Raw genomic sequence first — 144,179 nt, forward strand, 5'->3', positions numbered from 1 at the left:
AGAAATACAAAATATATAAATTCATATTTCCTTGTGATCCCTGAAAATCCATCTATGATTTATGTTCTTTGAAAGAAAAACTCACTTTGGTAGCCATTTAATATATCTTTAAAAGTTATTGTGGATGATTCAACATAGTCCTGGAATTCCTAGCCAGATCCTATACCTTAAAGACCAAAAAACTCTACTCAGAAGCTTCTAGACATCATCAATAGCTATAGCAAGGTAGCAGGATATAAAATCAACATAGAAAAATCATTAGCATTTCTATACACTAACAATGAGCAAACTGAGAAAGAATGTATGAAAACAATTCCATTTACAATAGCCTCAAAAAAAATCAAATACCTAGGTGTAAACCTAACAAAAGATGTGAACGACCTCTACAAGGAAAACTATACACTTCTGAAGAAAGAGACTGAGGAAGACTATAGAAAGTGGAGAGATCTCCCATGCTCATGGATTGGTAGAATCAACATAGTAAAAATGTCTATACTCCCAAAAGTAACCTACATATTTAATGCAACTCCCATCAAAATTCCAATGACATTCATTAAAGAGACTGAAAAATCTACCGTTAAATTTATATGGAAATATAAGAGGCCACGAATAGCCAACGCAATACTCAGTCAAAAGAACAATGCTGGAGGTATCACAATATCCGATTTCAAACTATATTACAAAGCAATAACAATAAAAACAGCATGGTACTGGCACAAAAACAGACATGAAGACCAGTGGAACAGAATAGAGGAACCGGATATGAAGCCACACAACTATGACCAACTTATCTTTGACAAAAACTGCTGGGAAAACTGGTTAACAGTCTGCAAAAAACTGAAACTAGATCCATGTATATCACCCTATACCAATATTAACTCAAAATGGATCAAGGATCTTAATATCAGACCACAAACTCTTAAGTTGATACAGGAAAGAGTAGGAAATACTCTGGAGTTAGTAGGTATAGGTAAGAACTTTCTCAATGAAACCCCAGCAGCACAGCAACTAAGTGATAGCATAGATAAATGGGACCTCATAAAACTAAAAAGCTTCTGTTCATCAAAAGAAATGGTCTCTAAACTGAAGAGAACACCCACAGAGTGGGAGAAAATATTTGCCAACTATACATCAGACAAAGGACTGATAACCAGAATATATAGGGAACTTAAAAAACTAAATTCTCCCAAAACTAATGAACCAATAAAGAAATGGGCAAGTGAACTAAACAGAACTTTCTCAAAAGAAGAAATTCAAATGGCCAGAAAACACATGAAAAAATGCTCACCATCTCTAGCAATAAAGGAAATGCAAATTAAAACCATGCTAAGATTCCACCTCACCCCTGTTAGAATAGCCATCATCAGCAACACCACCAAACAGGTGTTGGCGAGGATGCGGGGAAAAAGGAACCCTCTTACACTGTTGGTGGGAATGTAGACTAGTACAACCACTCTGGAAAAAAATTTGGAGGCTACTTAAAAAGCTAGACATGGATCTACCATATGATCCAGCAATACCACTCTTGGGGATATACCCAAAAGACTGTGACACAGGTTACTCCAGAGGCACCTGCAGACCCATGTTTATTGCGGCACTATTCACAATAGCCAAGTTATGGAAACAGCCAAGATGCCCCAGCACTGACGAATGGATTAAGAAAATGTGGTATCTATACACAATGGAATTTTATGCAGCCATGAAGAAGAACGAAATGTTATCATTCGCTGGTAAATGGATGGAATTGGAGAACATCATTCTGAGTGAGGTTAGCCTGGCCCAAAAGACAAAAAATTGTATGTTCTCCCTCATATGTGGACATTAGATCAAGGGCAAACACAACAAGGGGATTGGACTATGAGCACATGATAAAAGCGAGAGCACACAAGGGAGGGGTGAGGATAGCTAAGACACCTAAAAAACTAGCTAGCATTTGTTGCCCTCAACGCAGAGAAACTAAAGCAGATACCTTAAAAGCAACTGAGGCCAATAGGAAAAGGGGACCAGGAACTAGAGAAAAGGTTAGATCAAGAAGAGTTAACCTAGAAGGTAACACACATGCACAGGAAATTAATATGAGTCAACTCTGTATAGCTATCCTTATCTCAACCAGCAAAACCCCTTGTTCCTTCCTGTTATTGCTTATACTCTCTCTTCAACAAAATTACAGATAAGGGGAAAATAGTTTCTGCCGGGTATCAAGGGGGTGGAGGGGAGAGGGAGGGGATGGGGGCAGGGGGGAGAAATGACCCAAACATTGTATGCACATATGAATAAAGAAAAAAAGAAAAAAAAAAGCTATTGTGGATGATTTTAAATATACAAAAAGTAGAAAGAATAGGCAGTAAGTCTCCATGTGCCCATCACCCCACCCTGACTGTTAGCCCAGGAATAATTGCCTCCCAATCCATACCTCCATCCACTCCCCCGCCCGTGTAAGCTCACAAGTATCCATGCATCGCTAAGCGTTTCATAGTGATATTCATGATATTGGTATGATGGGTATAATGCTACTCAAACTATTTATCCTTAAGTATTTCCTTTGTACCTCTGAAAATAAGACTTAGGGAGGTCACAGGACTGTTATTTTGCAGGGTTTTCAAAGCCACTTCATGTGAAAAATATCTAGAATTCAAATTTCCCATTTCACTGTCTCTCTCTCTTCCTTTGCTTTTATTTTATTTTATTTTTAAGACTTGCTATGTAACCAAGACTGGCTGTGAACTCTTCGCCTCCAGAGTGCTGGGATTATAAGTGTGCACAACACCTGGCTCCCATTGTTTCTTTTATGTCTAAAGGTGTTCTATAGTTTTTAAAATAGTTTTTTAACTGAAGTAACCCCCATACCCATCCCTCAGAATCCATCATATGGACTTCTGTGTGGCACAGATCATTTCACAGGACCCATATGTGAAATGGGTATGTATCTATGCTTCCACCATACTGGAATCTTAGAGAGTGTTTCCTTCTTGACATTAACCTCAACATTTAGCATGATGCTTGGCCACATGGTACATGTGAAATAAAGATTTCGTGGAAACTTTAAAAAAATAGTTTTTTAAAAGCTGGATTTCAAATAGACCATATCTTTTTGTCTGGTTCATAGGCCTGTTGTTTTGTTTTTTTCTATACTTTCTTCCCATCTCTTTTATTTCCCTTATATTTTTTTTTTGTTGTTGTGAAGAAACTAGGTTCTGTTCTTCTGTAGACCTGTAAGTTTCTCACATTCTACATCTTGTGACTTCATCCTGTGGTAAGTTGATCCTCTTCCCTTGCCTTTTTTTTTTTAAGTAAATTGATTGCTAAAGACTTGACCAAATTCTGGTTGTATTCTTTGATGAGCCTACTCTTCAGTATTGTGTCCTACCACGAGGACACACAATCCTTGTTCTTTTTGTAACGTTTGCAGGCATTGGTACTCAATTCACTTGTTATTCGGAGTAAATGGTGATAGTCTATCATCCCTGTCTTCTTCATTTATTAGCTGGAATACTTACATAAAGAGAAATATCCTCTCATCACTAGTACAGTTTATTTAGGGGAAGCAAGGTAAGTGTTTGATTTTCTCTTTGTCAGCTTTCAATATATCATAACTTGTTTTCTTTCAACAATTTTTTGGCTATCATTATAAACCAGTGTATTTAGCCATGCTTGGTGTGTTTCAATCCATTGCCCTTACCATTCTAATTGATGTTTCAGATTGTTCCTTCTTTGCTGCTAGGAATCTTTCATAGCTGGCTCCTAAGTCCTTTAGATAGGATCTTACTAATCTTTAATTGTTTCCTTTCTTTCTGGTTTGACAAGATGCTCTAGCTTCATTTTTATATACTCCCTGCCCAAACCTGGAGTGAGAAATTTCTTCAAGGAACTGTAGGTCCTTTGAATGAGGAATGATAGATGGAGTTAGCATTCTGGGTACTAGATATGCTCACAGCTGCTGGACTCACCATTGTGTCTTGGTCTTTGCAGTGAGAGCTAGGACTGTACATCAAAGATAAACTCCACAAAAAGTTCATAGTAGCACTTCCAATTTCAGTTCAGGGCTGCAGGGCTTTACTTCACCTCATCTGCTGCCTTTGCATCTCTCCTCTCCCTCACTGGAAATAGTGGTTCCTGAGGCATTTTACAATTGATTGAAAAAAAGTTGCCTTTAATAGTTGATCATTTTTACTGATTAATAAATTTATTGGCAATAATGTTTTAATTATTCTTATAGTTCTAATTAAATTCAAAGAAAATTATGTTAAAGAAAAATTTAAATTGCAATATTTTATTTAGTTCAAAACATTATTAAGATATTGCATTTCTTTTCTAGGAATGTTGGTGATATGGAATGTTAGTAACTTTAACATTTTCCAATCTGAAGCCCCCAAATGACTTGACTTTTGGATAGATGAATAGATATATTTTCTCACAAATTTCACATTTTGTCCATATAAAACATGCAATAAACCACAGCAGTGATTATTTAGTCTTGCATTTAAAAAAAGTCTTAGAAGACAGTCTGATAATGGCTTGTGATGGTGTCATCATTAGAAAGATAGTTCCTCTTCAATAAAATAAATCCTATTTTCAATCCTACCTAGCAGGTTAGTGGGGAGGAAGGAAGGGAGGAAGGAAGGAAGGAAAGAGGAACAAAATGAACAATTCAAAGTCAAATGTCATATCAAGGGAAAAATCAAACTGGTCATTGATGGAAAACTAAGCCAAAAGTCATTCTGTTCACAACTCTTTTAATCAAAATAGACTGTAAGGAAAAGAATGATGCTCCAAGTAGCTCACATACTAGAGGAAGTGTTCTGATTTCTATCATCCTTCCACAGAGAGATGTTAGACAGAGCAGAATATGGCCCTGTGCTAGACATTCCTGAAGCAGGGTGGAGCAATTCAGTTCTATTGTTTTGACCATAACTATAACTTTCTTACAATCCTATTATCTATTGAATGCTTGTTCAGGCAAACCTGTTAGCTTTTGTAATATTCCACCTCATATCTAGTAATAAGGAAGACCCATTTGTTGCAATCTGGCAAAAGAAAATAGTGCTAAATTTTGTTCCTTGGTAGATGTGAGGAGAAACTACTTTGTGTCCTTCCAACAAACCAGGGCACAAATGTGGCATCCAGTGGGCAAACACAAAAGAGAATGAAATGAGGCATATCTGAAAAGTGGCTGCTGTACGTATGAGCTAATCACACCTCAAAGCATAACATTGTTTTTTTAAAATAACAGAAGCAATAAAATCCTATTATGGATTAATCTTGTGCCAAATTTTGTTTTTAATCAAATCTATTTTGAGCCAAAGAAAATACAAAAATGCAAATGAAGGGCTGGATCCTCCAGCTCTTGTGAACATTGAGGGCTGATACACTTCAAAGATTTTTTTTTAACTCATAAATTAAAATCATCATACAACATAGCAAAACATACTTAATTTTATACTCCACATAAAATTCTAGCCTAATAAGACCTTGAAGGGGAAGGGTGTTAAAAAGCCTAAAATTAGATGTTTAGTAAATAAATACGGAGCTAACTTAATGTCTGCTATATGTACTGTAGTTTTAGACTATAAGCAGGAATTCAGTTGTTTCATGTGGCAAAGAAAAGGAAACACCAACAGCAAAACTGTGTTTGAGAGGAGCCGTGCTGTCAGCGTGCAGACTCACACTCTGGATATATACACACCACTTAAACACAAAGGACGAGCGAGTTTGTGGAAGGTTGTTTGTGCAGTATTCCCCTGTGTGTGTTCTCCAGCTGGGATGAGATATTCATTAGTAGACTTAAACAAACTCTTTCCAACATTTTTATCTCAAAGGGTGAAAATGCTATTCAAATAGGCTGCTAATGAAGCCATCCACTATGTTGTTTGATGTTGCAGTTGAAGAAGGATCTGAACTGAATGGCCTAGGGCAGGGCCTACGCTCAGCTGGCAACTGTTTTAACCTTTGTGGGGCAATTGTGTACCTGTAACACAGCCTCTTCCTATAAAACACCAGCCCACAAGCTGTCAGTGCAAAATATGAGCATATCTATGAACACAGGCTATGCAGTGTCAGGTGTCACATAGTCTGCCTTTTACTGCATGAGGTCACAGTCTGGACAGGTCTATGATAGCATGTCATGTCTTTTTTAGAATTCAAAGCCCAAGAGAGAATGTGTTTTAGCTTCTGTCCTGAAGCCAAAAAAAACCAGAAAGCCCTGGGAAATAAATACATACTGTTGATGAAATATGGGGGGAAAAGTCATTTGTGCACACACTTTTCATAAGAGCATCTCATACCATTTAGAAGCAAATATGTAATGGGAAAGATTTTTATTTTATATTATTTCAAGATATGCATGTACATGTACACCTACACAAACTACAAATAAGAGTAAAATATATAAAATGGGAACGTTTGCATTAAGGTTGTAAAGGTTCAAATCAGTTATAAGATGCGCTTGTCATTCATGCAAGTGCTATTTGTGTTTGGTCGGGAGAGTGCACGGTTTTGTAGTTGTCCTGTTATGGAATGTGTGCCAAAGCCCAGACGTGCTCTGTAGAAAGTCACCAAATATGGTATTCACCACTCAGATGACACACAGGCACTTCAAAATCAACACCTCAAAAATTAAATTCAATGTTTAACCCCAATGAAATTGCCCTTCTTTGTGTAGTGTTGGTTTAAATATGTGACACTACTTGTGATAGGCAGAATTCTTTTTTTTTTATAATTTTTACATTTATTCACATGTGTATACATTGTTTGCACCATCTACAACATGCACCCCCACCCCCAACTTCCGGGCGGAACCTGTTTCACCCTTTTGTTCTCTGATTTTGTTGAAGAGAAAACATAAGAGGTAATAAAAAAGACATGGTGTTTTTGCTAGTTTGAGATAACAATAGCTATATGGAGCGAGTCCTAGCATTGCTTCCATGCACTTGTGTATACAACCTGCATTGGGTCATCTCTGCCAGACCTCTTCACTACTTCCTGGTCCCCTTCCCATAATGGCCTCTGCCAGTTTAAGATTACTATAATCACTCCTATACAGTGAGCACATCAACCACGTTCAAGTTTTTGGTTTCCTTCCCTTTCCTATTCCTCCCATACACCTTCTCCCCTTAGTGTGTGACCCATGTCCAATAATATTACTGTGTTTGTTTTAGGTCTATAATCCACACATGAGGGAGAACATGCAATTTTTGTCCTTCTGAGCCTGACTAACTTCACTTAAGATGATGTTCCCCAGTTCCACCCATTTACTTGTGAATGACAAAATTTCATTCTTTTTTGTGGCTGAATAAAATTCCATTGTGTATAAATACCACATTGTCTTAATCTACTTGTCAGTAGTGGGGCATCTTGGCTGTTTCCATGTTGTGGAAATCTGAAGCCGAGATATGGGACACTGAGGCGGTTTAGCAGGAAGCAATATTTTATTGTGCCAACACAGACCAAGCAGACTCCTGTCCAAAGGCTGAGCCCCAAGAACAAAGAGGTCTCACCTTATATACCCTTGCATGCAGGTTACAGAAGCAAAAAGCAAAGCTCAATCCGCATATGGCTGCATGTGACTTCATTGGCTATTTCATTTCCGCAGTGCTGTGTGACCTTCTTCATGTTTCAGTTCTTTAAGTTTTATCTCTCTGCTTTGCCATCCTTTCCCTCTGCCTCATTATAAGAACACAGCCTGTCTGTTTCTCCTCTGGCCCTCTTCCCTGCTGCATCCACAGCTTGGCTATTGTGAATAGTGCTGCAATAAACATGGGTGTGCAGGTGCCTTAGTAATAACCTGAGTTGCATTCCATTGAATATATCCCTAGGAGTGGGATTGCTGGATCATATGGCAGATCTATATTTAGTTTTTTAAGAAGCCTCCATACTGTTTTCCACATTTGTTGTGCTACCTTACATTCCCACCAGCAGTATCTGAGGGTTCCCTTTCCCACACATCCTCAGCAACATTTGTTGTTGGTGGTGTTCTTGATGACAGCTATCCTAACAGAATGAAGTGGAATCTTAGCGTGGTTTTGATTTGCATTTCCTTTATGGCCAGGGATGGTGAGCATTTTTTCATGTGTTTTTTTGGCCATTTGGACTTCTTCCTTTGAAAAAGTTCTGTTTAGTTCAGTTGCCCACTTCTTTATTGGTTCATTGATTTTGGGGGAGTTTAGTTTTTTTGAGATCCCTGTATATTCTGGTTATTAGTCCCTTGTCTGATAGATAGCTAGCAAAGATTTTCTCCCGCTCTCTGGGTGGTCTCTTCAATTTAGAGACCATTTCTTTTGTTGTGCAGAAGATTTTTAATTTCATGTAGTCCCATTTGTACATCCTTTCTCTTAGTTGCTGGGCCACTTGAGTTCTACTGAGGAAGTCATTGCCTATACTTATTGCTTCCATAGTATTCCCTGCTCTTTTCTGTACTAACTACAGGTTTTGGGTCTGATATTAAGGTTTTTAATCCACTTTGAGATGATACTAGTACAGGATGATAGGCATGGATCTAGTTTCAGTTTTCTGCAGGCAGATAACCACTTTTCCCAGCAACATTTGTTGAAGAGGCTGTTTAGTCTCCATCATATGTTTTTGGCGCCTTTGCAAAAATAAGGTGGACATAGCATTGTGGGTTCATATCTGGGTCCTCTATTCTGTTCCACTGGTCTTCATATCTGTTTTTCTGCCAGTACCATGCTGTTTTTATTGCTATGGCTCTGTAGTATAGTTTGAAGTCAGGTATTGTGATACCTCCAGCATTGCTCTTTTTGCTCAGTATTGCCTTGGCTATTTGCAGTCTCTTGCGTTTCCAAAAGAACTTTAGGGTAGATTTTTCAATCTGTGATGAATGTTATTGGAATTTTGATGGGAATTGCATGGAACATGTAGATTGCTTTTGGTGGTTTAGCCATTTTTACTATGTTTGTTCTGCCCACAAATGAGAATGGGAGATCTTTCCATCTTCTGTACTCTTCGTCGATCTCTTTCTTCAGTGGTTTGTAGTTGTCCTTGTAGAGGTCATTTACATCCTTTGTTAAGTTTATTCCTAGGTATTTGATTTTTTTGACTATTTCTTTACCTATTTGTATTCCTTTTATTTCTTCTTGGCAGTAGGCAGAATTCTGAGAAGTCCCGACATATACCAAATTCCAGATTGTGGGAACCAGATGGCATGGTGCTCATAATTATGTTATACTATGTGGCAAAGATTTTACAGATGTAATTAAAGTCTCCACCAGACATGGTGGGATGCACCTGTAATCCCAGCACTGGGGATGGTGAGGGAGGAGCACTGTGAGTTTTGAGTCCAGTCTGGGCTACCTAGTAAAACCTTGTTTCAAAAAACCAAAACCAAAACAACAGTAACAACAAAAAAGCAAATCCCCAGTTGGCTGACTTGAGTGACTCTAAAGGGAGATGAATGTGAGTGGGACTGATCCAATCAGCTGAGCCTTTTAAAGAAAATCCAGAAGTCCGAGAGATTCCCCTGCTGGCCCTGGAGAAGCAGAGTACTGTGTTGAGAGAGGACCTTTGAGAGGGTCACATGGCAAGGGTCTAGGAACAGCTCCTGGGAGCTAAGAGCAGCCTGTGGTTGACAGCCAGTAAGAGGGTGGGACCACATTCATATGACTTCAAGGAATTGAATGTTGCCAGCAAGCACTTACAAGTGGACATCAGCTCCAGACAGGAACCCGGCCCTGCCAATACCTTCATTGTAAGCCAATGAACAGAGGACATAGCTAAGCTGTGCCTGGATTCTCAATCCATGGACACTGACATAACAACTGTATGTTGCCACCATTGTTTGTAGTGATTTATGAAACAACGACAGAAAACTAATACATATCTACCCAGTTTCTCAAAACAAGACAGAAATCTTGGGAGTTGTCCTCACCCATTCTTTGTCTATGATTGCCCCTGGTCAGTTTTACTTCCAAAATACATGGCTACTCCTCCTCCCACTGCTTCATCAGATCTGTATGATTTTCACCTGGGTTTCTGTCATGGGTTCTCTGACTGTAGACTCAACCTTGACAATCACTATTTGAATCTGAGGCCAGTCTTGTCAGCATATACAACTGCTCCTGTTACCCTCTTCCTGATGTACTTACGATAAAATTGCACTTGTTAGTGTGATATTCAAAGTGCTTTGTGATCTAGCCATGGCCCACCTTACCACGGTAAGAGCACACCTTGCTCTGGCTTTACTAGACAACTGTTCTCCACACATGCTCATTCAAACCTGTGGACTACAGATAGGCCATTTGCTTTGCATCAAATACTCTTCCTTTCATGGGCCACCTGGTGGCCACCACTCATTTTTTAAGATTCTAGCATCTTCAACTAAGCCCCCATAAGTCCCTCATCCACTTGAAAGCTAAAGTTGCCTTCCCCTACAGTTTTCCATCATGCTTTGCGCAGAACTCCTTTGATACTTATTCAACCCAGCATCACTAGCTGACTCTGTGTCTCTCCTTTGTTTATAAGATCTTTCTAAGGATCAGTCATGGAGGTACATACCTATAATCCCAGCACTCAGGAGACTGAGGCAGGAGGATAGCTTGAGGCCAACTTAGGCTACATAATGAGTCCCTGTCTCAAAAAACCAAGCACCTGTGACGTAGTTCAGTGGTAGAGAGCTTGCCTGGCATATACAAGGTCCTTGGTTCGATCCTCAGCACTGCGGGGTGGGGGAAAGAGCTTCCTGAGGACAGAGTTGGAGGCTCCTTTGAATCTCCACCTTTAACACTGACACAAAGAAGGGACTCACTGCCATAAGCAAATATTATTTATGGAACTTCTACATGACCTTGGCATTGTGCAACATACTATGTGAAGTTTAAAAGACACAGAGCTAAGATCAAACTCCTATATCTATCACTGGCAGGAGTCCTTTTCTGTGCTCCAACATTGACTTTATTTTTATTTTTTTATTTTTCATTTTTCTTTTATTATTCATATGTGCATACAAGGCTTGGTTCATTTCTCCCCCCTGCCCCCACCCCCTCCTTTACCACCCACTCCACCCCCTCCCGCTCCCCCCACTCAATACCCAGCAGAAACTATTTTGCCCTTATTTCTAATTTTGTTGTAGAGAGAGTATAAGCAATAATAGGAAGGAACAAGGGGTTTTGCTGGTTGAGATAAGGATAGCTATACAGGGCATTGACTCACATTGATTTCCTGTGCATGGGTGTTACCTTCTAGGTTAATTCTTTTTGATCTCACCTTTTCTCTAGTGCCTGTTCCCCTTTTCCTATTGGCCTCAGTTGCTTTAAGGTATCTGCTTTAGTTTCTCTGCGTTGAGGGCAACAAATGCTAGCTAGTTTTTTAGGTGTCTTAGCTATCCTCACCCCTCCCTTGTGTGCTCTCGCTTTTATCATGTGCTCAAAGTCCAATCCCCTTGTTGTGTTTGCCCTTGATCTAATGTCCACATATGAGGGAGAACATACGATTTTTGGTCTTTTGGGCCAGGCTAACCTCACTCAGAATGATGTTCTCCAATTCCATCCATTTACCAGCGAATAATAACATTTCGTTCTTCTTCATGGCTGCATAGAATTCCATTGTGTATAGATACCACATTTTCTTAATCCATTCGTCAGTGCTGGGGCATCTTGGCTGTTTCCATAACTTGGCTATTGTGAATAGTGCCGCAATAAACATGGATGTGCAGGTGCCTCTGGAGTAACAGTCTTTTGGGTATATCCCCAAGAGTGGTATTGCTGGATCAAATGGTAGATCGATGTCCAGCTTTTTAAGTAGCCTCCAAAATTTTTTCCAGAGTGGTTGTACTAGTCTACATTCCCACCAACAGTGTAAGAGGGTTCCTTTTTCCCCGCATCCTCGCCAACACCTGTTGTTGGTGGTGTTGCTGATGATGGCTATTCTAACAGGGGTGAGGTGGAATCTTAGTGTGGTTTTAATTTGCATTTCCTTTATTGCTAGAGATGGTGAGCATTTTTTCATGTGTTTTTTGGCCATTTGAATTTCTTCTTTTGAGAAAGTTCTGTTTAGTTCACTTGCCCATTTCTTTATTGGTTCATTAGTTTTGGGAGAATTTAGTTTTTTAAGTTCCCTGTATATTCTGGTTATCAGTCCTTTGTCTGATGTATAATTGGCAAATATTTTCTCCCACTCTGTGGGTGTTCTTTTCAGTTTAGAGACCATTTCTTTTGATGAACAGAAGCTTTTTAGTTTTATGAGGTCCCATTTATCTATGCTATCTCTTAGTTGCTGTGCTGCTGGGGTTTCATTGAGAAAGTTCTTACCTATACCTACTAACTCCAGAGTATTTCCTACTCTTTCTTGTATCAACTTAAGAGTTTGGGGTCTGATATTAAGATCCTTGATCCATTTTGAGTTAATCTTGGTATAGGGTGATATACATGGATCTAGTTTCAGTTTTTTGCAGACTGCTAACCAGTTTTCCCAGCAGTTTTTGTTGAAGAGGCTGCTATTTCTCCATCGTATATTTTTAGCTCCTTTGTCAAAGATAAGTTGCTCATAGTTGTGTGGCTTCATATCCAGTTCCTCTATTCTGTTCCACTGGTCTTCATGTCTGTTTTTGTGCCAGTACCATGCTGTTTTTATTGTTATTGCTTTGTAATATAGTTTGAAGTCAGGTATTGTGATACCTCCTGCATTGTTCTTTTGACTGAGTATTGCCTTGGCTATTCGTGGCCTCTTGTGTTTCCATATAAATTTAACAGTAGATTTTTCAATCTCTTTAATGAATGTCATTGGAATTTTGATGGGAATTGCATTAAACATGTAGATTACTTTGGGGAGTATCGACATTTTTACTACAACATTGACTTTATAAAGCTACTGTGACTGACCTTCAGCAGGTGAATGTACATTCCACCACTAAATGCTTTCTAAGAGACTAACAAACCACTCTTCCTATAGTCTTGAATTGTTGCATATAAAGCTATTTCCTTCCTATGCTTCCCCTTTAATCTACAGTTCCATTTTTAAGAAGCCCCCTTGGCCTTTTCTTTAAACCTTATGACTATCTGATCTTTCATATTTCCTTATAGGACCTACTTCACATTGTGTTAGCTAATTTTCTTCTACCCCTCAATATATACTTAGTTATCTCAAAACACTAAAACCCCATTGAAGTTAACATTCTAGTAGGGATCAAGCTGTGGGGGCTGGCTAGACTAAGTAAAACAAAATGGATTTCTTGTTCTTTCTTGAGTAAAATCAACTTTATTCTGCAGCCCAATATGAATTTTACTTCTACACCTTGTTAGCTATACCCTTTTGTTATATGAAACGACTTTGTTCACTACCTTCATAGTTGTGATTACAATAGCATCATTAAAAATATTTTTAGATAAAATTTACACAGGGTGAAATGCATGGCTCTCATATGTACAGTTGGGTGATTTTTTTTTTTTTTTGGCAGTACTGGGGCTTGAACTAGGGCCTCACGCTTGCTAAGCAGGAGCTCTACCACTTGAGCCATTCCACCAGCTTTGGTGAATTTTGATAACTGTGTAACCCACACCTAATCAAGATAATAATTCTAGCACCTCAGAAAGTTCCCTTGTGTTTTCTTCTAGTCAGTTCTCACTGTTCATATTTCTATTACTCTAGATTAGTTTTGCCTGTTCTACACTTCGTATGAATGTAAATATATGCATTCACATGAAAATATAACTTCTTTTGTTTTTGTTATTCATTGATTTTGTTGTATGTATCGTTGGCTCATTCCTTTTTATTGCTGAATAATATATCTTATATGAATATACTTCAGTGTCCTTATTCATTCTCTGACTTACGGCTATGTGGGTTGTTCCCAAGTTTTGATTATTATGAATAAAGCAGCTATGAATATTTATTCAAGTCAAGTGTTTGTGTGGATATATGTTTTTGTCTTGTAGGTAAAGTCCTCAGAATAGAATTGCTAGGAACTAGGATTAATGAATGTATGTTTATCTCTGTAAGAAACTGCCATTGTTTGCCAAAGTGTGTCATTTTTTTATATCATCATGTCACACTCCAGCAATGTATGAGTTTGAATTGCTACATATTCTCACCATTTGGAGACTCAGTATTATTAATTTCAGCCATGCAGGTGTTTAGAGATATTTGGTTTTGCTTTGTATTTCCTTGATAATAAAGGTTGAGCATCTTTCTATATGCTTATTGGTCATTCATGGGTTTTTTTAAGTGTTAGTTCAACATTTTTGCCCCCTTTTGTAAATTAGGTTATGCTTTTTATTTATTTATAGAACTTATTTATCTATTCTGGCTAAAATCCTTTTATGATATTTGCATTGTGAATGTTTCTCTCAGTCTGTGGCTTGCCATTCATTTTCTTCATAGTATCTTTTGAATAGAGAAAGTTTTTATTTTTTCAACCTTCTCTGATGATTAATGTTTATCATGTCTTAAATTTTTTGCTTACCCAAAGGGCACAAAATTTTCTTTGAGAAGCTTTGTAGTTTTAGCTTTTATGTCTTAGGCACAGTATTCCTTTCAAAGTAATTTTTAGATATGTACAAGGTAAGAGTCAATGTTCATCGTTCTTTCCATACATTCATCATCATCCCAGAACCATTTGCTGCAACAACCTTCCACCATGTAACTGTCTTGGGACTTTTGTTGTAAAGCAATTGATTGTATAATGGGAGGTAAATGGACTGTATGTTCTGTTCTATTGATATGTTTGCCTACCTACACTAAAACCATGTAATCTTGGTTACAGTAGCTTTATAATATCTTAAAAGCAAGTCATATGAGTTCAATTTTATTCTTTTATTAATATTTTTCTGTCTACATCTTTAAAATTGTACACTATTAAATGCTAGTAAACATGACCTTTGAAAAAAGTCAATTTTATTGAACAAACAATGGTTCTTTTGGCCTGGACAACAACAAAAAAAGTAACCAACTCAATTCTTCTTTCTCCTGACAGTTTTGCCAAGTCTGTTTAAATAGATTAGCAGTCTTGTACCCTATGTTGACATTTATACATAAAATCATTCAGTGCTGAATGTGAAGAAAACTTTTGACTTGGATTTTAGAATTTCACTCATTTTTTTTTTGAGAAACACTAGTGAGAGAGCTACAATGCTAATACACTTTAATAATTCTTACTAATGACACATCTATTTTTGAGACCAAGTCCAACATTTGGTGTTATTTGGGGCTTTACTTGATATGGCAGAACAAACATCCTCAAATATATCTTTCAAGTGTCCCTTGGATTGACAGGAAGATATGCCTCTACTACTTCTCAAGTTGATCTCCCACCATAATCCCTTTATTCTTGGATGAACTTAGTCTTGTAACTAATAACCACATCAAACCTTTTCTCACCGATTTCAATTGTCACATTAACAGTTTCTTTTGTATGATGCAGAGTAATCTGGAGGTTCAAGTCCTGCATATGTTGGATAAAACAACTCTCTGTATTCTCAGTTGAAGAGAATGTCTGTGTTTCATTGATTCTAAGATACCTATACTTTTCAAATTTTAAAATCTTTGAAACTGGGTACATCTAATGGCCAATATATTTGGAAAGAATTATGTCATGATTTGAGAGTAGAACTTTTCCTCAAATTAATGGCGAGTCTTTAAAGCAATGGCATCTTAGATTCAATAAAATATTGTAAAATCTTGCTCACCTAAAACAGGACTTTTGTCAGGCTCAGATGATATAAGTTGTGTCCCCCCCAACACAAATTCTGTCAGTTATCACAAGGAAAACAGAGCAAATGTTGTTTTAAATTCTTAGTCTCTTTACATTAAAAGTCCCATAGGAATGTAAGTCTTATGATTAAATTGATTTCCTTTGCAAAGACAAAACCATTCTGTCTGCTGTGATTTTCTCATTGGCAAAAGAAATCAAATGCTGAAATATTAGGTTCAAGACTGTCTTTCAGTGTTAGAGAGAAGTTAATGTTAAAAGGAAAAAGATAGTGAGCTTAAAATTCAGTTATTACTCAAGTTGATATATGTATATAAAATAAGCCTTTAAAATATTTATTAGAATTTTACATTTTTTGAAGGGGGGGCAGTACTGTGGTTTGAACTCAGGGCCTTGCACTTGACAGGCAACTGTTGTATTAATGGAACCACATCTCCAGCCTTTTTTGCTGTAGGTTTTTTTTGAGAAGGGTCTTGAATTTATGCTGGGGCCAGCCTAGACTGCCATTCTATTTATGCTTCCCACATAGCTGGGATGACAGGTATGACCCACTGCATACTGCTTTTATTGATTGAGATGGGGTCTTGTGAACTTTTTGCCCAGGTTATCCTCAAACAGCCATCCTTTCAATCTCCATCTTCTGAGTAGGATTACAGGTGTGAGCCACCAGGTCTAGCTATACAATTTAAAAAAATTGTACAAATCAATCTTTGTATAAAAGTATCTTTTTGCAACTATTTTTTCCTCATTATAAGGAGTAACATGATTCTTGTAGAGAATCTGGAAATGCAAAAAAGAAAAAATATTCCACCATCCTTATTATCATGAAGATCTGAATGTACTTTTCAGTTTTTTATATAGTGATATAAATGTGGCAGTATTAAATTGAAATTAGAACATTGGCATATATAAAATTTATATCAATTTTTTTCACTTTATGCTTATTTTACCATGACTATTTTCATATCAGTAAATATTCTTTAAAAATATCTTTGCAGAATGGATTGGAACAATTTGGAAAAAGAAAATGTTGGATCTCTTCCTTACTCTTTACACAGTGATTCTTGACTCTGGCTATATTTCATAAATCACCCACAGAAATTCTAAAAGAATGCAATAGTCAGAGCTCACCCTCAGAGCTTCTCAATGAATTAGTCTGGAAAGGAATCTAGGAAAAATCTTTTTCTCCTATGAGTATAATGCATAGACCTGGAGGAGAACTATTATTTCACATCAAAATAAACTCCAAGTAGACTTACGAATTGATTGTAAAAATACAATTAAAACTATAGAACTAGTGAATAAAATATTAGTATCAATGTAACCTTGGGGTACTGAAGAACACCAAAGGCAGAAACTCCAAAGTTTTCATATATTTGACTACATGAAAACACTACATTTCTGAATATCTATAGATATATAGACAAATTTACAAAACAGAAAAGCAAATCACAAAGTAGGACAAGTATTTTTAATATGCATTATAGGAAAGTTCTTAGACATTATAAAGGAAAAGAAGAGCTAATAGAAAAGGCCAATACAGGCAAATCACCCAGGGAAAAAAGTCCCTATATACGTGGAAATAAAAAGCACTTCCCTTTTTAAGTATAAAATAGGCTGATCCTCACTTGAGAACACAGTCTTCCTTTTCTGACTCCTCCCCTTCCCCCGACACTCAGGGCACATGCTGCAGTGCTTACATTCATGTCCTGACGCTTTACCTTATTAAAAAAAAAAAGTTCAAAGCAAATACATTAAAACTATAACATGAATACATAAAGAGGAAAGTCACACTGACACATAAAGATCGCATAAAATCGGATGTGAAGGAATTTAGCGCCACTTCATTACTGCCGGAGTCCAGCTCTGTGCAGGTTCAACTTGCAATAAAAGAAGTCTTTTCAATCTGCTCTAGCGACTTAGCCCGATTAGAATGCATACTCATTATTTTCTGATTACTCCTCTACATAAAACATACCATTTCATACCTTGGCTTCCAAACCCCCAGTATTCATATTTTATCTCTAAAGATTGCAATAAATCACTTCAAACACAATAACCCATTTAAGAATGGATTTTATAGGCAAAAAGGCACACCTTTAGTGAAGTGATTGCAGTCATCAGATGCTCCAGTCCTCCAGCATAATTACACAGCATGTGCACAAAAATGACGCAGAGTATAGAAGAGACCCTTAACCGTGGGTGAGTCAACTCAACTCAGTGTGTGCTTCCTGGTTGCAGGACATAACCATAGGAACGCTTTGAAATGTTTTGTTTTAGGAATTTGGCTCCTTTCTAGTTTTCACCAGAGCCAACACTTTCAAGATAATGCAGTTGAGACATGTAGCAGCTGTTTCAACTCAGCATAAGCTTGAGCTGACAGTGGAATACCATTGAGAACCAGAAACACCAAGACAGCTTATGATAAAAAGTAGAAGTATGAAAATTAAGAAGACAAAGGGCTTTACTGACTTAAAACAACCCCGAGGGAAAACATCTGTTTGGGGGCAAACAGGGATTCTTTTAACTCAGGGAAGAGGTCTCACTAGATAAGAGTGAGGAGTGGCCAGATCTGAGAGATGGGTTCCTAGAAACTGAAATGTTGCTATCTGGAAGGGAATTTATATTCTAAAAAGGTGAGAGATCTGTGACCTTGAAATCTAGATTAAGAGCCATAATCTGCAATTTTTGCTGTGTTTAAAACTTGACCTGTGCACACTGGGAATGTTTTCCATCTTGAATTCTCAGGCTAACTTTATGAGCCACTCTACATTGCTTTGGGGAACCATCAAAGGTAGAATTTACAGAGATGTCAAAAGATTGTAATCTTGGAAATAATGTATTTTAATAATCACTGAATGTCACATATTTCTTCAAATTCTGATGTCTGCACAAAATGAAATAAAGACTATCATAATTTACTAATTTGATGAGGAACATAAGTCTTAGCAATTTGTATCTAGGAAGAAACCACTTTCCACTTTTACAAAAAGATCCATGCCTATCCTCCCTGCAACCTTTCATAAATACCTACTTCTGGGTAAGTTCTTAAAGCTAATCTTCTGAAAATCTGTAAGGCTCAAGGGCTAGGCAAGAGATGTAAAAGTTTGTTTTGTGTGGGAGTAAGTTGGAATGCGGTCGTGTGTGAATTAGATAGAATCTTGAACATATTCCAATCACACCTACTTTCTGTTCTAACCACGTATTTAAAACAAACATTTCATCTCAGGGGCATTTAAATATTATCTCCAAGAATGGATAGGTTAAGAATAACCTCAGGTTCACTGAAAATTTTACATATACCCTTGAGGTTTATAAATAATGAGCAATGTACAAAGGTACAAATGCCATCCACAATCTCTGCAACAACCTCCCTGAGTTGGTAACATTAGAACCCATCTCTCAGGTCTGGTCACTCCTCACTCTATCTTGTAAGAGTCCTGTCTCTGTACTAAAAGAATCACTGCTTGCTCTAAACCACACTGCAGATTGGAAAGTCATTGAAAACTGGTAGAGACATCATGTCTGTCTTGCAACAAAGCCCATGCACTTTAAAGTACATCATAGTATCTTCTAATTATGAAAGAGTTCAGTGCCTTTTATGCCTAACCAGCCACACACTGGCTGCTTAGCAATAGGTTAGTAGCACCTAATAGCAATAGATCTGAAATGTAAGTGATATGTAAAGCAAAAAATTCAAGAGAATACATCTGACTTTAAATATACATTTTAGAATGAACACATGAGTCTTTCAAAAGATCTTAAGGAATGAGTGAATCAATAGTCTCATTCTCCAACTGCAAAGTTTATACCCTATGAAGTTGTGTTATTTCAAAAATTTCCCCAGTTTGGGATGGTAAACCCTTCAAAATGCACTGAATGATATTCAATATCAAAAAAATCTATTAATACCACCTACCATATTAGTAGAACAAAAGAGAATAATCATATCATCATATTCTTGGATGTTGAAAGGCATTAGACAGCATCCAACATCCATTTAAAACAACTGCTTTATTTAAAAATAACAACACAGTAAAAGTGACTTTTTTGGCATACAGTTCTTCAAATTTACACACAAGTATAAATAAATAGCTGTAACCACTACCACCACCAGGATGCAGAAGGGTTCTATCACCCCCAAAGCTTCCTGGTGTTACCCTTTGTAGTCACATTTATTCCCACCTGTGTCTCCTAGCAACCACTCACCTTCTCTCCATCACTATAGCTTTTTCTATGAGAATCTTATCCATATGGAGTCACACAGTATACCATTTTTTAAGATTGGCTTCTTTCATTCAGCGTAACGCTTTGAGACTCACTTAAGTTGTGCAAATCAATTGTTTCTTTTAAAATTACTAATAATATTCCTTTGTCTGGTTATATTATACTTTGTCAACTCAGGACATCTGGGTAGTTTCTAGTTTTTGGTAACCATGAATAGAGCTTTTATAAACACAATTAGTTTTCCCTGGTGCCCAGGACTGGGATTGTGGGGGTCATGTGGTAATTTGTTTAACCTTATTAAGTACATACAAAATTGTTTTCCAAAATGGCTGCACTATTTTGCATTCCCATCAGTGATATAGGAGTTCCAAGTGCTCTGCATCCTTGCTAGGACTTGATAATTTCAGTATTTTTATTTGAGCCATTAAATAGATGTGTACTGGTATGTCATCATAGTTTTACTTTGCATTTCCTAAACAGCTAATTATATAGGGCACTAATTTGCCATCTGTATATTCTCTTTGATGATGCACCCATTCAAGACTTTGGCCCATTTTTTAATTGGGCTGTTTTCTCACTGTAGTTTATATAATCTCTACAGTGAGTCTTTTTTGGGATATGTGATTTATAAATGTTTCCTCTCAAACTGGGGCTTGTCTATCCATTTTATTGATTGTCTTTTGTAGAGCAAAAGTTTTTAATTTCATTGAAGTCAAACATCAATTTGTTCTTTTGTGGATTCTGTTTGATGTCTAAGAACTCTCTACCTAGCTTCAAGTCATGAAAATGAAACCTTTTTGTTCTAAAAGTAAAGTTTTGTATTTTACTTATAGGTATATGATTCATTTTGAGTTTATTCTGAAGTGTGAGATATAGGGTGAGGTTTATTTTGTATGTGGCTTTCCAATTGTTACATGATTTGTTGAAAAGATATTCTCCACCAAATTACCTTTGCACATTTCTCCCATTCTGCTTTCGTTTTTCTAAAATATATTGTGTATGGTTTGTGTTATTTTTTTTAATTCACCAATGAAACATCTGGGTTGGGAAATATCTATTTCAGAAGTCTTTTAAACAAGAATTCAATTTCTGTTACAGTTACAGGACTACTTGGGATATTTATTTCTTCTTGAGTGCCTTTTGGTGGTTTGGGATGTTAGGAAAGGCAATCAGCCATGAGCCGTATGGATCCCTGCAGACTCTTGATGGTCACACCAGGAATGCAAGCTTCTACTTTTTATGTGGGTCATTTCTCAAGGTTTTGTATATAGTGAGTAGGATGAGGTAATTTCCCTCACTCGATGGTCAGTTATAAGGGAAGTGAATTGCCCAAGCTCAGCATTATTAGGGTGTAATACAAATCCACTGCAGTGTAACATCCAACTTGCCTACACAGAACTTGGAATGTATGTTGTAACCAGTGTAAATTAATGTGAAATTCATGATGCTTGCTGTAACAGAATAATGTCTTAGTCTGCTTTCTGTTATAAAAGAGTACTACAAGAATACTACAGATTGGGTAAGTTATAAAGAAAAGAAGTGGTGTATTTAGCTCAAGGTTCTAGAGGCTGGAAAGGCCAAGGTCGTAGTAGAGGTGTCTGGCAAGGGTCTTTGTGCTATTTAATAGTGGAATGTGCTATATAATGGTAGAATGTACAAGGGCAATGAATTCATGAAAAGGACATGAGGGTGGACCACTTTTACAATTAACTGCTCTCACGGTAACAGACAATGGCATTAACCCATTTGGGAGGGGTCTGCCCTCGTGACCCACTCGTCTTTCATTAGGCCCCACTCTTAACACCACTGCATTGGGGATCAGGCCTCTAACACATGAATTTGGGGGACACATCCAAACTGTAACAACCTTTGAGTTTATAAGCATGGTAAAATCTCAGGCGCTTCACAGTTCTTGGCATTCAGTTTTCAAGGAACTGGTTATTTCACCTTGTCATTTTGTTAGAAGAGGGGTGTCTTTCTTTTGTAGTATTCTGCAGCTCTGTATCTCCTTTAATCAGTAATTTGTCTTCCCTTTTTCTTATGTCAATCTTGCTAAAGGTTTTAAATTTGATCTTTTCATAGAACCTGCTTTTGGTTTCATTGATCTTATTTCTATGGTGATCCAGTTCATTAATATCTACTCTTTATTATTTCCTATCCCCCTTCTTGCTTTGGGGTTTTCACTTTTTCTTAAGTTGGAAGGTTAAATTGATTCAAGATCTTTTTTTTCAATGTAAGCATTTAATGCTAAGCAATACCTTAGCTACTCCCCTATACAAATTTTGACATGCTGTGTTTTTATTTTTGGTGAACTCAAAATTTATTAAGTCATGAATATTTTTTTTTGAGACAGGATCTTGGTCTGTTGTCCAGGCTGGCCTTGTACACCTCAGCTCAGACAATCCTCCTGCCTCAGTCTTCTGAGTAGCTTGGATTACAGGAATGTACCACCATGCCCAGCTTAAACCTTTTATGTGTTTGATTTTCAAGTGTTTGTAGATTTTCCAGTTTTCTGATACTGCTTATGATCAGAGAAAATGATTTTAATTCTTTTAGATTTGTTATGGGTTTTATTTTCTTTTTTGTTTTTAGAGACAGGATTTCACTATGAAGCCCAGGTTGACTTTGAACTCACAATTCTCCTGTCTCCCATGTGCTGAGGTGCATACCACCACACCTTGCTTTGTTATAGTTTATGACCCAGGATTTGGTCTGTCTTGGTGAATGGTCCATCTATGCCTGAAAAAAAAATGTGTGTTTTGGACTGGAGGCATGGCTCAAGAAGTAGAGTATTTGTTTGCCTAGCAAGCATGAGGCTCTGAGTTCAATCCCCACTACCATCCAGCAAAAACCCAGAAATAACATGTTTTGCTGTGCTGAGTGATCTATAGTCAGTAAGATCCAGTTGACTGATAGTGCCATCAGTTGTTCTATATTCTACCTGACTTTTCTTGTATTTCTGTTGATTACTGAAATTTACTTTCTTTCTTTCTAGTTGTCAGTTTTTACTGCATGTATTTTGAAGATCTAGTTGATGTGTACATTTAGCATAATATCTTCTTGGTAAATTGATCCTTTATGTTTTTATTAGTTGATAATTTTTTTCTGCCTACTTTGATATTAATATAGCCATTCTTGTTTTCAGTTGTTTGCAAGATGCTATGTTCTAAATGCTGGTGTCGTCCCCAACTGACTGCCAAATTCATGTTAGACTGTGATACCCAATGTTAAGGTGTTGGGAGGTGAGGCCTTTGGCAGGTGATTAAGATATAAGCACTAACCCCTCATGAATTAATTAGTGCCTTTTACAAAGAGATCTGAAGGACCTGCCAGCCATAGATAGTGCAGTAAGAAGGCACCATCTTTGAAGCAGAGCAAACTCTCACCAGATAGTGAACATGCTAGTGCCTTGATCTTGGACTTACAAGCCCCAAGCACTGTAAGTAATAAACTGCTGTTTATAAAATACTAAGGTATTTTGGTATAGAAGACTGAACACATTAATACACAAGGGTATATTTTTCCCATTATTTTATTTTTAACTTACATATTTCATTATGTCTGAAATGAGTTTCTTGTAGATACAATATCATATAGTTGGCTCATTTAAAAAAAAATCTATTTTAACAATCTGCCTTTTAATCGGTGTATTTACAACATTTATATTTAATGTAATTATTGTTTTAGATTTACCATTTTTTAAAACTTTTTTTGTTGTTTTTAATTCATTTCTACTCTTCTCTCTTCTTTTGGACTATTTGATCACTTTTTATTATTCCATTTAAGGTTTTCCTGTCATATTTTTTGACAATATCTGCTTGTACAGGTTTTTGATTTCTTTAGTTGCTTCCCTAATGATTAAAATAAATATACTTAACTTTTCCACATCTACTTGGAACCACTACATGTGGAATGTAAGAATCTTCCAACATATGTTTATCAAAAATATCTAGCACTGTTATGGTGCATCCAATGATAAGGAGCACAAGTTAGAGGTTAAAAATGGAGAGAAAAAAATCATTATTTGCAGATAGCAGGAATGTTTACTTAGAAAATACAGAAGACCCAACTAGAAATGTGTTACAATTATTAGGTTACTGAGGGCAAATGAGAATTTAGAAATCAATAGTGTTTTTTGTGTGAAACAATAGTCATATGCATAATACACTGAAAGAAAACATTAAAAGAAGCAGGAGCACCAAGAAATGTATAAGATCTATACAAAGAAGTCTTTTAAGTATGACCAACAAACACATAATTACATGACAGAAATAGAAGAGTATTTCATACCAGTTTCTTGGGTCACTTTGGGAATATTCACTGTTTCAGACAGTTAATGATATGCTTGGCTGAGGAACCAGTGGGATGAAGCTACCATCTGTGGGTTTAACACCCAATGTGCTAAGGAAGCCCAATTTCCTTAAATTAATTCATTTCTCTAAAAATACTTATCAACTTTTTTCTTCTAAAAATAAAAAATTTCTAATGTTCATTTGAAAAAATTAGCAAAGAATAATTAGAAAAACTACAAAAAAAGAACACTAAGAAGAAATTATCCTATTTAGAGTGAAGCATATTTTAAAACTACAATAATCGAAATAGTTTGGTACTACATTGTGAATCAACAGTTCAGTGTACAGTCTTGATGGTCCAGAAATTGATTAGTCACAAATAAGTCAAGAATAATACAGACTACATAATATAAAATGTATTAAATATGCAACCACTTGAAAAAATTAAGTTGAATCCCTGATTCATATTTTATAGGAAAATAAATTTGAGGTGGATCAAAATTTTAAATATATTTTTAAAAATATCATAAGAGAACCTCAAAGAGGTAAGATTTTTCTACTTGTGAGACAGGCAGGGCACCAGAGCCAGAAAAAAAAGAAAAAAAAAAACTGACAACTTCATCTGTATTTAAAAAAAAAAACCTGTAAGGAAAAAAATGTATCATTAACAAAAAGTGGAAAACAAATTTTAAATTCTTATCATAATGGCAATTTCTCTTATAATGAGCGTTAACAAATCAATAAGACAACAAACCCAATAGAAAATCTGCAAAAGATATTAATAGACAGATCCTAGAACTAGAAGGAAAATGTCTTTCAAACATAATAGAAATGCCAACTATAATGAGATAAGCTATTATCAGACTGCCACGCAATATGCATATTGCATAAAGATATTTGCAATGACTCTTAACACTAATTACCAAAAGTTAAGCCAAACATCAGTTTAATCCTCCCCATGACTGTACTTACTGCAGATGCCAGCAGCAAGTTTGGGTATGCTTATGGAAATCCTCGAATCTGACCAACAGGCTACATGTTCAAGAGTTTCTGCAGCCCCCCCCACCCCAGATTCAGTAATTCAATAGAACAACTCATAAGACTCAGGAAAGCACTATATATACAATTACAGCAAAAGGATAAAAATCAAAACAGCTGTAAGACATGCATAGAGTGAGGTCTGAGTGGATCCCAGTTTCTTTGTCCTCAGAGGCACATCACCTTCCTAGAACATTGATGTGTGACAACACACAGAGCACTGCCAACCAGGGAAGATCACCTAAGCTTCACTGTCCATAGTTTCTATTGGGGGTTTCATTACATAGGTGTGATTAATCAAATCACTGGCCACAGGTTCAATTCAATCACTAGCTTCTCTCCCTTCCAAAGAGGTTGGACTGATATGTGACTCAAGGCTTCAACCTTTTAATCTTTCTGATGTGACCAGCTCCTATTCTGAGTCATTCATCTTGTTAGTAAAACTACTAGGACACACCATGAGTCACTGTTTCAATCACTTAGAAAATTCTAAGAATTTAGACCTAGGAATTGGGTTGGGGAGCATCAAGGGAGGAGGGGAGGAAGACTAGGCAAATTCTTACTCTTATAGTCTTAATTTCAGCCTATCTATAACAGCAAAAGACTGGAAACCAACAATGTCTAAGAATAAAGAACTGAATACAAATTAAACTACAACCATATAATAAAATTCTATTTAACTGATGAAAAGAATGGAGCAACTCTATAAGCAGGGCTACAGAATAAACTGCTAAATGCACAAAACAATCTGCATGGTATGCCACAATTTGTTTCAAATACATACATGTTTACAACATGCATGGAACCACTTTTAGAAAGATAAGAAGCCAGGTGCAGTAGCTCATTTCTGTAATCCTAGCCATTGGGAAGTGGAGAGAGGGAGGATTGTGGTTTGAGACCAACTTAGGCAAAAAGTTCATGAGATCCCACTTCAACCAATAAAAGTTGGGAAGAGGGGTTGTGCACCTGTCATCCTACCTACACAGGAAGCATAAACAGGATCAAGGTCCTGGGTAGCCTGGACAAAAACAGCAAGACCCTTTTGAAAAATACCTAAATCAAAAAGGGTTGGGGGCATGCAACACCCTGAGTTCAAACCCCAATACCATTAAAAAAAAAAAAAAGGCAAGAAATTTACAGGTAACAGAGGAAGGGAAATAAGTAGCTGGGAGAACTTTTTTTTTTTTTACCACCCCCCCCAACCCTTTTCAGTATTTTGGCTTTTGCACAACGTGCATGCTGTGTAGCAAGAAAAAAACGTTACAAGGAATTTGCACACTTGTCTGAGGCTATCAAACAATTTATAATTAATCTCCCATTGACTACAGAGCCTGTTATGAATTACACTGAATAAATAGATACACTGGGATGGACAGGACTCTTTTCACCCATACTAAATGACTCCAGGCTGCTGCGATGTGAATGCTGTCAATTTTAGTACCCTGTTTTCTCCCAGCTACTATCAATACTTTGTGGCTGACTCAAAAACTTCTCTTTAAATTGGTACTTCTAATTGTGGTGGGCTAACAAACCAGACACAAAGGTCTACAAAGGGAAACTGCTTCTGTGAGGGTGAAATGACACATCTCATGACTGGTGAATTCCACAGATGAGACTTTGTAACAACTATCTTGACTACTTGAGATTTTAGACACTTCCAAGTTCCATACAATTTAACAGAAGTAAAGCATTATGGAAGTCACTATCCACAGATCTACTATTTAATGATTGTTACACTGTTAATTACATATCTAGAATTTTCAGAATTGTTTTCATTCATTGACTCAAAAATATTTTTGAGCATTCAGTATGCACCAGGGGATATTCTACATGCCTGGCAATGAATGATACAATGGGCAAACTCCCTTAGAATTTGATATTCTAGTTGAAGAATGTAAATTGGAAAGAGACAACAAAGAAAACAAAGTAGTTAAAAACAACAACAAAAAAGCAGGATATGGTAGTGAATAATGAGGGTGAGGAAGCAGCATTAAGTAAGTAGCATGGTTTATCAGTCAGGGTCTCATGAGAACCAAGGAACCACCAGGACATAACACTTCATTAATATTTAAAACAAGGTACATAACTATAGGGATTACAGGCTGTTTCTTTTGTGTCTGGCAGTTGGGAAGGGAAGATGACAAAAATGGGGGCAGCTAGGAGCACGACAGGAAGAGAAGAACCCATGAGATCTAGATGGAACTCGTGAGGATAGACTGGAATCCCATGCCAGTCTTACTTCTTCCAATAACCCAACCTGAACATGATGAGTGTTGTCCTCAGAAACTGGCCTCTGTCACAGAGTAAAATACACCCCTGGCCCAGGAGTCAGAGAAACCAAAGAAGACAATTCAGAAGTGGCATTCCTGCAAGGGCTGGCTATAGTCCCACATACCAAGAAAATGAGCCAACAGGTAAGCAACAGTGTCAGTGAGCTGCAGAAGTGTCTTGTGCCTCCCTTGGACCTTCCAATTATAAAAGGAATCTGGACTTTGCTCCTATTTTACTTTTGTCTTCTAAATCTCCTATGCAACATTTCTTAAGGCCCATGCCATGCTAGAATTACACAGTGAAGGGAATTTTGGAGAACTATCCCCAGCTTGTCTGAATTGGTACCATGTAAATCTACCAGATGGTCTGAGGTCTCTGAAAGATGCCTGAGCTGAGAACCAGGATGAGAAGGACTCTGCCATATCACCATGCCAAGATTTGGAAGAGAATATGTATCTCAGGCAGAGAAAATGTCTTGGTGCCAAGGCTTTGAGGCAGTGATATGAACCGGATATTCTTTGACGAAGAAGGTCATGAGGCTGGGTATGGTGGGCGGAAGACTGGTACAAAACAGGATCGCACAGAGGCAGGGGCCAGCTCTTATGGTTCCCTGCAGAGCATAGTAGTGCACGAGGACTTCTTTTCACTCAGTAGAATGGGAAGCAAATGGAGAGTTGTAGTAGTCGGATCTGATTTTTAGTTTATTTCAAACTTATAAAAAGAGTTGTAGGATTAACAAAAAGGATTCCTGTAGGCCCATTATCTAACTTCCTTTTAAAGAGACTGCTTTGGCTGGGTTGTAGAAAACAGCTACAGGGGAGTACTGCTTCTTCCTATATATACCTCCAGACCTTCCAGTACACCTGGAGCATAATGCTTGTGGAACTGTGCAGACTGCCCAGGTGTGGGAGTAGCAATACTGCTTAGAGGGCTTCAAGCTACTGTGCTTCCACACTAGGTTTTCAGGCCTCACAGGAAAAGCAATCTCATCATTTTAGTCTTAATTCATAAACTCACATTGGAAGAAAAAACTGTTATGACCTTCTTAGATCTGGTCCTCTAAGATCTGATGCCATAGAAGTAACAGAAGAGGATGCTTCACAAATAATTTCAGCATTTTTAGAGACTGTATAGTCTCCTAAAGGAAACGTGCCAAAATACCTATGTTCTGGGTTGACATACAGTTAACCTCAGACTCGCATATCTTCTATTTTCATCAAACGTGGCTTACTTTACTTGAGATCATGAAAAATTTCCCTAAAGCAAGCTCTTCTGCCTGGATTAACTCTCCCTGTTAGCAACACAGTCTGGCTGAAAGCCAGGTTCAAACACTGAAGTGTACTGAGTTCTTTTAGATATTCAAGCTCATTTTAGGATTTCAGCACAATTGCAGGTTTGATGTTCAAATCAACAGCCAAAATTAACATTCTCACTAAAAACATATGCACTTAATACATGCTCATTAAATCATAAAGGTAGAAAAACTAAAAGGTCAGTGACCTTTATGCTCTTCTAGTTGGTTAAATGGAGCTTGGTTATTGCAGTAGGACCTAGGAATAATGGAGGTAAAATGCCTAATTCATAGCAAGCATATGATGTCAATAAAAACAAACATCTTCATATTTTTAAGGGGAGTAAAGAAATGCATCTTAAAAAGGGAGAGTGTTCTGCAAACCATTTATCTTCTTTAAGAAAAAAATGTAAAACAGGCTAAAAAGCACTGTATGATAGAGGAAGTAGAAGTTTTATCTTTAATTAGCTTGTACTATACACTTATCTTTCTGTAATCTACGAATATGTTCTCCATGCAAATATTCAGAAAGAAAAAAAGAGAGGAGATATTATGTTATAATCTAGGAATATAAATTTTGTCCCCGATTACTAAATGAGGGCAATTTTATGTATTTATTAACAACCATTTTTCTTCATTTAACAATGGCTCTTGGGTAGCAAAATAAATTAGCAGCAATTTCATACATTAAAAACATAAAGTAAAAACACCTGTTAGTTTCATAAATGCATGCACAGCAATAAATTTCATACATGTTCATTGTATTACTACATTCTTTGTGTAAAGTAACACAAAGACTATTCCCTTGCCATTACTGCAGTTCACAAAATTTATGACAAGGTTTCACTTTTTTTTTTTTAGCTTAATTAACTACAAGTCAGTTGAACACAACAGACATTAACTGGTATTATTAATGAGTCATGGTAAAAGAAAAAGGTTATGACCACTTAGCAGAGCTTATAAAACTAAAACATACCTCAAACTTTCTAGTCTTAACCTGTAAGTCTCATTTATTGATTGATATACAAAGAACTATTAAGAGACGATTTAACCAGAAAGCTTAACTTTGTTACCTTGCCATTTTGCTAGTCACAAACATAGATATGTTGCCTTTAAAAACAAAGCAGAATACTATTAATTTCCAATGAGACTATGCACAAGGGAAAAACAAAGACAAAACCACAGATATTTTTAAGTTGTACTACATTACTTTGACTATTTAATTTAAAAGTTTAATTACCAGGTCATTGCACCATTTTTTGCTTAAAAAGTAATAAGCAGACAAAAATATCTTTTAAATAAGCCAGAGGTAAAAATAAAAAGGACTCAACAACTTGACAAAGAGAGTAATTCCAATGAGAAACGATTAAATGGAATACTCAGTCATTATTTTATACAGCAAGTATTTAAAACCATATAGCAATTATTTAATCAGGCACTTGATAGGGTATTTTTTTAACTAGCAGTCAATCTGGGGACTATACATACACACACACCCACACGCACACAAATATGGCTTTATTACAAAGGATTCAAGATGGCAACTACTTAGAATCCAGCGCCAATACGGATTATAACAAATCCAGTGAGTATTTTGTTTTTCAATTATTCATAGAAAATTTAATCCTGATTAAGTATCCTTGGGCAGGAATTCATGGGTAGTTGATGACTGAAACCAACATTTATGTGAAATGCTTCTGTTAATTTAATCTATGTATATGGCTTAATTATGATTGGGGATTCTCTCTAAGAGAAATGAATTATACCAGGATTAAAATTTTAGTACTGTATCACATAGCACTTTTTCCTTCTGTCTTTTTAAATACATAAACCTGCTACCCTCACCTAAGTGCTCAGGTTTTAAAATCCTTTGGACTTACCACCCATGTAATGTATCTAAATTATATTTTTCATAAATTGTCAAAAATCCTTTGCTAGTCAAGCTGAAATATGAACTAGAGCTAGATGAAAGAAAAAAATGGGGGAAAACATTATTTATGAATAAACAAAAGCTTATTCATTTAACTGTGAACATATTTTATGTTTCCTGAAGTAATTTCAATTTCTTTAAATGCTAATCTGAAATGCACTTTCTTTAAAGCATAAAAAATCAGTGTATAATACTGATTTCATAGCTGGACTAGTTTAGATAAGTATAAACAAAAAATCATTTAACTGATTACTATTTAAAGGACTATCAAACCTGAGTTAGCTATCAATGCTATTGATATGAGGCATTGAAAATGATGACTATCTTACCAAATTATCCTAAGTCTTTTTCACATTTATTTCTATACGGAAATTGCTTCAATCACCTTATAACAGCACTCTCTCTTGAAAGTTTATTAAGCATGTTTCAAAACAGCTCACTTATTACCTTTTTTTTGGGTTTTGGTACTGCTTAAATGCAGTTATTTAAATAACATACTCTGTTTTTTACTGCTCAATATTTCACACCAAATGTATGAAAAGATCCTTATTGCACTCTTTTATCCAATTAATTTTTCTTTCAACAAAAATCAAGTATCAGAAATGAGGACGACTTTTGTGTCCAGATGATATGGTAAGTGGTAGTGTTACTGAGGAAAGTGAAGAAACTTCCCAGTATAGACTGTGGGATAGGAAGAGTCTATAGAGAATAACCATGGAAACAGACTGGCAAAGGATAACACCTATGGTAATGACCTGCAAAGAAAAGAAAGGGAATACTTTCACTATATGCAGAGACAGAGAAATCTTATTCAATTTATCATGAACCTATATTCTATACAAAATACTCTATCCTTCATCTTCATCATGGGTACATTTTATCAAAGTTTTTCAGTAGTAAAACATACGACTTACGTTCAGAACTTAATTGTTCAAAAGTAAAATATCTTTAACAGTTAGTTTATAGATGCCAATGTAAGACACAAAAGAATAACTTGCACAACATTCTCTCCTAGGGGTGTGCATACTAGACTGGAGTTTTAGTACGTCATGAGAAAAAAATCAGGTCCCTGGCTAACTTAGCAGTAGGAATAAAGCATGCTCCTATCCAAATGTTAAAGAGTACTCTACAAGTCCTTTTAAAAATTTTCAAGGTGCTTCTCTATTTCTATAGACTACCCTCCTATTTACTTGCCCTTCGTAAATAAAGGCTCAATCAACATTTATGCATTCAAGCACATACTGCATTGTTTGTAAAGGGCTCCTGGCAGATCTCCACTTTGAAATGATAGCCATTCCCCTAAGAAAGCAGGTATCAAGGCAGGTATCAGCACAATCAAAGTTCAGCATATTCCAGTCTGTAGTCTATAAAAGCAACTAGATTGACTTGACTTTTATAAATACTGATTTTTCTTTCTTTCTTCTTTTTTTTTAAAGCAGGACTGGGGTTTGAAATCAGGGCCTTATGCTTGCTGGGCAGAAGCTCTTACTGCTTGTGTCACTCTGCCGTCCCATAAATATTGATTTTTACCGTTATATAGCAAACAACTTTAATTATTTTTTAAGAAAGATGTATTATAAATCCTATACTTTAATTCATAATTTTAAAAGTTCCTTTATATTTTTTATAACTTCTAATTTACATCTTACCAGTTTAATATTGTGTTTCAAAGTTTTAAAGAACTCAAACTTCTGAATGGATAAGTAGGACCCTTCTACCTTAACATTTTCATAATAAAGACTATATTTCCATTAAAAATTATTTAGATAATGTATATTACTTACTTTATCTCTTTGGTAGTCACTAAAAATGATAGAAATGCATGCAAGACCTGGATGGCATAAAAACCACAAGATACAGCCCTGAAAGAAATGAGTAAGTCAAATAAATACAGCTGTGTCTTTATCTTCAGAATTTACCAAATTAAAAAAACAAACATTACTAGCATATTTAGGTTGTGACTGGCCTCAAGTAAAGTTCAGAGTAGAGCTTGAAATAAACTGTAAAAATAAACTTGCTGTAACATTACTTTGTTACTAACCAAGTAAGTATTTCTTAGGGTATTTGTATTTATAAATCTGTTACATACACATATTTTGATATTCTACAACTGCATTCATAACAAATTAGCAATTTAGGAAAGCATGGTACAAAAGTATATTATTTCTGTGAAAAGAAATAAAATGAAAATTCACATTTGCATGTAGATATACTATTAAATTCTATAAAAATACACAAAAAATTAATAATAGCTACCTATTTGAAGGGTAATACACAGGGGAACTGGGCAAGTAAGTATGGGAAACTATTTGTATTATCCTTTTCATATGCCTTTTTCTATTTTTCTGTGAACTGTAGTAACATACTCTCTTTTCCAAAATTAAATTTGAAACAAGTTAATAAATAGTAGGTGTTGTGATGCTTTGTGTACACTGAAAATTTAGGGTAAAAAAAGAGTATGACACTACTTGTATAAAAAACGGAGGGAAATATATGTAGGAATACATATTTATAATTCTCCACTAGGATAAATTAGGAATAATAGTAGTGATTATATGAGGAAGTGATAATCACTAAATAGGAGAGAAAAAGCACTTTTTGCTACTCTTTAAATATTTTTGGATGCTTGACTCTACTCAAACTTTTATGTTATAAAAGTCTGTTATAACATATAACAAACTTATATGTTATAAAATATATAAAAATGTTTTTAAATCAAGGAAAAACACTTGGTACTGTTTTAAACATAAAAGAGGGAAATCTAGTATCTAAACATTACCAAACAATAAGCACTCCTATCCCTGTGAAAAATTCAAAAATCAAATGGCACTTTCTAGTCCACTTGGTGCTCAGAGCCTCAATTTGGCTCCTAGAACAGCAGCAGCTTTGCGAAGTTGCAGCTCTGCATAACTGTGAGAGTAACAGTTCAGAGTCAATTAACAACTGTTGAGAAATTGCAAACTGTATTCTCATTTGTTAAAAAATATTATCATAGAAAAAAATGTAAAGTCACCACTGGCTAAAGAAATGATGATGGAAGGAAAACTGACCTACTAAAAACTACATGAAGGTGTGAAGATTAAATGAGTAAAGTAAATGAAGTGCTCAGAGCAGTGCCTGTCACACAATGAAAGTTCAACACGAGTTAGCACGTGGTCATTTACTGACTTCCCACACAAACCCAGAAGGATGCTGACAGAAGAAGCCACTTTCTATCCCAACTCATACTTTGGCAAATGTGATGTAGAACTCTCTTTTGAGTGTGCTCCTCTCCACAATGATGATCTGATAGAGTCCACAGCCCAATGACACTGCTAGGCATATTCTTAAGATGATCAGCAGGATCCCTGCTAAGTTGTGGTGTGAATGGGAGCTGTGATGGCTGGTATCTTCAAACTGTTCCCAAAGTAGCAGAATACTCTGCAAATAAATTAATAAATAAAATTATATATATATATATATATTTGGAAACATGATACCTATTTACAATAAAGTACTCTTTTCAACTGTTTTGTAAATATCCCCTTAAATTTTATATAAACATTCCTAAGAGGTGCTATTTATCAGGCTATAAAGGTTGTTAATTAATAAAATTCAGGTAGTCTTTTCCTTGCTCTGATAACCCTAAACTAGAGGAAAAAGGGTTTTGTATCAAGTGAGACATAGTAAACAAGTAAACAAACAAAAACCTGCTACTGCTATCATGATTCAAATATGGTATCTCAAAGAACAAAAATACACTGAAAAGGTTTAGGTAATAAATGTAAACTTTCTTCTAAATCCTTCTCCTTCTTACTTCAATACCACCATTAGGAATCAAGCTTCTGCATTCCATCTTACTATCTCAAGGTAACTTTCAAATATCTAAGAATTTTTGTAATCCAGATAGTAGCAAGTCAGAATTGGTGATTTCAGACTTCATGAACCTCCCTAGGTAAACAAAAGCATGTTTTTAATATTTGCTGTGAGCTCCCAGGGCACTGCTATACATCCCTATTTGCTCTCATTTTCTCTCCCATGCTTACTGTAACTTAAGCTCAGCAAGTTCTCATTATGCTGCTCTGTTTATTGTTATCCATATTCCCTCTGTCCTTACCAAACATCAATTGCTTAAATTACTGGTTTTCATCAAACATGCCTTTGGGCTTCCTTTATTTGTCAACTCAGCTCTTAGAAGTGAGTCTTCATTAACTTCCAAAGATTTCAGGTAAAAACTCATTACTAAATCCAATTTTAGGCTTTATGGTGTTTACCAGCAACCTCTTCCCTTCTTCATTCTCACATCTTCTACCCTACTTTTACTCCTGTTAGCATTCTTAATAGATGAATCCCCTTGTCATCCTGCATGTGAAATTTCCTTCTTGGGATTGAAATTTGCTCTTTAAATTATTAAAAGTGTCATTCCTCCCCTCCACTGAATTACACCTATCTGGTTCCCTACATTTCTAAATTTAACTTTTACAATAGAAGTACAATTATAGGCTGGGTGCCGGTGGCTCATGCCTATAATCATAGATACTCAGGAGGCAGAGATCAGGAGGATTGAGGCCGGAAGCCAGTCTCAACAACTGGTTCACAAGACCCTATCTTGAAAAAATCCAACACAAGAAAAAGGTTAGTAGAGTGGCTCAAGTGGTAGAATGCCTGTCTAGCAAGTGTGAGGCCCTGAGTTCAAACCCCAGTACTGCCGAGGGGAAAAAAAGAGAAGTACTATTATAGAACTACCACTCACATTTTTTCACATTTTTATTATTTGCATATACATGTGGTAAGTGTGATCTGCATTATATATAAATATACATATACACACATGTATTTATGTAGTCTTTGATTGCCTACCTCATCAGCATTGTCTGGCTGTTGAATGGGGCTATGACTATAAGGCACTCTTCTTAAAAGCTCATTAAGTTCTAGAGCAGTGTCAATCTTAATTCTCAGTTTGCATTTGTCTATGCTAATAAATTAAAATTATAATGAAATGATGATGAAAATTGAGAAATGAGAATTTAAGCTGATATTAACACTACTCTCTGTAAGTCCTAGATCAAAAACATTAAGTTGGTTAGAAGCTTGCCTTTATTTTAATCAGTTCTAGGTCAATTCTTTCTCATTAGCCCCTTTCCTGGCTCTATGTACTTTAAATGTCACCCTTAAGACGCAGTCTTATTCTCTAATCAGCCGTGTAAATTCAGTATTCCTCCTTTGCTCAGTACCTACTGTACTAAATACTTGGGGGGAGGGGAAATGAGTGAACCACCTTTCATTAATGAATTTTTTAATTTGTCTAATTCATCAAAGCTTACATAATAATGTCCTTTATAGAGCCAAAGTACATCTTTCACTATCATCTATAGCTAGTGCTGGTCACAAACTCAGGGTAAATTGTTGTTTGTGCCTTTTTTGTTCCTAATTTTACAAATCCAGCTGTCTCAGAACAATGCCAATGCTACCACTGCTGAGGAAGAGGAGCAAAAAGGCCTTGAGGCCTTTCTAAAGGACCAGATCTATTTTTGAACTTGTTTTCAGAGACAAGATTTCATTTTTCTTTATTCCACATTTTGTCTGTTAACTAATCCCAGATATTACTTGAATACTTTTATGCATAAAAGTAGCCAACTCTACAGATCCTTGAGGAAGGATGAAACCTCAAATTTACTGATACATTCATTCAATGTTAAGTACTTACCATGTGATACAAAATATGAAAGAAAGCTATTATTAAGTGGGCAATACTGTACTTAAAAAAGCCAGTAGAAGTTCAAGTCAGGTAAGTTACAATTAAATTTTTCAAACTGTATATGTTAGCATCCAGAAGACTAGTAGGTTATTGGATCTATCATTTTTTAAATCCACACTTCATAATGACACAAATTCCTCAGGGACCCTGAAGTCCAATTTGGGAATGAGCTATGTTCAAGTTTGCATTTCCAAATACTGTTAAGCAGAAAGACTATCAATGCTCACCTGTGTAATGACAATGAATACTGCAATGCCAGTGGATGCAGGGGTGGAATCCCACTGGAGAGGTCTGCTCTGAGACTTCTTCATTCTGACTATTGTCCAACCCATGCATAGACTCAGAAGCAGGTATAACATCTGAATTTGGGAAGTAATATCAAAAACTAAAGGGAAATGAAAATCAACATCAACTAAGTTTTCATAATGCACATAATCTGATACATTTCATATTGGGATGAGAATACCATTTTTTTTTTGCCACAAAGATACATTTTCAAAGAAAAGACATTCATGTATTATAAAGAATTGAAAATTTGCCATAAAATTTCTAACTCTTTACAGAAAGTTAAAACAGTGGCGATACTCTTGTTTTAAATTATATATAATGCCCATATTGTATCTGTATTAATCAGACCACAAAAGTACCCATATTTCCCTTTTTTCTTAGCTCTTATAACTATATATATTCCTGATTAAAAGAAACCAAATTTAAACATAATTTCTGCAATGCTTGGTAAATAGTATCTTTTCTGGGTTGTTAAATTTTTGATGGCTGAACTATAACATGAAGAATATTTTCTAAAACTATTAATGAGAAACAATACGATGTTAAAGTGCATAGCCACTGCAACATCCAATGATGGCTTCAGAGACCAGTCGACAATGAAAATGTCCATGAATTAGCCCGATGTGCCACCAGGTGGCCACCACTTACACTGCAGGGGAAGCCTGCTGCTTTAAAAAGAATGCAACAAAGCTACCTGTATCTAGTTCTGTACCAGAAGCTAACAAAAATCTATAAATGCTTCAAGTTCCATGCATATTTCATAAGCTGGCAGCTACTGATTTTCAAAAAAGCTATCACCTTTTTATCATAGTGTACTTTGGAATAAACTTGTGATCACAATTTGACAAACTGCCACCCAGAACTTTGATGTTTACTACTTTTACTTCTTTCATATAATGATATTCTTACAGAGACAGAGAAAAGTAGCTATAACATATAATGCTTATGTTTTAAAGTTGCAAGCCAAAAATCTATTAATGATACATCTTTTCAGATATATTTGACAGATGTTCCCCTGCTCTGACATCTAAATTAAAACTGACTACTCTACATTTATGCTTATATATCTGTGGTACTGAATGTCAATAATAAATTGTCACTACACTTGAGAAATATAAAATGTCACAGTCTGTCAGACCAAGCACACTTTTCTATCATCACAGATTTTTTTTTTCATTTTTCTTTTATTATTCATATGTGCATACAAGGCTTGGTTCATTTCTCCCCCCTGCCCCCACCCCCTCCCTTACCACCCACTCCACCCCCTCCTGCTCCCCCCACTCAATACCCAGCAGAAACTATTTTGCCCTTATCTCTAATTTTGTTGTAGAGAGAGTATAAGCAATAATAGGAAGGAACAAGGGGTTTTGCTGGTTGAGATAAGGATAGCTATACAGGGCATTGACTCACATTGATTTCCTGTCATCACAGATTTTTAAGTGACTGTGATTACAATTAATTTTATTAACATTTCACAATACATATTCAGTTACTAGATAAAGAAGTTGGATGAAGGAATATTCCTACCTAAGTTGCTAAGTAGCAAAAATGAATACCTGGGAAAACCCCTTTACTTTTTTAATTCATTTCTTTATGTACTAAGTAATATACAGATCCATATAATACTATTACTGAGTAGGTAAGAACACTGTTCATTTGTTGCCAAAAAATAACTGTAGATAAAATTCAGAAACTTTTGAATTTTAATCATTAATTAACCAAGTCTTTTGTTGTGGGAACTATTGAAAATTAGCAATTTACTGCGGTTAAAAAACACACACACACATACAAAAATGTTTGCACTTGGCATGGTAGTGCAGAGGCAGGAGGAAAAGTGAGTTCAAGGTCAGCCTGAGCTACAAAGTGAAACCATCTCTAAAGCCCAAAGGCTGGGGATAGAGTACAGTGGTAGAGCACTTGCTTAGCATAAGCAAGACCCTGGGGTTTGATCCCCAGCACCACAAAGCTTGTGTTGTTGTTTTTTTTACTTTCAGTGAAAATCTAGACAGGCCAAAACACTGTTCCATAGACAGCAGACACTCACAAATATTCAACAGTCCTTATTTTAGTAATGGCTTTGCCACTACCTAGCTCTGTGTGCTTTGTCTCTTTGGATGCCAATTTCCTCATCTAAGATGCATATGCTAAATTATTTCTAAGGTTCTATCCAGCCTTTAACCTTCTATGATTCTATTAAACATACCAAAGATATCCAAAAAAGAAAAGAGAGGAAGAATCAGGGCTCTAGACAACATTCAGAATATAAGCTCCTCTTGTTCATGTCCAAGAGGTGAACTGTACATGTTCTCTTCACAAATAAAATGTCCTAAATTTCAGAATCTTAAAACAAGTCACAAGTTCTGGATGAGTTAGTCCTATGATGATTGATGGCAATTACCGTGAAACAACCTATTACAGTATGATGAGACTAAAAGAGAAATATGGAAATAGAAGAGCAAATCCTAGAGTGATTTCATATTCAAAATATGCTTTTTAGAGCAAATTTTAATAGCTTTCCAGGATTAAGAATAACTTATGACTTGATGTCCCTCTGAAGTTCTCTTTAAGATATCATGATTACAAGACCTTTTAAATGTTTTTTTCCTATTTTCCTTAATTGAAAAATTACTTAAGAGCTTCTCATATCAATAAAAGAACAAAGATATGAGGTCAGCTCAATTATAGGTATACATATGGCCTTGGGTAGAAACATAGAAAAAGAGCCATTAAAACAGAAAATGGAATTACAATAGGAAAAAACTTTCAGCTTTGGAACTGGACAACTTGGTTCTGAGTCTTGCTTACACTGCTCAACAGATGACTGACATTTGGAAAAGTGCTGCATGTTACTGAGCCCAGATTCTTTACCTGCAAAATAGTGACAAATATACCTACTTTTTATAGAGGATACAATTATACATATAGGTAAGACAGAAAGACACTTAAAACATCATGAAGAACTATGCCTACTATCTATTAAGAAGACACTAAATAAGACATCTGAGGACTAAATCTGTAACACTGTTTCCAGTTCAGCTGATTTCTAACCAATCTCATACAGAAAAATTGTAATATGACAAAAAATAATTTACTTATTTATTTTGTTTTACAGTACTGGGGATCAAACCAAGGGCCTCATGAATGCTAGGCAAGCATTCTGTCACTGAGCTACACCCCCAGCCCCAAAATAAACAAGCCAAAAAGAAAAAGCAAGCAGATGACAAGTTTATCTTTAAAAAACAATGCTCAGAAAGGTACTCACATTCTGCCAAACTTCCCATAAAAGGTACTCCTATCCCATCTTTGGAGTACCTGGGGAATTGCAAAGAAGAGCATTAGTGTAAATTACACATATGGAAAAAATGTGTTCATAATCAAAGCAAGCATAATTTTGGCGGACTAATTAGGATTAATTAGATGTAACGATGAACACAGTTTTAGTGGTTTTGAGTTACCTGGAGAAATGAATGTAATTAGCTAAAGCTGAACCAGCTTGTAACAGCAATGCAGTTGTCAGAACTTTTAAAATCATGTGCATGGGTCCTCCTTTCTTAATAGCCTGCCACAATGACTGAGCATAAATGCAAGCAATCACAAAGTACACTAGTACTAGGAGGAAAAAGAACTCATGTAACCCTGTGAAGAGAAGAAAGGGAGTTGGCTTCAGTAAAACAAAACCAGAATAGTGTTGGCCTGCTTTCAAATCTTCTTAATATTTCTAGTAATGTTATTTATTTATTTATCTATTTATTTTATTTTTGAGACAGTCTTGCTATGTGTAGCCCAGCCTGAAATCCTTCTGCTGCTGTCTCCCAAGTTAGTGCTAGGATTACAGACATGCACTAGCATGCCTAGCTAGAACTTATTTTTTTAATTGGAATCATTGCATTCACTTTTTTAAGAAAAAAGGATGGAAACTATTTTAAAAAATTGTTTCTAATTTGGGACAAAATTTTAACCATAAGAAGGCAGATTAAATAAAACTAGTTCAAGTCAACCTGTTAAAAAAACAAAAAACAAAAAAAAATACTAGTCAAAGAAGGCCAAAAACTCACCATAAAATCAATTTTGTTTGAAAACAATGACTTTAGCATTCAGTTAGATATAGTCTTTACTCTCCAAGTGGACTTCTTTTATAAGTAGTTTAGAAATAGATTTATTCAGTCAATAGTAGTTTACTATACCTTAACAATGCTTCTCCAAGGTGGTTCCTGAGTCAGCAGCATCACCAGACAAGTTGTGATAAATGAAAACTCTTAAGCCCACCTGAGATCTACTGAGTCAGAAACTCTGAAGGTGGAGTCCAGCGATCTGTTTTAGTAAGCCCAAGGGTAATTCTTATATAACTAACACATGACAATCACAGCCCTGGAATGTTTCACTCTACCTTGAATTTCCATTTGAGGAAAATCATAAAATACCTGTCATGTCCAGAGACCCCTTTCAGGTAAACTTTCTGCAGCTCTTGCAAAAAAGAAATTCTGTGGAGATCAGGTAACTCCCCTCTACAGATGACTAAAATTATGGCACCAAACAAATGGTCACCAACCCAAGTGGTCAACGACTCAACTTGGTTCTCAAAGGTAAGTTAGGTAAATTGTATTCTCTCTGGAATTCAAACATATGGAAAGAAAGTAGCCCACAGAAGTTGAAGTTGAAAGGAGTTGATGTTGGGACAGACAAGGAGTCAAACTACGCCATGATGAAATAAAAGTTTTGAGTGAGCAGAAATTATGAGCAAAGGGGGCTGGTTGGTAAAGAACAAAGTTAAGAATGTGTAGATTTTATACTGAAAATGGTGCCAGTCATTAGTTTCCTACCATCTAGCTCTTCTGATAAGATTTCATATAATCTCATAACAAACACCATTTTTTTCCATGTTACATAGAATCTTTTGACTGGGTTTTATTTTTGAGAAATTTAAAATTTTCAAATAAGTCAGAAGGCTTATTATAAGCCTTTGAGTTTTATGGCTTAGAGTTTAAAGTCTTGTATTTATTTACCTCCTTGGATGCCAAGATTCATGGATATTCAAGTCTCTTAAATAAAAAGGCATAATATTTTTATATAGCATATCCTCCTATACATACTAAATCATCTCTAGATTACTTACAAAACCTAAAACAATATAAATGCTATTCCCAGTATTATCTAGAGAATACTGACAAGAAAAATAAATGTCTGCATGTTTTCAAAACAGATGCACTATTTTGAAAAGTTCTTTGAGTTTGTGATTGGGTGCATCTGTTGATATGGAATCCATGGATATGGGGGGCCAATTTGTGCTAGGTTACATATTACAGCTTTTACATGCTAACACCAAAGTGTAATGACAATGACTGTGAATAGAACTGTCTCTATGCACTCTGTGGATAAATAGTCTAAATTGTAATCACTCCCATTCCAAATGTGAGTACTGAGACTGCTTAAATTCCCCATTTGGGGTAAACCTTAATTAATAAGCAGAAAAAGGAACACTGATACTATGTAGAAAGCAATTTTAGAAATGCAATCAGAAGACATATATAACAGGAAAAATACTCAATAAATATTTCAACCTAAATCTTTTTGTTTGGACATAGGAAAAAAAAGCAGCAAGAAGTTTTATAGCCACTGGGTGTCTCTCCTGCTCCATCTATACATACTCATGCAGTTAAAAAAGTATGGACAGACCTCAGGAAGAGATGATCAAATAATAGAAGGGCCATACCTTTTTAAAACTTTTTAAACTCCTTACATAAAAAGAGATTGCAGCTTTAGAAATGGGACCATAATCTTTGGGTTATTATAGTACTGGAATAAGATAAAGAATACAAATGCCAATCACAATAACAGCTGGGGGTCAGTAAAATTCCTTATGCTATCTATGTTTTGGATCTTAGTTTTTATCTTTCCTTCTTTGTATTGAAGAACTAAACAAAGCATTGTATTTAAAGTTGTGCTTATTTATAATTCTTTATAGACTATCCATTACAGGATAAAGTATCAGACCCCATTATGTTACAAAATCTACCACGAAAAGAAAATCCTCAGACTAACTGCTGAGAAATCAAAATAATTTAGGAGGAAGGAACTTTTAAAAATCAGACATATCATCAGCAAAAAAATGTTTTCAGATTATTCAATGTTAAATATATCTCTCAGAAAGTTAACAATATAACCAACAAAGAAAATTATTTAATTGAAATGAACTGAACTAAGACATTTGTTCTATGTTTTGTTTACTAAATTTTAGATAGGTGATTCTTACTTTTAGTCTGTTCATGAGACACTTTTAAGGATAAAATGCTGGTTGTGGAGATAATTCCCTAGAAACAAATTCCATACTCAGGGCTATACAATAATTTCTCTTAAGGTTCTACTTTTAAACTAATATATCACTAAAACAATGTGAAATACAGAATTTGGTTCTGCACGTTACAACCAAGTTTAGAGCTCTGAACCAATTCCTGGCTTTCACTCCAGTAAAAATCTGGGTCAAGGAGATGGACAGCTGGATTTTCTGAAAAACAAACAAAAAAACCCCTCCGTAGATGAATATGCAGTAACAGGTTGAGAAGCACCAATTTAAACTTCAATACAGAATTACTCACAAAGACTTTCAAGCATTGTGATCTTTAGAAAACAAGGTTGGGCTACCAGAACCTATGGGACACAGCAAAGGCAGTCCTGAGAGGAAAGTTTATAGCCATGAGTGCATATATTAAAAAGACTGAAAGATCCCAAATCAATGACCTAATGATACATCTCAAACTCCTAGAAAAACAAGAACAAGCAAATCCCAAAACAAATAGGAGGGAAATAATAAAAATAAGTGCTGAGAGAGATTCCAAGATGGTGGCTAGAGGGAGGAAGCAGAAAGTGACCCTCCTATAGTGAAATCTTGGAGAGACGCTGGAGACACACTTTGCAGGCATAATCACCGAGAAAAGGCATAACTTTGACTCCTCCACATCTCCAGCCAGCGCAGAGAATCTCCACTTCATGTTAAACGGAGAAACGAGGAGGGCCCCAGGGCCGCCAGTGGCCAGCGCCCATACGGCTTGGGAAGACGCGGACCAGGTGAGCTTCGCGGTACTGTGGTAGCCCCACAGACAAGCCTGGGCCAGAGCAGCATAGCCCCCTGGACAGACTGACCTCCACCCGGGAAAAAAAGAGAAACTGAGTACTAAGCAATAAGAACAGTTAAGACACGCGGGAAAGAGGGTGGGGCGCCCTGAGCGCTGAAGATTGGGGGAAGGGAATCCTTCCCGGGACTGGAAATAAACGAGCCGGGCGGGCCGGAGAGGCTCTGGCGGAGCGGGGCGCGCCCAGCAACCAGGAGCCGGGAAGCTTGTGAGAGGAGGGAAGACCCACTTCCCACGTGAACTGTAAATAAACACGCAGGCCTGACAACGCGGGGCAGTGTCACCTTTCCCAGTGCTTGGAAAGGGGAAAGCCTGTGGCAGAGGCTCCCGCACAGGAGAACTCTGAGCAAACAAAGCCTGTGGGACCAGGTGAGTGCTAAGCTCACCCCAGAGATCTGCATAAATAACGCCACCAGCTACAGGCTGAGAGCAGCAGGCAGGCAAGCCACAGTTGCAGATACCACTCTCAGAACTGCCTCCAGATGCTTTTTTTTCTTTTTCTCCCTACCTGTGATGAGAGAACAACCGAATTACACCTGCAAGCCGAAAAACTTACTGAAACTGTATTGCATTTGAACTGGGGACACTTGGTGGGGCTTTTTTTTTTTTTTTCTTCTGTGTGTGTGTGAGTGTAGTTTTGTTCTACTTTATGCATCCCCTTTGATGAGACAACTACAGAACAACATCTGAGGCACCAACTCCAGGACTGGAGATTGAGACGGACACCCAAATTATTAAGACTGAAACTGCATTGCATATAAACTTGGAAGTTTTTTGGTTTTTTTTTTTTTTTTAATTTTCTATTTTCCATTTTATTTTAATTCATTTTTATATATAGATATTACTTTCATTTACTTATTTTTTATTTTTTTATCTTTGATTTTCAATCCTCTCTGTCTCTCTAATGTCTGTTCAGCTTACTGTCGATTAGTACACTAACACTCCCTGTTTACACCTTTGAAACTCTCTTGTCTGATACCTTGTTCTGCTTTCTCCCTCTTGTCTGTCTATTTGTTTTCCCCTTTTCTTTAACTTCTTGCTTTCCATCTCAGCTCACTCTTCCATTCTAAATATTACCATTGTTATTATTACAAGCTTGAAAATACTTAATTACACACAGTACAGGGACAGTAACAACACCAAGGACAATGACGGGAAGACAGAAAAAACAGGGAAACCAGTTTCCCCACAGCAAAAAATTAGTACAGGAACCAGAGGGGAAAGAAGAGAACAGAAACTCAGATCCAGACTCCAACAAAATGAAGATAAACTATGCCAAAGGACCCAATGAAGCCCACAAGAATAATTTAAAAGAAGACATACTACAAGTACTCAATGAGAATTTTATAGAGATGATACTGGATAGGGTCAACCAAAATGTACAGGAGACACTCAAGAAATTCCAAGACAATAAAAATAGAGAATTTGAAAAAGCAAAAGAAGAAATAAAGGAAACCATAGAAGCACTGTATAAACACCGAAGTGAAAGAGAGAACAAAATGAATAAATGGATAAATGAACTCAGGACAAAAATAGACAACAATAAAGAAGAAAACAGCCAGGATATGGAAAACCTCAGAAAAAAGAACGAAACAGAACTGCAAAACAAAATGGAAGGCCAATCCAGCAGAATAGAACAAACAGAAGACAGAATCTCAGAACTTGAAGATGAAATGGTAATTAAAGGAAAAACCGAAGAACTATTAATTAAACAACTCAAGACCTGTGAAAAGAAAATGCAAGAACTCACTGACTCCATCAAAAGACCAAACTTGAGAATCATGGGCATCAAAGAAGGAGAAGAGGTGCAAGCGAAGGGAATGAGTAATATATTCAACAAAATAATAACGGAAAATTTCCCAAATCTAGAGAAAGATATTCCCATACAAATGCAAGAGGCCTCCAGGACACCAAACAGACCAGATCAAAATAGAACTACTCCACGACATATCATGATTAAAACAACAAGTTCAGAAACTAAGGAAAGAATATTGAAGGCTGTAAGAGAGAAAAAACAAGTAACATACAAAGGTAAACCCATCAAAATCACAGCAGACTTCTCAACAGAAACACTAAAAGCAAGAAGAGCGTGGGGTGAGATCTTCCGGGCACTGAATGAAAATAACTTCAACCCCAGGATACTCTACCCAGCAAAGCTATCATTCAAAATAGATGGAGCAATAAAAGTCTTCCATGATAAGCAGAAACTAAAACAATATGTGACCACAAAGCCACCATTACAAAAGATTCTGCAAGGGATCCTGCACACAGAAAGTGACACCCAACTTAACCATGAAAAGGCAGGCAGCACCAAACCACAGGATAAGAAAAAGCAAGACAGTAGAGAGTAACATCAAGTTAGGTACACACAATCAAACCTTCAAATAACTAAGACAACTAAATGGCAGGAATCACCACATACCTATCAGTACTAACGCTTAATGTTAATGGACTTAATTCACCCATCAAAAGACACCGTTTGACAAAATGGATTAAAAAAGAAGATCCAACAATTTGTTGCTTACAGGAGACCCATCTCACTGACAGAAATAAGCATATGCTTAGGATGAAAGGCTGGAAGAAGATTTACCAAGCCAATGGCCCCCGAAAACAAGCAGGAGTAGCAATACTTATCTCTGACAAAGTAGACTTCAAACCTACATTGATCAAACAAGATAAAGAAGGACATTCCATACTAACAAAAGGGGAAATAGACCAAAAGGAAATAATAATCATCAATCTGTACGCACCCAATGTCAACGCACCCAATTTCATCAAACATACCCTGAAAGACCTAAAAGCATATATAAATGCCAGCACAGTGGTTGTGGGAGACTTTAACACTCCATTATCATCAATAGATAGGTCATCCAAACAAAAACTCAATAAAGAAATCCAAGATCTAAAATACGCAATAGATCAAGTGGACCTAGTAGATGTCTACAGAACATTTCATCCAACCTCTACACAATATACATTCTTCTCAGCAGCCCATGGAACCTTCTCCAAAATAGATCATATCCTAGGGCACAAAGCAAGCCTCAGCAAATATAAGAGAATAGAAATAATACCATGCATACTATCTGACCACAATGCAGTAAAAGTAGAACTCAACAACAAAAGTAAAGACAAAAAACATGCAAACAGCTGGAAATTAAATAACTCATTACTTAATGAAGAGTGGATCATCGATGCAATAAAAGAGGAAATTAAAAAGTTCCTGGAAGTCAATGAAAATGAAAACACAACCTACCGGAACCTATGGGACACAGCTAAGGCAGTCTTGAGAGGAAAGTTTATAGCCATGAGTGCATATATTAAAAAGATTGAAAGATCCCAAATCAATGACCTAATGATACATCTCAAACTCCTAGAAAAACAAGAACAAGCAAATCCCAAAACAAATAGAAGGAGAGAAATAATAAAAATAAGAGCTGAAATCAACGAAATAGAAACCAAAAAAACCATACAAAGAATTAATGAAACAAAAAGTTGGTTCTTTGAAAAAATAAACAAGATCGATAGACCCCTGGCAAACCTGACTAAAATGAGGAGAGAAAAAACCCAAATTAGTAGAATTAGGAATGCAAAAGGGGAGATAACAACAAACACCATGGAAGTCCAGGAAATCATCAGAGACTACTTTGAGAACCTATATTCAAATAAATTTGAAAATCTTAAAGAAATGGACAGATTTCTAGATACATATGATCATCCAAAACTGAACCAAGAGGATATTAATCACCTGAATAGATCTATAACACAAAATGAAATTGAAGCAGCAATCAAGAGTCTCCCCAAAAAGAAAAGTCCAGGACCTGATGGATTCTCTGCTGAATTCTATCAGACCTTTAAAGAAGAACTGATACCAACCCTCCTTAAACTGTTCCATGAAATAGAAAGGGAAGGAAAACTGCCAAACACATTTTATGAAGCCAGTATTACACTTATCCCAAAACCAGGCAAAGACACCTCCAAAAAGGAGAACTATAGGCCAATCTCCTTAATGAACATTGATGCAAAAATCCTCAACAAAATAATGGCAAACCGAATTCAACAACACATCAAAAAGATCATTCACCACGACCAAGTAGGCTTCATCCCAGGAATGCAGAGGTGGTTCAACATATGAAAATCAATAAACATAATAAACCACATTAACAGTAGCAAAGACAAAAACCACTTGATTATCTCAATAGATGCAGAAAAAGCCTTTGATAAGATCCAACACCATTTAATGATAAAAGCTCCTAGAAAACTAGGAATAGAAGGAAAGTACCTCAACATTATAAAAGCTATATATGACAAACCTACAGCCAGCATTATACTTAATGGAGAAAAACTGAAACCATTCCCTCTAAAATTAGGAACTAAACAAGGATGCCCACTATCTCCACTCCTATTCAACACAGTCCTGGAATTCCTAGTCAGAGCAATTAGGCAAGAAGGAATAAAAGGAATACAAATAGGTAAAGAAACTGTCAAAATATCCCTGTTTGCAGACGACATGATCCTATACCTTAAAGACCCAAACAACTCTACTCAGAAGCTCCTAGACACCATCAATAGCTACAGCAAAGTAGCAGGATATAAAATCAACATAGAAAAATCATTAGCATTTCTATACACTAACAATGAGCAAATGGAAAAAGAATGTATGAAAACAATTCCATTTACAATAGCCTCAAAAAAAATCAAATACCTAGGTGTAAAGCTAACAAAAGATGTGAAAGACCTCTACAAGGAAAACTATACACTTCTGAAGAAAGAGATTGAGGAAGACAATAGAACGTGGAGAGATCTCCCATGCTCATGGATTGGTAGAATCAACATAGTAAAAATTTCTATGCTCCCAAAAGTAACCTACATATTTAATGCAACTCCCATCAAAATTCCAATGACATTCATTAGAGATTGAAAAATCTACCATTAAATTTATATGGAAATACAAGAGGTCACGAATAGCCAAGGCAATACTCAGTCAAAAGAACAATGCTGGAGGTATCACAATATCCAATTTCAAACTATATTACAAAGCAATAACAATAAAAACAGCATGGTACTGGCACAAAAACAGACATGAAGACCAGTGGAACAGAATAAAGGACCCAGATATGAAGCCATACAACTATGACCAACTTGTCTTTGACAAAGGCGCTAAAAATATAAAATGGAGAAAAGACAGCCTCTTCAACAAAAACTGCTGGGAAAACTGGTTAGCAGTCTGCAAAAAACTGAAACTAGATCCATGTATATCACCCTATACCAGTTAACTCAAAATGGATTAACGATCTTAATATCAGACCCCAAACTCTAAAGTTGATACAGGAAAGAGTAGGAAATACTTTGGAATTAGTAGGTATAGGTAAGAACTTTCTCAATTGAACCCCAGCAGCATAGCAACTAAGAGGTAGCATAGATAAATGGGACCTCATAAAACTAAAAAGCTTCTGCTCAACAAAAGAAATGGTCTCTAAACTGAAGAGAACACCCACAGAGTGGGAGAAAATATTTGCCAACTACATATCAGACAAAGGACTGACAACCAGAATATATAGGGAACTTAAAAAACTAAATTCTCCCAAAAGTAATGAACCAATAAAGAAATGGGCACGTGAACTAAACAGAACTTTCTCAAAAGAAGAAATTCAAATGGCCAAAAAACACATGAAAAAATGCTTACCATCTCTAGCAATAAAGGAAATGCAAATTAAAACCACACTAAGATTCCACCTCACCCCTGTTAGAATAGCCATCATTAGCAACACCACCAACAACAGGTGTTGGTGAGGATATGGGGAAAAAGAAACCCTCTTACACTGCTGGTGGGAATGTAGACTAGTACAACCAGTCTGGAAAAAAATCTGGAGGCTACTTAAAAAGCTAAACATTGATCTACCATATGATCCAACAATACCACTCTTGGGGATATACCCAAAAGACCGTGACACAGGTTACTCCAGAGGCACCTGCACACCCATGTTTATTGCAGCACTATTCACAATAGCCAAGTTATGGAAACAGCTAAGATGCCCCACTACTGAGGAATGGATTAAGAAAATGTGGTATTTATACACAATGGAATTTTATGCAGCCATGAAGAAGAACAAAATGTTATCATTTGCTGGTAAATGGATGGAATTGGAGAACATCATTCAGAGTGAGGTTAGCCTGGCCCAAAAGACCAAAAGTCATATGTTCTCCCTCATATGCAGACATTAGATCAAGGGCAAACACAACAAGGGGATTGGACTTTGAGCACATGATAAAGCAAGAGAGCACAAGGGATGTATGAGGATAGGTAAGAAACCTAAAAAACCAGATAGCATTTGTTGCCCTCAACACAAAGAAACTAAAGCAGATACTTTAAAGCAACTGAGGCCAATAGGAGAAGGGGACTAGGAACTAGAGAAAAGGTTAGATCAAGAAGAATTAACCTAGAAGGTAACACACATGCACAGTAAATCAATGTGAGTCAATGCCCTGTATTGCTATCCTTACCTCAACTAGCAAAAATCCTTGGTCCTTCCTATTATTGCTTATACTCTCTCTTCAACAAAATTAGAGATAAGGGCAAAATACTTTCTGCTGGGTATTGAGGGGGTGGGGGGGGCTAAGGAAGGGGATGAGGGGAGGGAGGAGAAATGACCCAAACATTGTATGCACATATGAATGAATAAATAAATAATTAAATAAATAAATAAAAAGAAAACAAGGTTGGGTACTTTAATAATCAATCCTTGCAGGTTAGGTCTGCACACAATCTTATGCTTAATCAAATACTGTGAGGTTTTGCCTCGTGTTGAACTACCATCAGTTACTTGACCTAATAATTTCCCCCATTTTAGAATAAGAAAGACAGCTTTTAGATATCAGAGTAGCATCAAATAAAACTCAGTGACAAAAATCAGAAAAAGTAAGTCAGAATCAGGACTAAGAACTAAGACTGAACCAGAATGGTTAGTGTGAACCCTAAGGAAAAGCTAGCCATAACTGTTATTGGAATATTGCAGAAAACACTAGAAAATACAGGCAAGGTTCTGGACAAAGCACGTTGAGTATGACTGGCAGTCAGTGGCCAAGCGCAGCACACAGTGCAAATGAGGTAACTTAATGGTGTAGGGCCAAAGTTCAGTTGCCAATTTGGAGATGAGGAGAGATCAGAAATGGCAGCCTGGATACGGAAGCAAGAAAACACTTACCAGGATCCAAGGAGTCTCATGGATGCACAAGACAAATAAAACAACTTCTTGAGCCAAAGTTTTGTTGCCTATAGGCACAAGAGAAAGGGCTAGATCTGAACTCCACTAGAGGCAGCAGGGCTTGCATGTACATTATTTGCTGGTAAGCCCTGACCAGTCCAAAGAAATGCATCATGAAATTATAAAGTCTTATAGACAAAATGGATCTTGCTATCACAGGACCTGGGTTTCCACAATACCATTCCAGAATATGGAAAATAATGTCAACATCTTTTATGAAGATAAAAAAAATGGCAGGATTAAATTAACTTCCAATAATGATCTAAGTAGATCATTAGTGACATTTAACATTGAGGTCATCTACATTGAAAAACAACTTGAGTGCTCTTCACAGAAAGAACTTTCAAAACTACTTTAAAACATTTAGGACCCCAATGTCATCTCTAAACTTTTTTTTTAAAGGGTATTTAAAAAAAAAGTTCATTCTTTCATCCTTAAGGTATTTGTGACCTACTATCTATTACACATGCTTTGACTTGCTTTTCTAGCTGTGGGAAACTCACACTTTGAGGTAAATAATTGGCTTAGTCTAATGTGACCTAACTCTTGTCCCAACTTCTACCCATTCCTTTTATGATCACTGACATCCAGTGGAACTTCCTCTAAGCAAACTGACTTTTTCAAATTGGCAATGAAGACGTAAACACCAACCCCTTCTCTTTGACAGATGGCCTATAAAGCTTCTTACTCTAACATGTTAACTGACAAATCTGGTACACTTTATAACATATTTTATCACGATCGCAGGAACTCATTCATTTCTGTTGGGACTAGGAATTTCACTTCCATGGGACAGAATGTAGTTATCTGAATTTTTTTTTAATTATTTTTTTTATAGCCACATAAAGTTTTAATAAGAAGTCTTATGGGAGTAAATCTGATTCCAGAAAACATTAGACTTGATCATTCCTAAATACGCACCAACAGACAATCTCTAAATCTGTTCACACAACCTCATGAACGGACAGCCCTACAAAGTGGTTCAGTTTCTAATCTCACTTAATCAGTGCATTACCAAGTTAGATTGTTCAACTTATTAACATTTTCTGTTTATAAAAATAATGTTGAATATCATAAAAACAAAAACATCTAGACTGTATAGAGGAAACTAAAAACCATTCAACTCTACCATCCCACATATGCAAAAACCTATTAATATTTTTATTTTTGCTTTACTCTTTGCACTTTTTAATATACTTGAAGTCATATAAACTTTAATGCTCTGCTTTTAAGATTTATTTAAGCCTTTTCCTACTGTTGCTTTTAAGTTTTAGTATTCTAAAACACAACATGAAGATATTTAGATATTTACGCCTAAATCTTTTATTGTAGTTAGCCTATATTTAACTTTTTTTTTTTTTTTTGGCAGTACTGGGGATGGAACCCACGGCCTTGAAAAGGCAAGGCAAGCGCTCCACAACTGAGTTACATTCGAAACTCCAGGATGTATTTAAATACATATTCTTACCAGATTCTCTAGCACTAAAATGATCAAATGGATTCCCTTCAGCATCTGGGTTTAGTAACACCACTTCAAATGGGATATCTTCCTCCTGAGAACTCTCCTTCTCCTCTCTGCAGGTATACTTGTCTGCATAAAACACATGCCACATTTGTGGAGACGGAATCTGGGACACGGTCAGATTGTGTTCAGTCTGGTTCACTGTCACTTTAAAGAGAAAGAAAACAGCACCTTTCAAAGCAAAACTCACAAATGTGTTCATTGTTTTAGTCATATCACTAATTTGGGGTTAGAATCCTTTTTTTTTTTACTTTTTCTCCTCAGAAATTCCAGCCCTGGAACAAGGCATGTAAATTGTAAAAACAGATCAAATTACTGGATTTTAACCAAAGAAATCACTACAAAAATAACATGAAAAAGTACATGCGACACAAAATTAATCATTTAACCATTTTCAAGAAAACACTCTGTGGCACTTTGCACATTCACAATGCTGTGCAGGAAATCACAGAATTTTTCAGTTACTTATTTCAGTTACATTTAAAATGAAACATTCAACTTAGAAAATTATCATATCTAAAAATTATGCTTGACAATTAGTTTCAAAAGATTTTCCAAAATATTCTTCTGATTGGTCATTCTTGTATATTTTTATTGAAAAGTAGAAATATAGACGTTACAGGAATATAAAAATAGTTCCAGAACAGGGCCATACAAGGTAGTATGTCACAGTAGAGGTAAAAACTTGTGAATGTCAGCACATACAGGTCTGCATTTGAATCCTGGCTTCAGTACTTACCTGCTACGTGACCTTGTGCAGGTTACACAAGAAATGATGCCCGCTTTCTTCACGTTAAAAAAGATGAACATACAGCAAAGAGCTGATGCAAAGACACCCAGTATGAGAGGCACCCAGTATTGTCTTTGTCATAAAGTACTTGCTAAATAAAAGTTAATTCTCCTTCTCCTTTCTTTAAAATAAAGTGGTTATACTAATAAGTGGTTCTCAACACAAGGTGATCCTGCAACACTGCAGGGCATTTGAAAATGTGTGGGACAGTTTTGTTGTCACATAGCTATGAAGATACTTGGAAAGGGGCTTGTAGATGTCACCGTGATGCCATATAAAGAGAACTAAGTATTCCTCCCTAAAACGCCCATGATAACCTGTCTTGCAAGACAAAAATAATGTCCCCTATCCCTTCCAGATGTACCTACAATCCTTACCTCAAAGCACTAAGGCTATTGTAAGGCTACAGGAAAGCAGTGTCCCAAACTCAGGGATAACGAAGACTGACAGTCAGAACAGCCAATCCAGGCCTTGAGACTCGGTAAATAAATTATAGCCTCTCTGTAAACATTTCTTCAATGGTAAAATAAAGACACCTCCTCTGTCTAGCTTAAAGTTCTTCAGAGGAGCATAAGTACATGAAAATCCTAAGTGTGTTCTATACAAAATATTATTTTCCTTCTCTTTTTCTTGTGGAAGCACTAGGGTTTGAACTCAGAAACTCATAGCTTTCTAGGCAGGAGTTCTACAACTTGAGTCATAACCTCCCCCCCCCCCCACACCCCTTTTTTGCTTTATTTTTCAAATAGGGTTCATTCTTTTCACCTGGGCTGGCTTCAGACAATGATCCTCCTGCCTAGGCCTCCCTCACAGTTGGGATTACAGACATGCACCACACTGCCTGGCTTGTTTATTGAGATGGGGTCTCACTAGCCTTTCACTTGGACTGGCCTCACTGTAATCCTTTGGATTTCTGCTTCCCAAGTAGCTGGAATTACAGGGATGCATTAACATGCCCAGCCCCAAAGCAGAATATTTTTAAAACATAAGATTGTGCCGGGTGCCAGTGGCTCATACCTGTAATCCTAGCCATTTGGAAGGCTGAGATAGGGAGGATCGAGGTTTGAGGCCAGCCTGGGAAAATAGTTTGTGAGACCTATCTTCAAAATAATCACAGCAAAATGGACAGGAGGTGTGGCTCATCCAGTACAGTGCCCTGCTTTGCAAGCACAAAGCTCTGAGTTCAAACCCTTGCTCCACCAAGAAACAAAAAATCCCTGTGAAGAGTGTGACAAGCCCAGTTCTAGATAACTACCAACATGTCAACAGAAACATCTCGAGGCGATGGGAAATCTGAGCATGGGACAGACTGTGGAGGACATTATGGAGTTATTCACTTCCTGAGGTATGATAATGGTACCGCCGTGTGCACAAGCGTGTCCTTGCTCTCTGACAAGACACATTAGGTACAGAAGCTTATTATCATATGGCTCAATTAAGACAAAGACAGCACACACAGATATAAGCAAATGTAACAACATGTTAATGATCGCTGAATCCGAGCAGAGGCTATACAGATGCTGGTTGTTTTTCACTTTCAGTTTTTCTGCACACTGGAAAGGTTTCCTAACAGGAGTTGAGGAAATGTTCTGTATAAGTTCTATCTAGGAATGAGATCCAGATGGATCTAGTGAGCATTCAGATTTTGAGGACCTGGAACTTACGACTGGGAATTTTATTCATTATTTGTTAAACTAAACAATATCACAGCATTGCTTTTTTGGCTACAATAAGATAGCTAACTTTTTTTTTAATTATATGGCTTCTGAAAAAATGTAACTAAGACTCCAGTTTCTATTTTTTTTTTTTTGCATTACTGGGGCTTGAACTCAGGGCCTACACCTTGAGCCACTCTACCAGCCCTATTTTTGTGAAGGGTTTTTCGAGATAGAATCTCAGGGAACTAACTTTGAACCACAATCCTCCTGATTTCTGCCTCCTGAGTAGCTAGGATTACAGGCGTGAGCCACCGACACCCAGCTCTGTTAAACACTTTTCAAGAAAATACTACCAATAAAGGGCTCAAAGAAAAGGCTGTTTAAATGTGAAAATCTTAATTATATAATCCAGAGTTCATCATATAAAGGACCTGCTGTTCTGATTTATGACTTATACTTTTTCTCTCACATAAGACAACAGAAAAATTCACCATTATATCTTCACCAATATACCGTTTTGATATTTCATTTTAAATTATGTGGATTTACATCAAACACACAAAAATGTGCTTCATAAAATGGTATGTCCCTTGGCTTCTGTCTTGCTGTCTTTTTGGCAAGCTAGGAAGCAAGCCTCTTGACAAAACTGTGTTACTGTTTTTGAAACAAAACAGTACAGCACACAGCATATGTATTCTATACTGATGTAATTAGTACCTCAAATATTAGCAAAATGTGAATTGCAAAGTGGTGTTGAATGGCTAACTGCCCGATCATATCACAAAAAGAGATGAATTATTAACCAAAACACAGAATAAAATACTAATATCTTCAAGTGATTTTTAAAATATACCAAATATATAAAAGGAGTCATATGCATACATGTAAAAAGACAATATTAAATGTTTTATATGCAACACAATGATTAGTTCCTGTAATCTAACTAAACGAATTACTTTGAATCTCACTGTTAGATTCTTTTAAGGAACATGTATATGCATCATTTTCAGTATTTTTAAATGTCTTGTTTGCTTACTTTTTTTTTTTAATTGACAAAAGTTTTTACCATTAAAAAAAAAAATCTGCCAGGCATGGTAGTACACTCAGGAGAGTGAGGCTAGAAGATAGGGAGCTCAAGACTGCCTGGATTACACAGTGAGACCTTGTCCCCAACACACACACACTCCACAAACCAAAAAACCCCGGGCTGGGGCTGTGGGTCTAACTTAATGGGAGATTGCTTGCCTAGTACAAACAATCCCTAGTACCACCAAAGGGAAAAACCAAAATCAAAACCAAATCTGATGTGTTATAACATCAAAGAACAAGGAGGACTGAAAATAATCTCTCAAATATTAATTTGGAAGAATCAAGCAACATTCAAGTGCTTGGTGAAAGAATGAATGAGTGAACACACCAAAAGTGCCCACTGCTCCTGTTGGTTGGTTTTTGATAAAACAGTTTAAATGTAAAGTGGCAGTTGTGGTAAGTACTGTGCAGGAAAGCAAGAGACTATAAACACTGAGGTGTTAACTTAGTGTTGGAGGGAGCAGAAGAGCAGAAACTGAAGAGGAAAAGCCCATGCAAAGGCCCAGAGTAGCAATGAGATACAATGAGCACCACAAATAAAAGTGAGGTGGAAGATGAAACTGTAGTGTAAAGTAGCAGGCAGCCCAGGAAGGCTTTGCTGATCTTGTTCCAAACCTGCTTTCTTTGTGGTATTGGGGCTTGAACTCAAGGACTTGGGCTTGTTAGGCAGGCAATCTACTACTTGAGCCACTCCGCCAGCCCATGGTTTTTTTAGCCACTGTTTTGTTTTCTTTGGCGGTACTGGGATTTGAACTTCGAGCCTGTTTTTGTCCTAAGGGCACTAGAAACTACTCAAGTATTTCAATAATGTGGTGAGAAAGTGAATTGTATTTAGAAGGATCCCTCTGGTTACAGAAGGGGACCAGTGTAACAGTAGAGTGGCCAGGCAGAAGGCAATTGGTCAAGCATGAGAGTATTGCAGCTTGGCAGCTTGGAATAAACATGGTAGGGTAGAGAAAACAAAGTAGATGAATTCAAGCAATATTTAGAAGTACAACCTAAGGATCTACTGGTAGACTTGAAAGCAGGGAGAGAGGTCAAATAGGGGAGTTCAAAAAAGATTCCTTGGTTTCTCATCTGCTTACTGCATGGATAATGGTGCTAGTTCCTGAAACAGGAACCACTGGAAGAAGAGTAGGTTTGGATGGAGAAGACGGGGAGGTCAGTTTGGATGTTTTAATAACGGGAACCAAATGATGTGAACTTTTATGCATATGTCAAACACTGAGATGAGCAAATTGGTCAGAAAACTGATAGTGAGCATTTGTTAATTTCTCAGGTAAGTTCTGAAATTCAGAGTTGAGGTAGATAACTTTACATAACTGTCTCTTTGATAACTGAATCTAATCATTCAGATCTCTTCAGCACACTGTGTCATCTCACTATCTAGATAAGAAATACCCATAATGGACAGCAAGGATTAGAGACTTCCACTTTTATCCTTGCTCTGCCTAGTTGCCTTAGAGGGAATCAGACAGCTGCTTAGACTGGATGTTTAGAAATGGGAGTGTTTGGTTGGGTGTGGGGGAGCATACCTATAATCCCAGCTACTCAGGAGAAGCAGGCAAGGAGGATCTTAAGAGGCCAGGTGAGGCAAGGTTAGTAAGACACTATCTCAAAAAACAAAAGGGACAGAGGCATGGCTCCAATCTGAGTGCTTGCCTGGCAAGCTTGAGGTCCTGAAATCAATCCTCAATAGCATAAAAGCTAAAGGGGGGGGGGAAATGAGGGTGTTTTACTTGACTAAGTTAAAAGAACCTATCATAGTCCCACATATGGATGAGTCTTTGAATAACAGGGAAAAGAGGGAAAGGGATAAAATGGGCAGAATGGCACAAGCACTTTATTTCTAAATTAGAAAAGCTCTGCATTCACTCTGATTGGCTAATACCCTAATTCATGCTGATTTTTTTTAAAAAAGATGAGAACAAGGATTTAAGCCACTAGCTTAGGACAAAGAAAATAGAGCTTCTCCTGAAGCAATCCCTGAGGTTTCTAAATGATTTCAGGCAGTGACATATTTTGTCACCCTACATCTAAGTCTCATCCTTCAATGCCATTTTGTAAAACACCATCATTTGGTGTTTGGGCTATGTTGTGTGATTAACTGAAATAATACATGCTTAGCTCAGTGCTGGAAGATAATATACATTCACGAAATGTTATCATTCAGTCCATGCTGTAACCAGATAATGTGTATCTATCATATTAGCATGACCTATGCAAACTGTAGAGTTTAAATGAAGGAAAGAACTCCTTTATAAACTATCTGGATAGTTTTTTTTTTTTTAATTGAATGATAGAGGGGGAAAAGGCATTCTATCTTTTGAACAAGGAAAGATTAGCTTACCTAAAATTCAGCTTAGAACATACTAGCCCAAGTGTCAGCACAGTGTAATGTATACTGTCATGAAACATTTTAGTCTATCTATGTGTGTACTCTATTATTCTTCAGCACTGTGGGAGAAAAATCTTATCTAATGGTCAAAGAAAAAAAGAATATACTTACTTGTCAACTGAGCTCTGGATAATTTTTCACTACAACTATAACGAGGACTACTCTCCTGCAGCTTTAGCCATTCCTGGGCTTGGAACAGGTAAAGTTTAGCTTCTTTTTCAACAGCTACTGCTAAGTTGTTGATTCTGACACACAGGAGAGCATGGTCACCTTGACATGAAAACAAATATTATCAGCTAGTTAGGTCCTATATAAAACTGAGAAAGTAGGACAACTCAACACCTCTATTTACCAAAATGGGTATTTAAAATCCACAATTTTTCTTAAATCCCACTTAACTAGGTAAATCACAGAAGAATGAACGTCACATTCAGATGAAAGAGATTACTCAAATTAACATGTGGTTTATCCTTACAATTTAGCTGATAACGGCAATATTTCATGGGTTTGAACACTCGCTGTTATAAAATTTTTGACTCATGTTCTTCACTGCACGTCTTTTACATCTTTTACGTTTATTTATAAACTACAGAGATTTCTTGTGAAGTTTTTTTTATATACATGGCTGTTAATATTTACTTATTCTTAATGTACAAAATATGTATAGATAATAACCAGAAAGTTTATATGAGTGTGCTTGGAGTTGCAAATTTTGCACCTGAAGCAAAATTTTACATCTGTGACTTTTACAAAAGAACTTTCAGAACAGTATACATTAGGCAATTAACAAAGAATGAGCCCAGGTGCACACAACTACAGTGAAGATCCAATCCAAAATGGCAAAAGGTAGATGCCTCTAGGGAAAGGGACTCTAGGTAGGGAGAGGTGAAGTAGGAGACAGTTTTTCATTTTAAGATCTTCTATTCTCTTAGGGTTTTAAAAACCTTTGTTGTTAGAATGATTGTTTTGATTAAGCACTTTAGAAAATTTAAAGTTTAATATACATAAAAAGTGTCTGAGTCTGTTAAGTTATATTATAAATTAAGTCTTCAAAGTGAATTTTACTGGGGTTTAAACTCAGGGCCTCACACTTGTTAGGCAGGTTCTCTACCATTTGAGCCACTGCACCAGCCCCTTTTTTCTGTTTTGTATTTTCAAGACAGGGTCTCAAGAACTATTTGCTCAACCTGGCCTGGAATCACAATCCTCCTGATTTCTGCCTTCTGAGTAGCTAGGATTACAGGCATGAGCCACCAGAGCCTGGCTTAAAAGTGACTCTTAAAGTCCTATTAACTCCTTAAACTGCATTTTGAGTTCTAGTTCATTATTTCATTATAGTGTTAGTATAATTATTTTACTGAATTGGAATTCACTGAACACTGACAATAAATATGAGACTATAATTAGCTATTATATACATATAATATATGAAAGACAGAAAATACACTTGGAACATCCTGTCCCCAATCTGTCCTGAGGAATCTCGTTTTGGTACACTTCTCTGTTTCCCAAGCAGTCATCATGAACGACCAGGGCTAACTAAGCATGTCTGCTAGTCAAGAAAAACAGCACAAGTCACAAGTACACACCCCCTAATTTCCCAGACTATCCAGATGGTGCCATTTATTATCATGACATTACCATCACTGTCAGTACTGTGTCCAAAACATACCGCTACAGTGAGTTGATCAAGAAACTGCAAATGTGACAAAAATATCAACAAACCTTTTAAAGGGTCTCTGCTTACACTGGAGTTTGGAAAACTGGGTTACATTTCTTACAACTCTTAGAAACTCTTGAAAAAAATCAGGCTCCCCTCCCTTTTAACCAGAATTCTGTAATTTCCTAGGACTTTAAAGGCCTTTCCCACACCAAAATAGCTTTTTTTTTTTCTATTATCTTCCCCTAAGAATCCTTTCTAGATCAATATTCTGATCTCAACAGTCACAACTTTAAATGCAACTAAAGACTATATAAACCAAAGATCCCAACTGGAAAAAAATTTTATTAGCCTATTATAGTGGGGGTACACTGTGACATTTACAAAAGTGCTCAAAATATACCTTTGATTCACCCCCTCAAAGACCCTAACTTCATTATTTGAAATATAGTGGCAGTCAAACTGAGCAGCAAGAAAAACAGTGAACTTTGAAGGGTTTACATCAATGAGACAAAAAGTGGACCGGACTGCAAATTCATTCATTAAAAGAGTATTGATTTTTGAGGGACACCAGTAAGAAGGAATCAATGAAGCTGTGATTCAGCCGGGCCAAAGAGAATGATCAACTATGAAATTTCCAAGTCATGCATCCCATCAATCTAATTAGTGTCACTACAGCGTGCCGACAGTGACATCATGCCGGCAGTGACGACACCGTGCCGGCAGTGACGACACCGTGCCGGCAGTGACACCGTGCCGGCAGTGACGATACCGTGCCGGCAGTGACGACACGGTGCCTGCAGTGACACAGTGCCTGCAGTGATGACACCGTGCCGGCAGTGACGACACCGTGCCGGCAGTGACGATACCGTGCCGGCAGTGACACCGTGCCTGCAGTGACACCGTGCCTGCAGTGACGACACCGTGCCGGCAGTGACGACACCGTGCCGGCAGTGACACCGTGCCGGCAGTGACGACACCGTGCCGGCAGTGACACCGTGCCGGCAGTGACACCGTGCCGGCAGTGACACCTTGCCGGCAGTGACGATACCGTGCCGGCAGTGACGATACCGTGCCGGCAGTGACGATACCGTGCCGGCAGTGACGACACCGTGCCTGCAGTGACACCGTGCCGGCAGTGACACCGTGCCTGCAGTGACACCGTGCCGGCAGTGACGACACCGTGCCTGCAGTGATGACACCTTGCCGGCAGTGACACCGTGCCGGCAGTGACGACACCGTGCCGGCAGTGACACCGTGCCGGCAGTGACGACACCGTGCCGGCAGTGACACCGTGCCGGCAGTGACACCGTGCCGGCAGTGACACCTTGCCGGCAGTGACGATACCGTGCCGGCAGTGACGATACCGTGCCGGCAGTGACGATACCGTGCCGGCAGTGACGACACCGTGCCTGCAGTGACACCGTGCCGGCAGTGACACCGTGCCTGCAGTGACACCGTGCCGGCAGTGACGACACCGTGCCTGCAGTGATGACACCTTGCCGGCAGTGACACCGTGCCGGCAGTGACGACACCGTTCCGGCAGTGACACCGTGCCTGCAGTGACGACACCGTGCCGGCAGTGACACCGTGCCGGCAGTGACACCGTGCCTGCAGTGACACCGTGCCTGCAGTGACAACCGTGCCGGCAGTGACGACACCGTGCCAGCAGTGACATCGTGCCTGCCGTGACACCGTGCCTACAGTGACACACCGTGCCTGCAGTGACACCATGCCGGCAGTGACGACACCGTGCAGGCAGTGACACCGTGCCGGCAGTGACGACACCGTGCCTGCAGTGACGACACCGTGCCGGCAGTGACGACACCGTGCAGGCAGTGACACCGTGCCGGCAGTGATGACACCGTGCAGGCAGTGACGACACCGAGCCGGCAGTGACGACACCGTGCCTGCAGTGATGACCGTGCCTGCAGTGACGACACCGTGCCTGCAGTGACACCGTGCCTGCAGTGACACCGTGCCGGCAGTGACGACACCGTGCCGGCAGTGACACCGTGCCTACAGTGACACACCGTGCCTGCAGTGACACCCCGTGCCGGCAGTGACGACACCGTGCCGGCAGTGACGACACCGTGCCTGCACTGTGCCGGCAGTGACGACACCGTGCAGGCAGTGACAACACCGAGCCGGCAGTGACTACACCGTGCCTGCAGTGACGACCGTGCCTGCAGTGACGACCGTGCCGGCAGTGACGACACCGTGCCGGCAGTGACACCGTGCCGGCAGTGACGACACCGTGCCTGCAGTGACACCGTGCCTGCAGTGACACCGTGCCGGCAGTGACGACACCGTGCCGGCAGTGACGACACCGTGCCGGCAGTGACGACACCATGCCGGCAGTGACGACACCGTGCCTGCAGTGACACCGTGCCGTCAGTGACAGCGTGCCTGCAGTGACACCGTGCCTGCAGTGACGACACCGTGCCGGCAGTGACGACACCGTGCCGGCAGTGACACCGTGCCGTCAGTGACAGCGTGCCTGCAGTGACACCGTGCCGTCAGTGACACCGTGCCGGCAGTGACACCGTGCCGTCAGTGACAGCGTGCCGGCAGTGACACCGTGCCGTCAGTGACAGCGTGCCTGCAGTGACACCGTGCCGTCAGTGACACCGTGCCGGTAGTGACACCGTGCCTGCAGGCGTTACCAACTGGTCTTGACCACAAAGGGAGGGAGACGGCGGCCGGGTCCCGGTCGCCCGCCCAGGCGGCTCGCCGAAGCCCGCGCGTGCACAGCCTGGAGCCTGGGGCCGGCGAGCGCGCTTCCTCGGGAAGGACACGCAGGACGCCGCGGCCCGGGCTGGGGCATCGGAAACGGGCTTGGGGTGCCGAGGACATCACTGTCCGCCGAGGCTGCTGCAGTCAACGCGTCCCCCACGGCCCGCAGCTGCGGGGGAGTGGCGGGAGCGCTGCCGCCGTGCTGCAGGTCCAGGTGGGGTGCGGGGGAGGGGCTGAGCGCCGCCGTCCCCCTTCCCCCCTCCCACCCCACTACCGGGACGGCCCGCGAGCCTCCATCCCGCTTCCTACCCCCGACCTACCATGGAACTCGAAGTGGCCGATGCTCTGGCCCTGAGCGTCTTGGGCTGCGGCGCTGCTGAAGCTGCCCCGCAACGTTTTACTCTGGCTGCCCTGTGGCCACCAGCAGCACGTGAGGGCTACAGCCAGCAGCCGAAGTCCCCCCATCCTCGGCCTCCAGCTTTACACCCACCCAGGGCTCCCAACAGCCTGCGGCCGTCAGCCCCACGTCGGCAGCTGGGGGAGGGGAGGGGCTAGCGCGGGAGCCTCGGGAGACTGTCAGCCAATGAGACGAGACGCCTCTGCCGCGAGCCAAGCATACTCACCAATCACAGGCCGAAGTGGGCGGGACGTGAAGATCCGTGCGTCCCATCACTGCGTTGCCCTTGGCTAGTTCCCGCCTTTTTTAAATGGAGAAGCCGGAGGATGTTGCTTCAGGTTACTGAGTATTATCGGCCTCATTGCCCCTGCGCGGCAGGCCACTGCGCATGCGCACACGCGCGGCAACTGGACCGTGGGAGCTTTTCCGTGGCCAAGTGGGATGCAGAAAGCACTAGGGAACTCGTGGAAAGAATACTCACAGTTGGAACCATTCCTTGTGTCTCTACAACCTACTGGACATGTCCACCCACTTTAATGTCTCAAAGATACTTCACTGCTCTTGGCACCCAACCCGTTTTTCCTTCCTAGGTTCGCGGTCTTTACTTCTCTTCTTTTCCCATTACTTCCCCCAGTCCCAACGCGGTCGAGGGCGCCTCTGTCCGCGCCCAAGCCCGTGGGGAGGCAGAAGCCGCTCAGACCGCCCCATACTCGACCTGACCCGCGATTGACCCGAGTCCCTCACTGCCCTGTAAGATCCAGCTGACCAGAGACCATGACTGCCGTGGTGAAAGTGGGGACTCAACTTTATCTCGCAAATAAATGTACATACGTTATTTTCATTCAACAATAAGACTGTATAACATAAAAGTAAGTTCTTACCACATACTTCATTTTTAAAAACAAATAGGAACATCTCCTTTCATATACCCAACATTTTCAGTATCTCTGAGTGACCAGAAATAGACTCCAGGCATTAATATGTGGGGATTTAAGAAATGTACTAATTCTTTTTTATTATGAGTAATTTACGCAGCTTACAAAAACTCACAAACTGTATAAAATAAAAACTGAGGTTCCTGCTTCCTCTTTTTCCTGTCCAGATCCAATACCTAAAGGAAACTCTTGGTAATAGTTTAAGGTGGATCTTTTCACTTGAGCCTCCAGTACTTTTGAGTTGCTATAGGAGCCTGTGAACTAACTTAGTATATGAACAAACTGCAATATAATAAGGAGTGTGTTCCTCTACTAAGTAGCTGAGTCTCAGCTCAGCTGGGGGCTTAAGACAGTGGAAGTGCCCAGCTGATCAGAGGGTGTAGGTATATGGCAGGTGCATTGTTGCACCACATCAGATAAAACATCTTGGAGCAGTAATCAATCAAGCTCTTTCTGAATGTCACTTCTTAATGTCTGTAAATGCTGCCTGCCCATGTTGCTTGCTGGAGTTCTCTGAACCGTTCCTTCTTCTATTTCCCAATTCATGACTCATTCCTTGCCCAAAGAAATTCTGCTTAATTAATTTAATTTGTTCAAGTTATTCCTTTTAATAGTGTTATTTGTAAGCTAAGAATGGAGATTAAATTGGTCCTGAAGGAAAAGCAGAACATGGGTCTCAAATGCTGTGATCTTTCTCCTTGTGTCTTTTGTCTTTCTTCTGTTCTTGATCAGCTTTGTCTTTCTCTTTTGATTCCTCAGTTCATTTGAAAGAATATGGTCACTAACAATTTTCAAATTCATAGTTCCTCAGAGTTCAAGAAGAGCAACCAAACTATATTAAAATCCTAATTCAATTTGAAGCCCAAAGAGAGGCTTGAATTCACTTAGGGTAGTCAGATACCCGATCTGTGAACTGTTTGAAGTGGATCAACTTGGGGAGATCACAAAAGGTGGGGGATTTCAATCAAGAAAAAAATATCTACTTCAATATATTTTGGTCCTCAATCCATGATAGTACAATATTATGAAAGGCTATATAACACCCTATTGTATTTTAAACGTTAGATGATCATATACGTATTTTAACTGCATCCAATTTTTCCTTAATAACCAATACAGTAATGAACAATTATCAATATTATACTTCATGGAGGTTGGGGGTCACAGTATATGCATTTGAACTGTTCTTATGTATTAGGACTTTTCCCTCAAAAAAGTTTGTAAAAATGACTAGCTGTGGTGATGCACTCCTGTAATTCCAGCACTTTGGAGGCCAAGGTAGGATAATCATTTAACCAGCCTGGGCTACATATTAAAACCCTGAAAAATAAATGAATAAAAATTTTTAAAGTTTGCCACAGATGATAACTTCCACGTATATGTATATTCCCGTTGTTTAGGCTTTAGTAAAATGCTATGAGGAATAAAAAGGTTTATCCGTTGGACGACAATTTACTGATTGTGCCCGGTCTGGTTCTAGAAATTTGGGATTATAGAAAGCAACAAAAAGCTCCCAGCTTCATGGAGCAGAGACAGGGAACGATGACCTCATCACCCTGGGTGCTGATCAGTGTTATAAAGGAAAACAAGGAGGGTGAGACGGCTCTTCAGGGTAGAATACAGCTCGCTACTTTAATTGGATGGTCAAGGAAGAACGCTAACAGGATCACATTTAAGCTGAGAACTGAAAAACAGGGGGTAAAAACGAGGCAGACATCTGAGGAAAGGGCACCCAGGCCTTTAAAAGTAGCACGCGCGGGCAATTTGAGGGCAATTTGAGCAAGAGCAGGGAAGACCAGGAGGCTGGGCGGAGCGAGCACAGGGAGAATAAGAAAGTCTCGGGGTAGGGTCTAGGGAACATCTTTGTCGTGACTGCAAGTCGCCTGTGCTGTCTGCAATCATATTAACAACAGTAAAATACAATTTTGCAATCACAACCTCCCTTTTCCATAATGCACAAAGAGAATTCCTTGGGTCTCCTCCATTCAACAGGTGCATACTCTCTGGAGATGGCAAAAGAAGGAAAATAAGTCACTCATAATGCTGAACTTCTGTGTATCTAAGCACCGCCTAACCCATGCTGGTGACCCTTGTCTATAAAACGTTCCAGACTTCACCGCCCGGGCCGCAGGCATTGGCCAAGGCATCTGCGCCTGCGCGGTGCTGCGTGGCCCCCGCTCCACCCCGCCTCGCTCCGCCCCCCAGTGGGCGGGGAGAAATCGGCTTCAGCGGCCACTGTCCGGAAGCTGCAGCCGAGTTTCCTGTAACGTGTACTGGGAGGGGGGGGGGGCGGGCAACGAGTGTCGCAAAAGGTCGTGGTGGTACTTCTCTCTGGTCGTCACACCCGGCGCTTTACGGTGCTGGGCACTGCCAAGCTGGGCGATGTCGGCGGCGGTACTGGCGGAACCCCTGGGTCCTGGCAGCTTTGCGAAGCGGGTCCTGGTGACCGGGGGTGCTGGTTTCATGTAGGTAACCGCGCCACTGGCCGAGCAGTTTCTCCCCAGAACCCCTAACCTTTTCCTGCGGCTCTGTTTGCCTTTGGCAGTTTGGGTTCAGCTTTGGGGGGTCTGGAGGTTCCGAATGCACGACCCGGACCGCGGAGACGCGGTTCCTTTGCGACTTGTTTAAAACGCACGAGTTGTTGTGGTACTGCCCCCTCCTACCCGGCCCGAGATGCTTAGCACCTATCACTATGGCAGCAGAATCTCCATCTGCTTCCTACCCTCAGTGCAGGCCTCCCACCCGCCCACAGGGACGTTTTCTTCTCCCAATGATTGGGGACCACGATAGGACTTACTTACTCAGCGTATCCTTAAACACCCTTTCTGACAACCTGCCGGAGTGTTTGTTGCTTCTGCCTCAGATTCGATCAGCAATCCTCTCTCTACTTCTAAAGTATATTCGCAGTGCGTCTGCTCCTTACCAATGGCCCCCGTCCACCTTAAGCCCTTCTTTTGCCTGAAATACTGCTGTTGCAGTATTCCCTTAGTCTGCCCCCCACACAAGTCAGTGTTTAGGTGTATCGGATTTTGTTAATGCATAGCATTTTACTCCAGTAGTTCCGTCAGACTTCAGCTCCAAACTCCAGCATATGTAGAAGACTCATGCACTCAAGCCCTGCTTTTCCAACTCGATTTCATTGTTTTCTGTACCTGCCACACTTACCTTCCTAGGTCCTTGGAGCACACAAGGCTAGTCTTGAGGCCTTTGTACTTCTCCTTTACTTAGGCTGTTTGTGCTGCTCAATTGAGGTGTTTACCTGACCACCCGATCTGAAGTAGCCCATCTCCCAAGTATCTCATCTAGCTCTGACCTGAATGTATATTGCGTATTTGTGCTCACATGTTCGTTGCCTGCGTTCCTATTGTAAACTGTCATCTCCATGAGGGCGGACGCTAAGCACCTGGAAGAATGCCTGGCCCATTTTGTGAAGGTCTTCAGTAATTGCTGAATGGATGAATGCATGAGTACTAAGCAGGAAACTCCTACCCTCAGGGAACTCAAGTGTCCAGTGAGAGGAGATGGAATGTGGAGTTCTTATGTATTGCTCAGTTGCCCCATTAATTCATCATTTCTAATCTGACAGTCAGTTGGGGGAGAGTACCAGGCAGGCAAGATTCACTTAATGAGGAGTATGGATATGAAAGTGTGTTCCATGTGTGAGAGTGCTGGTCCAGGAAGGGTATGTTCTGGAAAATGCTGTGAAACAAATTTTGACTTCATAATTTGGTCAAGGCTTGCACTTACTCCTTGGAGTCCAACATCTTAAGTAAGTTACAGAATCTGCTAGATTTTCTCACTGAGATATGCCTCTGGTTCTACTTCAGAAGCCCTGGAACCATGGCAAATATCCATCTCAGGATGTCTTCAACCATTATTATCTTGGGAAACCTCAATTTAGTTCAGGATCATCCTGACTATTTTCATTTACACCATCAAATTCTTGTATCAAGAGACAGCAGTTGCAGAAGTTGCTATAAAGACTACTCAAACTGATCTAAAGTTTCTTTTTTGGTGTTGGGGTTTTTTGGTGGTACTGAGGTTTGAACCCAGGGCTTTGCACTTGCTAGACAGCTACTCTACCACTTGAGCTAGGCCTCCAGCACATTTAGCTCTGATTATTTTGGAGAGAAGGTCTTATTTTTTGCCCAGGCAGATCTGGAACTGCATCCTTCTGATCTCAGCCTCTGGTGTAGCTTGGGGTGATGAGCATGCATCACTAGCATCCGTTCTGATTAAGTTGTTGTTGGGTTTTTTTTTTTTTTTTTGTGGGACTGAGGTTTAAACTCAGGGCTTTGCAACTTGCAAAGTAGGAGTATACTGCTTGACCCACACCTCCAGTCCATTTTGCTCTAGTTATTTTGAAGATGAAGTTTCTCTATTTGCCTGGGTTGGCCTCAAACCTTGATCCTCCTGATCTCAGCCTCCCACATAGTTAGGGTTGCAGGCGTGAGCCTCTGCACCTAGTTGGTTTAGTTTTTTTGTTTGTTTGTTTGTTTTTAATATCTACTGTTCCTGTAAAGGCATGGTGTAGTTTCAGTAGTCCTTCTGACTAGCACCCATTATACTTTTCATTCTGATTTACTCTCGCTGGATGCAGTGACAACATCATTTGGTTAAATTAATTTTTTCTTTATATCCAGCATCAGTGAATTCTCTCTCCTACATAGTGTAACGAGAGTGTGAGACAAGGGGATTGGACTTTGAGCACATGATAAAAGAGAGAGCACACAAGGGAGGGGTGAGGATAGGTAAGACACCTAAAAAATTAGCTAGCATTTGTTGCCCTTAATGCAGAGAAACTAAAGCAGACACCTTAAAAGCAACTGAGGCCAATAGGAAAAGGGGACCAGGAACTAGAGAAAAGGTTAGATAAAAAAGAATTAACCTAGAAGATAACACACATGCACAGGAAATTAATGTCAGTCAATGCCCTGTATAGCTATCCTGATCTCAACCAGCAAAAACCCTTGTTCCTTCCTATTATTGCTTATACTCTCTCTTCAACAAAATTAGAGATAAGGGCAAAATAGTTTATGCTGGGTATTTAGGGAGTCGGGGGGGAGAGGGAGGGGGCAGAGTGGGGGTGGGGGCAGGGGGGAGAAATAACCCAAGCCTTGTATGCACATATGAATAAAAAAAAAAAAGTCAAAAAAAAAAAAAAGGGAGTGTGAGAGTTAGTTTATAGATACTGTTGAGAAGTTTGGTCCAAAATGTTCATATATTCAGTGTACTTACATTATTTCTGTTATCTTGGAAAAATTTAAAGTTATCTTTGAATATTTTTCTAATACTCAACAGCTTAGAAAGACATTCAGGAATCTAAAAAGATGAAAGTTTTCCACTCACATGATGTACTTTCTTCTTCTAGTGCATCACACGTGATTGTCTCTTTGGTGGAAGATTATCCAAACTATATGATCATAAATCTAGACAAGGTGAGTTTTATAAAAATTAACCTGTTGCCCTGAAATTACATGCCAGTTCAATTATGTTTTTTTAAAAGTACTAAATCCTGTTTTTTATTTAGTAATTTTAGCCACTTAGGGGTCTGTATAGTCATGTGTTCATGCTGTATTTAACCTATGTAAGATCTTTTGACACTCACCTATTATGGTAACTCATAAAGTACAATTGTTTGGGTTTTTGTACTTTTTTTTTGGTGCTGGGGCCCAAACCCAGGGCCTTGCACCTGCTAGGCAAGTGCTGTACCACTGACCTACATCTCTAGCCCTTGTGTTTTTTGAGATAGAGTTTCACTATGTAGCTCATTCTGGCCTCAAACTTGATATCCTCTAGCCTCTGCCTCCCAAGTGCTAGGATTAAAGGAATGCACTACTCCACCCAGGAAATATAGGTTTAAGGGCAGTATTTTTACAAAAATTCAATATTTAGTGTAACATTGTGATTGCTAGTCTTTTTTTTAATGTTGATGTGCTTTATTTAATTTAATTATTTAACTATTTGATTTTATAATTGTCACTTCCTGGCAAATTATGTATTTTTAAAGATTAAAATGCAATTTAATTAATTTGGTTTTGAGACTGTGCAGCAATAATTGGAGTCTCTCTGAAGGCCATGATTGGTAGACATTGGACTTTTTGGTTAAACAGAAGATGCAATAGGGCCTTAGTTTTATTTTCAATCCCTAGTTCCTTTTCTGTCAAGAATAGTAAACTTTTCTAGCCACCAGTGACTGCAGGCAAGTTTGGGCAGGGATGTTTTTTAAAGTAGAAATTTATAAAAAGGTTAATTTGGGGGTTCATTCGGAAAAGGTAACAAAGTGTTTATTTTTATTTTTTTTTATTTTTAAGATGTCAGAAGCTTAAAATGTGTGAAAACACAGCAAGCACATGAAGACATATTATTGTGTTAGTCTTTAACATCTGTAGTTTAAAATAAATTGCTATGTTATAGAAAAAGCTAATACCACTTTGTTATCTCCTGCCACACTCTCATGTTTCAAGCTGGATTATTGTGCAAGCTTGAAGAATCTTGAAACCATTTCTAACAAAAAAAACTACAAATTTATACAGGTATGGAAGTTGCTTTTTTTAAATATATATATAATTACTGTATTGTGACTCTTTAGTCATGCAGAATTATCTTTCTACATTAGAAACTTGCATGAAAGGGGTTTGGAAGGTGTGCTTATTAAAGACCTTTTAAAAGATCAGATAGTTAATTTCCAGAAGGAGTACATGGTATAGACAAAATTATCTAAACAAGTCTATGAGGAACTGACTGAATTTACATGCTTTGTAATTTTGGGTCTTCACTAGCCTCTTTAAGTAACGCCTTTCTGGGATTTGAAGTGGTCAGTATAATATGTGGTGGTGGTCTATAAGGTACACTAAACAGTGTAGGTCTTGGGGCAGTCTTCCCTCGTGAGGCCGTTGTCTGGAGAACTGGTTGTCTTTTTAACTCAAAACTTAATGTCCTAAACAACCATTTGATAATTCTGTTCTGTGAAAAGCGTTTTCTTCAGTTGCTGAAGATTTGTTGAGAATTCATATTTTTAGATGATTAAGTGCCCATATTAATATCAAAAGTACCACAATTTTGCTTACTTGTGGCAAAATATGTTCTCCTATTTCATTCCAGTTATTACACTTTAAATGTGTTTCAGTAATGGTGCCATCAGAGGTTTGCTTTTAATGCTAAAAAAATTTCCCTACTGATATCTTAAGCTAGGAAGAATGTGAAAAGAAGCTAGCAGAATATTTAGCAGTACTTGGTGCTCAATAAAATACCTTTTTTTTCACTTATTGGAAGATATCTTTTGGATTGAATATCATATTCAATACATCATTACTATACTTGCTGTACTACTTATCTGAATGTTTAAGGTATTCCGTATTGAAATGGGGGATGTATGAGAAATGGGGTATGTTAAAGTAAAAATGGTTACTGTGAATAAGAGTGCAGAAAGAAACCTAGCTTCTGTTTGCTTTTTCACCTAGGGTGACATATGTGATTCTCACTTTGTGAAAGTGCTTTTTGAAACAGAGAAAGTAGACATAGTTCTACATTTCGCTGCACAAACACATGTAGGTAAGAGTACTTTTATGTTACAGTTGTCATTGGTGATTTTCTCCACAGTGGATAACTCTTTTTAAGTTCAGAGTCCAGTAACGGGGTTAAATTAAAATACATGCTGTACCCGAAAACAAGCCCATGATCATAACACCATTGATAGATTCGGCACTTTTCCATCAATTTTGTTAGTGGGGGTTGAAATAAAACTGGAAAGTATCTTAAAAATTCAAGTTAACCAAATTTAGGTTAGTGATTATTTCTGAAGAGGGAATGAGGAAGTGGGCTTCCAAAATGTATTTTTTTGTGTTGTTTTTCTTGAGTGGTGGGTACACAGATGAACGGGATACTGTTATCTGTACTGTTTTGTGCATTTGAGATACTTTCTAATAATTAGTCTAGAGTTTTTACTGTGAAGTGTGACATGTCCAGAACAATTTAGAAGCACAATTAAATAATAACGTGAGTACCCATGTAGCTATCACCCAAAAGGCAGAATGCTCCCAAATCCTCTTTGGTACTAACTATGGTGTCTGCAGGTGTCTGCAGGGTGTGGTTCCAGGAGAGCACTATTGCTTAGGATGCAGAGTTCAGTGCCATACTGTGGGTGCTTGATTTACTTTTCCCATACGCCCCCCAACTTCTACTAAAGCCACACCGCCTTTTGACAGATCTAAAATCTTCACTTTATCGCTTCCGTGAAGCACATTGCGTTCTCTTTTTGGCATAACTTTCACTTTGCTTTCTGGGCACTATTTGCTTTTTTTTTTTTTTTTTTTTTTTTTTTTTGGCAGCACTGGGGTTTGGACTCAGGATCTCATGCTTGCTAGGCAGGCGCTGTACCTCTTGAGCCCCACCATTTGCTTTTTAGGAGGGAAATTTTGACAAAATAAAAGGCAAGGAAGTGCTCAGCAGGTCACACAATGATTTAAACACACCTGACAAGAGCACAGGACTGTCAGAGCTTCACATCAGCTGAGCTGTGCAGTTCATGCATGGGAATTAAAAGTTTTTCATCTAAAATTTCTTTCTTTTTTTTTTAAATTTATTATTGTTTTGACCATTCTTGGTCAAAACTGTATGTGATAAGCCTGTGAATAAGGCGGGCTTACTGTAGTCCAATACTGCCTCCTGCCTGATACAAATTGATGGTTTCCTTTGCTTTTCTCTGCAGTTTTGCTGTTTATGTATATACCCCTAAACATTGTAGTTTAATTTTTGCTGCTTTAAAATTTTATAAAATACATATGTATATTTATGAAATCTCATGTAGTTTTTTTTGTCTTACTTTTTAAAAATCCATGAGGATTCATCCATGTAGTTGGGTATAGGTAATAGGTTTTCATTTTCAGTGCTGTATAATACTGCATTCTTCAACATTAAGATAGCACTATTCTTTTGAAGATAAAACTGTTTTTGAACTAATTATACTAATTTCTGCTCCTCTAGGAATCTATTTTCTCAGATTTCAACAAAGCTTAGTTTTGTCAGATAGGTTCGTTTTTGTCACTCTTAGCACTGTGTAATGCTCTCTCAATGTTTTAATTCGCATTTTCCCTGATTGCTAAGAAAATGAAAATGAGTACTTTTTATATTTTTTGCGTGATTTGGAGAGTTGGATTTCTTCATTTGAGGAACGCTGTTGAAGTCTGTTGTGTGTTGTTTAAGTGACTGCCTTTTCTCTGTGAAACATTTCTCAGTATCTCTCATTGAAAGGGATATTTCAATGAGAAGCAGTAATGTCTACGTTTCTAGAGAGTTGAACCTTTTATCTTTGTCACATAATCTTCTTCCTTAGTGATGAAGACTGACATCAGTATGCCTGTGTCACCGTCTCATGTCTGGTTCTTTTTTGCAGTACTGGGACTTGAACTCAGGGCCTACACTTTGAGCCACTCCACCAGCCCTTTTTTGTGTTATATATTTTCGAGATGGGGTCTCATGCGCTATTTGCCAGGCTGGCTTCGAACCTTAATCCTCCTGATGTCTGTCTGCTGAGTAGCCAGGATTATAGACGTGAGCCACCGGTACCTGGCTTCTCATGTCTTTTTTATGTCCTTTTATTTCCAACCCTTTTTCTACCTTTATGGTTTAACTGCATTTCTTACAAACATGTATTTGGCATTTGTTTTTTTAAGTCCATTCTGACCAGCATTGACATTTACTGTCCTGCTTGCCTTTTTAAGGACTTGGCTGAGGAGTTTTTCTTACTCTCTTTCTTTCTCTCTAACTTGGAGGATATATATTCTGTTTGTATTCTTTGAGAGTTTTACCTTAGACATTACACATGTGTAATTAGCTTATCAAAAGTGCAAATGTAAAAGCCATCAGAACCTTTGCCCTCTTCCCAGGTAGTACACTTTAATTCCATTATTTGTTTCTAAGTTTGTTTTTATTTAGTTTTTTTTAGCAGTATTGGGTTTGAACTCAGGACCTTGCGCTTGCTGGGCAGATGCTGTACCTCTTGATCCTCAACCCTACTCCTTTTTGATTTAGGTATTTCTTGAATAGTGTTTCACATTTATGCCCAGAATGCTCTGAACTGCAGTCCTCCTGTTCACACTTCCCACATAGCCAGGATTACATGTGTGTACCACTACACCCAGCTTTTTGCTGGTTGAGATGGTCTCTCTCGAACTTTTTGCCTGGGCTGACCTTGAACTGGTATCCTTCTGATCTCTGCCTTGTGAGTAGCACAAGTAGACAGGTATGAGAGACCACCACCCAGCCCTGTTTTGATCTGAAGTTTAAGGTCTGTCTTGTTTAAATTTGTCTTTTAGCACCCATGAGATAACATTCTTATTATTTCATATAATCAATATTACTGTTATAGGTAGTTGATATTCATGTATATCAGAGCTTTGCCAATGGTATTCTAACTAAATAATTTATTTTTCTTTTATATCTGGAATAACTATGTTTAAGCAGGTTTTCCATATAAATAATTACGATTAATAATTATTGAGATATAATTAATACTGAAAGGCCAGGTTAACTACTTGGTTCTTTTTATTTATATAATAGGTTTCATTGTGATGACTTGGTTCCCTAATGTTTTCTTTCTTTGGTTTTAGAATAATCATGAATTTGTAGCTTTTAACATACTTAGGTTTTGTTTATTTCTTTGTTTTAGTCAATTCCAGTTATTTTTCTTTATGTTCAAATTGGCCCACCATCAGCCACTGAGAGGCTGTTCTAGTTGCTTTCTGAGTCCTTTTTGACAGCCTTCGTAGTCTTTGGAGCCATCTTGTCTTCTGCTGCCAGGATGTCCCAGGCTGGATCTCATGGTTTCTTCCCATTATCTGGAACCAAGATTTTCTCTGAGGAGCTCCAGCTCCTTCCAGTGTCAGAAGTAGTTAGAGGCTGTCATGTGGGCACTGGGATGCTGCTGATTGAGCATAGTTTCCTAGGCTTTTTCAGTGACAGAACTGAAGCTATTTTGTTTTAAGATTACTTAAGATTAAAAGTATCATGAGTTCATGTTGAGATATCCAATTCAGACTCTGAGTTTCTTAACCGTATTGTCTCACATTCATATGTCCTTTCCTCTCAGATCTCAAAGGCACTGTGTACGAATAGCAGTGTAGAGCGTTTTCTCTTATAGTAGGGATTTTGGTCTTTGCTTTCTCTCTGGGTATATGGTCAGATATTTTTGTTTTGAAGTAACTTGGAAGAATTCCTCTGCATAGTTATGTAACAAAGTAAATATGTAGTTGAATTCATGTTTCTTGTCTTTTTATTTTTATGAATTGCTTTTTTTTAAATTAAATTTTATTTTTCAGTTATTTAAAGCATGGATACAGTTCCAACATCAAATCTCCCAAACAGGGAGCATTTTAAAAAGTCTAGCTTTCTGCTATGGTCTGTCCTTTCTGCTATGGTCTGTTCTTTGTGTTCTGCTGCCCTTCTTAGAGTAATGATAGCCTCCAGTACACAGCTTTCTCTGTCTTGCTTTTGTTTAAAATTTATTTAGTAGTATATAGAGGAGATCACTCTATAATAGAATATAGAGATTCTTACATTCCTTTTTATTTTCATAGTACTCTGGATGTAGATGTACCAAAGTTAGATTAATTTCCTACTTTTTCCTGTTTTTTGCAGTAGATGGCTTTGTACCTGTGTCTTTTGTGTATTTATTAATTGATACTGGGGTGAGATGCCTAGAAGTTGGATTGCTGGGTACATTAGTCTGCTAGAATTGCCAGAGCAAAGTACTACAGACTAAATGCTTAAAAACAGAGCTGTGTTTCTCAGCGTTCTAGAGGCCAGAAGTTCAAGATCAATGTGTTGGCAGGGTTAGCTTCTTCTGAGGCCTCTCCTTGGCCTGCAGCTGGCTGCCCTCTCTATGTCCTGATGTGGCCCTTCCTCTGTGTGCATCTCCTGGCATCTCTTTTTGTACACACATTTCCTCTTCTTATAGGGACAATAGGTAGTTTGGATTAGGACCCATCTTAAAGTCCTCATTTTAGTCTGATCACCTCTTTGAGGCACCTCTCTCTAAAGATAGTCACAGTTGGACACATGTGGGTGGGGGTTAGGCATCAGCACAAACTTTAGGGGAACGCAGTTCAGTCTGTAACTCTGAGTTAGGAGAGAAAGGCATACTAATTGACTAGATATTGCCAGATTTCCTTCCTGAGGGCTTCTAAACACTTTATAGTCTCCCACTGTGTAGAAGGGCCTTTCCCACATCAGCTCGCCAACAAAATGGCTTGTCAAATTTTTGAGGCTTTGCCAGTCTGGTAAGTAAGAACTGGCATCTCTGAGTTTTGAATTTGAGTTTTCCTTATTGTAAATGAGGTTGTACATCATAAGCTTAAGGACCACTTATATTTCTTTGTCTAAACTATTTGTTTATGTCTCCTATGAACTTAAACTATAGGGCTGTTAGAAGTTATTTGTAGATTGAAGATATTAACCCTTTGTCTCCAGTAAATTCACTTATTTTCCCCAGTTTGTCATGTATCTTTTTATTTTGTTTTTAGTTTTGTTTTGTTGTTGTTTGATTTGGTGGTACTGGGTTTGAACTCCAGTGGTCTACTACTTGAGCCATACCACAGCACTTTTCTTTAGTTTATTTTTTAGATAAGATCTCCCACTTTTGTCTGTGCTGGCCTGGGACCCAATTATGCCTCCCATGTAGTTAGAATTACAGGTGTGCACTATGAGCAACTTATCTTTGACAAAGGAGCTAAAAATATACGATGGAGAAATAGCAGCCTCTTCAACAAAAACTGCTGGGAAAACTGGTTAGCAGTCTGCAAAAAACTGAAACTAGATCCATGTATATCACCCTATACCAAGATTAACTCAAAATGGATCAAGGATCTTAATATCAGACCCCAAACTCTTAAGTTGATACAAGAAAGAGTAGGAAATACTCTGGAGTTAGTAGGTATAGGTAAGAACTTTCTCAATGAAACCCCAGCAGCACAGCAACTAAGAGATAGCATAGATAAATGGGACCTCATAAAACTAAAAAGCTTCTGTTCATCAAAAGAAATGGTCTCTAAACTGAAGAGAACACCCACAGAGTGGGAGAAAATATTTGCCAATTATACATCAGACAAAGGACTGATAACCAGAATATACAGGGAACTTAAAAAACTAAATTCTCCCAAAACTAATGAACCAATAAAGAAATGGGCATGTGAACTAAACAGAACTTTCTCAAAAGAAGAAATTCAAATGGCCAGAAAACACATGAAAAAATGCTCACCATCTCTAGCAATAAAGGAAATGCAAATTAAAACCACACTAAGATTCCACCTCACCCCTGTTAGAATAGCCATCATCAGCAACACCACCAACAACAGGTGTTGGCGAGGATGCGGGGAAAAAGGAACCCTCTTACACTGTTGGTGGGAATGTAGACTAGTACAACCACTCTGGAAAAAAATTTGGAGGCTACTTAAAAAGCTGGACATCGATCTACCATTTGATCCAGCAATACCACTCTTGGGGATATACCCAAAAGACTGTTACTCCAGAGGCACCTGCACATCCATGTTTATTGCGGCACTATTCACAATAGCCAAGTTATGGAAACAGCCAAGATGCCCCAGCACTGACGAATGGATTAAGAAAATGTGGTATCTATACACAATGGAATTTTATGCAGCCATGAAGAAGAACGAAATGTTATCATTCGCTGGTAAATGGATGGAATTGGAGAACATCATTCTGAGTGAGGTTAGCCTGGCTCAAAAGACCAAAAATCGTATGTTCTCCCTCATATGTGGACATTAGATCAAGGGCAAACACAACAAGGGGATTGGACTATGAGCACAGGATAAAAGCAAGAGCACACAAGGGAGGGGTGAGGATAGGTAAGACACCTAAAAAACTAGCTAGCATTTGTTGCCCTTAATGCAGAGAAACTAAAGCAGATACCTTAAAGCAACTGAGGCCAATAGGAAAAGGGGACCAGGAACTAGAGAAAAGGTTAGATCAAAAAGAATTAACCTAGAAGGTAACACCCACGCACAGGAAATCAATGTGAGTCAATGCCCTGTATAGCTATCCTTATCTCAACCAGCAAAACCCCTTGTTCCTTCCTATTATTGCTTATACTCTCTCTACAACAAAATTAGAGATAAGGGCAAAATAGTTTCTGCAGGGTATTGAGGGGGGAAGCGGGAGGGGGTGGAGTGGGTGGTAAGGGAGGGGGTGGGGGCAGGGGGGAGAAATGAACCAAGCCTTGTATGCACATATGAATAATAAAAGAAAAATGAAAAAAAAAAAAAAAAAAGAATTACAGGTGTGCATCCCCATACCCCCGACATGATTTTTTTTAAAAAAAACAATGCAAGAGCTGAGTGTTGTGGGGCATCACCATAATCCCAGCAACTGGGGACCTGAGGCAGGAGGATTGAGAGTTCGTGGCCATCCTGGATTACAGAGCAAGTTCCATACCAGCCTGAGCTACATAGTGTGAGATGCTGTCTCAACAAAGAAAGAAAAAAATACACAAGAATTTTTATGTAATCAGATTTATCCATTATCCATGTCTTGTTGTTGCTTCTGAATTGAGAGTCATAGTTAGGAATGTTCCCCCATTTCCTGACCAGAGAGTTTTAGTTCTTTTAACTTGAACTTATTTTAAAGTAACTTACCCTCAAATACTAGAAATTGGAAGTTTCAAGAAAAGTAAATTTGAAATTTCGATGTATCATTTTATATTTTCTTTGTAAGATAAAAAAGTGTTTCCTGCAAAATTTAGCTCTAGTATTTTTCAAGGCTTCAAGAAGTGTACGTGTACCTTGTAATTTAGGACTGAAGAAATCATAAATATCAATGTTTGCGTGTTACTTCTTAAAAGTCTCGTAATTATGGTGAGTAAAGAGAAGTGATAGCGCTCTGTTAAATCTGAATCCATTATTTGGGTTTTCTTTTGTCCCTTGGGTGGAATTGTCACAGCTTTCCTCTCTTTTTTTAGATCTTTCATTTATCCGTGCCTTCGAGTTTACATATGTTAATGTTTATGGCACTCACGTTTTGGTAAGGGCTGCCCATGAGGCGAGAGTGGAGAGATTCATTTACATCAGCACAGATGAAGTATATGGAGGCAGTCTCGATCAGGTAAGCTTGGAAAATACAGAACGCACCTGATCTCTTTGATCTTGGAAGCTAAGCAAGATCAGGCCTGGTTAGGATGTGGATGGGAGAGGTGTGTATTCCATCTGCTTACACTGTACCATGATATAAAACTTTTCCTGAACTCTGCTGTCTTCTATTGTCTCTTTTCTTCAATCCAGTGATGCCATTTCAAGATGAGAACAGCCTCATCTTGGTACAAATTAATCCTAATTTGACTGACTTTGTTGCAAACACAGTTTATCTCTTTAAACATTAAACAAATATCCATGCTATTAGGTTTGGTGGCACTGAAATTAAGGGGGGTGTGAAAGGGAAGGCTGAAAAGAATCTATGTACAAGTAACAATTATTGGGTAAACTTAACAGTTATTAATAGTTAAAGGTCATTTTCTATGTAATTAATACTTCAGGATGGTCTTGTGATCTTGTGTCATATTTAAAGGAAAACTGTAGTTAAAATGAAATTAGGAATTAGAAAATAACATGGTTCCTCATATTTTTAGTCTCAATCTCTAAATTACTACTGCAGTTGACCTATGATGCAGTGAAACTGCAGTTTTCCTTGAATGAAAGTTTATTTTTTTATGTTAGTTAAATTCTTACTGGGGGCTAGAGGTATGGCTCAAGCAGTAGAGTGCCTGCTCTGTAAGCACAAAACCCTGAGTGAAACACAGTTCCACCAAAAAAAAAAAAAAAAAAAAATTAAAGTTAAACTCTTAATAGTACTTGTCATTTTAAAAAGGTCCCTAAAATACTTCAGATATGGGGCTTATGGGATTGTATTAGTCAACTGCTGTTTTCTACTCCAGCAGAGATTTGAATTTGCATTTTGATAGAAGCATTCCAGATTACCAGCAGTGGGGGGTGGGGAAGGTCCAGTCCAGTCTTCCAGTCCTAAATCCATACGTTTGTCTGAGAATTAAATCACTTATTGATCACACATGATAATGGGTGATACCCAAGCTTTATTCCCACCTCCCATTATTAAATACATTACATAAGATGGGCCTACAATCATTCTTATTACCAAATAATTCCATGACCTTGTTTGGGAGACAGTTTCAGCAGAGAACTTCAGAATGTCCCAAGGTTTCTGAAAACAGTGACTTTTCTGTCCAAGCAGGGTGTGAAGAAGTTTGAAATGGAACCCGGCATCTCCCTAAAGGAATTCTCACTGCTCACCGCTAGGGCTGGGTCCAGATGGCCTCAGAGTAGACTAACTTTACACAGCACATTTAAGAGACACATTTATGAAGCATCACAATTACTCTACTACTTTTAGCAAACAGCAGTAGAAGGACAATCTGTATTCAAATCTTTTGCTGGAATGCTTTATACTTTCACAGAACAGAAACTTAAATAACCTGTTATACTATTAGTCACAAATATGGTCTTCAAGTTTTTTTGTCCTTACACATACGTGTTGTTTAAACATGTCTTCTTTGTAATACTAGGTCCTGCCACCATGGTGCTTGGTTGAATTCACAATTCTCTTATAACTTGGGGCTTCCTGGTCACTTCTGGCTCTCCTCTCCTGCTAAACTTTGTTTCCTGGCAGTAATTAAAATCTGCCACCGTCATAGCTCCTGCTATTACTTCTGTGGGAACCTCCATAGCCACCTTAGTTTCATGGTTTGGGCAAAGTATTGGCCTCTGCTACCATGGGGCTAGAGCTTCTGCCTCCAAAGTTTCCTCACTTACAGGCGAAGGGTCAGTTGAAGATTGTCATAATTGACAAAATCATTGCAGATTCTACCATCTACAAAATTGCTTCTATCTCTACCAAAGCCATATGACTCATCCCTGCTGCCATCATATCACCTACTCCCCGTCCCCACCACCCAGACCAGCATGACCACTGCAATTTTCCCCATGACCAGACTTGCCATTGCCACCAAAAACACCTGTATGACCACCACCAGTTTCCAGACCACTTCATCCTCTTTGACTTGTCATTTCATAGTTGTGGCCATGCACAGTATGGCACTTCTGAGTGACAGTCTTATCCAGGGAGTCATGGCATCAAAGGTTATGCAAGCAAAGCCACTGCCTTGGTCAGTTATGACTTCAATCACCAGGTTTCCTACACTGTTCAAAATAATGTTTTAGGTGATGTTCTTCAGTGTCTTTAATGCCGCCAACAAAAATCTTTCCCACAATGAAGTGGAACCTGGTCTTGAAGAATCTTCTCTTGAGACACCGTCTTAGGTTCCACACTCTTCCATCTGCCTCATGTGGCCTTGCATCCTTGGCTGCACCACATCCTCCACAGTGGCATGAGTGGCAAATCCAAAGCATTGCTGTTTCGATCTCTCATTGCCACCCAGTGTTCCATTGCTCACAATGGTTCCTCAGACTCTCCTAGTTGTTTCAAAGCTTCCTTGGAGGCATCCACGGCAGAAAGCTGTTTTCATTGAACTCGTTTTTTAAATGCCTACTTTTATTTTACCAAAACACATGCCTAGTGGGGGAAAAAACCAAATAGTTGAAAAAGAATTACAATGAGAAAAAGCAGGTCCTGCACATTTCTCCATCCCCAGTTCTGCTTCTGAGAAGCAGCTACTTTCAACTCTCTTGGAAGTTTTCATCAGGGAAACTTTTTCCTTCCTGTGCTTTCCATTCTCCGTCAGCTCTGACTTTGAATACAGGAGTCATGGCTAGGCGCTGGTGGCTCACGCCTGTAATCCTAGCAACTCAGGAAGCAGAGATCAACACACACACACAAAGAAAGGGCTAGTGGAGTGGCTCAAGGTGTATGCCCTGAGTTCAAGCCCCAGTACTGCACAGAAAAAAAAGAAAGAAAGAAAGAAAGAAAATGAGTCAAGAGTCAGATTGTGGCATTGCTCTGCTCAAAACCTGTCAGCGTTTGTTTTCACAGTAGTCTTCAAGGTTTATTGTCTCCTGGCCTCTGTCCAGCTCTCTGATCTCCTCTCCCTCTCTTCCTCACACTGGCTGGCCTTCCTGCAGTTCTTTTAGACACACTTCTGTCTCAGGGCCTTTGTGTCAGGCCAGCCTTAACAGTGTTTTTATGAGCATTAAAGTTACTGCATGTACTTGGAAAAATGCCAGAGAAATAGGGTTCAAAAAATGTTTTGTTTTCTTAAATCAGGGTCTCACTATTTAGTAGAAGCTGGCCTCAGACTTGCTATGTAATTCAAGCTGTAATCAAACTCTCCTTCGTCCTGCCTTAGCCTCCCATGGATGATAAGTGTGTACCACTATGGCAGGATTTTTTTTTTCAGCACTGGGGATTGAGCTCAGAACCTTGAAATTGCTAAGCAAGCCCTTTACCACTTGAGTCACATATTTGACTTTTCACTTTTTAAAATTTTTATTTATTTATTTTTTTGGTAGAGTCTCACACATGCTTTTGCACAGGCTGGCCTTGGATCATGATCCTCCTACCTCTGCCATCTCTGCCTCCTGAGTAGCTGAGACAACAGGCATGTGCCACCATGTCCAGCCAAGAAATTGTTTTTTAAATGCATTGATTAACATTGTAATATGGGTTTATTTAGTTTAATTTTTGTGATGCTGGGGGTCAAACCCAGGTCCTCAAGAATGCTAGGCTAGTGCTCTACCACTGAGCTACACCTGCAGTTCTTATACTATGCTTTCTACTTAGTATTATAGTACTTATTTTTAAAAATATATCCCTTTAAAATTAGGAATTTGATGAATCATCACCCCAGCAACCTACAAATCCTTATGCTTCATCTAAAGCAGCTGCCGAATGTTTTGTACAATCTTACTGGGAACAATACAAGGTAAAAACTGATTTCTGAAACTCTTGAGCTGTTTACTTATATGTTAAGAAATTAAAAAATTGATTTCTATACTATGTGGACAACATAGGACCTACCTCTTCCTGTTCGGTTCATCATTAAAGCAGTAATTTGAATTTATTTTTTCCCATTTCAGTAATACATAGAGTGTCACAGCTATAGTGAAAAGCCCTACTGGAGTCCTATGAGTGGAGGAAGACAGAGGGTGGTCAGATTCCCTTTCCTGCTGTATGCTTCTCTCTGCATGACTCAGCTCTCTTGGCTCCTCATGAATGGGAGGTAGACTTAACCCCTGGTGGCTCTGACAGTGTCAGTGTGGGAGCCTCACCCAATAGAAATCAGCAGCTCAAATCCCCTACATTTGGCTTCCCACTAGTCTTTGAGTTCTTAGCATACGGGCCAGAAAGGCAAGCCAAGGAATTCTTTGGGATTCTCTCTCTTAATGTTTGTTCCAGTGGCATTGGTTCTCTTCCCTTTTGTGGTAGACCTTTTTATTTGTAAAGGTTGGTACAGTGGCGAGAGCCAACCTGAAGTTTGGTTACATGTAACCAAGTCCTAGAGGTGGCCTCTGAAATGAGCAAGTGGAAGATACTCAGTAGTTTGTCAGACTTACTTACAAACCTACTTCCATCTGTATTCATCCTCCTCTTGTCTCAGTAAAGAGAAAGAGACTTCCTTTTGGACCTTCTGCCTTTATCTGAACTCCATCCTCTCCTGACTTTTTTTTAATTGTAGTACCCAGTCTTTGCCTCCTGAGTGCTGAGATTATAGAAGTATACCTCCCTCCAAGCCCTTGAAAGAGACTTCCTTCCTTCCTTCCTTCCTTCCTTTCTCCCTCCCTCCCGCCTCCTTTCCTCCCTCCCTCCCTCCCTCCCTCCGTCTTTCCCCCTCCCTCCTTCCCTCTTTCCCTTTTCTCTCCCTCCCTTCCAGCAACACTGGGGATTGAATGCAGTGCTTCATGCTTGAGGCAGGTGCTCTACCACTTGAGCCATGCCTCCAGTCCCCTTTTACTCTGGTAATTTTGGAAATAGAGTCTCACTTTTTGCCTAGGCCAGCCTGTACCTAAATCCTATGTATACTTCCTATTGTAACTGGGATGATGGGCACACACCACCATGCCCAGCCTTTTCCATTGAGATGGACTCTTGTAAACGTTTTTGCCCAGGCTGGCCTGGAACTGGCATCCTCCCAATCTCAACCTCCCACGTAGCTAGGATTACAGGTGTGAGCCACACGCCTAGCTTAATGTAAGGTTTTCTAATGTAAGGTTCCTGAAAAGACAGAGGAGAGAGCCAGGTCTGGTAGTTCATACCTGTAATCTCAGCTCTTTGGAGAAAGAGACAGAGGAATCACAGTTGGAGATCAGGCTAGGCCAAAGTTACTTCCAGACCCCATGTGAAAAGAAAACTAAGGAGCAAATGACCTAAGTTCAAGTCCCAAGACCTCAAAAACAAAAAAACCATCTCTGCTTTATCCTTGAGGTGTTTGTAGAATTATTTAGGTAAAGGTGCCTGTATGTTAAAACTCTACATTTCTTTAAAATAATCATTATTGTTGGGCCTTTCCATTACATTAATGTTGAACTCACTCTTCAGTTTCCAGTTGTCATCACAAGAATCAGTAATGTGTACGGACCACATCAATATCCGGAAAAGGTAAATTCTACTTCTGAATCCATATCAGTTTCTAGCGATTATAACTTACCATTATTTAAAATAATCTTTCATTTGTGTAAGATAATTTATGTTGTAATTATCTGTCCTATGCAGGCTGCATGCAAATCTCATCAAACTTAGAGCTTGAAGACTTGAGTTTAAGTATCAGTTTGACATTCACTAGCTGGCATGACCTTAGGCCCTTGACTGTTGTCTTTAAACTGGGGGTTAGCAAAAATACTCAGAAAGGATCTGGAAGGATCCAGTGAAATAATGTCTGAGAAGATGCCTTGTCTTCCTAGGACTGTAATGCACCATACAAGTATTCCACCACTGCTGCCACACTGTTTGTCGTCAGACCTGTATGTCAGGGTGCAAAAACGTTAAAAGCTAGTTAGGGAGTGATGTGGGAAGCACATACATAAAGTGTCTTGCTGTCAGCTGGCTAACTGTGCCTCAACTATTTTTATCCAAGTAGTGAATAAAGAAATGTAGCTACAATATCTAAAAATGCCCATGAGGGTGGTTCTATGTCATTAAGCCCAGTTTTACATAACTGTTGCCTGCTCTGCTCTGCCTAAATTTGGAGACTTGGTTTTCTCACTTTGCCCAAAGGAAAGGACCATATGATGGTGTGCTGGTGTCAATACTAACATTGCTTAATTTTTGGAGTATCTTTAACAGACTTAACATAAATTTAGCAATTCCTTACTTGCCATATTTAGCATAAGTATGATTGAATCCAAGGACACTGGAATTTACTTTTTATAAATTCCACAAGCGCTTATTGAGTGGGTGTGTATATACAAAGCAATAAGTAAGGAATGACTCCTGCCTTTGTATTTGAAATCAACACAAAGATTAACTTTGTGAGAACAGCACACTGCCTGCAAAGACTTCACATTTTGCCTCTATTTATATTGTTTCATCTTTAGGTAATTGGTTTTTATGAAATAACAAACCATGTTAGAGTTCTTTACTTATCAAGTATTATAGGCTTTTTTCATTAATTCATGGTAAAAAAAAATTAGAATTCTATAAATATTTCTTAGTAATACTTTTAATCATATGCATTCAGATTCATATTAATGAGTACATTTCCAAAGTCTGAAATGATATTTTAATATTCTTTTAGGTTATTCCAAAATTCATATCTTTACTACAGCACAACAGGAAGTGGTATGTTATTACTTATCTTTATACCCACAATGCTTTTCTAGTATTTTTTTGTAGCAGTCCTTCCTTGAAAAATTACAAAGTTGCAAGTTACAGGCCATAGGCATGAATGTCCTCCCAAATTAAGAATCCCTTCTCAATTTAATGTAGCAATTTAATTATAATCTGTAATTCATTTTTATAACTTACTAAGATAATTTCAATTTTTAATATTTGTCATAGAACTTTGAGCTATAATTTAGCATCTATCTTTATATAATTTTATCTTTAAAGGATTAACTTAATTCATGAACTATAGATAGGTCCTCAAAATGAACTTGTGGTATACAATTGATTAATAAGTATCTTGTAGGGGTCCATTTTTTTCCAGTTTCTTACTAAGTATCCACAGGAGTTTTGGACATCATTTAAGAACTAAGGTTAAAGGTGGAAAAGGTACAAGAATTTGTGACTTCAGAGAAAGCATTTTAGAATCCCCATGGGAACTGGCTTCTCTGGGGTTATTCCTAGTCATTGCTTTATCCTATTTGTGGAGCTTACTTTTTTACACTTATGATTCTGCTTTCTGTAATCTGTTTAGCTGCATTCATGGATCAGGGCTTCAAACAAGGAATTTCCTTTATGCTACTGATGTAGTAGAGGCACTTCTCACTGTCCTCAAAAAGGGAAAACCAGGTGAAATTTATAACATCGGAACCAGTTTTGAAATGTCCGTTGTCCAGCTTGCCAAAGAGCTAATACAGTTGGTACGTATCTTTTGTAAAAGGGTAGTACTTACAAAACTGTAAGTGATAGTAATCATGAATTCAGTCAGTAACAGTGGTTTACAGTTTCCCTAATGTAAGTGAACAAATGGAAAATGAAATTCATATTATGTGTACTGCATGTCTTCATTTGAAGTGGTACTACTTCTTTAGTAACAGCTTCTCAGGATAGTATGCATACCTTAATTGTAAGATGTACGTCAATTTCAGAAGTACAATATTGTGTGTTCTAGTTTCAAAGAACAGTGACATATAAGCTAAAAATAAGTGTACATATGTATTAGGAGTCATCAGTTATTATTCTAGGATTTAGTGAAAACAGGGACTGTATATTAACCAAAAGTCAGAAAAATACATTTTTTCTCATTGTTTATATGTGTATCCTTTTTTACACTTCAGCTGGAATATGGGCTATAAAGTACCCCACTTTGAGGCAGTTGTCTTTCTTTTTATCAACTATCAAATACCATTGTTATTCTCTGGTCTCATTTTATAATTTGATTCAAGTCTTCTCCATTTTGACAGATCAAAGAGACCAGCTCAGAGTCTGAAATGGAAAATTGGGTTGATTATGTTAATGATAGGTGAGTAACAAGTTAAAACATTGGGGAAAGGTTGTGAAATGTGAGGTACTTATAAAATTATAAATTATATGGGATCACCTGAAAACTAGTATATCTCCTTTTGAATTTTCTGGTACTTTTCTTTTCCTAATTATAAATGTCATACAGATTAAGTATAACACTGTTACTAGATATGTGGATGAAAGAAAGTTATTAACTCTTTTCAAATATGAAGCTTTCTCCATTGTGAAATAGGAATAATAATACCTTTCCTAGAATAGTATTTTAAGGTTTAATTACAATGTGTATAAAGTACCTGGCCCAGGGCCTGACACTTAAGAGTCATAAGTTACATGCCTTTATTTTTTCATTCATTAAACATTTACTAAATGTCTTCTGTGTACCAGACTTATGTCTAAATTGTAACTGAAATTAATTATAAAAAGGATAAACCATGGAGAAGGCTAGGTGTTGGGGATTATGGTTGTTTAAACATATACTTAAAACATTTTCTATAATCATGTCCTTAAGGAACTTTTTTTAAAAAAAACATGGGTTATGATAAAGTTGCATGAACACAAATTATGTCTCTTAGTGTTTAAATGTCTCGATATATACTCACAATGTCATTTCAAATCTGTTTTGTTTTCTAAGACCTACCAATGACATGAGATATCCAATGAAGTCAGAAAAGATTCACGATTTAGGATGGAAACCTAAAGTGCCTTGGAATGAAGGAATAAAGAAAACAAGTATGTTAAAAATTGACCATTTAGGGACAGTTCAGAAAAACTTACAGAAAAATTAATTCATTTTTATAATACTCTACAAATTCAGAATATTGTGGTTTGCACTTCTCAAATTGTGATATTTAACATATTTCTAGCAATAGTACTATGTTGCTGAACATACTGAACTTTACAAACAAACTTCTCACCAGTCTTTCAAATACCTGTTTCATTGATTCACTTTCTTTATATCCTTGAAAGGTATGTGTCTTATAATCACTGATCATTGTGGCTTTTTTCCTTCATAGCAGTATGAAGTAATGGTCCAACTTCAGATCAGTGACATCTTAGATTTGATGAGTGTCTTGAAACAAACAAGTAGGAAACATTCAACATGTGCAGAAAAGTCTACTAAAATAAGTAGAAAATCTGTATGATATTAAAGCTCTATTTATAAATGTGTTCATGATATCTACAAAAAAGTCTTGATTCAGATGTTGAATACAAAATATGTGTATCAAATATTTAAAAAATCAAAGATAAAAGTATTAAATTTCTTTTAACTAAAAAAGCTTCCACTGATAGCATGTAATATAAAATAATTTCACATAATTGAACGAAACCCACATCATCTTCCTGTGCCTCTGATGTAATATTACCATATTTACATGAACAAATATTACACTTTTTCTATAAAATAACTTTTAAAACCAGTACGAATAACTTCTCTTCCACACCATTGCCTAACAACAGAATGTGTTGAGCACTTTTACCAGCAGGTTCGGTATTAGAGGACTTTTGAAGTTAAACATAAAAAACAAGATTAATTTTTAATTCCAGGACTTCCAGGTTATAAAGTGTCTTCTGATTAACTTCATTGTGAAGTTCAAAACCAAATTGGTTTGACCGTGTTGCTAATTTGCTTGATGGGCAAGACTGTTCTTATTTTCAGAAACTCATAAAACATTGATTAATTTGATGTTTAGTTGTGTTTTTTTGTCTTTTGTTTTTCCTATCAGTTGAGTGGTACAGAGAGAATTTTCATAACTGGAAGAATGCAGAAAAGGCATTAGAACCCTTTCCAGCACAGCAAGCATTTATATAATCAACATAGTTTTCAGAGAAAGAAGAAAATTACCCTACCTCAACAAATGGTGTGAAATCACGCGACTAAACAGACTGCCCTCTTTTCATTTGGAATTAGAGTCATGACTTTTTGTATTCCATTCAGATGAGAAATGCCTCAACTTTGGAAGAGTTTTGATAATTGGCACAGGATTTTCTTCTTACCACTTGAGCCATACCGCCAGCTAGCACACAATTTAAATATCAGAATTCTTTCAGGAAACTTCTGGAAATGAGGAAGTAGTATGCGTGGAGTGTCTAGAGGTGAGCCAGGAAGAGGCTCTGAGAACAGAGACAGCAGCAGCACTGTGTGATGGCGAGCTCCGCTGGCTTAGACCTCATTCAGCTTCCCAGCCTTTCCCGGTGCCTCGGAAGTACTAGAGATTTCATTTGTGCCTCGGAAGTACTAGAGATTTCATTTCCGGGCACTGTAGGATGTGTATTATATGCTAATTCAACTTTTTTCTGAAAGGTCAGATGTTGTGCTATAATCGCTTTGATACAGTGGAACAAAATGGAAGCATATCTAGCACTTTTTAACTTTTTACAATTTTATAAAATTAAGTTAAATGCTTTTTAAAGATGGGATGTAAAATTTTTATATTTCCAGAATCAGTTGTTGATCTATATATAACCTGTATCAGAAATTTTATCATATATGTACTGTTTTATATGATTTTATTTATAAAATTCTCAGTATTTTAATGTATTTAATATAGAATATGCCATTTTGGGTAATGTTTTATTTTGCTATGGAAAAAAAATTTTAAATAATTGATTGTGTTTTTAAGTCTCTTTTTGCCCTAAAGACTTTAACGTGGCTTGAAAAAGTAACTGGCTTTTAGGCTGAGAAAGGGAGACGAAGCTGGGTGACCCTCTGTTGAAAATGCAGGTTTTAGTATGGTGGCTTCTTGACCCTCTATTAGAAGGCCCTAATACACTTTTCAGTACACTTAACACCAACCTCCCACTGTGCCTGGAGATCCCCAAGTATACTTCTCTTTAGTTTCTGCAGATAATTTTCCCTGTCTGGAAGGAAAGAGCAGGACAAATGTACCAGTCCTGCATGAGATGTAGAGACAAAAAAAGTAAGAGAGAAGAAGGAAAGTTGGACAGGATCATGGTGCTGACAGGCTGTGCAGGCAGCAAGGCAAACGCACATGGAAAAAATGTTTATTGTGAAAGTCAGCTTGTGACCATATAACTGGTTTTCTTGAACAGTGCCGTATTGGGGGGCTCAGATTTGTCTCTGTTGCCAGCACAGTAAGTGCAGACAGGTGGCCCTAGCTAGATGGACCATGGTAAATGTGAGACCATGCTGTAGATTCCAAGAGTAGGTCCATCTCTCATTTGTGCTATCCAGCTACCCATTGTGGAAGTTCTGAGAGGTTTTTTTGGCAGTACTGGGGTTTGAACTCAGGGCCTACACCTTGAGCCACTCCACCAGCCCTTTCTTTGTGAAGGGTTTTTTCAAGATAGGGTCTTGCAAACTATTTGCCCAGGCTGGCTTTGAACTGTGATCCTCCTGATCTCTGCCTCCTGAGTAGCTAGGATTACAGGTGTGAACCACCAGTGCCCAGCAGTTCTGAGGTTCTGATGATGAAGGCTGGCCAAAGATAACTGGCCAAGTCATTTTTTTCTGCTGGGCGGTTCAGGGCCTCTTCTATAGTGCTTGATTTCTAGTGGACATTAACATGTCATACACAGATCTTCACACTTCCACTCTCTACCATCCACCCATCCATACACCTCAAACTCTAGAGGGTAACTGTAACTATTCCACAGGCCACCATGTTTAGTTAGGGACCAGACTGGTGAGTTAAATGAAGATATATAGGGGGCGTACCTCTGCACCCTTGAGATCCTCAAAGGTGACACCATCTCATTCAACATGCAATTTTGTTTTTGCTTTACTATGGGTAGGAGAGTAGCCCTTCACCCCCTCCACCCCATACCACCCCACCTCCCCTACCAGCACCTTCCTTAGCCCCATAGCTTCCCTGGCTTCAGGGTCCTGAACCTTAGAGGTTCTGTGAGGTCCACTAGCCTAATCTAGAGGATGAACCAGAGCTAGTAGAGGAAGCTGAAGATGGGTCCAGGCACAGGGACAGCAGAGTGAAAGCACCAAGTTGTAAATAATACTGCATTCAGGCAACCACAGATCACTAGTGTTACTTAAGCACAGTCACCCTTCGAATGGGGCCCCAGTTTATTAGGGAAAAATGCAGATTGAAACTAATAAGACAGCACTTCACACCCATTAAGATGGCTATTATGCAAAAAAAACAAAATGGGGGGGCAGAATAAGTGTTGGCAAGAATGTGGAGAAATTGGGGCCCTGGTACATTGTTGGTGGGAATGTCAAATGCTGTAGCCACTATGGAAAATAGTGTGTTGGTTTCTCAAAAGCTAAACAGAATTACCATGTGATCTAGCCATTCCACTTCTGGATACATATCCAAAAGAACTGAAAGCAGGGACTCAAATGGATATATCACACCAGTGCTTAGTAACAGCATCACTCACAGTAGGCAGAGGTAGAAAGAACCCAAATGCCTGTTGAGAGATGAGAGGATAACCAACATGCAGTATAGTATCCAGCGTGAGATTCAGACATGTACTACAATACAGATGAACCTTGAAGGACACAAAGGAGCATATGTGTGATTCCACTTAGGTGAGGTACCTACAGCAGGCAAATTTAGAGAGTATAATAGAGGTTTATGGATGGAGGAGGAAAGTAGTTATTGTTTAAGGTATAATGGTTCTATTTGGGATGATGAAAAATTCTGTAAGTGGGTAATGGTGATACTTATATAATATACTACTTAATCTACTTAATGACACTGAATTGTTCACTTGAAAGTGATTAAAATGGTAATTTTCATGTTACATGTATTTTACCACAATAATAATATTTTAAAAATGTGTCCCTGGACCAACAGTATGCACATTGCGTGGGGCTTTGTTAGAAATGTATGTTCTCAGTGCTGGGGAGATGGTTCAAGTGGTGGAGCATCTGCCTAGCAAGCACAAGCCCCTGAATTCAAACCCAGTACTGCCAAAATGTGCACGTTCTTGGGCCCTATTCCAGACTTACAGAATCAGAGACTGGGGCTGGGTCCCAGTAATTCTGTCGCACCCTGGCGTTTGAGAACCATTGCTCTGTGGTGTGAGATGGGGAGATGAGTCTGGTGAGCGAAGTGGTGACTGTTCATGCAAGTCCTTGCCCTGCCAGCAAGGAGCTAATTTCAGGATTTTAAACAAATTGACACTGTTAGATTTGTGGTTTATCTGTTCCCTAGTTGTGAAAGTAACACGCATGCATTGCAGAAAACTTGGAGGAATAAACAGAAAATCATCCATATACTACCACTGGAAGATCACGTCTGTTAATATTGGATGTGTGTTCTTCATGGCATTTTTTTGGTGCACATATGCATGTTTTTAGAAAACACGGGATCATCATTGAACATAAATGTTTTGGAGCCTGTTTTGTATTGAATGGCAATGTGTCATGAACATTTTTACATATTATGAGATCTTTTGCCATTTTTATTGACTTCAGAATTACATTTTGGATAGCTTATTCTGGCAACAGTATGAAGATGGATTTAAGGAAGACGAGACTGAGCCCCTGCAGGGACCCAATTTATGAAGCTCTTGCAGTAAATCAGACTGGTGGTGATAAGGCCTAAAGCACAACACTGCCAATGACTGGAGTTGGGAACAGATGTGAGAATTTTTAGATTAAAAAACTTACGATTGATGGTATGGGGTAATGCCATTTCTTGGTCTGAGTGGTATTTTAAAGTCTGAACATTCAGGACCTGTTGAACTGTGGGGGTTTGTAGGACAAGCTAGCCAACAGTCAGATAGATGAACCTGAAAGAAATTGGTGGGCAGGGCTCAAGAGCTACAGACATATTTGGGAGTTAAGTGGCTATGGACACCTCAGTGGGGCCTTGTGGAGGGTAATTAGGTCATGCAGTGGGGTTGGGGAACTATTTTGGAAGGAATGAATGGGGTTCTTTCAGGAAACTGTTGTTACAAAAAGAATAGGCCCCTGAAGAGTGGCCCCTGAAGCCCCTCTCTGGCTTCCTGTCTCACCATGGAGGTCCTTACCAGAGACTCAAATGATGGGGCTGCCCAATCCAGAACTGTAAGTTAAATAAACCCCTTTATCAGTTACCCAGCCTCAGACATTTTCTTACAGCCATAGAAAACAGACTAAAACAGTTGCCTCACCTGCAGATGCTGAGGTCCTGCCCTCTGGGTCACCATCACACTTCACTCTTCGTTTCTGTGACTCGTGTTGTAGCTCCTGGTAGTGTGGATATCTCTGAGTACCTGGACTGGACACTCAGCATCACTGTCCCCAACCAGGCAGAACCTCTTCCTCCTCGCGTCCGAGCCCGCAAAGCCACTTCCTCCTTTGGACCTCACGCTTTGTGGAACGCGAACCCGTTTGCGAGTCTTGTGCTGGGTTTGGTAGATTTTTTGTTTTGTTTGTTGTTTAGAAATACTTGAACTTTAACCCTCAAGTTGGGGCTTCTCTGTAGACACTTCTCTCTGTCTTTGAGTAATTCTTCGTTAATCCTTTCTTAGCCTTAATAGTATTTATTCTTGCAGTACTGAGGTTTGCACTCAGAGCCTTGCACTTGCTAGGCAGGTACTCTACCAATTGAGCCACATCCCCGGACCTTTTTTTTTTTTTTTTAAATTTTCTTTGCTTTAGTTATTTTTTAGGTAAGAGGCTACATTTTTGCCTAGGGCCAGCCTCTGATCACCAGTCACCTATGTAACTCTTATGTAGCTGGAATTATAGGCATTTACTACCACACCCAGCTAGTTGATTGAGATAGGGTCTCACTAACTTTTTGCCTGGACTGGCCTTGAACCACAATCCTCCTCATCTCTACATCCCAAGTAGCTGGGATTACAGGTGTGTACCACCACACTTGATCCCCTGTACAGTCAATATTTCTAATTCTGCTGTGTTCTGATTGACACACTCTTAATTTCCAAATGATGGAAGGTACTCTGTTTTATCAATGTAACCTTTCTACCCTAACTTCAAAAAATGGGAAGCCCCCTTCCATCATCTTCCCTTAAGTCAATTTTGAGGAGCCAAAGAAGCCATTCTAATTCTCGGTTCTTAGTCTTGACTCAACTGGGAAAGTCTCCAGTTCATTGACAAAGTTGGACACTTTGCTTAGTCCTTCACCTACTGAGAACATTGGCTGTCAGTGTAGAGAGTTGTGAGAGTCAACTGGAGAAATGGAGAAGAGAGAGCACATTTACAGGTTAAAATGGTGACTACAAATAGAGGTGTGAAATATTAAACAGATCGGGGCTTATCACAGATAAGCCCTGTGACAAACATCTATTTCCAGAAAAAAATAAAATAAAATGTAATCAATAGCCCTGGAGTTTTGCCCTTCCCATCTCAAAAAAAAAAAAAAAAAAAAAAAAGCTTCATTGAAAGTATAAAGCAATTTTTCTTTTGCCAAAAACAGATAGATAAATAAACCCTCCAAAGAAACTCCATTTTTATCTATTTGGATATTACATATCAGATGAAAATTCTAAGTCTTAATATTTAGAGGGTGTACATGTTCCTTAAATTTAGTCTGCTGCTTTGTATATTTTCCTTTTGCCCTTGTAACAACATTCTAAATAAGTATATAACCTCTGACTTAGTGTGCAAATGATTCAGCTATCATTAGCAGAAAGAAGAGTGCGGCACATAGCTAAAATTAAATCATTTAAAAATTCTCAGGAGTTTGAATTGTGGTTGCCTCAGTTAATGGAATAATCAAACCACAGTGCTAGACGGTGTTACCGCAATATTCCAATTACTACAATCTGATTCTCCTTTGTAATCATGAAGGTCAAAACTGAAAGCTTGATTCAAGAAGGAAATTAAAAGTTAAGAATGAAAGACAATACACTTTTTATCCCCAACATATGTCATAAAGATTATTGAGTTGACCTTGTAAAGTTAAAAAGATTTTGCTGTCAATCACACTGGAGTTGACTGCTAGGAATGGAAGTGTTATTTCAGACTCTTGAAACAGCCTAATTTCATTGAGTTGTGTTGTTTTTTAATAAAGGTGATTCATTATATAATAAACAAAAATCATATTACGCGTTTTAAGCAAAAACAAACAAAAAAAATCCTCTATCAGGCCACATACTCTGATGCGAGGGTTCCAAAAACATGTTTTGGTGTTTATAGGGTAAGACTGAGCAATAAAGGGACGATGTGGATTTGGGGGTGGGTCTCTCTTTTCTCACAAAATATATCCCTAGTCACCTTCCCAGACCTAAAATGCCATTAGTAAGGAACAAAGTTCTTCAGTCTCTAGTGAAAAATAGGATTAAAATCCAGAAATTTCTGGAATGTATAAGACTATCTTTTAAAATTTTTTTATCTTGAAAAATTTAAAACATACAAGAAAAAAAAGGGAGAGATGTTTTCCCACCCGTATCTAACAATGCTAACATTTTGCTAGACTGATTTTATCTTTGTGTGTGTATAAGATATTTGAAAGTTGTAGACATGATAATTCGGTACATATTTCAGCACTGATCGCTTAAAAACAATAGCATTCTCTTACATGTGACATTACCATTTTCAAACCTAAGAAAATTAAGTAATTTCCTACTATCTTAATGTACATGTTCGAATTTCCCTGTGTTCTAGTCCCACCTGCTTTGCCAAATAACTGTCACTGGGAATCATTAACCATTCTGGATTTTTATTGATTAGCAGGGGAGAGGCTTTTAAGGGAGCAAATGGAAAGAATGACAGGTGTGGTAATGTTGCCTGTGCCCGGCCTTATCCAGGTGCTGCAGTCTTCTTCCTTGCTGGAAATCCTTAGCTAGGATTTAGGGCAGTTCCTTCTTGGAAGGTTGTACCTTTAGACAGATAGGGAAGCTCAGAAAAGCCTTTTTTCTACAACTGCTATAACTCCAAAGTCTTCCTTGTTAAGTAAACTTAAGACCTTTTGGGGACTGTGTCCCTAGAAAAGTCACCCTAGAGACTAAAAGCACACAGGTATATCTGTGTCCTGGTATTTTCTGAGTGTCTGTTCATTGAATCCTATCATGTGCTCCTTTGCTAAGTCAAAAGAAAAAAACAGATTTATTTATTTATCATTATTTTAAAAGATAACCAAGGGATTTAGGAGGCTCCTATGTTGTTTATTTCATCAATTTCTTCAGAAGAATAATCTGGCTTTATTCTTCATTGCTGGAGAGTGGGGGTGGGCAGGTGGGGAGATGGGACAGGAATACAGTTGGGAGGCTGGCCTGCTTCATCAAAAGGGAGACACAAGCAATTAAGTAAGAAGTATCTAAGAACTCCCAGGCCTCTAACCCTCACGTTCTGGAATCCAAGTTTTCTGCCCTTTAGGGCATTGTGCAAAATCCACATGCTTAGTTAGGCATTTGCAGTGGATATAGGAGGGTTGGATGAGAACATATTAAAAAGCTTGGTAGATTGTTCTTGAGTGTAATTTACTTAATTGTTTCTGGCCTGGTAAGTATACCCAGAGGCTTTCTATCGATGCATGTGATTCAACAGAAACAAAAACCAATAAGGTCTTCATCAACGTGTTTAATGGCTTTATATAAATTAACTTCTTTTGGATCAATTCACACTGATTATATTTGCAATCCATTAACTTTTTAAAAATACTTCTCTCCTAAGTTACAACTTTAATATTTAACTTTGTAGAAATCATTCTACATCCATTAAGCAAAGATATTATTTTATACACACAGAGAACTTCAAAACACACAGTCATAAGCATAAAAAAAATACATCCATGGGAAAGGACCGGGCCCTTGTTCTGGATTCCAGATTCAGATTTAGACTCTCGTGCTAATTTTTAATTGAAGTAGGGTCTTTATAAAAAAAATGAAAGCATTTGATGCAAAGTAAAGAAATACTTTACTTTTATGGATTAGTAAGCAGATCTGTGCCAAACTACCTTGGATTGAATTAGCCTCCCCTCAGGTCTGTGGAGGCCCTCATCCTCAATGTGATAATATTTGGAGAGAGGACCTTTAGGAGGTAATTAAGGTTACAAAAGTCTTAAGAATGAGGTCCTAATTCAACAGGATTAATGGCCTTATAAGAAGAGGTAGCTCTCTCTGTGTATGCATACACAAGCATGGAGGGAGAAGGTGGGAGAGAGCCCTCACCAGAAATCTCCTCCCTACCGGCCAGCTCCTTGCTCAGACATCCAAGCCTCCATACTAGGAGAAAATTAATTTTTGTTGTTTTAGCCACCCAGTCTATGTATGTTGTTACAGTGACTAATACAGTAACTGTAAGCAAGTAACTTATATAGCATTTCTGGGCCTCAGTTTCCTGATACATAACATTTGTGGATGAGGCTAAATAAACTTAAGTTCTCTTTCAGGTCTATTATTATTATTATTCTAACTGAAATTGTCTTGATTTCAGAAGACAGACCAAAATATTTGCATTTTAAAAAAAAATCTGAGTTTTGAGTTCTCAGAAAAGTTATAAAATGACACAAAGAAGTCCTGCATATCTTTCATCCAGATTCATCTTCATTTAATACATTTTTCTATTTACTTTTTTATATTCTCCATGTATATATATGTATAGAGTATTTCATATTCTCTATGTGTATATATGTATTTATATATGTATAGCATATGTATATTTACATGTGATAATATGCACATGTATAATTTATTTTCTGAGCAATTTGAAAGTTAATTATTCCTTAATAAGTCAGTGTGTATTTCCTAAAAACAAGGATATTTTCTTACCTATGTTTGCCAACTTCAGGAAATTTAAAAGTGGTATTAACATCTAATTTACAGCCTAACATCCAATGGTATGCATCCCTGGCTCATCACTATGAGTATGGTGTCCTTTTCAGGGTGTTACATTAGAGGACACAGGATGTCCGAATGTTCTTCATTGATGTTAATTTTGATGGCTAGATTAAGACACTGTCCAATTTCTTTACTGTTTAGCTGGGGTTTTTTTGCCCTTGCAGCTATTAATCAAACTGGAGAGACCCTTTAAAACCATGCACCAATGCCCTAATATAATCTTCTTTCCCTAGACTTAACATCTTTTCATAGTTCTTGACTGAACTAGTCTTTACTATGATGCTTGAAAAATGGTGATTTCCAGGGCCACCATTCCTTCCACACTTACCATTTAGCACAATTCTTGAGCTCTAAATAGACGCCCTCACTCTACCTCCACCACTATGCTCAATGATTGTACCCACAGCATTTATTTCACTCAATCCATTACTCTCTTTTATTGAGATGCTCAAATTCCTGGTTTGCTCCTGTGTCTTTTTAGCATTTGCCCATCATCTTTTCAAACCTTTGAAAAATACTGTTTAAAAAATCAGAGGCAAATAAAAATAAGTGTTACTGGATCGTGTGTGTGTGTGTGTGTGTGTGTGTGTGTGTGTGTGTGCCAACTGTGGGTTTTCAGGGGCAAATTATCAACTGACAGAGGTTCCAAAATTGATCTGCTGTTATAACTATACACAACATACTGTCCTTTATTTTTATTATTCTTAGATCTGTTAGTTCTAATGATTAGTTTTCATAGTTCTAGGTAATTAGACTGGTGTTGGCCAAAATCCATAGGCTAATTGGGCAGACAGAACTTCAGCCTATGAAAAGTTTCTTTTAAATCTCAAGTCTTCTTTCACATTGTCATCCTCCTGTCTAATGACAATTTCTTCGTCGTCTGACACTCTTACTATGAGAGCTTCACAGTAGCTCATGGCACTTGGTCTCTGTGGATGTAATCTTGTATCTGCAATCTTGCTGAGTAAAGTTTTCTCCCAAACTTAGTAACAGTTTTCATTCACAACTTTTTTCTGCTTACAACACTCCTGTAATTTTTTCTAATGTCCCAGGCCCAAAGAAATAGCCAACAATTCCTTTTATTAAGAACTCAGCCTCAAACAACTCAGTAAGTATTTATGTCTGACTAATAGCTTTGTTGCCTCTTGAAAAAATAATTGTACACATAAATTGAAAAAAAAGTTATATTTTCATTCAATTCTTGAACAACCATAATTACTTGTTCAAGGAATGTGTGTACCTTGCACATTGCAGTTTCTAAAGGAAGAAGACTGGACACCTTAACCCAAATTTCCTAGTCCCCACTGACTTTCACAGGTACTTGCTTTATATCGCAACTGCTGAAAACCTAGCTTTGCAAGTGGATGATGTCCCTGAAAGAAATCTAACACAATCTGTTATTGAAACTATGATCTACCTACTAGTTTTCAGTGTCCCAGAGATGTTAGACATTACTGTTTCATTCAGAATTGTAAAGTGTCCTGTAGCATCCCTGTTATTTCACTGTGAACAACCTAGGGCACTTGGCTAGCAGTTTGGGACTATTACAGTTTGGATCTGTAATATTTCCCAAAGGTCAGTGTGTTACATACTTGTTCCCCAGAGAGGAGTTACTGGGATTTCAAAAGTTGGGGCATATTGAGACGTCTTCTGGTTATAGAGGTTGTGCCCTTGAAAGGCATAGTGGAATCCTACCTCTTGCTCTTTCTTTTCCCCCATTATGAGATGAGTGGGCTTCTTCTACACAGGCAGCGGACATGATGTGCTGTCACAAGTCCAACGCAGTGAGGCCAACCAACCATGGAGAGTGAGCCAAATAAGCCTTTTCTCTCATTAAGTTGATCTATCAAAGGTATTTGTAACAGTAATGGAAAGGTGACTAACACAATAACCATGATACTAAGTCCACAAAACTTTCAGTCTCCAAATATCTATCTCAACAATAGATATTTGGTTAGTTTTAAAAATTTTTTTGTTAGTAATGAAACCCATATAATTTGTTCTGTAGCACCAAGCTGAGGCTCTTTTTCATGCAGCACAGCAACTAAGAGATAGCATAGATAAATGGGCTTCATAATACTAAAAAGCTTCTGCTCAACAAAAGAAATGGTCTCTAAACTGAAGAGAACACCCACAGAGTGGGAGAAAACATTTGCCAGCTACACATCAGACAAAGGACTGATAACCAGAATATACAGGGAACTTAAAAAACTAAATTCTCCCAAAACTAATGAACCAATAAAGAAATGGGCAAGTGAACTAAACAGAACTTTCTCAAAAGAAGAAATTCAAATGGCCAAAAAACACATGAAAAAATGCTCACCATCTCTAGCAATAAAGGAAATGCAAATTAAAACCACACTAAGATTCCACCTCACCCCTGCTAGAATAGCCATCATTAGCAACACCACCAACAACAGGTGTTGACGAGGATGCAGGGAGAAAGGAACCCTCTTACACTGTTGGTGGGAACGTAAACTAGTACAACCACTCTGGAAAAAAATTTGGAAGCTACTTAAAAGGCTAAACATTGATCTACCATATGATCCAGCAATACCACTCTTGGGGATATACCCAAAAGACTGTGACACAGGTTACTCCAGAGGCACCTGCACACCCACGTTTATTGCGGCACTATTCACAATAGCCAAGTTATGGAAATAGCCAAGTTATGGAAACAGCCAAGATGCCCCACCACTGACGAATGGATTAAGAAAATGTGGTATCTATACACAATGGAATTTTATGCAGCCATGAAGAAGAACGAAATGTTGTCATTCGCTGGTAAATGGATGGAATTGGAGAACATCATTCTGAGTGAGGTTAGCCTGGCCCAAAAGACCAAAAATCGTATGTTCTCCCTCATATGTGGACATTAGATCAAGGGCAAACACAACAAGGGGACTGGACTTTGAGCACATGATAAAAGCGAGAGCACACAAGAGAGGGGTGAGGATAGGTAAGACACCTAAAAAACCAGATAGCATTTGTTGCCCTTAACGCAGAGAAACTGAAGCAGATACCTTAAAAGCAACTGAGGCCAATAGGAAAAGGGCACCAGGAACTAGAGAAAAGGTTAGATCAAAAAGAATTAACCTAGAAGGTAACACACACGCACAGGAAATTAATGTGAGTCAACTCCCTGTATAGCTATCCTTACCTCAACCAGCAAAAACCCTTGTTCCTTCCTATTATTGCTTATACTCTCTCGTCAACAAAATTAGAAATAAGGGCAAAATAGTTTCTGCCAGGTATTGAGGGGGTGGGGGGGACAGGGAGGGGGCGGAGTAGGTGGTAAGGGAGGGGGTGGGGGCAGGGGGGAGAAATGACCCAAGCCTTGTATGCACATATGAATAATGAAACAATGAAAAAAAAGAAAATTCATACTTTTTTTTTCATTTTTCTTTTATTATTCATATGTGCATACAAGGCTTGGGTCATTTCTCCCCCCTGCCCCCACCCCCTCCCTCCCTTACCACCCACTGAAAATTCATACTGAGTGTGGCTATGTTTCAATAAAGCTTTATAAAAAAAATAAAAATTTTTTGTTAGTAATGAAACCCATGTAATTTGTTCTGTAGCTCCAAGCTGAGGCTCTTTTTCATGTTGATAAATTGGCTGCTCACACTGTTTATTTCCCAGTCATTCCAGGACTTAAAAAACAGAAATGGGTATCTGTGGTGGGATTCTAACAACCTATGTAACAGGGACTGTCTTGGGCATACTGAGATGTGTGAGCACCTAGCTTATGCATGACAGCCTTACATTCTGAAATCACCTTCCTCAACAAAGGAACCCCATTGCAACCTCATGTCTCATAATTTGTAGATAAGATCTTATCATCTCAAATTGTGAAACACCATGTTCACTGGCTGTACTCCTCCTCATGTCTCTCTTATACCTGTTCCTCCATTTCCCTTCAGACTCTGAACTTTTTCTTTCTCCCATCCCCACTCCAAGCCCACCAAAACCCACCTGCCACTTTTTTAGCCACCCTGATTTTGATTTTCCAGGTGATGACACATTAAGTCATACATTTGCTGGTATAACTAGCAAACCAAGAAAGGGAGATACTAACACTGTGTCCTGGATCCCATGTGTGTTGTTGCCCGCTTATATCTTAGTTATTTTGGGAGAGACCACCTTGATTAGATTTTAACCCAAACACATAGCTTCTGTGAAATTTAAGAAGATGAGCTGTTATCATGATTCAATCTAGCAGGCATTTATAGCAAAGAACAGCTGACTGTTAGTCCAAAGACATGGAAATAATTTAAGTCTTTCCTGTGCGTTTGGTGGAGAATGTGAAAAGTACCTACATTAAGAACACACAAGAAAATCTATTAAGTCTTCTCTTCCTATCTCTTTTAAAATATGTATTGTTCACAAAGGCAGCTGCCCCAAACTTCTTCCACTCTAAGCCCCCCAAATTCTTTGTGGAACTTTTCTATCTCCAAGTTGTCTCTTCTCTGTAGCCACTGATCTCTTTTAAGTGTGAAGCTCTTCTGTTATTTGAAGTTGGATGATCACAGTTTATTGGTTTGCACAATCATGGAGTTCAGAGACTTGTTTTGTATTGTTTTTAGAATGGAGGAGGCATAGATTGCAAACACTTCTATATTTCTTTGACATTTCCATTCATCCATCCATCCATGTATCCATGCATGCATCTATGCATCCATTCAAATTGGCTGCAAAGCATCCTCTTTGGTGCAAAGTTCTAAGGAGCGGGCTAAAAGGGCTTAAGAGGAAGGTCCCTGCTTCGAAATAAGTGCAATTTTATTGGAGAGAAAAGGAAAACACAGACATAAAATAAGAGGATGTTGGACGCTAAAAAGTTTTCGTGGCGGGTGCTTCAGGAACACTGGGACTGGTGCGGGAAGTTGCATTGACTTTAAAGAATCGTCCTTAGCGAGCCCAGCAGGCTCCACACGAGTGGTCTCCAATGACAGTGGCATCTCCTGACAGGGGTGCGCAGGGACTCTGCAAATTCCTCCCTAGGGACTGGCCGACGACTCCGGGCTCCACCGCCCTATCACTCCTTCATCCATCCAAGCGCACGTGTTTGTCACCTAGCGAGCCCTGGACGACAGAACGGCGCTCGGGGAGCCGGGAACCCGCGCGCCGCCGCCCTCGCTGTCCGTGACCGGCGCCAACGTTGTTTCCAGAAGTGAGCGGCGGGCACCGCGCACCCAGTCCCCGCTGGAAAAGCGCAATGACACTGAGCAAAGCCTGCAGGGCTGCTGGACGTGAAGTCGTCAGTGTTAGGTCTCTCAGCTCAGAAACGAGCAAGAGGCGCGCCGAAATAGCTCAGTTGGGAGAGCGTTAGACTGAAGATCTAAAGGTCCCTGGTTCGATCCCGGGTTTCGGCAGTTAGCATTTTGCTTTTACCTTGCAGATGATCAAATTTTCTAATAACTCCCTCCACCGTCCACAGTGCCTAGTCGTATTCACCGTTGCTTAAGTGAAAAATGGGGACATGCAGGGTGGGCGAGAGCAAGAGGGCAGTCGTCCGGCGCAGACACGTCCGGCGCAGACGCGCATGCGCAGTGCGAGGCCTGGCGCGCGGGTCCCAGGCGCGCGTCCGTGGGGAGCCGTGGGCCGAGCGCGGACCGCCGGCGCCGGCTGGCTGTTGGGGAGCGGAAACTCTGATCTAGTCTGTCCAGGGGCGAGAAGGACGACTCGTGCTCACATGTCAGCCCGTCCCCTCAAGCATCCACACTTGAAGAAAGCAAAACCTGCTGCGTGGTCAGAGGGACCCCAAGTGGCGCTGTTTGCGAATGGAACCTTGCCTGGCTAAGAGGGCTCGAGGGCCGGCTTTTGGGTGACAGACACAGCCAGGTTGACTTGTCCATCCATGGTGAAGGCTGGGCAGCTTGCTAGCTCCTAACATTTTAAACTAAGCAGCTGTAGACAGGTGACTCTCAAAGTACAGTCCCCGGACCGGCGGCAGTGGCGTCACCTAGGTATTGGAAATGGGCTCCATACCAGGTGTATAAAGGAGCCCTCCATCCACGCGGTTCTCTTGGTGCTCAAGTCTGACTCCACTGAGCCAGACGTTCCTTTCCGTTTCCAAAAGTGTTGCTGAACACTTTCCATTTGCTGTCCTGTAAGTGTAAAAGAAAACTTCAATGCATGCTTAAATTATGTTTTCTGAGAATTTTTGCTTTCCCATTGAATGTGTGGGAAAGGCGGAAGGTACCAAAAGGCATCAAATTCCCTAGCTACCTGAGGAAGTCTATCGAAGGTCAAAGGAAGTGGTGACCGGTAGAGAAAAGAGGCCCAGGCGCCTGATTTTATATTGCTTGTCTGTGAATTGAGGAGTACATGTTGCAGGGGTGTAGATTTGAAGTAAAGGGAGAAGAAATTTCAATCTATTGGAGTCGCTAGAAAATGGATAGTCAGCTTAGTGAGTGAGGTGGTGAGTTACTGCTTGACAGAGATAAGTCACTTTGAGATTGATGCATCAGCCTTGGTTATTTTCTGTTTTGCTGTTTGGAGAGCAAAAGGCAACTTCCATTGATGAAGTACTGCGTACTCTTACTCATTTCTTTACTAAGTGGACAGTTACTAGTGACCTCTCACTATGTGCTGGACATTATTTGCTCTTTGCAGCAACCCTGTGGAGTAGGGATCATCGTCCTCATTTTATACAGAATAGGTCTCTGGGATTACAAGGATGATTCTTGATTCATGTCAGAAATCTAACATCTGCTACCTCCTGAATTTTACTATATGTGAGTGGTTGTAGGGATGGGCAAAGTCAAGTCCAAGCAGGAAGCTCACAAGTTCAAGATCAGTCGGGTTCAAGGTCAGTTGGGTAGGCTCTACACAGTGAGAACCTGTCTCAACAACAATAACAAAACCAAACCTGTGTGCATAAACATAGAGGGAGTTGTAAGAGGGAACTAAAAGCCTTTGGTTAATCAGAGCTGGCTCTGTGGGGTAGTGAGTCTTGACTGGGTACCTTAATTGGAATGAACTGGCTATCTTATGTGTCTAATGCTTTAAGCGCTGCTGATGGAGAGAGTGACTATTCAGACAATCAGAGGCCTGGGACCCAGGCTGAGAGAATAAATAAAGCTAGGTACTAGCTGCTGGGATGGTAAGGGAAGGCTGGAGTCATATACCTGGTAAGTGTCAAAGATAAAGCCATATACTAGTTAAGTGTTAAGGACAGATTTTAATCAGTAATAATAACTGCATTGCATAAGTAATGCATGAACCGAACTCCCTTCCATTTGTATAGAAATAACTGGGCCTTTTAAGGGAGAATGAAGGATGAAGGGGAGGGGGAGAGTCAGGGAAGTGAGAAATTACAAAGGGCTGGTTAATGTAAATGCTGATTAGGCTAGCTGTGTCTGTTAGATGATAATTTCTGAAGTTAGATTTCCCTGTTCCCACAGAGACTGAGAGACCTGCTCTTCCTGAGGATTATTTTTCAAAGGAATGGCTCTCAGTTCCTTGAGAAAGACAATCTGAGTTGTAGCAGAAACATATCCATCTCAAAGGGACAGAGGAAGGATTTACAGTTGTAAACCTTTTTTACTAAGTATTCTAAGAAAGTGATCGGGGTCTATCTCAGATGTTGGATTATTTTTCTTCAGCAGCCTTGGACTTTCTCAAGCAGACACTCTAAGGGGCTAGGGTGGACCTGGGGATTAGCCTTGAGCTATTAGAAATTGTTACTGTTAAAGTCTCTTAATGTAGAAGAGATGTGGTAGGCAAAATCATTTGTGCTGAGAGTCAGTAGTTTTTATAGGCCAAAGGTTGAGGTCTAGTGGAGAAAAGGGTTCAGAGAAACTTGGCTGGAGTTTGGTCAAGAGGAGAATTTTGGAACTATGAGTGTGAAGGGTTTTCAGAATGTATGATAAGAAAGCAGGTAGACAGGTAAATGCACACACACACACACACACACACACACACACACACACACAGAAACCCAACCAAATGAGAAAAGAAAAGGTCATCTATTGAGAGTTTGCTATAACATGGGAGTCACCCACAGTGTTCTGCCAACTGAAAGACAGGAACAGGAATTTTGGAACTATGAGTGTGAAGGGTTTTCAGAATGTATGATAAGAAAGCAGGTAGACAGGTAAATGCACACACACACACACACACACACACACACACACACACACACACAGAAACCCAACCAAATGAGAAAAGAAAAGGTCATCTATTGAGAGTTTGCTATAACATGGGAGTCACCCACAGTGTTCTGCCAACTGAAAGACAGGAACAGGAGTGAGAAAGTTTCATAGGAAAAGAAAGGGATGGCTTCCAGTGGGTTCTGACTGGAGCTGTTGGCCTGGGAAACTAGAGGAAGCTCACTAGTAGTGGACAGCCTAGATGATTGGTTAGGGGAGCACATTTGGCTTTCTCTGGTTGGTCCCAGTTTGGAAGTGGGGAGAAAAATTAGGGAAGCCATCAGTTACTATAGTCCTAGCCATTTGGGCCAGTTGTTACAGAAGTTATCATTCAGCATCCTGGCTTCTTGCTGGAGATAGCAATTGGCTTCCTGAAAGTCTGGCTTATAGCAGGCTGGCTTCTGGGCTGGTGTCCTGAGCAGGCTGCTAGAGGCTGTAGATCAGAGATCTGTTTTTATATATGATTTGGGCTTCATCTATTTCCATATTCAGTCTCTTGATATATATTCCACCTCAAGATGTAAAATCTAAAAGTATAATATCATTTTTATGATCTTTTCCTGAGATGCAGTGTGCTCTCATAGATGTCAAACACTGTCACTTCCCAGGAATGAAAGCCAAGAAAGTCAGAACATCAGGTATCCCACTTTGTAACCAAGAAGATTGTGGAGGAGGAAGGGTGGATGTGTAGAGTCAGCCCTTACTTTAGAAGAGGCAGCCATTCAGTGGAAAGAACACCAGTGTCATTAAACATTTATAAGACTTAATGCTCAGCCCAGATCTTTTGTCAGCAAAAAGGTTGTGATTACCTCCTCTTGCTTTGGGCTATTTATCCAGGGTTGGAGGGTGAAGACATCTCCTCAAATTTCCTGAGAAAGCTTTTTAGAAAGAAACATGGTTGGCCCTCTGAAGAATTTCTAAGGGGACATACAAACATCTTCCTGAATTATGTTTCTTAATCATTCTGGATAGTATATTCATTATAGACCATAACTATGACCTAGTGAAGCTATTATCCTTGTTACACATAATAAAACTTGATTTAATAATTCATTGGGAACCTTCATGTAATCAATGTGTAATACATAAATGCCCATTCTGTTAGTCTTGGGTCATACTTACATTCTTTTAAGTGGATCATGGTTTAAAGTTGCTTACCTTCATATTATATGTTTCTCACATCTCAGATTTGTTGTATGTTGAAACAAACCTTGCCCAGAACTACAATCCCTGCTTGGATTTTCCTCATATTCCTGGGATGTCTGGATCCTGCACCATCATCCTTAATGTGTGGTGTCACCATGGATTGCCTTGTTTAAGCAGAGCTCACACTTATCTAACATATGGTCCTAGAGGAGTGTGTGCAGACCCTGGCTGTTGAAGTCCATCATTTGGGAAAGGGCCAACAGATGGCTTGGGGAATGACACAGGACAGCTTGAGGAAGGGCAAAGCTTCAGTCATGTTAGTTCTATAAATTTCAACTTTCACATGAGCAGTTGTAAAGGGCTCGCATGAATAAAGCGTTATGAGCAAACCCTCTGCCTGACATACTTAAAGTCCAAAGTAATAAGATTAGTGACAGTCGCCACTTATGGGTGCTCTTTGTGTGCCAGATATTCTGATAGGCACTTTTCATACATAATCCTATCACCCTTGTCAATAACCCTTCAAGGTGGAAAGCATAGTTGTACCCAAATATTAGTGAATTCCACTTAGAAATTTTGTTCAGGTTTGATTAACTCAAACATAAAAGGTTAAAAGGATTAACAAAGAATAAAAACATGATTAAGAAGAAGGAGATTCATTAAAAAGAGCAACATGGGTATGAAGATTTGCCCAGAGAAAAAAGTGAAGGGTAAATTGATTACTGTCTTCAGATTATTTTTCAGAAGTATATAATTTCCAGAGAAATGCCACAAGAAGAAATGGGCCCAGATGAAAACAGGAGAGGTTTTGTTAAAAGACAGGAACGTCAAGCAGGGGTGAGAGGATGTTTGTGAGGGAACTGTCTACCCAAGATTGGGTAGAGAATTGTCATTGAATAGCTGTGAATGTGTTTAAAAAGATTGCTAACCAACTTCTGGCATTTTGGGAATATCTGAGTTTTGTTTTCTTTGTGCTCATTGCTGCTGATAGCTCAGGAAGGAAAGGAAAGAGTCAGGTAGCATGGTGTGTGGACAGTGGGAACAGTGGGAACAGAGGCAGCAAAAGGGTGTGGACTCACTGGGATGAATTCTAGTATCTCATTGTCTGAACACTAAGTACAGCCATATGCCATACAGCAGCATTTCAGTTAATGATGGGTTGTGTCTACAATGGTGGTCCCATAGATACATTGCTTAGAGACCTTACAGCCATGTCAGTTTGTGTAACCACCGTCTGTGATGTTCACATCAAGCACTTCTCAGAATATGTCCTTATCATTAGGAGACACACGATCAAATATCTGGAAGCAAAAACCAGCATATTTTCCTGCTGCTCTGATGTGTTAGTGTGCACATCACAATCATGTACCCTAGATAGCCATGAAAACCAAAACTGAAACAAAACAAAATGCCCTTTGCATCCTGAGGTGAGCTCACAGGGTCACACTTCTTGATAGTCTCCATAATAAATGAAGCCACAAACTTTTCCTGAAAGTTGTTGATTCTGTATCACAGAATTTTTACCCATGTTCAGTGTTGCTGTGACTGCAGGAGGTCCTAAAAGGTGATAAGTGATCAAGGAGACACCTCTCCTTCCCAGGAAACCTCTGTCTGCACCTGAGAGACATCTCTGCCCCCTGGCAATGCAAAAAAGTCCATAAAACCCCACTCCCCACTCTGACCCACGGGATCACCAGTTTCCGGGTCCCCTTGCATTCCCCAATATGCAGTCTTTCTCTTCTCTTTTCTCTAACTAAAATTCTCTACAAATAAAATCTTTCCGACCTCTGCTTTCATTCTCAGAGCAGGCTCAAGAACCCTGAGCACCTGAAATTCCTGCGCGTGTCATCCATGCATCATATTTGGCAATGCACGAAGGTACCAACCATCACACCTGAGGTCAGTATAGGTTGTGCCAAACTGGGAAAGACTGCCTAGGAATGTGACCATGAGTGTCCAGCACTCCAGTGGAGTCTGTTTTCCAGGAGAGACCCCCCTCCCCCATGGCCTAGCTACGGTGGAACTCTCAGGTTGACCTTTTCTCCCTCTCTCTCTGTCTTGTTAAGGAGGGTTTCTTCCTTGGGAAACTGAGGAAAAGGTCCGAGCCCACTACAGCTGTATGGCAGGCAATCTGAGGAAACTCAGAGGCCAGGCGGGGGTTTATACTGCACTGCCAATGCTACGTGGGCAGAACTCGACTTCAGTGCACCAAGGCTTTTTCTTTTTTCCTCTCCTTAAATGCTAACTCCCTCTTTCAAGATCTGAGCAGTTTAAGGGGAGGTCTGAAAACAGCTGGTGGAAAGGAAAGTTTGTCTTCAAGTCACAAAAGGTGTTCTGGCTGGGGCACTCCCCGGTGTCACCCAAAGGCTGGAGATGCAACTTCCTGACCCACCCTGAGGCTCCAAATGTAGCTAAGTCTCAGACCCCTCCAGCCATGTCTGTGGCAAACAGACAATCAGATCTCTTATGCTTCTTTCATGGTTTCTGTGGCCCAAGAGTGGAGGTCACCTCTTGCTTCCAGTGCTCCAGTACTGCCTTTGGGCAGGATCGACCTGGACAGCAGGGATGATCAATAATCCCTCATGCGTTGAGCCTGGAAACTCTCTTTTTCTCCAACCCTTAGCCTCTCCTTCCCCTTTCCCAGGCAGTTCAGAATGAGTGTCCCCCTCCCCGCCTTTGCTGTAAATATCAGTGAGCTTCTTTCTTCAGGGAGTTTGGGAAAAATCCTTACAGGCACCAGAAAGTGTCAGTCTCCAATTTAGGCTTAACTGTCTTTGTCAAGCATTAGATTAACTGGTTAAACAGGTTCTGCAGCCTGCCCTCAGGGAAAGAAAAAAAAAAAAAACAGTTAAAAGGCAAAAACCTCAGGTCTCTGGTTTTTTTGCCCCTTACCCTTACTGGAGCAAAAGCCTCCAGATGCTCTCTCTCTCTCTCTCTCTCTCTCTCTCTCTCTCTCGCTCTCTCTCTCTCTCTTCACAGAAAACATATATGCCTCACAGGATATATAGCGGGACAAAAGTCTACTTCATCAAGAGTCCCCATCCATGCCTCTAAAGGGGTCCTCCTTCTGGCCATGCAAGCCCTCTTGGTTACTTTGATAGAGTTATTTTTTTCTAATTATAAGCGTTCAGCTGATAGAGGACAACTAGGCCTACTTGGGTCGCAGGGCAAACAGGCAAGTCAAAATAGATGAGAGATTGGTCAAAGATCATCTCAAGGGAGTGGGTGCAACTGAGATATCTATCCCTAAGTCCTCCATGACTACCCACGAGTGGCAGTGGAAGGAGCAAGGGAGAGCAGGACGCCCTCTCCCACTAGAGTGTCTCCTCATCTGGGGATGCTTAGATAAAAGGAGAAACCTCTGTTAAGGTGACCAATTTTCCCTTGTTTCCCTTTTTAGATGGGAAATCAAGCCTCAAGGATCCAGGAAGGATCCCCCCTTGCCTGCTTATTAAAACATTGGAAAGATCTTGATCCAGAAAGTCTTCAGCAAAAGCGACTCAAGTTTTACTGCACTCAGGCTTGGCCTGACTCATTGGGAGATGAGGAAAGATGGCCAGAAGGAGGGAACATTAATTATAATACCATTCTTCAATTAGATATGTTCTGTAAAAAGGAGGGAAAGTGGACTGAAGTTCCATACGTTCAACTGTTCTTTTTCCTAAGAGACCACCCGGAATGGCTAAACAAACACAGGCTAGATACCTAGACCATGGTAACCCTTTGCAAAAAGCCCCCAAACTCTCTTGAGCCAAAAAACCCATCTAATGTTCCATCAGCTCCCCATCTTCCCCCTTACCCAGCTCCCTCACACACTGATGCTGTCCCACAGGACTCTACCTCCTCCAGTTAATTCCCGGAGGGGACAGAGCTCATGTTCCTTTTAGAGTGAGTGAACTTAAAGAAATAAAAAAGGATTTAGGAAATTACACAGAAAATCCAGATCGGTACATCCAGGCATTTAGAGAAGTCAGCCAAAACTTTGAACTGAGCTGGAAAGATGTAATGCTATTGCTATCTCAGACCCTCACTTCTCTGGAGAAACAGCAAGGGACAATTATCACTTAGATAAAAGCGGCCCTTCTACAGCCCTGTCTGGGCCCTCACAGAAGGAGGAGGGGGAGGGAGAAGAAAGACAAAGACATTGGATACCTAGAAGGGAGCCTCAATTCCCAATTCCAACAGGAGATCAGGCAGTGCCTAGGTATGACCCAAAGTGGGACCCTGAAAGTGACAAGGATGAATGGAGTCATAACCATTTCATCCACTGCATTCTTGAGGGTCTAAGGAGAGCCAAGGTAAAAACCTCTTAATTACTACCAAGTCACAGCTGTACAGCAAGGACCCTTAGAAACTCCAGTAGCTTTCCTACAGAGACTTAAGGATGCTTTACAAAAGCATACCAACATTATATCAGAGTCACAGGAAGAGGAAATCATCCTAAAAGATAAATTTCTAACACAGTCAGCACCAGCTTTTTACAAAAGCTTCAGAAATTGGTGGCTGAAGGGAGCAGAGATCTGGACCAATTGGTCCGTGTAACCACATCTGTATACTTTAACAGGTACTTAGAAAAAGAAAGGAAGGACCTGGAAAAGGAAAAGAGAATGGATAAGTGGCAGGAGGCTCTGATAGCAACGCTCAGAGAGGCTCCTCCCGGGGCAAAGTCCAAACCCGAGGACATGCTTTCAATGTGGACAGGCAGGCCATTTTAGGAGGGAGTGCCCCCAGAGAAAGCTACCTCCGGGACCCTGCCCCATTTGTCGGGGAAAACATTGGAAGGCACATTGTACCCTGTTCTCAAGGGAACTGAGGTTAGAGCCTCCCACCCAATGACGGGTCCTGGGGCCTCCCACACAGGCTTCTGTGACCACCATAAAAACAGGGGAGCCCCAGGTTTTACTCACGATTGAAAAGCACAAGATCAGCCTCCTTATTGATACTGGAGCATCTCAGCTCTTCCTTTCTCTCCTGGACCCAGGTCCTCCAAGAAAATTACTGTTTGAGGCATATCAGGCCAGCCTCTAGAGTGTTATTTCACTCAGCCTTTAGCCTGCTCCTGGGGAGGTTTCCATTTCTGTCACTCCTTTTTAATTGTCCCAGAAACCCCTACTCCTCTGCTAGGGTGAGACCTTCTATCCAAATTGGGGGGACAGCTACTTTTACCCCCAGGAGAGTACTTTTGCTTGCCCCTAATAGAGGAACAAGTAGACCCTACAGTGTGGATGGATGGGCACACTGTGGGATGGGCATGAACAGCTGCCCCAGTCCTAATTCATCTCAAGGACCCCTCCTGGTTTCCCCATCAAAAACAACATCCTTTAAAGCCAGAAGTTAAGGAGGGGCTAATTCCCATAATCAAAGACTTAAAGAGACAGGGACTGCTAACAGAATGCTCCAGCCCATATAATACTCTTATTCTTGGTGTCAGGAAGGGACCTAACAAATGGAGGCTAGTCCAGGATCTCCACCTGATCAATGAAGCAGTAGTGCCTCTCCACCCTGTCATTCCAAATCCCTATACTCTTTTAGCCCAAATACCTCCAGGTGTGGCTTACTACTCTGTCCTGGATTTAAAAGATGCCTTTGCATTCCCTTACACCCTAAAAGTCAACCTATCTTTACCTTTGAGGACCCCACAAGAAAGTCTGGACAGGTTACTTGGACTGTCCTCCCCCAGGGATTCAGGGACAGCCCCCATATCTTTGGGTTGGCTCTAACCCAAGACTTGGCAGAATGGCAATATCCACAAGCTACTCTGCTACAGTATGTAGATGACCTCCTGCTCTGTGGACCAAATGAGCCTGTCATTTCACGAGCCACTGAGTCCTTACTAAACTTCTTAGCAGATAGATGTTATAAAATCTCTAAAGAAAAAGCCCAATTGTGCCAGTCTAGGGTTACATATTTAGGTATTGTCCTGGAGAAAGAAATGAGGTCTCTAGGAGAAGACAGAATCCATCCAATCCTGACATTTCCTCTACCTAAAACTCTAAAGCAATTGAGGGCCTTTTGGGGGGTCACAGGATACTGTAGAATTTGGATCCTGGGGTATGCAGACCTAGCCAGGCTCTTAAATCAAATCCTTAAGGAAGCACAGAAGGATCCCCAGCCCTTTATTGAATGGGATGACAAGTCAGAAAATGCATTCTAAAGGTTAAAGAAGGCTCTTATGACAGCTCCTGCCCTGGGTCTCCCAGTACAAGACAAGTTTCAATTATATGTCTATGAAAAAGGAGGACTGGCCTTGGGCATGGTGACTCAGCTCCGGGGCATCACTCCCCAGTCAGTAGGTTACTTAAGCAGAGTTAGATCAGGTAGCCAAGGGATGGCCAGGATGTCTTAGAGCAATGGCCACATTAAGCCTTCTGGTGCTTGAAGCTCAGAAACTTATCCTAAACCGCCCCCTAATGGTTTATACCCCACATGACCTAGGGGGAATTTTAAACTCAAAAGGAGAACTTTGGCTATCTGACAGCCATCTACTTAAATATCAGGCCCAGCTTGTGGGAGGGACAGAAATAACTTTAAGGACCTGTCAGAGCCTAAATCCTGCATCCCTTCTACTAGAGGCAGAGGGAAATCCTGAGCACTCATGTGAGGAGGTACTAAAGGAAAATTATGCTACCCGACCTGACTTAACTGATCGGCCCTTAAAAAGCCCAGATCTAGACTTATACACTGATGGCAGTTCCTTTGTTAAAAATTGTGTCAGACATGCAGAGTTTGCAGTTGTGACAGAATTTGGCATCCTCAAATTAGGTCCTCTTCCTTCTAATACAAGTGCTCAATTGGCAGAATAAGTGGCCCTGACAGAAGCCTTAAGACTGTCAAAAGAACAGAGGGTCAACGTCTATACAGATTCTAAGTATTCCTTCCTGATCCTGCATGCTCATGCAGCCATTTGGAAGAAAAGAGAAATACTAACTACAATAGGAATAGCTTCCCATGGAAATAAGGGAGGTTACTTTAATAGTTTTAGGGATAACTGCATTAATTACAGCCCTTGCTGGAATCAGTTATGGGGTAATTGTCAATCATGTAACTGCAAAAAAACCTAACCAAAGTGGTAGAGGACACCTCAGATCAGGTAGGCCTAGTCATTAAGGACATGTAAAGGTCTTTGTCATCCTTGCCTGCATGGTAATGGACCACCGCCTGGCCCTAGATTTTCTTTTGGCCAAGCAAGGGGGGGTATGTGCCAATGCCAATACCTCCTATTGCACATATATAAACACTTCAGGCATTGTAGAGGAACGTGCAGATTACATTCTCCAACAGGCTAAATGGCCCTGGGAACAATCTCTAGAGACTCAGGTTTCTACACAGGTATGTGAAGAAATAAAATCCTGGCTTCCCTCCAGGACTTGGTTCCTACCCTTTCTGGGGCCTACAGTTGCCTTTTATTCTCTTGCTTGTGTTTGGGCCTTGCATTTTAAACTTACTTGTCAAGTTTGTTTCTTCTCACCTAGAATCCATCAAACTACAAATGCCTCTGGTGGAGATGAAAACGACCTACTACCGTGGTCCCCTTGAGACCCCTCTCGTGGTCAGCCCTGTCACTTTGGGCCCCTTCATCGCCCCCTGTCAGCAGGAAGCAGTTACTGAATAGATCTCTTTGTCCCTATCCCTGACAGCAGTTAGGGTGACCATTGAGAGGGGGAATGAAGGACTAAAGGACGGTCTGCAGGAGGTCCCAAAAGGTGATAAATGATTAAGGAGACACCTCTCCTTCCCAGGAAACCTCTGTCTGCACCTGAGAGACATCTCTGCCCCCAGGCAATGCAAAAAAGGCTATAAAACCCAATCCCCAACCTGACCCAGGGATCACCAGTTTCTGGGTCCCCCTGCATTCTCCAATATGCAGTCTTTCTCTTCTCTTTTCTCTAACTGAAATTCTCTACAAATTAAATCTTTCTGTTAGAGCCTGTCTGTGCTTTCATTCTCAGAGCAGGCTCAAGAACCCTGAGCACCTGAAATTCCTGCGCTTGTCATCTGTGCATCAGACAGTGTAGATAAAATATTGCAACAAACAAAATGTGCATGTTGTAACATTGCTCATCCATGTGTATACGTGGGCGTATTTGATTTTTTTTTTTTTGGTGTATTTCAGGAATTCTGGTTTGTTTTTGTTTTGTGTTTAAGCTAGTCTCTTGAATGCTTGTGATATAGGACATAAAGGAACTTCTGTCCCAGTAATAACAGAAATAAAAACAGATGTAGGCAAAAGCTTTAATGGAGGCTTTTTCTCAAGAAGAGGGGAGCAGGAGGGGAAGGAGATGGAGTGTGTAGGACATGCAACACTATTCACTCCCCCAACTTGGGTTGTTGGAGTGGCCCAGGGTTGATAATTTTCTCCTAGTCATGAGGATAATACTTTTTAGACTAAGCATTTTTTAATTAGCATATATTAATTGTACAAAAGGTGTCATTGTGATATTTCCATACATGCATATAATGTACTTTGATCACATTCACCCCTCTATTATTTTTTATCCCTTCTCCCTTCTTTTTTTACAATTTTTTTCATTAGAGTATATTATTTGTACAAAAGTGTTTCATTGTGATATATTCATACATTCATTACTCTTATCTTCCCTTCCTTCCTTTTTTAAAATATTTTTTAGTGGATTTCATTATTCTATTTTCATAATGCATATAAAGTACTTCACCCATCACCCTGTCTTTTACCCTCCCCGCTTCTGCTGTTTTTCCCTTCCAACAATCTCCTTTTACATTCATGTCAGTTTTTTTTTTTAGGTTCAGATTCTGCATATGAAAGAAAGCACACAATATTTGTCTGAGTCTGGCTGATTTTGCTTAACATGATGATCTCCAGTAGGATGGCATTTTTAAAGAAGCTTCTTCCTCATGTTTTAAGACAGTTTTTCAAACGTGGGATATAGATTAATCAGTAGTTTGTCTATGGGGAATGATGGCACCACCCTACACCTGGAGGGATTTTGCTCCTATGAGAAGAGTAGATGGATAAGGGAATAAAGGATGAGCACATTCTATAATTCTTGACAGGGAGGGGAGGAACATATTTTTACTTTTACAGAGTATGAAGTAAGGGCTTGAGAACCAATCTTTCTCTTATCCTCAGGAGGGTCCCTGTTCTAGTTCACTTGGATTCCTTTGTTAAACTTCCATGAACGCAAGCTACTTTTGGTTTTGCTTAGTGCTTTTCTCAGAGTTGGTTTCAGCCTAAACCATCAGCTTAAAGATGAACTCGACATTAGAGAAGTGAAAATCTGGGTCTTCAATCGAATTTCAAGCAAATTGAAACTTGAGCTGCTGAATACATGAAGCAGGAAGCAGTGTGGGATGAGAAGTCAGAAAAGAAAGTGACATCCCATTGCCTGTTACTTTTAGTGAAGGGAATAGGCATTTTAGAGAATTCTTGGTAGGTGTGAAGGCCCAAGAATGTTTAGAATACGTAGATGGTAATGTAACCACTTAAACAGGTGGCCAGAAAAGGGGAGGAGTGCAAGCTCCTCTGTTTTGTATCATAATCTCATGGTTACCTGGAAGGAGATTTTGAAGCTGGAGTTTTTAACCCAAGGCCCAAACTCCTGAGATTCCATATGCTTTGTCCAGCCACCTGCCCCAAAAGTCAAACAAAGAGGCATGGTGAAGGCAGAGAAAGGAGATTTATTACATGGCTTGGGATATGCTATGGGGAAAGGCAGAGTAAGCACTCAGCTCACCTTTAACCATCTTGGGGTGCAAACATGAGATTTAGGTTTAAATAGACAAAAGAACTGGGGGCCGGGGACAAAGGTATGCACAGTTAGATAGTCCAGTTATAGGTGTGGTCTGGTTGGTCTCATGACTGGTGGGGCCGGCAATCCTGGTCAGGCAGGTGATCTGGTGTGTTCCTGACTGGAAGAGCCTGCCATGTTGGTCAGGCAGATGATCTGGTCCAGTTTTGGAAGTTATCATCTGGAGGGAGTAATTTGGTTTTTGTTTGAGAGGAATTTTGGGGTAATTGTCCTCGCTGGGAGGGTGGCAGCTCCAGGTGGCTCCAGTTCATTGTTCTTTTTGGAATCCAAGGTGATTGTAAAGTGACTGTAAAGAGAATGGCTAGAGCAAAGACAGATACAAAATGAAGACAAAGATGCCAAGGTTTTCTAGTTTTTAGTTAATTTGTGGGCTCAAGTAAGGAGTCAGTGCTTTTCATCAAAAGCAATTTGAGCACCTCTCACAATTTGATAGGCAAGTAGTACATAAAATTACTTAGGAAATGGGCATTGACATAGTTATAGACTAGACCTGTGTTCATGATTAACATTTAGATACAACTTATATGTTCAATATTACTTAAATTGTATGTTGTAATATTTCCTAAATTGTTGTATCTACTTTCTACCCGTGTGAAGGCAAATGGTGAAGCAGTTGATTTCCTGGAATCCAGAGTCCTGCTCTGAGGTTCCTTCCAGCCGGAATGGCAGAGCCCCTTTTGTGAAATTTGAAATCTCCATAGTAGTTCTCCTTTTTACAAAGTCCACATAGTTGTTGATTCTGTTCTTCAGATGGTCTCTGAAAGGGAAGCCCAGCTAAGGAAAAGTCTCTCCAACCCTTGTACTATGTGAACAGAACTAATCTTCCTGCAGCCATAAGTGCCCACAGCAAAGCTTCCATCCCACACATTTACACAGTCATTATTATGCACACTACTGTAAAACATTTTTCTAAAGATGCATATTATTTCTTTTCACAGATAGTACCATATTTTCTTGTTTTCTTTCCTTTTTTCCCCTCTTAAGCTATTTTATAACTGAGCTGAGCTTTTGAGCCATATTTTATATTCAGAGGTAATCTTACCCAATAGCAATAGTGTTTACATTTCCTAATTGAACCAAATTCTAAAGATAATGTTATTTTTAAGCAGCTCCTTCCTTCCTTCCTCCCCTCTCCCTCCCTCATCTTCTTCCTTCCTTCCTTCCTTTCTTTCTTAAATGAGATAATCTATGAAAAGTGCTTAACGTAGCAGATGGCATGTACTTCATGCTCAGTAATCTCTACAATACAGGCTCTTGTCTTCCTTCAAGAGTCTAAGCATCAGCCACTCTCTGCTCCCCAGAAAACCAAAGTGTTCCTTCTACTCTGAGTCTGTGATAGTTTGTATGTTGACTGTCCCTTAAAGGTCCATGTGATAAAGGCTTGGTTCCCAGGGTGGCATTATTGACAGGAAGTAAACCTTTAAGAGGTGGGGCATAATGGGAGGTTCTTAGGCCACTGGGGTTGTGCCTTTAATGGGGATTATGGGAGCCTGGCCCTTTCCTCTTCCTCTTTTGCTTCCTAGCCATGAATTGAGCAGTTTACTCTGTCATGAGTTCCTCCCCAGTACCACCCAGCATCCCCACCAGTGGCCTAAAAGCAATGGGTCCCCTGATCATGGACTGGAACCTCTGAAAAAACTTTTTATAAGTTAATTGTCTTGTATCTTATTAAAGTGGTTGCACTTGTTTTCATTATATTTCTGAACTAGAGAATGAACTGTTCTCAGAATTTAGACTGAGGGTATAATTACCTTTCCATGGCTTATATCACTGAGCCCTGTGCCAGAAATACTTTTAAGTTCTTAAGAATTGCTTGTTGAGGGAATGTAAATTAGTACAATCACTCTGGAAAAAAATTTAGAGGCTACTTAAAAAGCTAAACATTGATCTACCATTTGATCCAGCAATACCACTCTTGGGGATATACCCAAAAGACTGTGACACAGGTTACTCCAGAGGCACCTGCACACCCATGTTTACTGAGGCACTATTCACAATAGCCAAGTTATGGAAACAGCCAAGATGCCCCACCACTGACGAACGGATTAAGAAAATGTGGTATCTATACACAATGGAATTTTATACAGCCATGCAGAAGAACGAAATGTTATCATTCGCAGGTAAATGGATGGAATTGGAGAACATCATTCTGAGTGAGGTTAGCCTGGCCCAAAAGACCAAAAATCATATGTTCTCCCTCATATGATCATATGTGGACATTAGATCAAGGGAAAACACAACAAGGGGATTGGACTTTGATCACATGATAAAAGCGAGAGCATACAAGGAAGGGGTGAGGATAGGCAAGACACCTAAAAAAACTAGATAGCATTTGTTGCCCTTAGCGCAGAGAAACTAAAGCAGATACTTGAAAGCAACTGAGGCCAATAGGAGAAGGGGACCAGGAACTAGAGGAAAGGTTAGATCAAGAAGAATTAACCTAGAAGGTAACACACATGTACAGGAAAGCAATGCGAATCAACTCCCTGTATAGATACCCTTATCTCAACTAGCAAAAACCCTTGGTCCTTCCTATTATTGCTTATACTCTCTCTTCAACAAAATTAGAGACAAGGGCAAAATAGTTTCTGCTGGGTATCAAGGGGGTTGGGGGGAGAGGGAGGGGGTGGGGAAGGGGTAAGGGAGGGGGTGGGGGAAGTGGGGAGAAATGACCCAAACAATGTATGCACATATGAATTAAAAAAAAATAAAGAATTGTTTGTTGACATCTAATGATTTGACAATAAGCAGCTCTTTCAGAAGGACTAAAAAGGTTGTATGTTTAATTTAAGACTAGGAAGGGATGATTGTCAGTGTTTTCTTTTTTTGTTTATCCACATTAATTTTTTCATTTGTGTAATTAACAAAAGGGGAGAAAAAAGACTCTACACCTTCAATATAAGAGAAAGGAGAACAAGAAGCTGGAACTTTGCTACTACTCCATAAAGGTCATAGGATTGTCTTACTCTAACAGAGACAAGTTGAGACATTTAGGGATCATGATCTACCCGGGCACTAACCCAGGTTAATTTAGGTTATAAACCCATGAACAGGATCATAGTGATACAAAACATGGTTGATATTCCATGAATGTCCTAACAATAATAGAATTCTTTCCATCTTTCAAGTACTTAAGATGTTTTGACTGCTATTTTTAAATGTAAGGTTCAAAGAACTTTCTAGATAAACAGCATTTAGAAAACCTGTCAGATGTAACTGAGAGATTAAGAACTAAATAGAAGTTTTGGGTTCAGAGAAATATAAAGAAACTATGCTGTCCAATATAAATAGAAACATGTCTATGTGGAAACATTTTACTTAATCCACCAATTCAGAATAATCAATTCAATTATTCTTGTGAGGTTATGAGGTTATGCAGGTGCTTCCCTCCAGCAGGTGTGCTTGGGAGGTACCTTTTGAAGAGCAGCTGCTGGATGCCATAAACCCTGGCAGCAACCAGAACCAAATTCTATCTGTTGTCAATGTTAAACCATCAGGTCCAGGCCGTTTGGCTTATTGCATCCTTGAGGGGTGGACCAGTCAACCCTGGGTCCTAGATTCTCTCCACCATTGGCCTCTGAGCATATCCTTTGTCCATTGGTTCTTAAATAGGGGGTTAGATTTTTCTAGACCTGGAAGTTTTGTGTTGCTTACTCACTTCTGAGCTGGTTCTTGAGACCATTTTGGAAGCACAGCTAAACTTTTCCATAGAGTTGGGGGACAGGATATTTCCACAATTCACACCCCTTTGGGATTCCTGATGATTTGCGAGACTGACTTTAGTTATTCAGAGAGCCTCTGTGGGGTGGTAGGAGGTGTTTTATCTCAAAGAAGGCAACCCGGGCTGGGCTGTGTCATTTAAAATAGCAAAACCTTATTAGTGATGATAGGCAGTACACTGAGTCCTACCAAATTGAGGGTGTAGAGGGGGTCACAGTTCTGGGAACGAGTTCAGATTTAACAAATCTCAGATTCATAGGCACCACAATTGGACATCAAGTCTGCCAGGCTCCTTTCATCTCGTTTGATCTCGGGGCCCTGCCACAGTTTTGGGATTTTCCAGAAATGACCCCTGGGGTTGCACCAACAGAGGCTTCTATTATTTCTGGGGGAAGCAAGCAAGCAAGTCGCATATAAACTCAAAATGAAATAAACCTCTTTCTTCACTAAAGGAAAGTCACAAAGTACACAGAGGCTAACAAAAGCAGACTCTGCTTGTAAGTTCTCAACTCCTTGTGCAAGACTCAGCATGGCTGACTGAAATGTCCCAAGGCAAGTGGCAAAGTAATGCCAGTGAAGGTCAGGGCTGCTCCCACATGGCTAAGAGCAGGTAAAACCATCACAATGGCCAAAGACTGGCATTGGCCTGCTACCTTTCTAAGGCCATCCTGAACAAACAGAAGGTGGGATACAGAGCCAGCTCTTTGGCACCCCTGCTATGCTTTGTGTCACTTGTAATCATTCAGCCATTCCGAAGGTGCTACAGTCCAGAGAGGTTCCCCACTGCTATAAGGAGCTTGTGCTGGGTTGACTACAGCTTCTGACAGAAGTGGAGCTACCAACTATTTTTTGTTACAGATGCCAACCATCTATGACCCCATCACAGCTGGGTTTTAGTTTTATAGCCAAGGGTCTTTACTGGATGGAACAGTCTGAAAGTAGATCATCTTGTTCTGGTTTAAGAGGGCTGTCTCAGCTCATTTTTACTGAATTTAAGTCCACAAACTCCAGAGTCCTTTTGTCCTTATTCTCCCTGTCTCAAAGTTTCCAATTCTATTTACCTACTAGAGTTGGGTACATGAATGGTTACCATTAGCAAATTACTTTGATTTTGCAAAATGATGAAAAATGAAGTTCTCAGCACATTTTCTGAAAAGCATGTAAGTTTGGGTCATTTCTCCTCAGGCCAGGGTGCAAGGAAATTTGAGTAACAGGAGAGCATGTACCACACGCATTTGCAACAAAGTGTCCAAGGACTTAACTAGGTGCTCAAATGCACCAAGAACTGGGTTCTCCCCCATTAGTCAGGGCAAAGTCTCTCTGATCAGTTGGTGCTGCTTAGAAATTACAGTTACAAAAGCTCACATAGGGATTTAGCTGGGGGATGTGAAGATGGAAAATGTAACAAGGGAATTGTTGTTTTGCTTTTCCAAGGAGTGAGTCACCCCAAGTAGCAGCTGTGATATATTTGCTTTACGGTTGAAGAGCCAAGGTTCCCTTCCATTGGCTATGTAGATCCTGGTGACTTCATTTTGGGGGCAAATGAATGTCGTGCACAATAGCTTTGATCTATTCTAAGCTTCCTCGCAGACACAAAAAGTATATCACTCATCTACATGTGTGGATAGGTTGATGGCCCCGTAGCTCAACCGTATCAGGGAAAACATGGTCTCAACTCAGAAAGTCTGGCTTTGAGTCCCAGACCCTCCAGTGACTGCATGGTTACGCAACCTTTGCTAAGACTTCTACTTCTCTGGGCTCATCTATAAAACATCTGTTACCCAAGATTATTGTGGGATACAAATGAAATCACATATGTCACAACATGTAGCATAGGGTAAAGAGAAACCCTACATAGATGAAAGTTGGTACTGTGTGTTATTATCCTTTTAGTGGTTAGCCTTGAATTTGCAATTACTCTGCCAAAAAACAAAGTTTAGTGTAGCCACACAATAAAATACTCTTCAACCATAGAAAGGAACAAAGTCCTAAACATGTACAACATGAACAAACCTTGAAGATAGTGTGCTAAGTGAAAGAAACCAGTTACGAAGACCACCTACTATGTGACTTCAATGGATAAATCTTTAGACACAGAAATTAGAGTAGTGGTTACTTAGAGCTGGGAGGAATAGAGAGGTTGAGAAATGGCAGATAATGGGTATGGAATTTCTTTCTGCAACAATGAAAATGTTCTAAAATTGATTATGGTGATGATTGAATAACTCTGTCAATATACTAAAAGTCACTGAATTGTACACTTTGAATGAATAAATTATGTGGTATGTGAATTACATCTCAACAAAAGCATTACTTTTCTGTAGCCCCATCCCCCCCAAACAAATAACAGCAATTGGAATTACCAAAGGATTTTTAAGTATGGAACAGTGTTTTCTCTATGAACTCATTGAAGATACTTGGTTTCTTCTATTGACAATAATAGTGGCTTTGTCCACTGTGCTGCTGTAACAGAATACCTAACACTGGTTAATTTATAATGAACAGAACTTTATTGACTCACAGTCTGGATGCTGGAAATCCAGGCTTTTTTGCTGCGTTATCTGTGGCAGAAGGCATCACAGTGGAAGGGTAAAGGGATGTCGCCCTCAACAAGAGCAAGAGGGTTGAATTTACAGTCTCAAACTCTTTTATAATCAGCATTAATCTGTTTATGAGAGTGAACTCTTTATGACTTAAGCACCTCCAAACGGGCCCTGCCTCCTAACACTGTTGCATTGGAGATTGTTTCCAACACATACTTTTGGAAAAAGCATGCAAGTCAGAGTAGCAGCTAATCTTAACAAGCACTCATGAAGTACTAGGTACTGAGCCAAGCATGCTACAAGCATTTTCTGTTTCATCTTCACCACAGAGGGTTTTAGGTCTTAAAAGTTACCTAGTAGAAGCTCAGAGAGGCTAATGACTTGCCCTAAAACACACAGTTATTGAGTTGCCAAGGTAGGGTTTGAAATCAGGCAGGTGGACTCTACTACATTTATCTTAGCATTTCACAGGTCTGCCTTGTGACTTCATCCATTAGCCTATGCTAAAATATCTTCATCTTCCAAGACCTGGGTTCCATACAGTCCTATAAATTTTCAACTAAGTTTAAATGGATGTGGCTAATTCTATTTAAATACCTACCACACAATTTGCCATTAAGAAAAAAGGCAGAGCTGGACACCCATGGTTCATGACTATAATCCAAGCTACTCAGGACGCAGAGGTCAGGAGGATGCAAATTTGAAGGCAGCCCCATGCAAATAGTTTGTGACATTCTATCTTGAAAAACCCATCATGAGAAAAGGCTGGTAGGGTGACTCAAATGGTAGGAGTGCCTGCCTAGCAAGCATGAGGCCCTGAGTTCAAACCCTAGTGCTACCAAAAAAAAAAGTGCAGAATCTGTTTTTGTTGATCTTTTTAATGATCACACATCAGTGCCAGAAGCTCCCTCTGACTTCACTGCCATGCACCTGTTTCGCTCCAGAGACCATGCCAAGAAGGTGTGGGCTTCTCAGCCTTTTCTTTCTCTACCCACATCACCAGAAAGCCAAAAGTTTCTGTCATTGTTTAAATTTCTGTGTCTAAACCTGTTTTCAGAGGCAAAGAAAAGCAGACTAGGCTGATTAATTCTGTGGAATCATTTAACATTTTTATAAGATATTTGAGGCCCAATATTTGTGATATAATGTGTCATGAATACAAAAGGCACAACTAACATGAAGCTTCTTGACACACTGGTGATTGTCTTCCTTTTAGACGCAGGATCGGATGCTGTTTCCCAGCCTTATGGCAGGCCTTGCCACCAGACCAGATAAATTTTGTCATTACCCTTTCTCAATTTCTGCCTTTGACCAGACAAAGGAGGTTAATTGTGTGCCATTTCTCAGGAGAACGAGGTATCAGCATTTTAATTCCTGATATTTTATGAATTGCAGGCAGCTAATTAAAACTTAAAGATTAGAGGAGCTATTTTGGCTAAGAGGCCATTTGCAGGATTGTGAAATGAAGAGAACAAAGGGTTGTCTTTTCTTTTTATTCCTACTGTTAAATGAAACTTCATGCTGAAAAAGAGCCTTGAATTGTTTTGCATACTGAGTATTCATTGTATTGATTCTAATTTTAATTTCGCACAATATCTGAGAGTTATTGAGGGGTTAACAGAGAGATTATTGGGAATGTTAAATAGCAAGATTTGTGTTCTAAGGCTCCATTTGACCCTTCTGGACCTCTGAGAGACATCTTAAAGTCAGATAGGGACCACTTAAAGATTCGATTAGATATCCTTAATTGCCATCCTAGAACTCACTACATATTCAGATCTTCTTTTTCTGTCTTCCTCACAATTAACTATTGAGCTGCTTGGTGGTAGGTTAGTGGGCTCCAGCAGTGGGCTTTTTCTTGGTTCTTCTATTATCTTGTTGAGTTCTAGGCTATTGCATTTCTTTGTGCATCACCAAAATTGCCAAGAAATTGTGTCTTTAGGATGTGAATCAAGGCAACCAAGAGGCTCCACAATAACTTCGTTAATTAGAAAAAGGACATTTTTAGCCAATGCAATTCTCACAGACAGGTAGTTAGGAAACCTGAGCATAGATGAATTTTAGCTCCTACCTCTCATGGCAATGCAAAACCCACATAGTGACTATGTGGCTATAACTCAAACAACACTTTCCATCTTCAATTGCTTAGGCACTTATCTCAATATTGTTATTGATTTGAAAACTATTCTTTACCAGGTACTAGTGGCTTACCCCTGTAATCCTAGCTATTCGGGAGGCAGAGATCAAGAGGATGTGGTTCAAAGCCAGCCCAGGCAAATAGTTCATGAGAGCCTATCTCGAAAAACCCTTCACAAAAATAGGGCCGATGGAATGGCTCAAGATGAAGACCCTGAGTTCAAGACCCAGTACTGCAAAAAGCAAAACAAAACAAAACTATTCTTCTACCTGAGATGGGGGTTAGGTAAGATGCAATTTGAACAAGTATCCAAATGCAAACTTCTAGGGGCAAAACCAGGCTTTGCTCATCTTTTGTGCTCCCAAGCTCTTCATTTTTTCCTTCCATCCAAAAATGAATGAAAACCTACAAGCCCCCAGGAACTGTTCTACGTGCTGGAGATTGTCACCAGGAATGCCATAGACAAAGCTAAAGATCCTATGGGAATTACAATCTAGTAGGGTGAGATACATTAAACAAGTAACTGCACAAATAATAATTCATGTGCATGGCGAGGTGAAGCATAGGGGGTTTTATGAGGATATAATTAGCAGATCTGACCTAGACAGGTAGGTCATGGAAGGTTTCCTGACAAGACGATATTTATGAAGAAGAAACAATCAGGCAGGTAGAAGAGTATGAACAAAGACTCTGAAGCTGGAAAGAATTTGGTGCATTCTACAAACTGGAGGAAGGTCACAGGATGGAAATTTAAAGAGACCTAAGAGAGGCACAATTCAAGATGATACTGCAGAGAGAAGAGATCAAATCTTGGGGCCTGTAGTTCATAGTCAGGATTTGGGACTTTATCCTATCAGGAACTGGAATCTATTCATATACTCAGTTTGAAGCAGAAACCTAAAACAATCAAACTTACATTTTAAATAATAACTCTAGCCATGAGAAATAAGCCAACTGAAGGGAATTAACAGTAGATACAGAGGTCTGTGTAGAGGCTGTTTCTCCAGTTCAGGTGACCAATGACAGTGAATTGAACACGGCATTGATTAAAAAAAAATAAGGGAATTGTAACAGTTTTGAGAGACATTTACACAGTAAAATCAACAGAAATTGGTGATGGATTGACCAAGGAGATGAGAGAAGAAAAGTGTCAAGAATTCTGCCTTGACTAATGGAACAGAATTAATGGCATTTCCTAAACTGTGGAGCAGTAAGTGGTGGGCTTGGAGTGTGAGGTAATGAGATGGTTTTAGACACACTGGATTTAAAAGGTCCATGACTTCTAGGTTGAGTGGGCTGGAATGTGGTTTAGGGTGATGTTAGCGTTCACAATTTTGGATGGTATCAATCTGCCTGCTTGCATGATTTTCCTTAGATAATACTTAGTTATCCAAGTACTGGTTCATTGATGGCTTATGGTCGGATTCATTGAAAGTGGTGTATAAGTCAGCTGGCTGTGGAAACAGGGAGTGATGAAGGAATTATGAGTTTTTGCAGTATGGTAATGATGGACAATGGAATTTCGCATGAATAGGGCAAGAACTGAAGACAAAGGGGACTGGGAAGGGGACAGTGAGAAAGCAGATAAGCTATGGGACTGACAGTCTCACAGGACTGCAGAAGTATGTATTAGCTTCCTGTGGCTGCTGTGCCAAATCACCACAAATGTATAGTTCTGGAGGCCAAAAGTCTGAAATCATTTCCATTGGGCTGAAATCAAGGTGTCAGTAGCACCAAGTACCCGCCTCCTTGAGGCTCTGCGGTTTAGAATTCCTTCTTTTCCAACATCCAGTGGCTACCACCATTCCTTGGTTGGGATTGCATCACTCCAACCTCTGCTTCTGTCTTCACATTAACTTCTCTTCTTCTGTCCATGTTAAATCTCTCTGCATATCTCATAGAAGGGCACTTGTGATTTCATTTAAGGATCACCTAGATAATTCAGACTACTCTCAAGATTCCCAATTTAATCATATGTACAGATTCTTTGCCATATAAGATAACGATCACAGGTTCCAGAGCTTAGGATCTCCACGGAGAACTTGAGTGAGGAAGCTGGAAGGATGGGAAGGAAGGCATGGTCATAGACTTGGATATTTATATGTTATAAATTTTGAAAGGGTCATTTTGGAAGTGACATGGTTTCAGGTGGTGATAGTCAAGAATGGGACTGGGAGGATGGTATCTAAGGTAGAGGAGAGGAGAATTCTCCAGAGATGAGTTCAAAGAGATGATAGTCCAGGATATTGAGTGCATGTCAGCACAGACCTTGAAGCTGTGTTGGACACAGCTGTGTTGGAAGAAATTGCAGAGGGTGATTGTCAAAGTCCTCAGAGAATGAGGGAAAGTGATTAGATGTTAGAAAGGGACAGAAAAAAGGGGGGAATTTTGTTGGGTAGAATTAAACAAAAAGAAGAAGCAGCAGCAGAAGAGGAGGGGGAGGGGGAGGAGGAGGAGGAGAAGAAGAAGAAGAAGAAGAGGGGGAGGGGAAGAGGAGGAGGAGGAGGAAGAAGAAGAAGAAGAAGAAGAAGAAGAAGAAGAAGAAGAAGAAGAAGAAGAAGAAGAAGAAGGAAGAAGAAGAAGAAGAAGAAGAAGAAGAAGAAGAAGAAGAAGAAGAAGAAGAAGAAGAAGAAGAAGAAGAAGAAGAAGAAGAAGAAGAAGAAGGAAAGACGTAGAAGAGAAATTGTCTGGAAGCTGTTTCCAATCTGTAGCATTCTCCTCAATCCCCTACTTTACTCACTCCTTTGTAATTTAGAAAGTGATCCCATTTGGGATGGAAATTTTACAGACTACATAATTAATTCACCTTGTGGTACATTATTTGAAATGTATCTTCATGCAAACTTTGCTTTTGAGAGTACACTTTTGAAATTGGCTTATTTTGCCTTTACTTGAATTATCTTAGAATTTATTTGTTGGTAAACATAGTTGCCTCTTAAAGATTTGTGCTTTTTAAAGTTTTTTCCCGGATATCATATGCCACAAACAATGAAATATTCAGCACCAAGGAGAATAGCTTAGTTTACTTTATTTGAAACATGTGATTATCACCAGAAGTATTTCTCCTCTTGGTGGCAGCTACAGCTAGGGTTTAAGTTTAAAATAGGAAATAGCCTACCTGGTTTGTTCCTCAAGTCTTATTCTTTCAGAAATTCTCTTTCTGCCTACCCACACTTAACCATCACTCCTTCCTACTTTGAGCGAATCCAGGCTCACAATATCTCCCAGACACATTCAATTAACAGATCTGTTAATTAGTACCCTGGTCAATGGGTACCAGTAAACATGAGCCTGAGGATTGCTGGAACAAACAGAATCCTGTTCCTGCATCTTCTCTGTGGGAGAAGTCTAAAGACAGAGAGTAGGTAGGTAGCATCGAGAGGCTTGTGTTGCTGCTGATCCTGGCCTTATATTTTGGCCTACTGTGGATATTGCCCTGTTGTTTCTCATCTCTCTCTTCAGTTTCTCTGGATAACTTCATTTTTGAGCTCCACAGCCCTCACCTACTTCAGAATTGTTCCTTCTGATATGGATACACATATCAAATGTTGTGCTTGGAGATCATAGGATGAACCCCAATTCAATGCCCCATTCTCCTGCTGAATGCCCAGGTGAACACCCAAAGAAATTTTATCTCAAACTAGCAGAGGGCAGAACAGGTTTTCTTTATTCATTTATTCATATGTGCATACATTGTTTGGGCCATTTCTCCCTGCTGCCCTCCACCCCTTCCTTTCCCCCCCAACCCCCTCACTTCCAGGCAGAACCTGTTCTGCCCTTTTCTCCAATTTTGTTGAAGAGAATACATAAGCAATAATAAGAAAGACCACGTTTTTGCTAGTTGAGATAAGGATAGCTATACAGAGAGATTCCTAGCATTGCTTCCACGCACAAGTGTATTATAACCTGAACTGATTCATCTCTACCTGACCTCTTCCCAGTCATCTTCCAATATTGATCTCTGTTATCTTAAGGTTACTGTATTAGCTCCTCTGCAGTGGGGATATCAGACACTTTCATGTTTTGGGTTTCCTGCCTATCCCCATTCCTCCCATATGTGCTCTCCCCTTAGCGTGTGACCCAAGTCCAACAACATCACTGCCTTTGGTCTAGATCTAAAGTCCGCATATGAGGGCAAACATACGATTTTTTGGTCTTCTGAGCCTGGCTAACCTCGCTCAGAATGATGTTCTCCAGTTCCATCCATTTACTTGTGAATGGTAAGATTTCATTCTTCTTCATGGCTGAGTAAAACTCCATTGTGTATAAATACCACATTTTCTAATCCATTCGTCAGTACTGTGGCATCTCGCAGCAGCTTTTTATCTCTTTTTTATCACCTGCATTGTTGCTATAGCCTGAGAAGTTCCTTTGTTCTTTCTGGAAGTGTCTAAGGTTTGAAGTAGCTTCTTTTCTGCACAGCAGCTATAGAGCTTTTGAGAACCATACCTAGGCCTTCTTGAGATTTTTTTTTAAAGCCTCTCCTTTGCTGTATTAAAGGCCATGCACAGAATGTATTAAGCAGCTTCTGTTTCCTGGCTAAACACTGTCTGATTCAATATTTGAGAAGTAACATTGCCAGCCACCAGGCAGCTATGCTTTAAGCCTGGGGTCATCCTTTACTTCCCCCTGTCCCTCACTCTACACATCCAATTGGTTTCTAAATTCTCCTTATTCCTTTGTACCTCCCTATTGTGGATTGAATCTGCCCCACCTTCTTCCCTCCCTACTGTTACCAGCTTGGTTTAGAACCTTATTTCTTTAGGACTTGGATTATCCCAGCAGTCTTCTGACTGATTTTACTCCTTCTGTATCCTCTTGATAAAATTTGGGCAGTTAAAACAGAGTACCATAGACTAGGTGGATGTTAAGACAATTCTTTTTCACCATTCTGGAGCCTGGAAGTCTAGATCAGGGCACCAGCATGGAATTCTGGTGGGGACCTTCTTCTGGTTCATCGATTGCCTGTCCATGAAGCCTCCACCATCATAACCTAACCATCTCCTAAAAGTCTTTACCTCATACCTTCACATTAGTTTAGAATTTCATTATAGGAATGTGAACAGGGAATGATTTCACCAGATTAATTTTTCTAAAATACACTCTGATTGTTTATGTCCTAGCCTAAAATCCTATAAGATCCTGAAATCCTATAAGCTCCTGTCTCTTCATTATAGCTTCCAGACTCCTTTGCTTGACATATAAGGCCATCAATTTTTGTCTTTTCTCTAATGGCCCATACTACAGTCATGTTGAAGTCCAAACATTTTCATCTCCCAGTCTTCCTTCATGTTCATTCCTTTTCCCTAGGCATTCCCTGCTCTGCCCGATCACCTCCTATTTATCCTTGCTTCAGCCTTTCCTGATACTGCCCTGACATATAAGCCCCATGCCTCATCCTGTGTGGCTGTAGCCTCTAACATTCAGAACCTTCCAGCCACTCAGTTCAGGCAAGGTGTCCCAACTCACAGCCACCAGGGAACCAGCTGCTAAATTTGCTACATCCCTTAGCAGTGGTTAGTAGCCTCTAAGGGCAGGAGGGGGAACAAGTGAATGTGGTTCGGAAAGTCAGCTTGAATTTAAATATAGCCAGCCCCATCAATCCCTTCTGTTTTGGAGGTTTAGTATGAACACCCAGAAGTTTGAAATGAAATTCCTATTTTGCCACCCTGCTTCCTCTATCAAATAACTCTCAAATTGTTGCTGTGACGTCACTTTCACTTCCTTCTCTTGTTTCATCACGACAGCACTAGGGGCAGATAGGGGTTTGTCCTTGACTCTGGTCCTCAGAAGTAAACATCAGCTTCCACATCCCGTCTCTGGCTCCATTTTCCCTGCCGATGACTCTAGTCCCTGTGATCTAGCTGTCCTGCTTTCCATTCTTGATTTTTAAAATCTGGATCAATAGAAGAGATGTGTAACTCAATGACATCTTTTTTTTATCCTCCATGCTGACTCCGTAGGAGCTGGGTAGTCTTTAGGGCCAGCCTCACCCCAGTTGGTGGGTTCGGGTCAGACCTTGGCTGCACCCTGGTGGATTTCTCTCCCTGTAACAGGACACCCCAAATAATCTCAGAGGTATAGCAAGTTTGTAACAAGTGCTGTTTATCATTTCATGTATTATTTCTGAAAAACAGATGATTGCAGATTGTTGTATAAACTGCTGTCATGTTCAAATGTACTGTTAGCTCAGGATTATTCTATAGATACTAATAAAACAGTAACAGATCATAGTTAAATTTAGTGCCTCATAAAGTACTTTGAGTGGAGAGAATAATTTATATTCCCAAGTGGAACCAGTGCACAAATCCACTAACCAACTGCAGCCTGAAATGGGAACTGGGAAGTGACCTGTTAGCATCTCAAAGGACAGAAGGAAGAAGAAGTCATTGGTTTCATCTCTGTTGAATGATTTTCATTCATCAGCGAGGCACATTCTTTCACAACTGACACAAAAGTGCTGACATGACTAAAAAGAAATAAGGAAAACAGCCCTTCGTCTTTTCTAAAGATGTTGGTAACGACTGAACTTAGCAGAGGAGCATGTTTCCTGAACAAGCTGTGGCCTCTTCCCAGCTTTTCTTCATGTCATTTCCTCTGGAAAGCCCCTCTTTCTATCTTCCGTATTTTCAATCTCCCACATTTCCTCTTCAAATCCTATTATCTGCTTGAAGGTGTGTATGGTTACAGTGATCCACACTAATCTCTTTCTTGTCTAGAGTTCTAATGGATTTGGGTACTTAGCTTGGCCTGGCTATGTTAAATGTTTCATGTTTCTTTTCTAGCTCCTGCTTATTTTCACATATAGACACATACATGTGTGTATGTATGTATACTTATAGATACTGTATAGATAGAAATGTAATGTTCATTTGTATGCCATGCTGTAACTATTACATTGATTTGTTGAGTTCATAAGCCAACATGGATTACATAAAATTGGGTGTAACATCCCATGGTGAGTCACTGTTTTGGTGAACAAAGTCACACTAAGTATAATGTTTTACTTGCTCTAAAAAGTTTGCATCTTTTGCTCACTTCTAATTTGTCATCTGTTCATAATAACTGAAGTTCTTATTAATGTATTTTTATTTTTAAATGCCAAGAACAACTCTTTCTTTAGTAAACTAGAAGTCAATTGAATGATTTCTTTCTTTGGGTAGTAGTTTTGTCTGGAAGAATTGTGCACTTTATTGTTACTTGATTCTATTTCCGGTTCCTTTTTAATTTTTATTTATTCATTTATTCATATGTGCATACATTGTTTGGGTCATATCTCCCCCCTGCTCCCCCCTCCCTCCGGCCCCACTCATTCCAGGCAGAACCTGTTCTGCCCTCTTCTGCAATTTTGTTGAAGAGTAGACATAAGCAATAATAAGAAAGATACAGCATTTTTGCTAGTTTGAGGTAAAGATGGCTATACAGAGAGATTCCTAGCATTGCTTCTATGCACAAGTGTATCACAACTTGAATTGATTAATCTCTACCAGACCTCTTCATTACTTCCCTGTCACCTTCCCATATTGACCTCTGTCAGTTTAAGATTACTTTATTAGCTCCTGTACAGTGGACACATCAAACACTTTCAAGTTTTTGGTTTCCTACCTTTCCCTATTCCTCCTGTATGTGCTCTCCATTTAGCATGTGACCCATGGTCCAATATTACTGTATTTGTTTTAGATCTAAAGTCCGCATATGAGGGAGAACATACGATGTTTGACCTTCTGAGCCTGGCTAACTTCACTTAAGATGATGTTCTCCAGTTCCATCCACTTACTTGAGAATGAAAAGATTTCATTCTTCTTCATGGGTGAGTAAAATTCCATCGTGTATAAATACCACATTTTCTTAATCCATTTGTCAGTGGTGGGGCATCTTGGTTGTTTCCATAACTTGGCTATTGTGAATAGTGCTGCGATAAACGTGGGAGTGCAGGTGCCTCTGGAGTAACCTGAGTCGCATTCCTTTGGGTATATCCCCAGGAGTGGGATTGCTGGATCATATGGCAGATCTATGTTTAGTTTTTTCAGAAGCCTCCATATGTTTTCTGGAGTGGTTGCACTAGCTTGCATTCCTACCAGCAGTGTATGAGGGTGCCTTTTCCCCCACATCCTTGCCAACATTTGTTGTTGGTGGTGTTTTTGATGATAGCTATTCTAACAGGGGTGAGGTGGAATCTTAGTGTGGTTTTGATTTGCATTTCCTTTACGGCCAGAGATGGTGAGCATTTTTTCATGTGTTTTTTTGGCCATTTGGACTTCTTCCTTTGAAAAAGTTCTGTTTGGTTCAGTTGCCCATTTCTTTATTGGGTCATTGATTTTGGGGAAGTTTAGTTTTTTGAGCTCCTTGTGTATTCTGGTTATCAGTCCTTTGTCTGATGTATAGCTAGCAAATAGTTTCTTCTACTCTGTGGGTGATCTCTTCAATTTAGAGACCATTTATTTTATTGTGCAAAAGCTATTTAATTTCATGTAGTCCCATTTTTCTATCCTTTCTCTTAGTTGCTGAGCTGCTGGGTTTCTATTGAGGTAATTGTTGCCTATACCTATTGCTTTCAGAGTATTTCCTGCTCTTTTCAGGTCTGATGTTAAGGCCCTTGATCCATTTGAGTTGATACTAGTACAGGGTGACAAACATGGATCTAGTTTCAGTTTTCTGCAGGCAGATAACCATTCTTCCTAGTAACATTTGTTGAAGAGGCTGTCTTTTTTCCATCATATGTTTTTGGCGCCTTTGTAAAAAATAAGGTGGGCATGGCTGCTCTGTTCCACTGATCTTCATTTCTGTTTTTGTGCCAGTACCATGCTGGGTTTTTTTGCTATTGCTTTGTAATATAGTTTGAAGTCAGGTATTGTGATACCTCCAGCATTGCTCTTTTTGCTCAGTATTGCTTTGGTTATTCATGACCTCTTGTGTTTCCAAATGAACTTTAGGGTAGACTTTTCAATCTCTGTGATGGATGTCATTGGGATTTGGATGGGAATTGAGTTAAACATGTAGATTGCTTTTGGTAGTATGGCCATTTTTTGCTATGTTGATTCTACCAATCCATGAGCATGGGAGATCTCTCCACCTTCTGTAGTCTTCCTCAGTCTCTTTCTTCAGAGAATTGTAGTTCTGCTTGTAGAGGTCGTTCACATCCTTTGTTAAGTTTACTCCTAGGTATTTGATTTTTTTTTTGAGGCTATTGTAAATGGAATTGTTTTCATATATTCTTTCTCAATTTGTTCATTGTTGGTATATAGAAAAGTTACTGATTTTTGTAAGTTGATTTTGTATCATGCCACATTGCTAAAGCTATTTATGGTATCTAAGAGTTTTTGAGTAGAGTTTTTTGGGTCTTTAAGGTATAGGATCATGTCCCTGCAAACAGAGATATTTTGACAGTTTCTTTACCTATTTGTATTCCTTTTATTTCTTCTTCTTGCCTTATTTCTCTGGCTAGGAATTCCAGGACTATGTTGAATAGGAGTGGGGAGAATGGGCACCCTTGTCTGGTTCCTGGTTTTAGAGGAAATGGTTTCAGTTTTTCTCCAATAAGTATTAAGGCTATAGGATTGTCTTATATAGCCTTTATAATGTTGAAGTACATTCCTTCTATTCCTAGTTTTCTTAGTTTTATCATGAAGTGGTGTTGTGTCTTATCAAAGGCTTTTTCTGCATTTATTGGGATGATCAATTGGTTTTGTCTTTGCTTCTATTAATGTGCTGTATTACATTTATAGATTTGCATGTGTTGAACCACCCCTGAATCCCTGGGATGAAGCCAACTTGGTCATGGTGAGTGATCTTTCTGATATGTTGTATTTGGTTTGTCATTATTTTATTGAGGATTTTTGCATCATTGTTCATTAAGGAGATTGGTCTATAGTTCTCCTTTATGGAACTTTATGGAGGTGTCTTTGTCTAGTTTTGGGATGAGTGTAATACTGGTTTCATAGAATGAGTTAGGCAGTTTTCTTTCCCTTTCTATTTTGTGGAAAAGTTTATGGAGAGTTGGCATTAGTTCTTTAAAGGTCTGATAGAATTCAGCAGAGAATCCATCAGGTCCTGGACTTTTCTTTTTTGGAAGACTCTTTACTGCTACTTCAATTTCATTTCATGTTATAGACCTATTTAGGTGGTTAATATCCTCTTGGTACAATTTTCGATGGTCCTAAGTATCTAGAAATTTGTACATGTCTTCAAGATTTTCAAATTTATTGGAATATAGGTTCTCAAAGTAGTCTCTGATGATTCCCTGGATTTCTGTGGTGTTTGTTGTTATCTCCCCTTTTGCATTTCTGATTTTACTGATTTGGGTTTTTTTCTCCTCATTTTAGTCAAATTTGCCAGGGGTCTGTCGATCTTGTTTAGTTTTCAAAGAACCAGCTTTTTATTTCATTGATTCTTTGTATGGATTTTTTTTGTCTCTAGTTCATTAATTTTGGCCCTTATTTTTATTATTTTTCTCCTTCTGCTTTTTTTGGGTTTTGCTTGTTCTTGTTTTTTAAGGAGTTTGAGATGTAACATTAGGTCATTTATTTGAGATCTTTCTGTCCTTTTAATATATGCACTCATGGCTATAAATTTTCCTCTCAGGACTGACTTTGCTGTCCCATAGATTGTGGTAGGTCATGTTTTAATTTTCATTAATTTCCAGAAAACTTTTTAAATTCCTCTTTTAGTTCATCAATGACCCACTGATCATTGAGCAATGTGTTGTTCAGCTTCCAATTGTTTGCATATTTTCTGCTGCTATTTTTGTTGTTGAGTTTTAGTTTTAATGCATTGTGAGCAGATAAAATGAAGGGGATTATTTCTTTGTTCTTATATTTGCTGAGGCTTGCTTTGTGCTCCAAAATATGATCAATTTTGGAGAAGTTTCCATGGGCTGCTGAGAAGAATGTACATTGTTCAGAAGTTGGATGAAATACTCTGTAGACATCAGCTAAGTCCATTTGATCTATGGTGTGATTTAGTTCTAGAATTTATTGATTTTTTGTTTGGATGACCTATCTATTGGTGACAGGGGGGTATTAAGGTCTCCCACTACCATGGTGTTGGAGTCTATATATGTTTTTAGGTCCTTCAGGGTATGTTTGATGAAATTGGGTGCGTTGACATTGGGTGCATACAGGTTGATAATTGTTATTTCCAAAAGGAAATTCCCCTTTTATTAGTACGGAGTGTCCTTCTTTATCTCATTTTTTTTTATTGTTTTGTTATTCAAATGTGCATACAAGGCTTGGGTCATTTCTCCCCCTTGCCCCACCCCCTCCCTTGCCACCCACTCTACTCCCTCCCTCTTTCCCCCACCCCCTCAATACCTGGCAGAAACTATTTTGCCCTTATCGCCAATTCTGTTGAAGAGAGAGTATAAGCAATAATAGGAAGGAACAAGTGTTTTTGCTGGTTGAGATAAGGATTGCTATACAGGGCATTGACTCATATTAATTTCCTGTGCATGTGTGTTACCTTCTAGGTTAATTCTTTTTGATCTAACCTTTTCTCTAGTTCCTGGTCCCCTTTTCCTATTGGCCTCAGTTGCTTTTAAGGTATCTGCTTTAGTTTCTTAGCGTTAAGGGCAACAAATGCTATCTGGTTTTTTAGGTGTCTTACCTATCCTTGCCCTCCCTTGTATGCTCTTGCTTTTATCATGTGCTCAAAGTCCAGTTCCCTTGTTGTGTTTGCCCTTGATCTAATGTCAACAAATGAGGGAGGACATACAATTTTTGGTCTTTTGGGCCAGGCTAACCTCACTCAGAATGATGTTCTCCAATTCCATCCATTTACCAGCGAATGATAACATTTTGTTCTTCTTCATGGCTGCATAAAATTCCATTGTGTATAGATACCACATTTTCTTAATCCATTCGTCAGTGCTGGGGCATCTTGGCTGTTTCCATAACTTGGCTATTGTGAATAGTGCCGCAATAAACATGGGTGTGCAGGTGCCTCCGGAGTAACCTGTGTCACAGTCTTTTGGGTATATCCCCAAGAGTGGTATTGCTGGATCATATGGTAGATCAATGCTAGCTTTTTAAGTAGCCTCCAAATTTTTTTCCAGAGTGTTTGTACTAGTTTACATTCCCACCAACAGTGTAAGAGGGTTCCTTTTTCCCCACATCCTCGCCAACACCTGTTTTTGGTGGTGTTGCTAATGATGGCTATTCTAACAGGGGTGAGGTGGAATCTTAGCGTGGTTTTAATTTGCATTTCCTTTATTCCTAGAGATGGTGAGCATTTTTTCATGTGTTTTTTGGCCATTTGAATTTCTTCTTTTGAGAAAGATCTGTTTAGTTCACGTGCCCATTTCTTTATTGGTTCATTAGTTTTGGGAGAATTTAGTTTTTTAAGTTCCCTATATATGGTTATCAGTCCTCTGTCTGATGTATAATTGGCAAATATTTTCTCCCACTCTGTGGGTGTTCTCTTCAGTTTAGAGACCATTTCTTTTGATGAACAGAAGCTTTTTAGTTTTATGAGGTCCCATTTATCTATGCTATCTCTTAGTTGCTGTGCTGCTGGGGTTTCATTGAGAAAGTTCTTACCATACCTACTAATTCCAGAGTATTTCCTACTCTTTCCTATATCAACTTTAGAGTTTGTGGTCTGATATTAAGATCCTTGATCCATTTTGAGTTAATCTTGGTCTAGGGTGATATACATGGATCTAGTTTCAGTTTTTTGCAGACTGCTAGCCAGTTTTCCCAGCAGTTTTTGTTGAAGAGGCTGTCTTTTCTCCATCGTATGTTTTTAGCTCCTTTGTCAAAGACAAGTTGGTTATAGTTGTGTGACTTCATATCTGGGTCCTCTATTCTGCTCCACTGGTCTTCATGTCTGTTTTTGTGCCAGTACCATGCTGTTTTTATTGTTATTGCTTTGTAATATAGTTTGAAGTCAGGTATCGTGATATGTACAGCATTGTTCTTTTGACTGAGTATTGCCTTGGCTATTTGTGGCCTCTTGTGTTTCCATATAAATTTCATGGTAGATTTTTCAACCTCTTTAATGAATGTCATTGGAATTTTGAAGGGAATTGCATTAAATATGTAGATTACTTTTGGGAGTATCGACATTTTTACTATGTTGATTCTACCAATCCATGAGCATGGGAGATCTCTCCACTTTCTATAGTCTTCCTCAGTCTCTTTCTTCAGAAGTGTATAGTTTTCCTTGTAGAGGTCTTTCACATCTTTTGTTAGGTTTACACCTAGGTATTTGATTTTTTTTGACGCTGTTGTAAATGGAATTGTTTTCATACATTCTTTTTCCGTTTGCTCATTGTTAGTGTATAGAAATGCTAATGATTTTTCTATGTTGATTTTATATCTTGCTACCTTGCTGTAGCTATTGATGATGTCTAGAAGCTTCTGAGTAGAATTTTTTGGGTCTTTAAGGTATAGGATCATGTCATCTGCAAACAGGGATATTTTGACAGTTTCTTTACCTATTTGTATTCCTTTTATTCCTTCTTCTTGCCTAATTGCTCTGGCTGGGTATTCCAGTACTATGTTGAATAGGAGTGGAGATAGTGGGCATCCTTGTCTGGTCCTGATTTTAGAGGGAATGGTTTCAGTTTTTCTCCGTTAAGTATAATGCTAGCTGTAGGTTTGTCATATATAGCTTTTATAATGTTGAGGTACTTTCCTTCTATTTTTAGTTTTCTTAGAGCTTTTATCATGAAATGGTATTGTATCTTATCAAAGGCTTTTTCTGCATCTATTGAGTTTATCTCATTTGATCAATGTAAGTTTGAAGTCTACTTTGTCTGAGATAAGTATTGCTACTCCTGCCTGTTTTCTGGGGCCATTGGCTTGGTTAATCTTCCAGCCTTTCACCCTAAGCCAGTGCTTGTTTCTGTCAACAAGGTGGATTTCCTCTAAACAATAGATTGTTGGATCTTCCTTCTTAATCCAGTTTGCCAATGGTGTCTTTTGATGGGGAAATTGAGTCTGCTAACATTTAGTGTTAATATTGATAGGTATGTGGTGATACCTGTTATTTAGTTGTTTTTGTTGTTTTAGGGTTTGATTGTGTGCAGCTGAATCAATGTTACTCTCTGATTCCTTGTCTTTTCTTCTCCTGTGGTTTGATACTTCCTGTCCTCTTATGGTATTGTTTGCTTTCATTTTCTGTGTGCAGAATTCCTTGGCAAATCTTTTGTAGTGGTGGTTTGGTGGTCATATATTGTTTTAGTTTCTGCTTATTGCCAAAGACCTTTATTGCTCCATCTATTTTGAATATAGTTTTGCTGGGTAGAGTATCCTAGAGTTGAAGTTATTTTCATTCAGTGCCCAGAATACCTCACTCCATGCCCTTCTTGCTTTTAAGGTTTCCGTTGAGAAATCTGCTGTGATTTTGATGGGTTTACCTTTATATGGTATTTGTTTTTTCTCTCTTACTGCCTTCAGTATTCTTTCTCTATTCTCTGTGCTTGTTGTTTTAATGATAATATGTGTGGGGAAGTTCTATTTTGGTCAAGTCTGTTTGGTGTCCTGGAGGTTTCCTGTATCTGAATGGGCATAACTTTCTCTAGATTTGGGAAATTTTCTGTTATTATTTTATTGAATGTATGATGAATCTCGTTTGCTTGGACCTCTTCTCTTTCTTCAATGCCCATAATTCTCAGGTTTGGTCTTTTGATGGAGTTGATGAGTTCTTGTACATTCCTTTCAGAGGTCTTGAGTTGTTTGACTAACAGTTCTTCAGTTTTTCCTTTAATTTCTATTTGATCTTTGAGTTCTGAGATCTGTCTTCTGCTTGTTCTAGTCCGCTGGAGTGTCCTTTCACTGTGTTTTGTGTTTCTGTTTGATTCATTTTTCTGAGGTTTTCCATATCATGGGTTATTTCCTCTTTAATATTTTCTCTTTTCATCTTTAATTCCTTTATCTCTCTATTTATAGTGTTCTCTGTTTTACTTTGGTGTTTATTTAGGGCTCCTATGAATTCACTTAATTGTTTCTGTGTGTTCTTGTATTCTTTATTTTTGGTGTCCTGAAATTTCTTGAGTGCATCTGTACATTTTGGTTAACCATGTCTAGTATCATCTCCATGAAATTCTCAGTGATTACTTGCAGGATTTCTTCTTTGAGATTATTTTTGTGGGCATTGCTGGGTTCCTTAGTGTCATTTATCTTTGTTTTGTTGGAATAAAAATAGGGAACCCTTCATGAATTTGCATGTCCTCCTTGTGCAGGGGCCATGCTAATCTTCTCTGTATCATTCCAATTTTAGCATATGTGCTGCTGAAGTGAACATTTCTGATTTCTTTAGATTAAGAGAAGATACTTCTTAGTGTTTCTTGTGGTATTTAGCATAGTTGGCACATGATTAAAATTTATTTCAGTAAACATTTATAAAATTCAATTACAAGAGGTAATGCATGTGAAGGAGAGACCATTTCTGACCTCTTCTAACTGTTCTGTGTCATTATTGTTAACATTGTTGTTGTTATTACTATGTGGCTGCCCTGGGTGGGGCACAGAGGAAACAAAGATATGTCAGGAATGGTACTGCCTTTAGGTTGGTTCATGGTCAATGGGAGAAGTAGACAAAGCAACAATACAATGGCAATTCTGGGCCCTGAGGTATATGGGGGAAGGGGACACAAGAGGCCATGAGAGCACTGGGTGGGAGGACACATCTAGATTGACAAGTAAGCCAGATGGGGAGGCTTTATAGAGAGGAATGTGGAGGTCCATGTGCAGGGGAGCAGGAAGGGCATTCCAGAAACAGCCCAATGTATACAAAGATTTTTATGAAAGCCTGGTGCTCAGAGGAATAAGTAGTTCAATGGAGCTGGAGGGACAAAGCACAGTTCCAATGGGAACTGGGGAGACATAGGTAAGTGACTTATTATGGTCTGATACAAATATTAGGGTTTGGTTTCATCCTCAAGGACTTTGGGGCATGAGAAGATATTTAAGCAGGGAGATCTATATTCATGTATGGTAAATTCAGGGGAGATAGAGAGATTGCTAAAAGAAGGTTAGGATAGAAAGAGTGAAAACAGAATAATGGTAGTTTTGAGAGATGTAGGAAGGAGAATGGACAGGAATTGGTCATGTGGTTTGGCAAAGATATGGATTGTGATGCTACCCAAGCAGTAGCAGAAGGAAGAAGAACTGATTTGTGAAGATGTCATGTTTGGATTGGAAATGTGACCCTAGAGTTCAAGACAGAAGTAGGTGTTGGAGAAATGTATCTGAGTGTTATCTGTACAGGTGGGAAAAGCCAAGAGAAGATGGAGTCACTCTGTGGGGATGTGGGAACAGTTCTGAATAGTAGGGATATAACATAAGGCACAGAGGTAATTTAAAATTTTCTAACAATTGCATCAAAAAGTATGAAGAAATAGGCAAAATTAATTTTAATAATATCTTATTTAGTTCAATGTATCTAAAGCATCATTATTTCAATATGTGCTCAGTATAAAATGATGACCAGGTTATTTCACACACTTTTCATCATACTGGTCTTTCAAATCAGGTTTTCATTTTACATTTATAGCACATCTTTACTGGGACTCGTCATATGTGAGTGTTGAATGGTCATGTCTGGGAGGTGGTCCCTGTGCTGGACAGTGAAAATACAGAGCAATACTTTTCCATTTTGGCTGTATGTGATGGCCACTTGGGGAACTTTTGAATATCCTGATGCTCAAGGTGCACCCAAGTCCAATGACATAAGTGTGCCTATGGTGGGATCTACAAAGAAGTATACTAATTACCAATTTCAACAGTAGACTCCCACTGTGTGAAGAAAAGCAAAGATCATCACCATCCCAGTTTTGTTTCCTGGTCTTCTATTTAAGTCCACCATACATTGCTTGCTTGTTTGTCTGAGTTTGGAAAGGCAGAACACATACACACATAACAAGTTATGCAAAGCAGGTTTATTATTTCCAGATAGGTAGCAAGGGACAAAAGAAGCCTGGGATCCATTGTGACCCAGACCTCCAAGGCTGGGGACAAATAGAGTCTACATGGGCCCCGCTTGCACCAGAGCAGAGGAACTCTGCTTACTGGGGTGATCTCATCATGGGGTCATCTAGCCAAGAGCTTTCTGTTACTTGAGGATAGTTTCGGTCCCTTGTCATAAAATGTTTATTGTTGGACCTGTCATTCCTGAATCCAAGGTAACTGCAGAAGAGAGTGACTTAGAAGAAGAAAAATAGCTGAAGAGGCAAAATGGACTCAGACAGGGACAAAATAGTTACTTAGGTCAGTGACTGGTTCCCCTCCTTCATGTCTTCCACTTACAAATAAAGGCTGACAAGACCTTCAAGAAGAAATGTTCAAAAAGGTAAGATCCTTCCAAATTTTAGATCTCATATAAGTCTCCCTTGACTCTGGGAGACTTTAACAGCAGCCTACTGTCTGGAGGCAACCTCTTATCTCCAGACACCTATTTGGTTTGCTTCTCTACACTCCACATATAAGCAGCCTAAAGCTATGACATCAGGGAAACACCATCTCTCAGAAAGTTCTGATCTAATGATAGAGCTGAAGCTCAGAATTTTTTACACATGATCCTGGCTGGCAGAGACTTTTGAGGTCAGCTAATCTGAGTACTTATCCTGGCTTTTATCCTTTTTCTTTTTGAACTCAGGGCCTTCGCATTATCCTTCTTTTTTGGGAGTTGGTGTTCAGCCTCCTCTGCAGCATTCCAGAGATCAGGAGCTCAATGAGCCCTGGGGCAATCTCTCCATTTGGATCTGCACTTCCTGGTTAGAAAGGGTTTCTTCACAGTCAGCTGAAATGTCTCTTTAAACTTCCATCCAGTGTCCTCATTCTTCCTTTATAGAACACATGTAATTCTAATCCTCTATTTTTCACACAGACCTTCATATTTTAACACATGCTCCTCTTGAGTCTTTCTCTTCCATTTTGAAACTTGTCTAATTTAAAGTACAATACCAGGAAGTGTAGCATATCATGCATGTTCTAGACACATTTGTAGGTAACCGAGATAGACAATGTCATGTAAAAATGTAAAATTGTGACTAAAAAGCTGTATATAAGGGCCCTTGATGTGCCCATTTTTTCCTTTGTTAATGATTCAGATGAACAATTCCTTCTGTCTTTAATGATGTGAAATATAGAGACCAAAGCTTGTAGACTCTATAAAGTTAAAGGGATTAATTAAAACTGAGCTCATGCCTTAGAGGAGTTTAAATTTAAAAAGTTAATACAGCAGAGATGCAAACCCTACCTGTTGTTCAAAAGCAGCATGCCTTTGATATGAGTTGATAGAAATCTACTAAGGAGAGACTCTTTTGTAGCTGACATCAAAGATGGGTGTGAAGCTCAGAGGCCATCAGATTCTGTTCTTAACAAACCAGGGTTTTTTATTTTTAACATTTTTTATTTTGAAGTAACTTTAAACATGCAGAAAAATTACAAAAAAGTAGTGGGTCTTCCTGTCTACTCTTCATGTCTAACTTCCCCTTATGTTGATATTTTACATAATCATAGTGTAAGCACCAAAACTGGACATCGGCCTCGACACAATGACATTAAGCAATCCAGAGACTGTATTTAAGTTTCCTCCTAATGTTGCTCTTCAGATTCCAGATGGCATTGAGTTGGCTCCACTCAT

At 39.1% G+C, this 144,179-nt stretch overlaps 2 protein-coding genes and 2 non-coding genes across 7 annotated transcripts; 2 read left to right on the top strand and 2 right to left on the bottom strand.

The window, feature by feature from the left end:
* Positions 1 to 23,896: 23,896 nt before the first annotated feature.
* On the bottom strand, positions 23,897 to 63,514 carry Gpr180 (G protein-coupled receptor 180). Of its 3 annotated transcripts, none has more exons than XM_074043139.1 (9): positions 63,286 to 63,514; positions 58,681 to 58,839; positions 52,581 to 52,703; positions 40,179 to 40,359; positions 39,986 to 40,035; positions 36,663 to 36,820; positions 33,927 to 34,118; positions 32,483 to 32,560; positions 23,897 to 31,453 (listed from the first exon to the last, which is right to left on the bottom strand). In XM_074043139.1, exons 1-9 carry the CDS (start codon positions 63,428 to 63,430, stop codon positions 31,295 to 31,297), a joined length of 1,245 nt encoding a protein of 414 aa, XP_073899240.1. In that variant the 5' UTR covers positions 63,431 to 63,514; the 3' UTR covers positions 23,897 to 31,294. The 3 variants fall into 3 exon arrangements, with proteins under 3 accessions (XP_073899240.1, XP_073899239.1, XP_073899241.1); XM_074043138.1 differs by having other exon boundaries at positions 52,581 to 52,781; XM_074043140.1 differs by lacking the exon at positions 58,681 to 58,839 and having other exon boundaries at positions 52,581 to 52,781.
* Positions 63,515 to 66,621: 3,107 nt separating this feature from the next.
* Positions 66,622 to 90,003, top strand: Tgds (TDP-glucose 4,6-dehydratase). Of its 2 annotated transcripts, XM_074043141.1 has the most exons (12): positions 66,622 to 66,762; positions 69,669 to 69,735; positions 70,765 to 70,833; positions 71,761 to 71,851; positions 79,272 to 79,414; positions 83,100 to 83,198; positions 84,812 to 84,871; positions 86,007 to 86,050; positions 86,628 to 86,793; positions 87,337 to 87,395; positions 88,029 to 88,126; positions 89,122 to 90,003. In XM_074043141.1, exons 1-12 carry the CDS (start codon positions 66,680 to 66,682, stop codon positions 89,205 to 89,207), a joined length of 1,065 nt encoding a protein of 354 aa, XP_073899242.1. In that variant the 5' UTR covers positions 66,622 to 66,679; the 3' UTR covers positions 89,208 to 90,003. The 2 variants fall into 2 exon arrangements, with proteins under 2 accessions (XP_073899242.1, XP_073899243.1); XM_074043142.1 differs by lacking the exon at positions 83,100 to 83,198.
* A 13,406-nt stretch (positions 90,004 to 103,409) lies between these two features.
* Positions 103,410 to 103,482, top strand: Trnaf-gaa (transfer RNA phenylalanine (anticodon GAA)). The gene has a single exon. It is a non-coding gene; the product is annotated as a tRNA-Phe (tRNA).
* A 37,248-nt stretch (positions 103,483 to 140,730) lies between these two features.
* LOC141413096 (U6 spliceosomal RNA) lies at positions 140,731 to 140,835 on the bottom strand. The gene has a single exon (XR_012437920.1). It is a non-coding gene; the product is annotated as a U6 spliceosomal RNA (small nuclear RNA).
* Positions 140,836 to 144,179: the final 3,344 nt, after the last annotated feature.

The sequence above is a fragment of the Castor canadensis genome, chromosome 10 (genome assembly GCF_047511655.1).
Source record: "Castor canadensis chromosome 10, mCasCan1.hap1v2, whole genome shotgun sequence".
Lineage (NCBI taxonomy): Eukaryota > Metazoa > Chordata > Mammalia > Rodentia > Castoridae > Castor > Castor canadensis.

Bases quoted from the DNA above. Each gene is read 5' to 3' on its own strand.
- Gpr180 (XM_074043138.1), bottom strand. From the start codon at position 63,430: ATGGGGGGACTTCGGCTGCTGGCTGTAGCCCTCACGTGCTGCTGGTGG. The intron at 52,782-58,680 runs GTAAGTATATTC...TTCTCTTTAAAG, and splicing joins ATCCAGAGCTCAGTTGACAA to TGACAGTGAACCAGACTGAA. The intron at 32,561-33,926 runs GTATGAGTTGGG...CATTTCTTTCAG, and splicing joins TCTACATCACATTTGCCAAA to GGCTGTATCTTGTGGTTTTT.
- Tgds (XM_074043141.1), top strand. From the start codon at position 66,680: ATGTCGGCGGCGGTACTGGCGGAACCCCTGGGTCCTGGCAGCTTTGCG. The intron at 83,199-84,811 runs GTAAAAACTGAT...CTCACTCTTCAG, and splicing joins CTTACTGGGAACAATACAAG to TTTCCAGTTGTCATCACAAG. The intron at 84,872-86,006 runs GTAAATTCTACT...ATATTCTTTTAG, and splicing joins CACATCAATATCCGGAAAAG to GTTATTCCAAAATTCATATC.